The following is a 135,159-nucleotide window of genomic DNA, read 5'->3' on the forward strand; positions in this document are numbered from 1 at the left end:
GCTCCAGTCCTCCAAAATATTCAGTGATGGTAGCTGCACACATCTCACTCCTCTTAACTCTGACAGACGGAAAAGTCCATTCGAGGTTGTGAAAAACGGACAAAAGATCAAAGGAAACATCCGCGGTCCAGTTTAGAGACAAAAAGAAGAAAAACACTCCAAGGAATAAAGGAATGAAGGCAGCATCCAGAATTAAACTTGCTTGCGATTCTGAAATCGTCTTTTTGAGTTGCGCTATTATTTTATGGGAATAAGCGCCAAAGTACGACCAAATTTACTGTTGGAGGAGTAACATTTGGAGCAACATTTGCCACATGGCTAATGAAGGTTTTCACTTAATTAGACTAGTCTTGTTTCAGTCAGACAACTTATGCAGTAAAGAAAATTTATTCCATATGTCTTTTAGTTTGGCAGAAGGCTCCGTTCAGATACATAGAACAAAGATCTCCATAGAAAACCTTGGGTATTTAACTACCACTAACGGAGCTCACAGGTGGAAACCGGGGAGGAGGGTGGGGTGACGAACGCAGAGCTCGCGAAATGGAAGAAGAGGATTGGACCGCACACCTGGAACTAAAGCAGGACGCTGAACAGGTGAGTTGATTAGACGGAAGCCTGAAAATAGGCCCTTAAAAAAGGTCAAAGTAACAAAATTAACGGAAGCTTTAAATTTAACAGGACGACAACTGAACAGAAAAGCAAACGCATTTAAACTGACCAACCTAATTGAAAACAGAAGGGTTTACAGTGGCTGATCAGACCAGAGGTCAGCAACCTCTACCACTCAAAGAGCCATTTAGATCCACAGGAATGAAAACACAGGGAGTCACAACATACTCTGGTATGATGGAGTTTTAGAGCCAGTTTACAATTTGCTGGTAGACAGGTCGTCCATCAGCCAGCAGGGGCATGGCCAGTAACTACTCAGCCTCGCTTCTCTATGGATCCCTGGTTGGAAAAACAGAAAATCATGACACTGAACATTTCCCAAACATCTTTTGAATGCGTAGCAAAAGCTCCACTCCAGCCTCTCCTAATTATTGGCACTCCTTTTGAAAGCCTTAGCATGGATGCAGTGGGAGCGGTTGAGAAAAGCAAAGCTGGAAACCGCTTCATTCAACCAAGACAAAACTGAAGTTTTAATTATTGGTCCTGAAGTCAAGAGAGAGATTATTTTACCAAAACTTTAGAATTTTAAACCTTCTGAATGTGTGAGAAACCTGGGCGTTCTTTTTGACTCTGAGCTGAGTTTTATTCCTCACAACAGAAACGTTGTGAAAACAGGATTTCATCATCTTCCTTCTTCCTCCTCTCTCTTGCCAGCACAGAAGTGCTGATGCATGCTTTTATTTTTAGTCGTTTAGATCATTGGAATGCCCTGCTCCCAAATCTACAACTATTGCAGAACTCAGCTGCACGAGTTCTGACGAGGTCCAGAGGGCGGGAGCACATTACACCGCTATTGAAATCGCTGCATTGGCTTCCTGTGAGTTTCAGGCTTGATTATAACCCTTGTGCTATCTTAGATGACCCCACCCTTACATTAACGTGTTCTCCCTACCATAACAAAGGTGAATAAAGGTGGAAAGATTTCATGTACTCCATGGACACCAGTGAAGAACACAAATCATTGAAGAAAAAGTTTTAACGCACTGTCTAGTGGGTCTAGATGACCCAACTCCCAATGTTAAAGTGCCTAGGATAGCACAAGGGTTAAGATTCCTCTAATGGTTTATACATGTTTTTAATGGTCTTGGGCCTTCTTATTAAACTCATTGCATTATACTATAATGTTGTCTCATACTCCAGTGTTTCCTTTTGGGGATCCATTGTTGTGGGTTTACCTGCAGGGGGTGCTGTTGCTGCGGTGCCCGTTCTCATTGGGTTGGCTGGGGTCCCGCTCTGTGGTCTAGCTGTAGAGTGGGCCCTAGGCTGCTCTGTGTTGGGCAGGTGCTGTGGTAATGACCCCCGTGGTCTGGCTAGGCCTTAGAATAAATGGATCCCCATGATGTTGTTTCCACACAGCAGAACCAAGCCAGACCTTCTTTCAGCTGCAGTTCTTTGTTCAGCGTTCTACGGGTGGAACTGGGTGGGTGGAGGGAGGAATCTGGTGAGGGAGGGGTCCCATCTGTGTTTGATTGTCCTGTGCATCCTGTTTTCAATCATTTTTAATTTTTATGACTATATTGTCTGCTTTTATGTTAAGCACTTTGTGTTTTTAACTGAAATAAAAGGCGCTATAGAAATAAAAATGTGAGTTACATGTCAGTCATCAGCAGCTGCGGTTCCATGTGCAAACTATCTTAGATCGGATCAAAGTTTGGACTAGAATTTAACGGTTTACTTGGGCACAGAAAAACTTCATCCAGTTATAACAAACGTTTACATTTACCACACTTTTGGTCGGAACAAATCCTTTGGACATGCACAGAACTCTCTAAAATACCGGAAAGGGTAGTAGAAGAAGAAAGATTGAGTTCAGTACAAACAAGCTGCAGCAGAGAGCCAGATGATCTTCTACACATGATTTTATTATTGTTATGATTATTAAGTGTTTGTTTGTTTGTTTTTTATCCGTGCTCTTTTTCTTGGCGGAACGGAGCCGGAAGAAGGGTTGGAGTTTGGCTAACACGTATGGTGTCAATTCAGATCCTAATGTGTTGAGCATCAAAACCGTAAAACCTCGAATCAAAACCCCAAATCGCCAAATCAAAATGCATAAACTGAGAACCAAAACTCATAATTTGCAACTAAAAGATATAAACCGAATCATATTCTTAGGTGCCGATTTGTTGTCTCATCATTCTGAACTCTTTTTGAGTTGCGCTTTTATTCTGAAATCGTCTTTTTGAGGTGCGCTATTAATTTATGGGAATAATCGCCCGTGAATCTGTCACTGCTATTAATCATTAATCGATCTTTTTTTTTTCAAGAACTACATTTATGAATATTCTATAAGGTCTCTCAACATTTCAGAGGGAATTGAACAACATGGCAACATATTGCGATTGGACTTTCCCGGGGGAGAAGAAACTCTTTTTGTGTTGCTTTACTTTAGTTTCTTTGATGGTGTTCCTTTGTCACATTCATTTGTGTATGTTAATTTACCACAGGATGAACATTAGTTTGGTTTGTTTGCTGAATTTTGTCTTAGTCTTTTTCAGTGTACCCTTATGTGTCTAGTTAGTCTGATCAGCCACTATATACAGAATGTTCCTTTATGTTTTCAATTAGGTAGGTCAGTAAGTAAGTTTGCTTGTCTGTTCATTTGACCTCTAATAAATTTAAAGCTTCAGTTATTTCTGATACTTTGACCTCTTTTAAGGGCCCATTTTAAATATTTTTGATTCTTTTTTTTTTGCAGACCTTGCCTCGTACTGCTCGGTCCACCACACCACTTGTGAGGGCAGTTGTGACTCAGGCTTAAATAACATCAATAGGTCAGCGCATGAATGTACCAGGAAATGTTAGAGCTGTTTTCATTCTGCTGACCAGGTTCATGCACACACAGAGCGTGATTCCAGAACTCATTTCACAGGTGGCCTTTGCACCTGCCAACACTGCCAAAAGGACCAATTCCTGGTTTAATGGTTAAATGTTTGTACCAAGCAACCTAACCAACCTGAACCCACAGAGTCTTTAGGGTATTCTGAAAATTGAAGGAAAAGCCACCAGACCAACAGCAGAGAAGATCTGGAGACTGCTGCCATTGCACTAATCACCTTCATGACACCCTTTATTTAGGGAGAAGCAGGAATTTAATGACAGGTTTGCTCCAATTTTTTTAATAGTTCAAAGTCTTTATTAATTCCTCCTTTTTTACAAAAACTTTTTAATAAATGCAAGTTTTTTCCAAATTCCATTAGGCAAATTTATTACCAAAAATCCAATTTGTGCAATTTCCTGGTCAATTGGAAACACAGCACACTATGAACACCAAAATAATAATACATTTTATTTAGAATGCACTTTACAGTTTGGAAAAATCTCAAAGCGCTACAATGAAGGCAGGAATGACAATGGTTTAAAATAAGAACAATGTTAGACAAAAATAACAATAAAAAAAGTACTAAAAAGGATTATTAAGAAGGAAGGTTTTTAAGCCTTTTTTAAATGTGCCAAGGCTTTGTGGGGCTCTGAGGGATTGAGGGATTCCAGAAGATCGTTCCAGAGTCGAGGGGCAGCAGCCTGAAAGGCTCTGTCTCCCATTGTGGTTAACCTGGTCCTTGGTTGATGAAGGCAATGTGTAAAATTTGAGCGGAGGAGTCGTGAAGTGGCTTGTGGGAAAACGAGCTCACCGAGGTAGGCAGGGGCAGTTCCATGGACGCATTGGTAGGTGAGGAGACAGAGCTTGTATTGAATTCTGGAATGAATGGGTAACCAGTGAAGTGACTGAAGAACAGGAGTGATGTTGTCAAATTTGCGCCTCCTTGTCAGGACCCTAGCAGCGCTGTTTTTTGATACGCTGGCGCTTTTCCAGGCTCCTGCCAGGAATCCCAACAAGGAGAGCATTGCAATAATCTACTCTGGAGGAGATTAATGCATGGATCAGTTTTTCTGCATCAGAATGGGTGAGTGAGGGGCGGAGCTTTGCAATGTTTTTGAGATGGAAAAAAGACACTTTTGAGAGGTGACGTCTGTGATGATCAAATGTTAGATTAGAATCGATTTTGACACCAAGATTTAACACAGGTAAAGAGAGCGGAGTGTTGTGACCAGAAACCAGAATGCTTTTGATGGAGGATGTTTTGATCTGGTGACGGGTAACGATACATAGGTCTTCAGTCTTGTTGCTGTTGAATTGGAGAGAGTTTTAGCCATCCGCGCCTCTATCTCCTCGAGACATGCCTGGAGGGCAGAAGAAGTTAGGGTGGGAGTGGGATACATTTTTACTAACTGTGTGTCATCGGCGTAACAGTTGACACACATTTGTCCAAGTGGAAATAAGTAGATGGTAAAGAGGGAAGGTCCAAGAACAGAGCTTTGAAGCACTCCGCAGGTGACTGTGTGTGTGTGAGATTTAGCAGTCCCCAGAGCCACATATTCTGTCCTGTTGGTGAGGTATGATTTAAATCAGTTGAATATGTTCCCAGAAAGTTCAACAGTAGTATGAAGATGGTTAAGGAGAATGCCGTGATCCACAGTGTCAAATGCAGCTGACAGGTCAAGAAGGAAGAGTAGAGATGGGGAGCCCTGGTCCACAGCTATGAGTAGGTATTCATGACTCGGACCAGGGCTGTCTCTGTACTGGGAGCAGGCCGGAGACCAGACTGAAATTTTTCATATAAGCTGTGCGTTGAGAATGATGTTGGAGCTGAGCAGCGACAACTTTTTCAAGAACCTTGGACAGAAACGGTAGGTTGGAAATTGGTCTGTAGTTTGCCAAATTATCGGGATCCAGTGCAGGCTTTTTTAAGTGTGGTCTTATGATTGCAGTTTTGAGAGCAAGGGGAGCATGACCAGCTTGTAATGATTGGTTAATTATAGTTGTGATAATTGGACTGATACTTGAAATGTTGTCTTTGATCAGGGCTGTTGGGAGGGGGTCGAGTGAGCAGGTTGAGGATTTCACAATTCTTAAGATGGCTTCGACCTCCTTCTGTGCAGTGGGTGCGAACTCAGAAGGGGTCCTTGGAGCTGTTGGTACAGTCGGGTTTGCAGATGAGGTGGGAATAGTAGTAGTGGGCAGGAAGTTAGATCTTATGGAAGATATTTTTTTTGTGAAAAAATCCATGAATCTATCACAGCTGCTGATACTAGCATCACTATGGGTAAGTGTGGGGGGCTTGAGCAGAGAGTGTATGGTGGAAAACAGCTGTTTTGAATTTCCAGTGTTACTATTGATTTTGTGAGAATAGAACTTTGAACTGACTATTGTAAGGGCTCTGCAATAGACTTTTTGATGCTTGCGATTTGCCTGTTTATGTACTGCCAGGTTGTTTTTTACGAGTCTTTGTTCCATGGCTCGTCCAAGTAAGTACCACGGGGCTGATCTTGTGAAAGAGATGGTTCTTGATTTCAGGGGGGCATGGGATTGCAGAATGTGACGAGGTGTAGAATTGTAGTGATCAACAGATTCATTAACTGAGGTGAGTGGTGAAGGCAGAGAGAGTTTTTGTACATCCTTTTATATGGCTGCATGGTCAATGTTTTTCAGGTTCCTGAAATATATTTCCCGTTTTGTGTTTTGATGTTGGTGAGCTTATGCTACACTGATCAAAAATATAAACGCAACACTTTTGTTATTGCTCCCATTTTTTATGGTATGAACTTTAAGATGTGAAACATTTTCCACATACACAAAATAACCAGTTCTCTGAAATATTGTTCACAAATCTGTCTAAATCTGTGATAGTGAGCACTTCTCCTTTGCCAAGACAATCCATCCCACCTCACAGGTGTGCCATATCAAGATGCTGATTAGACAGCATGATTATTGCACAGGTGTGCCTTAGACTGGCCAAAAGAAAAGGCCACTCTGAAATCTTCAGTTGTATCACACAGCACAATGCCACAGATGTCGCAAGTTTTGAGGGAACGTGCAATTGGCATGCTGACAGCAGGAATGTCCACCAAAGCTGTTGCTAAGGAATTGAATGTCCATTTCTCCACCATAAGCCGTCTCCAAAGGCGTTTCCGAGAATTTGGCAGCACATCCAACCGGCCTCACAACCGCTGACCACATGTAACCACACCAGCCCAAGACCTCCACATCCAGCATGTGTACCTCCAAGATCGTCTGAGACAGGCCACTCGGACAGCTGCTGAAACAATCGGTTTGTATAACCACAGAATTTCTGCACAAACTGTCAGAAACCGTCTCAGGGAAGCTCGTCGTCCTCATCGAGATCTCGACCTCACTCCTGTTCGTCGTCGTAACCGACTTGAGTGGGCAAATGCTCACATGCGATGGCGTCTGGCACGTTGGAGAGGTGTTATCTTCACGGATGAATCCCGGTTTACACTGTTCAGGGCAGATGGCAGACAGTGTGTGAAGCGTGGTGTGGGTGAGCGGTTTTCTTTTTTTTTTTTTTTTTAACTTGTTCTGTCCAACAGCTGGGCAGACAGATGAGAACTGAGGGCCTCTTGTGTCGGACATATTTTACTTTAACAACAGGGGTTATTAATCTTCAGACAAACCGGTGCTGCATGGTGGCGCAGTGGTTAGCGCTCTTGCCTCACAGCAGAAGGCCCCCGGTTCAAGTCCCGGATGGGGGACATGAAAAACACAACATCATTGGGGGACCTTTCTGTGTGGAGTTTGCATGTTCTCCCCGTGCATGCGTGGGTTTTCTCCGGGATCTCCGGCTTCCTCCCACCGTCCAAAAACATGCTACATAGGTTGATTGGCAACTCTAAATTGTCCATAGGTGTGAGTGTGAGAGTGCATGGATGTGTGATTGAGGATATTCCACCCTGCGACAGACTGGCGACCTGTCCAAGGTATCCCTTGCCTACGCCCAAGTGGCCGGGATAGGCTCCGGCAACCCCGTGACCCCGAAAGGGAATAAACGGTTAAGAAGATGAATGAATGAATGAATGAACAAACCAAAGGTATGTCTGAATAAACCCCTTTTGTAGTAGAGGCCAAACTTTATTGATTTTAATCATGTTTGAAAATCTTTGGTGTTGGACCGGACGGAAAAGGAAAGGAGGGAAGAAGAGAGAGGGATGTTAGAGAGGGGGGGGGGGGGTAGGAGGGTGATAGTGGGAGGGGGGGGATAAGACCATGAAGCAGCATAGAGCAGCAAGTTTACTGATTGTTTATCATTACGGCAAGGTTCAAATGTAGTACAAAAAGGGCGGGGCCTGTCCACACTCAAATGTTATCCACACACCTGCTGGCTGCAAAAATGTCCACATGTCAACATGTACACAAAACAGATAGTGTTCACACACGCATACTTATGCCTTTAAACCAACTAGTGTGAAATATTTAATTCATTCAATCATGCAAACTATTAGTGCAAAGGTGAGCTAAAACCTGTGCTCAGGTGAGTGTTTATGTTCTTCTAAAATGGATGGTGTAATATGAAAAGAAGGAGGGGGAGCGCCCAGCCACCCCCACACCAAGACCCCCGCCGCAGCAGCAGCGGCAGCCGGAACCCCCCAACGCCACACAGCAGCAGGCAGGGGACAACCGCCCCCCGGGCGACCAGATCCGCCACCCAGGCCAGGACCAGCAGGACCGCCGCGAGGCCCCCAGAGCCAGAGAGCAGGGAAGCACGGGGGGAAAAGAGAGCGCCGCCTCAGCCCAACCAGGAGAGCAGCCCCCCCGCCACGCCAGAAGAGCCCAACGTAGGGCCCCACCCGAGAAGGGCACCCACAGCCCCAGACGAGCACCCCATCACCACCCAGGAGTTCTGGGCATCCCCCCGCCCCAACCCCAGGTACGAGCCAGTACCCCCCAAGGGAGACCCGCTCCGCACTACAGGCAGCCACCCACCCGGCCCACAGTTGGTCCAGGGAGGACCAAGGCAGGGGCCAGCCGCCCTCGCCCAGGAGGGTAGCACCCCGGGGAAAAAAAGGGGGCCCACAAGGGGTGTTGTAAACATGGCCCGACCAGGCTCGGCCACAGTTGGAAATTTGGTGGGGCCCATTGCTCAGGGGCAAGGACCAGAACCCACCCCCAGGGACACGGACACCCCCGGCTCAGGTGTAATGTGAAACCCCCCCCTCCGAGCAGAGAGAGCACCGCGGTGAGCGGTTTTCTGATGTCAATGTTGTGGATCGAGTAGCCCATGGTGGTGGTGGGGTTATGGTTTGGACAGGCATCTGTTATGGACGACGAACACAGGTGCATTTCATTGATGGCATTTTGAATGCACAGAGATACCGTGACGAGATCCTGGTGCCCATTGTTGTGCTGTACATCCAACAACATCACCTCATGTTGCAGCATGGTAATGCACGGCCCCGTGTTGCAAGGATCTGTACACAATTCTTGGAAGCTGAAAACACCCCAGTTCTTGCATGGCCAGCATACTCACCGGACATGTCACCCATTGAGCATGTTTGGGATGCTCTGGATCGGCGTATACGACAGCATGTTCCAGTTCCTGCCAATATCCAGCAACTTCGCACAGCCATTGAAGAAGAGTGGACCAACATTCCACAGGTCACAATAGACAACCTGATCAACTCTATGCGAAGGAGATGTGTCGCACTTCATGAGGCAAATGGTGGTCACACCAGATACTGACTGGTTGTCTGAGTCCCCTGACCCCCTCAATAAAACAAAACTGAAGATTTCCGAGTGGCCTTTTCTTGTGGCCAGTCTAAGGTACACCTGTGCAATAATCATGCTGTCTAATCAGCATCTTGATATGGCACACCTGTGAGGTGGAATGGATTGTTTTGGCAAAGGAGAAGTGCTCACTATCACAGATTTAGACAGATTTGTGAACAATATTTCAGAGAACTGGTTATTTTGTGTATGTGGAAAATGTTTCACATCTTAAAGTTCATACCATAAAAAATGGGAGCAATAACAAAAGTGTTGCGTTTATATTTTTGGTCAGTGTACTTCTAATGAAATAACCTTGAGGTCAGACACGCCCAAGTCGTGAACTTCCATGCTGATAATAGAGGCTGTGTCAGTGATAACCAAGTCAAGAGTGTGTCCTTTAGAGTGTGTGGGTTCTTTTACATGCCGGGATAGCTGTAAGGTGTCAAGCAATTCCAAAAACTCGACAGCAGAGCAGTTTGTGGGAGTGTCTACGAGTAAATTGAAGTCACCTAGTATGAGTGTACCAGTTGATGTTGATCATTACAGACCATACTAAGCCTATAAAAGGAACAACTTGCAGAATCAATCGCTGACAAATACTTTTTGCCGGGGGCGGGGGGGGTCAATGTGGGGGACCAAGTAAAACGCTCCCTTCCAATTTTTGAGTTGATAGATCATTATTGAGCTTCACTTTCTAATGCCTGACAGACTTGACCGCCACCGATAATCCAGACTAATTAAAAGGAAGACCAAATAGATTTTGCTCATTGATATTCATACAAGTGTTGTTTTTCAAATATGTGTTAAAAATACACAATGGAAAATAATCTTGTTTATACTAAAGATACATGTGTAAATATCTTTTGACAAAATATTGTTTTTCTTGGAAAGAACATTTCGGTATAACTTTTCTTTGGATTGTCAGCAGCACATTTACACATTTATCTATTACTGTTATGACATATTGTAAAGGCTAAAACATGATATTACATTTTGGTATGACATGTTAGGACTACAGACATATGTCTTGTTTCTCAGAAATCTGACTTTACTTGTAATCTCAGAATTCTGATTTAATCTCAGAGTTCTGCCTTTTTTAGAAATCTGACTTTTTTCTCAGAAACCTGACTCTACCCGTAATCTCAGAATTTAATAGAATTCTGATTTTTTTCTTAGAGTTCTGACTTTTTTCCGGGATTCATGACTTTTTTCTCATAATTATAACTTTAATCTCAGTGGCCCCTCCAGAAATTTTTCATGGGGGTGGCCGGCAGAAATCTTGGGGTGGCGCACAAAAACCATAAGCTATATTTTCAAAATTCATTCTACTAACGTAATAAACAGCCTTTAGAAAACTAACAGAAAGTTCAATGCATACTGATATATTTAGATTTATTGTGTTTCTGTTTAATGCTTAGGTTTGTCTGCTTGGGGTGTTCTGCTCCTGACTGGGAGAAATCTATAATGAACAAAAAATCAAATCAGTTGTCCTGATATAATAATAAAAATAACAATAAAGATAATAATAATGATACCCTTTCATAGTAATCATTAATTATGTCTGTATTGTATCAGTAGATAGCAGACAAGAGAGAGATAGTTTTATCTAAACTAAAGAATTACAAAACTTCTCAGTGTGTGAGAAACCTGGGTGTCATTTTTGACTGAGATGAATTTTATCCCACAAATTAAAAATATACCGAAAACAGGATTTTATCATCTAAAAAAAAAGCCAGAGCCCGCCCATTTCTCTCTCTTGCCAGCACAGAGGTGCTAATGCATGCTTTTATCACCTGCAGACTAGATTACTGTAATGCCCTGCTCTCTGGTCTTCCCAGAACAAGGATAGCAAACCTTCAACTGCTGCAAAATTCAGCAGCACGCGTATTGACGAGGACCAGGAGGCGGGAACACATTACACCCATTTTAAAATCGCTGCATTGGCTCCCCCCATAGGGCTGCACGGCGGCGCAGTGGTTAGCTCTTGCCTCACAGCAAGAAGGCCCCCGGTTCAAGTCCCAGCTGGGGGGATGTGAAAAAACAACATCAATGGGGGACCTTTCTGTGTGGAGTTTGCATGTTCTCCCCGTGTATGCGTGGATTTTCTCCGGGATCTCCGGCTTCCTTCCTCCATCCAAAAACATGCTTCATAGGTTGATTGGCAACTTGACTGTGAGAGTGAATGGATGTGTGATTGTGGACATCCTACGCTGTGACACACTGGTGACCTGTCCAGGTTGTCCCCTGCCTTCGCCCACAAGTGACCGGCATAGGCTCCAGCAGCCCCGCAACCCTGAAAGGGAAAAACGGAATAGAAAATGAATGAATTAATGCATTGGCTCCCTGTGCAATTCAGAATTGATTTTATAGATCTTTTATTGTTTTATTAATGTTTTTATGGTTTCGGGCCTTCGTATTTATCTGACATGATTTTAAAGTATGAGCCCTCGCGGACCCTGAGGTCCTCTGATACCGTCCGCCCAGAGAGCCTCAGGGCTGCAGAGACTGTTCATGTTTTTAAAGGAAGGCTTAAGACCTACCTTTTTAATTTAGCTTGTAGTTGAATTTTAGGAATTTATTTCATATTTTAATTATTTATCTTTTCTTTTTACTAGTTTTATATGTGTATGTACATACATTTATTTATTTTTTAGTCACTCTTACCATTTCATATGTCTATTAAGGTTTATGTAATTATTTGTTTCTTGTTCATGTTTTAAATATATTTTAATTTTATTCCTTTTATATTTTATTTGTAACTCCAGTGTTTTCCTCTGAGGGATCCTCCACATCGGTGACTGACCCTTCTCAGTGAACGGGGTCGCTGCAATGGGATCTCCCGGGTCTGACTCTTTTGATCAGATCTGGGGGGTTCTGTGGCAGTGTTATCCGTGAACTTTGGTGGGGGGTCACTGATGTGGACATGTCCCCAAAATATCGCTTCCCTGCTTCATGACAAAGCCAGGTCTCTACATTCTATAATTTTATCACTTTTTTTTTATCATGGTGTGCGTACGTATGTCTGTGTCTGTGTGTGTGTTTGTGTGTGTGGGGGGGGTGTCGTTGCACTGTTTGTCTTGTCATCTTGCTTTTAAATTTTATTGTATTTTATGCACAGCACTTTGAGTGACATATGTTGACATATGTTGGCATATGTTGTTGTAAAAGTTACTATTATTATATATTTTTTTTTGTTCTTATGATTTTTTTAAACATATTCAGCCTCAGGATCTGATGTTTATACACAAGCCAATATATGTTTAGTGGTCTACAATTTTGTAGCTTAAATTATTCTCTCTAATTTGTATTATTTATTATTATTATTATTATTATTATTATTACTAATAATAACTTTTTTAAATACTTTTTTGACGTTTTGGACCTTTTTGAGTGTTTGACCCTCGTAGCAGTTACAATATGGTCCTTGCAGTCTGTGACTGCTGCGGGCCATAATTGGGAACAGCTGTTTCATAAGATTAACAACAATATATGAAAAAAAAAATCCCTCGGTTTGGCTGTCAACGGAGGGGGCGTGGCTAAGACGCCGCTGCTGAGCTGCTGTGAGTAAGCGTTGCTATTTATGTGTATGCAGCAAATTACTGATGACCAAGTGTGCACCCGATGTTTAAACTGTAAAAATGAAGGGTGAGTTGTTGTAAGAAACTATGGTTTCACAGCGAAATGTTTGATTATGACGTGGACGCGCGCACCAACCTGTGGGTGTGTGTGTGTATGTGTGCTCACGGTGCTTTCAAGGAAGTGTGCTACCAGAAGTTTGTAGGAAAAATAGTGTTTAGCCTGCAGCTTGCCTCATGGAGAAGGACAGGTATAGGCTTAGTTCTTAGTTTAGGTTTAAACGGGGTTTTGTCTAAGGGTGGGGAAGGGAACATCATCACTTTTCTGCAGCATGGACTGCTTTTCTGCTTTGATAAAGTAATTAATAAGCTGTGTACCCTGGCTGTCACTGTTGGGTCTTTTTCTCTCTTGTTTTTTATATGGTGAACGGTGCTGATGCAGGAGGATATATAGTTTGAATATAAAAGGTTTGAATGGACCTGTTAAACAAGCTAGGATATTTAATCACCTTAAACATTTAAAATGTGATATTGCCTTTCTTCAGGAAACTCACCTACTGGTTAAAGACCAAGTTAGACTTTAAAAAAGTTGGGTTGGTAATATATTTCATTCTAATCTTAATTCTAAAACCTGCGGAACTGTAATACTAATTCATTAAAAAATCCAGTTTGCAGTAACCACCATTATTCCAGACCCTCAAGGGCGATTTGTGTTAGTGTCTGGGCTCCTGTATTATAAGCCTGTATTTTTGGTAAGCATCTACGCCCCAAATTGGGATGATGAAAAATGTATACCGGTAGGTAAGATAATGTCATTGATTCCTGACCAAAACTCACACCAGTTCATTTTTGGTGGAGACTTGAACTGTGTAATAAATCCAACACTTGATCGTTCCAATCCTAAATCAACAAACCTTCCTGAGGATAGCTTCTGCAAAATGATACCTCAAAGAATAGACAACTTCATAGAAACTAACCAAAAAGATGACATCTCCCCTTCTATCCTCTGGGAAAAATTAAAGGCTGTTATCAGGGGTGAGATGATCTCATATTCAGCTAAAATCAACAAAATGAAAAGGACTACACAAGAAGAGCTTAATAAATCTATATCTTAGTGGATGCTCAGTATTCTGCCTCTCCCTCCCCTGAACTCTATAAAAAGAGACTGGACCTCCAAACAAAATATAATTTGATGTCAACTGTAAAAACAGAAGAGCTCCTGTTAAAAGCACGTGGATACCTCTATGAACACGGTGACAAAGTTGGATATTTCTTAGCGCACCAACTTATCCTTCAAATAACAAAAAAAGATGGCACACTGACTATTGACCCAGCAGAAATCAACAAAGCATTTACTTCCTTTTACTCTGACCTGTATATGTCAGAAATGACAGAAGATTGCTCGGAGATGGAATTTTTTTTAAATAACTTAGAATCCCCTTTAGTAACAGAAATACACAGGACCAATGCTGAGCTTCCACTGATCCATAAAGAAATCACTAATGCAATACACTCAATGCAAAATGGTAAGGCTCCAGGCCCAGACAGGTACCCTGTAGAGTTTTATAAAAAATTCTCAAACAAACTATCCCCAATACTACTCGATATGTTTAATGACTCTCTATCCCGTGGCCTCCCTTACCCTTCTTCTCAAACTAGGTGAAGATGTTAAAGACTGTAGCTCATACCGACCCATCTCCCTCCGATGCAAAGATCTAAGCTAAATCCCTCTCCCTTCGTCTGGATCGTACAGGATGTGATCTCTAATGATCAAACTGGTTTTATGCCCTTATTCAAAAAATGTATGCCGACTTTTTAACATGATTTACCACCCCTGCCTCCGCAGCAGAGGCAGGGGTGGTAATTGCATTTGATGCGGATAAAGCCTTTGATAGGGTGGAGTGGAGATATCTGTTTGCATGTTTAAAAAAATTTGGATATGGTCCCAACTTCATCTCCTGGATCAAACTTTTGTATAAATCACCCAAAGCCTCCGTAGTTAGTAATGGTTAGCGGTCACAACATTTTCAGTTGTCACGGGGTACTCGCCAGGGCTGTCCTCTCAGCCCACTACTATTTGCTTTAGCAATAGAGCCCTTATCGATCACACTTAAAACTTTACCATCAATTAGTGGAATCCACAGGGGCTGTTATGGTTGCCCTCTAGTGGTGTTTCTTTTGTTTGCATTTCTGGCAGGTTAGCTGTGGTCCCTCACTAATTGATCACAGCTGCCTGCAATCATGTTGCTTCCTATTTAAGTTCTGTTCTCTCTGTGTTTTGTGTTGGAGCATCTTCTCTGTTTGGGTCTTTTTTGGGCCAAGTAAAAGCTTAAAACTTTATGGATTTGTTTGAGTCTTCCTGCTTCTGGGTTTATCCTCTCTGACCAGCCGTAACATTATGCTCCAACCATGTTAAACCCAGCGGGAAGTATGGAGAACAGAAACTTACCCCAGCCATCTGCAGATCTGGACTCTGATGCTCTGTACCAAGAACTGCAGGGATATAAAGACGGATTACAGACACTCCGTGACCGTCTCTCGACATTAGAGCACATTTCCCCATCTTCTTCCGACCAGATCCAGCTGGGATCTCCTGAGCCATTTGATGGGACAGCTGAGGATTGTGAAGCAATTTTGTCCTCCTGTCGGCTCCATTTTGTGTTTAGACCAAGTGAGTTCCCCTCTGAGCAGAGCAAAGTGGTTTTTGCTCTGAGTTTCCTGACCGGTCGGGCCAAGCGCTGGGGTTTGGCAGAGTGGGACAGACGTGCCGAGTTTTGCAGCTCTTTTCGAGTTTTTTCCTCTCACCTGCTCTCAGTGTTCAATCCGACCACGCCCCACCGAACAGCCGCCGCGGAGCTTCTCCGTCTCCAGCAAGACTCTCGTAGTGTCATGGATTACGCGGTGGAATTCCGGACTTTGGCCGCCAGCACCCGCTGGTCGGACGAAGCGCTGGTGGACGTTTTTCTTCAGGGTCTCTCCTGCGCACTCAAAGACGAGCTGGCGGCGAGGGAGGTACCAGACGAGCTGGAGAAGCTGATCGACTTGGCGGTTCGCATTGATCGAAGAATGAGGGAGCGAGGACGTGCAGAAGCCCACGCTGCAGGTGCCCACGCTGCAGGTGCCCACGCTGCAGGTGCCCACGCTGCAGGTGCCCCTTCTGCATTCCCCCCGCGTTCAGGACCTCTCTCCCCAGCTGAACGAAGGAGGCGTATGGAGGCGGGGCTTTGTTTGTACTGTGGAAAGTCCGGGCATTTCCTCCGGAACTGTTTGGGACGCCCTGAGTATAGGAGGGATCTGGTGAGTCGGTTCCTTGGTTGTGTAAACATAATCCTCACATTGACTGGGTTTCCGGACGTGTATTGTCCTGGAGTTCCTTTTGCATGTTAAATTGTTTGGTTGCGGCAGCTGTACGATCTTCTGTTGATAGGCAACCGCTTCCTGAACCTCTAGACCTACGTATGGTTCCTTCTGAATATCATGACCTGAGTGTGGTATTCAGTAAGGTTCGCACCAAGTCCCTGCCTCCCCACCGCCCCTATGACTGTGCAATAGACCTCCTACCAGGGACTCAACCACCTAAAGGTCACATCTACCCTGTGTCTCTACCTGAACGGGAGGCCATGGAGGAGTATCTACAGGAGAGTTTTCAGGCTGGAATCATCCGTCCCTCCTCCTCTCCAGCAGGGGCTGGGTTCTTTTTCGTGGGAAAGCAGGATGGAGGACTACGACCTTGCATTGATTACAGGGGGTTGAATAACATTACTGTCCGGAACACTTACCCCCTCCCTCTGTTACAGTCCGCTTTTGATCTGGTTAAGGGGTCCCAGATCTTCACTAAACTAGACCTGCGGAGTGCATACCATCTGGTTCGCATACGGGAGGGGGATGAATGGAAAACTGCATTTAACACTCCCAGTGGACATTTCGAGTACCTTGTTATGCCCTTTGGACTTACAAATGCTCCCGCAGTTTTTCAGTGTCTTATTAATGACATACTCAAGGACATGATTAACAGATTTGTGTTTGTATACCTTGACGATATTTTAGTTTTTTCCCCAGACCTTAACACCCACGTGCAGCACGTCAGAGCCGTTTTACAACGCCTCCTCGAGAATCAGCTGTATTGCAAGGCAGAGAAATGTGAGTTCCACACTACTCGGACTAAGTTTCTCGGGCATGTGATAACCCCAGGGTCTGTTCAGATGGACAATGCCAAGGTTAAGGCTGTTCTTGAGTGGCCAGTTCCTTCTGGACGAAAGCAGTTACAGCGCTTCCTGGGGTTTGCCAATTTTTACAGGCGTTTCATCCGAGGTTTCAGTGGCGTGGCTGCACCTCTTCACAGACTCACCTCGGCTAAGGTACGTTTTGTCTGGGATGAGGGAGCTGATAAAGCGTTTGACGGCCTAAAAAGACGTTTCTCTGCAGCCCCTATCCTGACTCAGCCGGACACCTCTAAACAATTCATTGTGGAGGTAGATGCGTCTGAGTCTGGGGTGGGGGCTGTTTTGTCCCAGAGGGCGTCTGATAACAAAGTCCATCCCTGCGCGTATTTCTCCTGCAAGCTCACTCCTGCAGAGAGAAACTACGACATAGGGAACAGAGAGCTGCTAGCTGTGAAGTTAGCCTTGGAGGAGTGGCGTCACCTGTTGGAGGGGTCTGATCAACCGTTTCTAGTTTGGACAGATCATAAAAACCTGGAGTACATTCGAGCAGCCAAAAGACTTAACCCACGCCAGGCCAGATGGGCCCTGTTTTTTGACAGATTCAATTTCTCCATCTCCTATCGGCCTGGCAGTAAGAACATCAAGGCGGACGCTCTTTCACGCCAATTTCAGCGGGAGGAGGAATCCGAGGGTTCTACGCCAGCTGCCACTATTGTTCCTCCGCATCTAGTGCTGGGAGCGTCTCTATGGGCCTTGGAGCGCAGGGTCAAATCTTCAGTCCCTGATGTGACTACCATTCCTACTGGATGTCCTGCTAACTGCCTGTTTGTTCCTCCCTCTCTTCGCCCAGCAGTTCTCAAGTGGGGGCACTCCTCCCGGTTGGCTTGCCATCCTGGAGTCACAAGGACTGCGTTTCTGGTGGCCCAGCGGTTTTGGTGGCCCACAGTGTCCTCAGACATTCGGGCTTTCGTATCCTCATGTCCTGTGTGTGCCAGCGTCAAGGTACCCAGAAAACCACCCGCCGGTTTCCTACAACCTCTACCTGTGCCCTCCAGACCTTGGTCCCACATCTCTATGGACTTCATTACTGGGTTACCCAATTCTAAGGGTAATGTTGTCATCCTCACCATCATTGATAGGTTCTCCAAACTGGTCCATGCTGTGCCTCTGCGGAAGTTGCCGTCAGCCAAGGAGTTGGCTGTTATTGTCTCCAAGCATGTGTTTCGTTTACATGGCCTTCCGCAGAACATTACTTCTGATCGAGGACCGCAGTTTGTTGCCGCCTTCTGGAAAGAATTCTGCAAACTCCTTGGGATCAAGGTCAGCCTAAGTTCAGGTTTCCACCCCCAAACCAACGGCCAGGTAGAGCGTTACAACCAGGACTTGGAAACAACCTTACGAGCCATGTGTGCCAAGAACCAAAGCACTTGGTCTTCTCAGCTGCCCTGGGCTGAGTATTCACACAACACCCTTCAAGATTCCTCTGGTTTTTCCCCTTTTCAAGCTGCCTATGGCTATCAGCCACCTCTTTTTCCCCACCAGGAACAATCGGCTTCAACCTCGGGTCCCGCTGCTTTTGTGAGGCGTTGTCGACGTACATGGAGCAGATATCGTCACATACTTCTGCAGAATCAGGAACGGTTTACTGCAGTGGCCAACCGACGCAGATCGGCAGCTCCTGAATACAAGGTGGGGGACAGAGTGTGGCTTTCTTCATCCGATGTGCCGTTGAAAGGGGGAGCTCGGAAATTACATCCCCGGTACATTGGTCCTTTCCCCATCACCCGGATCGTCAACCCTGTGGCAGTCAAACTGGACCTTCCGAGCAGCTTGCGGATCCACCCGGTCTTCCACGTGAGCAAGCTGAAACCTGTGAGAGTCAGTTCCCTCCACTCCACTGTTCCGTCTCCTCCAGCCCCCCGTTTTGTGGATGGGGGACCAGTCTATACCATCAGCAGTCTTCTCGCCTCTAGAAGGGTTGGTCGGGGAATCCAATACCTCGTGGATTGGGAGGGGTACGGTCCTGCCGATCGACAGTGGGTTCCGGGACGTCATGTTCTGGACCCGGATCTAATTGATCGCTTTCATCGGGACCATCCTGATCAACCATGTCGTCCGTCTAGAAGCCGGACTTAGTGTGGGGGGTTATGTTATGGTTGCCCTCTAGTGGTGTTTCTTTTGTTTGCATTTCTGGCAGGTTAGCTGTGGTCCCTCACTAATTGATCACAGCTGCCTGCAATCATGTTGCTTCCTATTTAAGTTCTGTTCTCTCTGTGTTTTGTGTTGGAGCATCTTCTCTGTTTGGGTCTTGTTTGGGCCAAGTAAAAGCTTAAAACTTTATGGATTTGTTTGAGTCTTCCTGCTTCTGGGTTTATCCTCTCTGACCAGCCGTAACAGGGGCGGCAAGGAACATGTATCTTTGTATGCAGATGATTTATTGTTATATTTGTCAGAGCCCATTCTAAACATCCCTCACATAATTCATGTTTTGAGGAAATTTGGGGCTTTCTCTGGGTACAAATTAAACTTAAGTAAAAGTGAATGTTATCCATTTAATGATCTGGCTTTCCAAATACAAAATGGTGCCTTACCATTCCAAATGTCCACAAAGGGCTTTAAGTACTTGGGTATCAATATTACAAGAGATATGCAACATCTCCATCAAAAAAACTTCTGTCATTTATTAGAAATGACCAAATTAGTATTAAAATGACTGTACTCCCCAAATTTCTATACCTTTTTCGGGTAAACAATCGGACTCCAATGATGGCGTCGTGTGTGCTGTGTGTAAATGTATGTGTGAGGATAACGAGTCGGCAACCTAGTGTGCACCCAGGGCTACCTGCAGGGGAATATATGTATTGTTAAAGGTTGGGATAATTATTGTTTTTTGAGTGACTATTTAGTTTACTGCCTATTGCTTTTAATATCACTTTGGCTGAACGACACTTTGGATTTTAGGAGATATACCGTAATTTCCGGACTACAAGCCGCTACTTTTTTCCTGCGCTTACAGCCTTGCGGCTTATTCAGTGATGCGGCTAATTTATGGATTTAACTGGCGGCCGCCATGTACGTACTTTCGAACTCAGTGAATAGTTTGAATTCTCTATCTAACACCAAGCACAAGTCATTTATATTCAGCACACCTCTTCGCAGCCAAACAGCATGGACTTGACTTCAGGTCTTAGACACTTCAGTCATGGTTCAACAAAATGAAACACGCATGCCCGGCCGCATCCCAGAATCCTTTGGGGCCATTAGACCCAACGTGCATGTGATCGCCGCTACAATATGATGAAGCTTTCAAGTTAAAAGCAATCGTTAAAAGCAGCGTAAAAAAGTCCACCGTCACCAACGGGTTTGGAAAAGCCAGTTTGCTGCGTGACGGAGAGAACAGCGCATGGAGTGAATTTACACTCCATTTACGGTTTCTAAGGAAACCGTAAAAGCGGAATTTTGCTTTGAAAAACTCACAGCCTCCGTGTGAGCTGGAGACATCTTCTCCTGCTGATTGAGCTGCGGGGCCGATGGCAGTCTGAAGGCTCCCACACGTAACAACGCACCCGCCCCTCATACACAAAACGTACAGTATTAAGTCCGATTGCTTTGCACAGAAACTATTTGCTCCGTTCACCGGCGCAATGGGGACGAAGTGCTCCTCCTTGAAGCCGCCCTGGCCAGAGGTGTCGGAGTAGATAGGAAGGGGAGACAAGGAGCGGGCGGGAGCGGAGCGCAGAGGCGTCCGCGGAGTGCAGAGGCTTCTGAATTCTGACGCACGCGCCGCACTGAGGCGCGCGCTTTTCAGTCGCCGCTGCTGTATTTTACCGGTGTGTTTTTTAACCAGTCCTGTTACTCCCATAACGCTGCTGCGACACTAGCGGAAGGAGAGCTTTACCCGTTCACCCCTCCATGCACTGCTGATACTTGCTCATTCTTAAACACATACAACAGTATGGCGAGCCGGGCGTTGGCCCCGCCTTTAGCCCCTAAGACTCATGGGAAATGTGGAATCGCGGATGTAAATTTCCTCATTATAACTGAGGGATGTAATGTTGATTATATGGTTACTGTTTGTAATTTTATGTACGATACCTAGATTGTCAATAAGTAAAAAAAAAATGAAATAAAAACACCATAACTGAGGAACTTGTGAACAGAATATAGGTCCATGCTGTTTGACAGATGTCGATACACTCAAATACGTGAGCCAGAGGCTAAGTTGGCACCACCCACAATGTGCTAATAAATTGCACTCGGTCTGGAACGCTGGCCTTGATCGGTCAGGATGACAATACCGCCTAACACATGTGCGGCTTGTACTCTGACGCGGCTTGTGTATGTATACAAGCAGTCAAACACGTGAAAATGGGTGGGTGCGGCTTGTAATCTGGTGCGCTTTGTAGTCCGGAATTTACGGTACATTACACATTACATTACAATTAAAAAAAATCTATTTTGACATATAGTTTAGTCTCTGTATTCTTTTAAAATCTTCCAAATACAACGTTTACATCATACAGCTGTGAGGATGAGAGAAAGAATCAGGACAGATGGAGGAGAGAAACAGGTTGGTCTTATGGTGATGCTCAGGGGAAAGCCAGTTCATACCAAGTCAGTCCTTTTCTAAATAGTAATCTTCATGTAATGAAATGTGCAGATGTTTAATATATTGAACACATTAAATAATCTTTGCTTGGCCGTATGATTTAGTGGAGAAGAACACAGGCAAGAGGTGAAGGAGACAGACGTGAGGTTGGTGATGCATCTGATAGAAAAGAGAGCGGAGATGACTTCAGGGAGGAATAATTCAACTCTTGAAGTCCCAAAAACCTAGATGCTCATTCTGGTTTGAAGTTCTGCTGACCACCTGTGGCCTTCGGGGAAAACGAGTGCAGACATACATAAGTCAGTCACAACACAGAAGAACGAGGAGAGAGGCTCAGATGATGATGATGATGATGATAGAGAGAAAGAGAAACGACCAGCTGATGATGAAGAGGGAAAAGAAACAGGGAGATACTGGGCTATTTCCAAGATCAGTTGAGAAGTAATTAGATTTATACTCTTAAACAATTAAAGTTTGTGGGGGTGTTTAGATAGCTTTTGGAGGGATGGATGGGACGTTTTATAATGTAAATTTATGTCTGTGTGTTTGTGTGGTGTGGTGGAGGGGGGGGGGGGGGGGGTTTGATAATGGGATTGCATACCCCTATGAAATTGGGTAGTTGAGCCGCTGCATGATGTCATCGTGGAAAACCCGTGAAGCACGTGACCGGCTATTTTGTGTGTGTGGGGGGACTACTTAAGGACCGAAAACGAAAGTAGACCAGCATTCTGCTGAAGACTATGACCGCGATCTGGAACCGGAGCAGAGGCACCGCCCGCACAGCACACGCAGTATCACGGTAAGCCCGATGCGCCGCGAACCTTCAGGGGCGCGTCAGCGCCCCCTTCCCGCACGCGAACCTTGAGGCGCGCGGACGCAGGCTGCAGATCTGCTCTGCCCTTGATCCCCAGCTGCTCCCGCCAGGAACCACAGCCAGACTTCTCCTCAGAGGAGGCGCCGCAGAGCAGACGGCTGCAGGCTGAGGCTGCTACAGGAGCTCCATGCTGCGCGTGCGCCGCGAAAGTCACTTTTCTAAAGGCTTCAGCGTCAAAAACGTTCCATTGTCATTGCTGTTAGTGGCCATTATTACAAGATAAAGACAGGGAAAACGAAAAACTTAAATCTTTTATCTTTTAAATTTCCTTAGAGATTTTCTTTATATAGTTGATCACATGTTAGCAGTTGATCACGTTTTTGCACTTTCGCAGCTTAATATTAATATGTATTTATTCATTTAATACGAATGTCATTTTTAATAATAATTTTAATAATTGTAATAATATTTTAATAATTAGTTTTCATAATAATTTTTAATAATTTGAAATGAATGTCATTTTTGATGTCCTTTTTGATGTTGTATTACATATATTACTTCTGAATGATATAAAATTTCCCCAACGTGGGATTAATAAAGTCATATAGATAAACAATAAAGTCATAAAGACTTCCGGGTCCGGGTTACAGCACGGACGCGTGTGACTATACAACTATCTTCAAGTGACTTTAAAACAAAATAAATAAATAAATAAATAATGACTTAAAAAATTGATTTTCTCCAGAAAAAAGAGAGCTGACCATGGCCCTTAAGAAAAACCAGGACTACGAAGACCTTATTTACCATGATGATTTCTAAAAGTTATTTATACATAATAATTAAGTAATTCATATTTGTCATGTGTTTAATTGATATTTCAGGATTCAATTCTGTCTGATAAAAGTTATGAACCGGATAATGATAAATCATGTAATAACATGGTTACGGTAGAACAGGGGTGGGATTATATAAGTTTGCTTCCTTCCACTCCCTTTCAAGCAATATTTATTAATATGTCTAATTATCCTAAGTTTGATTCGTCGTTGTATGAATGTATAACTGATGATTGTATTGCTTTTGTGTATTCTTATTTGAGTGTTTGAAATAAACCATTTAAAAAATCTATCTATCTATCTATCTATCTATCTATCTATCTATCTATCTATCTATCTATCTATCTATCTATCTATCTATCTATCTATCTATCTATCTATCTATCTATCTATCTATCTATCTATCTATCTATCTATCTATCTATCTATCTATCTATCTATCTATCTATCTATCTATCTATCTATCTATCTATCTATCTATCTATCTATCTATCTATCTATCTATCTATCTATCTATCTATCTATCTATCTATCTATCTATCTATCTATCTATCTATCTATCTATCTATTCTGTACTTGAAATGCTCATTTTCTTTGTAAATTATCGTGACTAACTAATTATAATAGTACAATATAATATAACATAATATAAAATAATATCCTATCATATATCATACCATATAATAATAATAATAATTATAATAATAATATAAAGCAAAAAGTAGTAAACTTGAAGTGTATTTATACTTGAGTATAAGTACAATATGGCAAGTATGTATGTGTAGTGTATTCTAAATGAATACTTCCTCAGACTAAATCAGAATGTTTTAAGTTTCCAATATATGGCCATTATACATGAGTTAACTTCCTATACTGCCTCACTTTTAGTACCGACCAGAGGTCTTTAAGTGAGCTTCTGGAGCGACACGCTGCTCTCTCATCGCTCCGCTGTGGATGATTTTCTTCACAGAAAATGCTTCTGTATGTATTAGCGTTGAAGATTTGGATCATTTCTTTAAGTTAGTTGTCTTCTTTTAGTTATGTTTTGAGTTTTTTCATTCATGTTTATAGTTTCAACATTCCAGATAACAGGAACAGTGGACCAGCTCTACACTCTCTTTAGGGTGCTTGAAGGTTTGGAGCAGTTTTCTCATCCAGTCCATATGTGTTTTGTGAAATTGTGGATTTGGAACAGGCGTTTGACTTTCGTGGTTTGTGGTGTCCTGTGAAGGGTGCTCTGGCAGTATATGGGTCAGGAGAGCCTTACTAAGGTCCGTCTTGCCTCTGTATATGACTATAGCAGGAGCTTATAGCTGGTGTAGGTACCATAACCATTCAGCCTGCAACTAGTGCTGACGTCACATGATCTGCTCGGCTGTCCGTTGTTCCGATGCAGATCTCCACGCTACATAGTTTGTTCAAGTGGGGCAGTGTGTGACGTTGCAGGCCGAATGGTTATGGTACCTACACCGGTGGTAAGTCCGACCTGTTCCCGCTGCATGTTGGACTCCGGCAGGGCTGCCCTTTATCACCGGTCCTGTTCAGTCTTTATGGACAGAATCTTTTAGGTATGGCCCCCCCAGTACCATTGCTCATTCCCCTCCGGGAATTGAACCCTGGTTACCACAAGCACACAGTCATTCCACCTTACCAACGGAGCTACCCAGCTGCCAGATTTCCTGCCTTCCTTTTGCAGATGATGTTGTCCTGTTGCTGGGGTCCCCAAACTTTTTCCAGTGAGGGCCACATGATGTTTCCATTCTCTGATCGGGGGCCAGGATCAGTTTGAAACAGAAACAGTGTGACGATCGTAGGGGTGCCTAAATGTAAACATTTATTGTTTCCCAGACAGCCACACATAACCAAATATAAATAACCCGGTCTGATATCAAAGAATCCTCTCTGGGTTCTCCACCAAAAAATAAAATAATAAAAATAATCAGCAAATTTATGTAAAAAAACCCATCTTTGGGTTATTTACATTAAAAGTAAGAAAGTGGGCGACCTTGGGAGCATTTCGGGAAGTCAATCTCAAGCAGGTTTTTACTTAGGCCACTCCCCTAGGGCGGGTCAGTAAATGTTCTCACCTGTGCTGCATTCTAATTTTGTAAGCTGTTCGTCCTTCTTTACTGGAGCACTGCGTTCTTCACTGGTTCTCCATGCTCGCTGTTCTTTTTCATGGTGTCCTCCCCCCATTCTTATCGGATTGTTGGATCCCCCTTCTTATGGGGGGGGGCGTTCGTCTCCTCCTTTACACAGCAGCACCGCGTTCTTCGCCGGTTCTCCATGCTTGCTGTTCTCCTTCTGCATCATGATGCTCTTCCCCCGTTCTTTTCTGATTGTTGGATCCCCCTTCTTACGTGGGGGGGGGGGGGGGGGGGGTGCGGTTCTCGCATCTTCCGGCGCATGTCTACGAAGAAGCGTCCTGCAGCATTCGGGTTGTCAGTGGCGATTGATCGGGAGATGTATCAGCCTTGAGTGCCGTGATCCCCGGAATGTTTGGTGAGCGGCGTGCATTATCTTTCGGCTTCTGTGATGTGTTTTCTTCCGGGTTCCATTTCTTGCTCGACGCGGTCATCGGTGACGTCACGCCCCCTAAGGACCCTGGGACTTGCAGTTCTTTATAAAGCCACGTTGCATTTCTTCAAAACCAGGTCCAGTTTCTGCTGTGTGGGCCTTCTTTCAGTGCTGGCTTTGTCGTGGTGGCTCTTTGATTTGCTTCTTTTTCTTTTGAAGCTGTGTACATTTGCTAGTTTAACCTGTATTTGGATTGGTCGGTTTATGGACATGTCTCTTCTGTGAGAGAGAAGGAAATTAGAAGAGCGTTCCCCTGGCCTTCAGCCAAACTAAATTCTGGATTTTGGACTATTTGGACTTAGTGTATTCCTATGGGCTCCCCTTTGTTTTGCATTTTCTTTATGTTTTCTCTGTTCTATTTTCCTTGTAACCAGTCTTTTGCAACTCCGTGGTCGCGACTTGTCTTTGGATCTCGGTTTCCGCTCTATTTAAGGAAGGTGTATGGTTCTCCGCCCGTCTGGATTCATTTCTGCATGAATCTCTGGTTTATGATGCGTGCCTCTCTGCCTCTATGTAAACTCTCGCGTTTGTGCTGCACGTCGTTTATCCCATCTTTAGAAGTAAGATATGAATTGGTCACTGTTGGGCTACCTGTATTTTGCTGTGTGCATCCTTCCCCACTGTCATCCATTCATGTTTTCTTGTTCTGGGTAGTTCCTTCCTGGGCCCCCATGTTCCCGTTGTTCTGGATATTTCTATTTTGCTTTTCTGGTCTCTAATTCTCTATGCTTAGCATGCTTTTGTTATAACGATGTTTGTTTCAGGTCTTCGGTCTCCCTCCACTTGTTTTTTTTTTTTTTTTGTGGCTCCACCCTCCTTTGGTTTGGGGGAGAGGAAAACGTATGAAGACGTATTTATTAAATGTCCGGCAGCTGGAGATTATTGGTCGCTAACCCAAATGTACAGCTCTAATGGTCCATCAACGGCTCATGTGGTTCTGAATTCAGCCCGGAAGATTATTACAAAGCTTATTTCAAGAGTGCGATAATAAATAGTACTGTGGCATCATTTAACATGGTTTGAGTGTTTAAATAACTTGCATTACGAGCTAATTTCCTGGCTGAAGAATTTATCACTGATGCTCTTTAGCTTCAGTTTCAAGAGTTAAAAACTTTGTGTCGCAAACCGATCCTCAGTCTGCCCTGCTTTCAAGCATATGACACTCGATTAAGAATATCCCCTCTTCGAGACTTTTGGCATCCGCCTCTAAATGCATAAGGTTCAGCCATTTGAAATATTATCAGAACCTATGATCTCCCTTCAATCTAAAAAATTTGTCTTCATTGTGTTATCCAGGCACCCCTTTTCCAATTAATTTTAAGTTATACATGCTTTGTTGTCCACCTATTGCAAACCGATGATGTCAAGTACATACCATCAAATCTAGCCGACCTGCCGTCCATGCTACATGGGATGGCGACCTCCCTCATCTACGTAATCTCCTTGGACCTTGGTTATCCTTCTATTCGCCTGCTCCTCGGTGGCCTTCCTGGTGCGTCCCTCTGGAAATGATTATTTTATATATGCACCATTGGTGCATATATAAAATATATTTGGTGATATATTACGTGCAGGTTCCATGTTAACTGTCAATTCTTGTTGGAATCTGTGCTAATGGCTTTCTATGGTGCTATGAATACACAGATAGAACCTTCTCTTAAAACTCACTACTTGATTTCTCTTTCTCAGAGTTGTTCTTAAAAGCACTTTATTCCCTTATTTATTAAGCATTCTAAACTAATCAGTTCTACATTATTTATATATTTATGCCAAGACTAACACTGCTTTGTCTATATATATATGTATCACTTCCTGAGCTTGCGGCCCATACTCCCCGGTCCGCAATTCAGTTTCTGGTGGATGTCAAACCCTCAACAAAGTCGGATGTCTTCCAAGTTCCACAGTTTCTGCTCGTCTTGCAGCTTCCCTGCAGATTGTTGCCCCTTCAACAAGATCTAAACCTGCAACGACGACTGCTCTCCACACATGCTACTCTGCACTGAAAGTGATAGGGTGGTAAACCTCCTCCGGGTTTCAATGAGTTTTCTTACTTGAATCAACCAATATGTTCGTATCAGAATGACATACAAAATCTAGGATTAGATTTTAAAGGAAAACTATATTGCCAGGTGGAAGCCTCAAAATTAGGATGTTCTTAAGCTGTGTTACGATATGCTTGTAGCTCGAAATTTGAGGTTACTTAGCCTCATATCATATCATATGTGCCGGACTATCACCCCCCCCCCTCTCTCTCTAACGTCCCTCTCTCTTCTTCCCTTCTTTCCTTTTCCGTCCGGTCCAACACCAAAAATTTTCAAACATGGTTGAAATTAATAAAGTTTGGCCTCAATTACAAAAGGGGTTTATTCAGACATACCTTTGGTTTGTCTGAAGATGAATAACCCCTCTTGTTAAAGTAAAATATGTCCAACACAAGAGGCCCTCAGCTCTCATCTGCCTGCCTAGCTGTTGGACAGGACAAGTTAAAAAAAAAATAAATAAATAAAAAAAGCTTTTATCATATTTTATGTGTTTTAAGTTGTATTGTCTACTTGCCGCTATACTCGAAATGGAGTGGCCCAACGGTTTATGGTGCTGGGTCACACAAAGCAGATCCACTAGATAGTGTGCTCCCTTCGTGCCGCTGAAATGCCAACTAGGAGGAATGTGAACTAAGTGGAATGTGAAATGCCAACCAAGAGGAATGTGAAATGCCAATTTAGAGGAATGTGAAATGCCAATTTAGAGGAATGTGAAATGCTAATTTAGAGGAATGTGAAATGCTAATTTAGAGGAATGTGAAATGCTAACTTAAAGGAATGTGAAATGCTAACTTAGAGGAATGTGAAATGCTAACTTAGAGGAATGCGAAATGCTAACTTAGAGGAATGCGAAATGCTAACTTAGAGGAATGCGAAATGCTAACTTGGAAGGAATGTTAAATGCTAACTTAGAGGAATGCGAAATGCTAACTTGGAAGGAATGTTAAATGCTAACTTAAAGGAATGTGAATGCTAAGGAAAGTGAATGTCAAAGTATGTGAAAGCAAAACAAAGAATGTGAAAGCAAACTAAAAGATGTGAAATAAGTATTTTACTGCATGAGTTGACTGACTGAAATACACAGTAACACATTTTGCTGAGCTAACATTCCACTTTTTAGCTTTGAGAGTTTGTCTTGCAAGCTATCATAATTCTCTTTGTGACGGGTTTCATAATGTCAGCGTAGATGGCATTGTTTCAATGCCACCGTCTATTGGCAGATGAGACACAGTGGCGCCTCCAGAAATTTTTCATGGGGGTGGCCGGCAGAAGTCTTAAGGCCTGTTCACAACGGGACGAATTTCGCCGGCGATTTTCGCCGACGTTTAACGCCTCGTGACTAAACAAAGGGCACCAATGTGAGTGTGCACACCGAGGCGAAAAAACGCCAAGCGACAAAGCGTCAAAAAAAAAAAACGCCTCGGGTTCGGTTTTTTTTCGATGCGTCGCGTCGAAATCTATTCGACCAATGAGAATGGCGCTTTTGCACACGTGTCTGGAGCTTCTGAAGTTACAGTAAAACACAACTTGGGTGCGCTCAAACACAAAACTGCCTTGCTGAGCACACATACCAGCGAAGAAGATAGACGCCAAGTAGCGTCTACACTGCCGCGAAGAAATAATGACGGACATTCTAAAATATCCCCTTACCAAGTACCAGTTGGAGCTACTGATGCTTGAAATATTCATGTTTTCTTTGTATGATTCTGACAAGCGCGTAAATACTTGCTCTCTTCTTCTGAGTGAAAAGCGACTTTAAGAATCGTAAAGTTGCGCAGCGCCACCTTGTGTACAGGAGTATTTCTGTTTACATTAAGCGCCATCTAATGTCAGGGAAGGAAATTGCATGTTCGCTCGGCTCATCGTCAGCGAAAATCGCCTGGGTGTGAACACAAAAGACGTGGCGAAAAACGCTGGCGAATAACGCCTGGCGAATATTCGTCCCGGTGTGTACGGGCCTTTAGGGTGGCACACAAAAACCATGAGCTATAGTTTCAAAATTAATTCTATTAAACGTGGTGAAACAGCCTTTAGATAACTAACAGAAGAGGAACAACCTGGACAAGAAGCTGCTGGTGACCTTCTACAGAGCCACCATCGAGAGCATCCTCACGTACTGCATAACAGCCTGGTATGCAGGATGCTCGGCCGCAGACAGGAAGGCGCTGCAGAGGGTGATCAACACGGCCCAGAAAATCACCGGCTCCCCCCTGCCCAGCCTAGAGGACATTGCTAGCTCTCGCCATACTAGCAGAGCCAGGCAAATCATCAAGGACTCCCACCATCCCAACCACCACCTGTTCCAACTGCTACTGTCAGGCCGACGGTACAGATCACACAAGGCTCGCACAAATAGACTCAAGAACAGTTTTTTTCCCAGAGCAGTCAACCTCCTAAATAAATGTGAATCCCACAAAAAAAACTGTAACTCGTGCAATATCTGAAACCAATGTGCAATATTAACAATTCCCAGTGCAATATAAACAATTTAGAATAGTTATGTAGCTTTGTACATATGTATATTTTCAGTTAAACACAATTATATTGTTCTTTAGAAGATTATCTATTTTTATTGTTTAAGCAGCTGGAGAGCACCGGAAATTTCGTTGTCACAAGTTTCTTGTGTAACAATGACAATAAAGGCTTTCTGATTCAGAAAGTTCAATGCCAACTAATATATTTGGATTTATTGTGTTTATGTTTCAAGCTTGTCAGTTGTCCTGAAATAATAAAAAAATGACAATAAGGATAATAATAATGATACCCTTTCATACTAATTATTAATTATATCTGTAATGTATCTGTAGATATTTCTATTCAGGCCAATAAACATGAAACAGTTTGATTATTAGGGCAACATAATTCTAACTTCACCTGTTGGTCAAAGAACAGCTCGAGGACCTGCTTTTGCTGAGTTCTGCCTTGTTTCTCTGACCAATGATGCTGACTGTTCCTCGTCTGATGCTGTCTCATGTTTGTCTTCCCCATCATCTTCTGTCATTAACGCTGATGGTGGATCATGCTGCTCTGTCTCATCTTCCTCCTCCTCACTATTCCTCTGTTGCTCCCCTACCATCTCTTCCGCCCTTTCTGCTGCACTTTTCTTCTTAAAATAAACTAAAATAAGAATATATGTAAACTTTCTCTTCATTCTCTAAAATTGACATTCACAAGCATCAACTAATGACTTTAGGTGTAAACGGGTCAAGCCCACATCAACAAGCTGCAGTAACACAACAACCAGTCCTCAAATTTTGCGTGTGTGACGGGGACATCTTTTTTCAGTACAAATAAAAAGTCATTGCACATCAACCACCGCTGGTGATGGGGTGGTGCAATTGTATTTGTGCACAATACAGATCAGGTGATCTAAAGTACAGTAAACAGATTGTTAAAAGACACCACAGAAAATATTTAACAGGTGTGAAAGGAAATGTAATGTTTTGGGATGTGTGTCTGCGTGTGTGTGTGCGCGCTCGTGCGTGCGCGGAGAAACCGGTGCTCGCGCTCCGTCACGCGATGCAGGAAGGGGGGGGGGATAGCACGTTTTGGAGTTGAGGAGTTGGAGTTATTCTCAGTTCCTCTTGAAGAACTGAGACTGGTTCTTTGGTGAACCCGCTCTGAGGGTTCGAACCCGGAAGTGAACCCCGAAGGAAAATCAGCCTCTCCGTCTTATCCGTGTTCTGCATCCAGGAGCTTTAGCTTTAGATGTCTGCGCACGCAGAGGCAGCAGGGAGGGGAGGGGGTTAGGGTGTGGGTCGGTTTAGGTGATCAGGGCGACTTGCCACTTGCCACCTGCTGGCTGTGCATTTGGGATTAAATTGATGCTACCACAGTTTATAGTGGCTAGATGGGTGGCCATGTGGCGCCACTGATGAGACAAAAAAAATACATGTTTGTCCCCCAGCCGGTTGAATAACCTGCATTCTGAATCCCTTATTCTCTTCCCTAACCTTTTGTAATTTTTCTGTTCTGATGGGGGGGTGTCACATTCAAGTTTTATGACTGGGGCAATGTGAGGTAGAAAAATGTTTAGGTTGGCTCACATTTCAATTCAGATAAGCTTTATTGACGTGGGGAAACAATTCCAGGGATTGGGCAGGCCCACTTCACCCCAGCTTTCCTTGCTTCTATTTCGGGATTGTCCTTTTTGTCCAGCCCTATTTCATTAATAAAAATAATTCTATTAATCAACAACTCAAAAGTAATGGCTGATTTTGATTATTTAATTTTCAATACATTTTAATTTATTGTTACTTTTAAACATTTCAAGTCATTTCAGTGAGCATTGTGGACTTTCTTTCATTAACTGAGGGGGGACCAACAATTTTGTCCACCACTGTAGCTCTGCGATTTAAGTTCAAGTAAAATAAAAAAGCTCAAACCAAGAGATGTGAATTGTTTTGTTGGATTTAATTTAATTTTGGATTTAATGTTTCAACGCTTCACGTCCTCTCTAAATCTTTGCTCCTTTTTTTTGATTAATCTGTTGCTCTGTAAGAGTTAATAAACATGTATTTAGTGAACCGTCCTTCAAAAATCACTGGAAAAAGAAAAAAACATCACTGGGAATGATACGTTGTTCTGTGATGCAGAACTGGGCAGCACTCTGTTGGTAATATTCATCATTTATTAACTTCAACAGTGAGAGAGAGAATGTAAAAAGAATCCTTCAACTAGTGTCTGTCAAATATTTAGGATTTAGCAAACAACAAAAACAAATTATGTCATTTTCTAACAGATTTTAATTTAAAGTACAGTAAAGTCGGACTTACTGTGAAATTTGTTCTCCGCATTTGACCCATCCACTGGGGGAACGGTGAGCTGCAGACACAGCCGCGCTCGGGAACCATTTGGTGGTTTAACCCCCCAATCCAACCCCTTAATGCTGAGTGTCAAGCAGGCAGGCATTGGGTCCCATTTTTAGAGTCTTTGGTATGACTCAGCCTGGATTTGAACACCCAACCTTCCAGTCACAGGACGGACACTCTGACCTAGGCACTTTAACATTGGGAGTTGGGTCATCTAGACCCACTAGACAGTGCTCTGAACCTTTTTTCTTCAATGATTTGTGATCTTCACTGGTGTCCATGGATTACATGAAATCTTTCCACCTTTATCCACCTTTGACATCGTAGGGAGAACACGTCAATGGAAGGGGGGAGGGGGGGGGGGAGGATAGCACAAGGGTCAAAGGCAGCATCCGTGTCAAAAAAAAGAAAAATCATCATCATCTAAGATAGCACAAGGGTTAAAGTGTTCCCAGTGGTTTTTTGATGATTATGCCGTTTTTAGCCACACAGAAGAAAACTGTTATTTTCTAGGAGAGCGCTTCTGCAAAGCATAGTTATGAGTTATAATAATAATGATAATAATACATTTTATTTAAAAAGAAATGCGCTTTACATTTAAAAAAAAAAATCTCAAAGCGATATCTTAGAAAGCAGCAATAAAAACAGTTTACAAATAAATAAAAAGGGGAAAAAGAGTACTAAAAAGCATCTTTAGAAAGGAATGTCTTGGAGCAACCCCGCCCCTCTTCTCCTTCCCATTACTGCGAGCTAAGAGCAGGGTACATGTGGCACGAAATAATGTTTCCACTTTCAGTATAGCTCATATATTTGACCTTTACCATTTAATCCTAACTGACTCATTTGTCTGGTTGCTGAGATTCTTTTGCTGTGATCCTTGCAGAATAAGCCTGAAGGAAACGGAGGCAGCATGAAGTCTGTTGCACACTCATTATACCTGATTCTGATGGTAAATATCCTTTCTTTCCTGTTTTTGAGACGTTCAAGTTTTGTTTTTTTGAAGTTCCGATGTTACGCTGCAGGAAACAAAGATGAATCCAGTTTCTGATGATCTCTGTCCAATGTATTAATTCCTGTTAAACTTTTGTTTTTTTAGGCTTTTCTAAGTATAATTGACCCGTCAACAGCAGGATGCTATGATGAACTGGAGAAAGAAAGATGGGTATTTTTTTAAGTTCTTGTTTTCTTTCAACAGAGAACAAACAGCAAAAGTTGTTAAATGACATAACAATACTGTAAGAGTCTGAAGAACATTTTAAAAAAAAGCATAATCACAAGGAGAATCTTGAGCCGAATCTAGAAAACTGATTTTACTCTTTCTTTTCTTTTCTTTTCTTTTCTAGGTTATGTTTAAAAATGAAAGCCTTTCGCTTGTAATGGCTGGAGATTTAATGGTAATCTCTGAAACACTTGGTTCTATTCATCCACACATGGCCTTGCTTGGCTTTGAAAGAGTCTGTATGTCTTCTTTCTCTGCAGGACAGCATGAACTGTACAATGAAATACTACCAAAATTACACAACGTGGCCAGAGCATCTTGAAAATAACACCAACTGGAAGGGCTTAATGAACGCCCTTAAGACATGCGAGATCAATGACGTGAGTAGTTGTCACATTTGTTTTTACGTTTTTTTTTTTTGGTAGACGAACATGTTTGTGATCTAACCCTTCTTTTTTTAGACAATTAAGTGCCAGGGAAGGCCAAAAGAAGAGGTCCCTGTTTTTAACTTCATGTGTTTCTTGGCTAAAGCAGTGGATCTTGATTTACAAGGTATGACAGGCCGGTAACCTACACGTTTTCCAACTAACCTGCCAGTCAAGCTCCCTATTGGCTAAATATACCTTCTTAAAATGCCCAGCGTTTCCTTTTCCTGTCTGCACTACCATGCACGGGTTTGTTTTTTTGTTCTGCATGGACAGCCAAGCGTGGGAACCTCAGAACCATCAGTCCAGCGGATTTGTTGGACTGATGTGTCAAAGTGGACGAGGAGGTCGCTTACCGCACAAAGGGGAGCGTTGATTCAACTCCCACAGAGTTCATTTCAACAGTTTTTTTAGCTCCACACTTTACAGAGTTAAATGAACACTTTCAAAACAGTTACATCAATAAAGACTGAGTCAGAGTCATTTGTTTAACTCACTAAACTGAGCTTAATTAACAGTAAACTAATTTACCTAAATTAGTGGTTTTTTTTTAGAGTTATCTAAAATTTATATCCAATACTGTACATACAATAGATGAAATTATATAACCGAAAATGAATTAATTCCTAGAAAGACATTTTCAAAAAAATCTAGAATTTTTCTCCCATACAGTCAATTAAAACTTAATGATACATGACGGAATGACAAAAAACTCTCACCTGTGGCTCCATATGAGCTTTGAACATCAAAAAATTGGTATCATTTTCAGTTCTGTTGTTGTACTTAATATTTTAAAGGCATGGTAGTGTTTTAACAAAGTACTCTGTAAAAAACATTTGAGTCATTACCGTCTGTGGAAAACTTTTTCCTGCACAAATGAAACCAGCCGCAGCACATGGAAACTTCTCAACACCTTGTACTTTCTTGGCGGGTTTACGAGGCGGACGCCCAGGCGGGCCATAAACGGGAGTTAATTAGCTTGGTTTGGCTAACTCTGACAAATGACTCCAGCACTGAACACCATTTGAATCGCAGTGTGTTAAAATAACACTTCAAGAGTGGAAACTAACTCTGGTTTGTTAAAAGCCCTGAAGTTTCAACTCTCCAGTTTTTGTTGTGTAGTTTTTCCCCCGCCACTGGCTTTTTCCCACAGACCAAAAAATTGCTCTGTAGGTCAGCTTATCACTCTAAATTGTCCCTTGGTGGGAATGATTGCATTGCCCTGTGATGGATTGGCCACCCGTCCAGGGTGTATCCTGCGTTTACGCTGCAAAAAACAGAATCTTAAGACAGTAAAAAGACCCTTGTTTCGAGAAAAAATGTGTTATTTGTTATATATAAGCTGCTGTTGTGTCCTCATTTTGGTTTTCTGTTTCTCTTGTGTTGCAGGCTGTGGCGACTACGGTAAGTTCAAAGCCGGGCTGTGTCGGTGGTGTTTGGTGTTGCTGGTCAGTTGCCGCTGTGTGAACGCTCTTGTCACTTCATCTAGCTTGTACATCTTTTAGTAACAGAAAAAAAAATGTTAGTAGATGATGGGCGGTAGGGTTGTGCCGATGGACGATACCATCGTCCATCGTGATGGGTGACTGACATCCCGATGGAGAGACACCATCGTGATGCCGCGCCCCCGCCACGTTGCGAGTTGACCCCAAAAGCCGCGGTTACATGTACAAAATATCTTGATGGGATCAATGGTCGGATTAGAATCCAACCGTGTACATGGGCCCAGAAAAATGTTTTCAGAATATAACAAACGTTCACTAAGGTCACACTTTCGGTCGGAATAAATCCTTCGCACATGCGCAGTAGGGTTTGACAAACCGGAAAGGTAAACATAAATTCCGCCGAGCGGCTTTTTCTTTTTCAAACTTTATTGAATGTAACTATTCAATACAAAACAATCTTAAATAGCGCAGAGCGGCTATATACATTGACATGTCGGCTCGGTAATATACGAGACAATCTTCTAAACGTGCTTTTAATAATGTTACGGTTATTATGAAACACCTGTTCGCTCATCATTTGAATTTTAATCCGCGTGGTCAGTGCTTTTTCTGAACGAAGCCAGGATTAGCAGTATGCTAACAGCATTAGCTTTGGGTGGCGCTGCATCCTGGCTGCACATAAACATGTGGGAATAACATCAGCCTTTATTTTGTTGGGACGCGACTGGAAACACAAATCCACGTGATTGTTTGAATGTTTTCTAAGGACTGAGCGACATTTCGGCTTTGAAGCTCAAACCGCTGTGTGTGTGCTGACGATCCGAGCTATGCTCAGAGACACACACTTTAGACCCGGTTCTGAGTTCGGTAGCTCTGAGTTCGGTAGCTTGTACCCCTAGAGCTGCGGAACGGATCGCAGTCCGTTCCGCAGCTCCCACACATACCGCACATGTAACAAAGCTGTAAGTCCACGCTCCGCCGGCCCACTTGACTAGTTAAGTGCGGGAGCGGACCACTTCTTTTCTATTTTATTTGTTACTTTTTTTGTTAAAGTCACTTCCCTCAGTTTATACTGGATCATCACGGATTAGTCATTAGTTGGGAAATAAAAAAAAAAGTAAAATAACGAATAGCAGTTATATAAGAACGAAAAACGTAAAAATAGCCCCCACCCCCCCACCCCCGACGATATCATCGTCCATCCCGATGGTTGACAGCAAACATCGTCAACGGCCAATTTAGGGGACATCGCCCAACCCTAATGGGCGGTCACCTTTTATAGAGCATCATTAAAATGCACAGCTAAAAACTGTCTGCAGAGGGCCAAGAACAGAACACGAGTGTTAAATCAGTGTAAAATAAATGTTCATTTCTGTTTATCTGATTTGAGACTCAAGCATAAAATGAACCACTTTTTACAATATTTAGGCGTTCATGGTCTTACTTTGGATCTTTTTGAATGAAGACAAACAACAAGTTAACTTTAAGAGCAGAAATGTGGACTGCATATGAGAACTGTACTGAGTGGCCCCTCTCCCGTGGCGTTCCAAACAGGAAGAACCCGCTAGAAGTAACCCATAGATTTCTCTAGAGAAATAAACATCTGTTACTCAGTCAGAAAATTGGTCAGAAAACCCATTCTTGCTCTGATACCTTTTTCTAACTTAAGTATTATCTTCTATATAATCCTCTTTTTTTAATTAATTATCTTTCTTCCCACCGGATATTTATTTCGTAGAGCAAGTTATTCCAGTTATAAACTCACCAGGGGCCTCATTTATAAAACTTTGCGTAGGATTTGCGTCAGAAGTGGCGTACGGATGAAACATAGGATGTGCGTACGCACAGAAATATTCGGATTTATAAAACCGTGCGCACGCACATCCTACGCATCTTTCCCTTTATAAATCACAACCAATTCTAAATGCAGCGCAGCTTTTGCGGCTTCATGACACGCCCATAGTTGCCCATAAATAGTCCGTGAAACGCCCACAAATTAATATTCATGTCTTGCGATATCATGGCAAACACCGAGAGGAAATGAAAAAAACGTAACTTCACTCAATGTGAAGTAGAAGTTATCGTTGGCGAGGTGGAAAAGAGGAGAAAAGTGTTGTTTGGAGGGCACAGTGTGGGCATTACTAATGCCAAAAAGGCACGTGAGTGGCAAACGGTGGCAGACGCCGTAAATGCTGTAGCCTCACAACCTCGGACCGTGGCCGAAATAAAAAAGAAATGGTCGGACATCGAAGTCGAGGCAAAAAAACGTCTAGCGCTGCATCGCCAGAGTGTCTCTGCCACCGGAAGGGGGGGGGGCACCGGAGCGCCAGATGCACTGGGTGACACGCGTGGTTCCTCCGAGTGCTCCTCTGTAACGCCGGGCCCAAAAGCCCACAGAGGTCCAAGAGGACGGCTCGAGGAAGTCAGAACCGGCTTATAAGCCACTCGTACTCGTTTGCCAGCACGTCTTCTTGCTGTCTAAAGATGCGTTCACTCCGAATTCTTCCATTTGCCACATCTTCTATTAAGAGCGCAAGATCAGCCATTGTGCGTCATTACGCATTGTGATGGGGCATTCTATTTCCATCCATTTAATTACATCTGACAAGCTACAGATGTCGGTAATAATCCACGTGGAAATGGGAAATTGATCAGCGCAAATACAATTTCTTGTTTCTTTCTGAATGGTTGAGACATACGCCATACATTGTTTTATGAAAAATAAAACAAACTAAAGGCAAATGCATGAATACCATAATTCTGTAGCTTATGAAGAAATATTGTACTATGAAAACAACTTTCCCCAGTGGACAATTAATGCATCTCTCTCTATCTATCCATCTGTCTGTCTGCACCTATATCTGCTCCGCCAGACGGACACATTGACGGGAATGACGGGAATTACTTCTTATCTGATCTTGGAAATGGCCCATATGAACATTTCTGTGGGCCATTTTCAACTGAGTATTGTATCAGTGAGCCCGTGCCCGGGTTAACGAAGCATGCCCGGCCTCGCTGCAGGACTTTGTGTTCTGATTGGATCGCTTTGCTCCCGCCTTTCTCCACCAACAGGTGTGATGATTGGATGTTGTCATCAAAGGGCATTTTTGTTTTTTATTTTAATTTGCTGACGAAAATAAGTTTTCCTGTCTGAGCAGGAAATTTTGTTTAGTTATTGTTTCGTTTTCGTTGGAGGAAAAAAGGTCATTAACGAAAACTATTACCAAAAAAATAAACGTTTTGTCAAACAAAATGAACTCTCTCAGCCATTTAGAGAATCTTTTCTTCATTCCCAACACATCCCTGTCCTTCTCCCTCTTGCGTTTTCTGTTTTGAGCCCCCAATTTTTTTTCTTTTGCCTTTCCATCATTAGCGCGCTGTCATCAGATGGCAATCAACGGCGTGCTCCAGCGCGTTCTCACAGAGACGCGCTGGAGCACGCTGTCTGTGCAACAAAGCCCAAGTGAAGGAGGAGCTGCGAGGGCGCCCAATCCGTTATGATGTACGTCTGTTACTGATCATATCATTTATATGTGCACCACTACTGAGTCTTTCATTTTATACTTTTGCATAGTTGTCATAATCTGGTTCTGATCAGATCAAGTGTATTGACATGTTCTCCTGAGCCCACTTTCAAATGCTAGGGGCGTGTCCCTTTAAGCTTACTCCTGATTGGCAAGATTGGTTGAAATAGAGACGATGATTCAGACCGATTTGGACCAATCACTGCATACTGATGTTATCTGGTTCCAACATGGCAGCGACTGTATCACGAAAAAATAGCGAGTGAATTGACTTCAGTTGGTTGGAAGTGGACGTTCATACAGGTGACATCACACTCACTCAGTCCAGTTCTCATATACTGTCAATGAGCAGCAAACATGTAACCAAAAATGGTGATATCACAGGATGAGTTTCACAGATTAATGTGGTTTTGTAAGCTGCTCTTTTTCTAACGTCTTACAGATATGTTTAACCTTAAAACACTGACTTAAAGGCGTTATATCAGGCAAAATCAGCTTTTTGAGCTTTTAAATTTTTTATAATGTTCATTCATCACTAAAAACAACCTTAAAGTGGTATTTTGATTCATTCACGCATCCCTGAGTATTCCCATCAAAACTTGCCCCCTGCCCCTCCCAATCCACGAAAACGAGTGGCTTCTCACATTGTGACATCACAAAGTCAGGAGCAGCCCCTTCCAGGAAGAGTCTGCGCTGCCAGCTCCTCACCCAGGCTAACAGACACACCCCCTTTCACAGTGGAGCTAGCGGTGATCGGCTAAAAGCTTTCATTTTATATGAACAATATGCAAATCCATCTTTGCAAAAGTGTGGATGTTTTTTGTTTTCGTGGGTGAAACGCAGACACGCTGCTGAGGCCGACTATAGGATGAAATCATGAAATGGGCGGCACACACAAGGAGTCAAAGGCGGATCCTCGAGTCGTCTTACTTCCGTATTGGAAAATGAGCTGAAAAAATAAAACATATTCCATTTTTAAAAATCGTTCTTTAGGGTGCTAAAGGTAATATATTATCACATACCTGGACAGAGTTTCCTTTAAAAAGCCAAAACATGAAATGGGCCCTTTAAATGTTGGTTGTGTGCGCCTCTGTGGACTTTTATGGCTCATCTTTCTGACTGGGTTGCTTGGGTTTGATGAACTGATGATCTGTCCTCTGTTGTAAGAAGATATTTGCATAGTGTTTATGTTTTAGTAAGTCTTTTCTGTCTTTCTTTTTTTGTGCTTTTTAGAAAATTTACGCAGTATATATTCGAGGATGCCGCTGCAAAATTCAAGTAAGATCAACTTCTGTCACACATGTCGATGTTCAAACTCAAGCTTACCTGCTGGAGCTTGACTTAAACTTCTCCCACCATTCTCACCTCTGTCTTTTCCAAAGCTTTTTCCTCTTTAACATGCAATTCCTGTTTGGGCATTTTCCCTCGAACCCACCAACTGGTTCTTATGGAGACATAAATCTTTTTTTGTTAAGTAAAATATGTCACACACCGTTAATGCATGAATCGTTATATACATGAGTACACCCCAGTCTTATTCTTAGGAGAAAAGCCAAGCTTAAGACTACAAAATTCTAATGAACAGGTATTCAACCACAGGTGAGTCTCATGATTCATTTAAGAGGTGTCCAGCACCCAGGTGACTAGAAAAGGGCATTTCTTAACAAAGAACAGCTCATTTGATGCTACCAGCAACGGCATGGAAAAGAAATGTCAGAAAATCTAAGAAAGCAAATCATTTCTTTACACTAAAAAGTTGAGGGCTACAAGAAAATCAGCAAAGCTTTACATATCAGTCAAAATACGATAGTAAAGGTGATCAAATAACTCAAAAAAGATGGAAGTGCAGCCATCTTACAGAGACGTCCAGGCCGTCTATGGAAGCTAACATCTCGACAGGAGCGTCTTCTGATGAGAAGGGTTGAAGAAAATCACCATGCGAGTTGACTGCAGTTAGATAAAGCAGTAGAAAGCCAAACTGGAGGGACTGTGACGCCATACAGCGCACAGTGCAGAGGAATGGCATGCATGGTTATCGTCCACGAAGGAAGCCTCTCCTAAAGATTATGCACCAAAAAGCACGCCTTAAATTTGCTAGGGCCCATGCTGAAAACGCTGAAGACTTCTGGGATCCGGAGTGATGAGACAAAGATCCCCGTTTGTGGAACTAATGGTTTGAACACTGCATGGCATGGCAAATGTGAGGATTGCAAAGACTAATGCATGGTGCCTACAGTGAAACATGGTGGCGGGAGTGTCCTTATAGGGGCTGCATGAGTGCTGCTGGTGTGGGGGAGCTGCCTTTCATTGATGGGATCATGAACTCAACAATGAACAGCTCTACACTGAAAGAGAAGATGCTACTTGGATCATTTTCCAACACGACAATGATCCAAAACCCCCTTCTAAAGCTCCTACTGCTTTTCTGAAGACAAACAGGGTGAAGGTGATTGAACGGCCAAGTATGTCTCCTGATCTGAACCCAATCCAACACCTGTGGGGAATTCTGAAGAACAAGTTTAGCATCACTCTCCATCCAGCATCCAGGCTCTCAAAGAGGTTCCTCTTGAATAATGGGAAAAGATAGATGTTGCAAAATGTCGGCAACTTGTTCATTCCACGGCTAGAAGACTTGGTGCTGTCTTTAAAAATGGATACAACACACTAGATGTGGTAGTTTTTGCTTCAACCAGCTTAATTAAAACTGAAGATTATGTGATCTAAATTACATCACTAACCTTCACTTCATGTTATGGAGTGTTCAAGAAAACTCAACCTTGTGGAAAGTTTGGAAATGTTTCTTTTGTTCATTGAGCTACTGATTAAATTAGTACTATATAAAGGGGATGTACTCATTTATGCTGAGTACTGTAGCTGATAAAAATGATGCCGGATATATTTTATGATAAACAAGGGAACAGGGATTATACCAGAAACTTTACAGGGCCGTCTATTACTCACAAATCTTGATCCCACAGGACTTTAACGATAACGTTAACTGTATGTGTTTGAAAGTTTATAAAAATCCTAATTAATATAAAAATTATTGCTTGCTTTGTTTGTTAAATTTTTTGTGAAGCTCATCGAGAAATTTAGTAATTATTTGTTGTTTTTGGAATTTACCAAACAAAATTTAGAAATAAATTCTGTTTGGTAAAATGAATTTGTTTTCCACCTGTTTTCAAAGTAAAGTGTGTTTATGCTTTCAGTACAAATCTGGCAAAAAAAGCATCACACAACAATCCTGGCTTTTCTACAGTTCCCAGAGCTGCTGTTAACTTTTATTCAAACTTCTTTTTGCATGTAGTTTAGTGTTTGTTACCTGATGGTCCAGGTAATGTGTTGTTCTGGGCCGCAGCAGTAAGTGGATGCAAGGACCACAAGGTTTTCGCATACGGAACCTTTTCTGCGCCTTTGAGCGAAAATTTGACCCCCGCCACATGCGCGAAAAGTCACACACTTAGTACCTGGTAAAAATGAATTTGATTTAAAAATGACTTCTTTTATTGGGCGTCATTGGGGAAAAATGTTGCAAATAGAAGTTGTAGATTTTGAAGGCCGTGCACGTGGCGAGCTCGCCAAAGTGGCGTTGTCCTGTGTGACTTGAACATTTTTTAACGGAATTTTGTGAAAATTCAATATATTATCCCAGGCTGGAGCTAAACAAAAGAATATAACAGGATAGGAACATATTACGAATGTGGGCGTGGTTAGCAAATAACCTTTCTTTGCTAAGGAAATCCAAAAGTTTACTTTTGCAGATTCTACTAAAACTAATTTTCAGTTTCCCCAGGTGGCCAAAACATAATATGGTTGCAATGAAAATAAACCAACAGAAAAGCCGCCAGTTTTAAAAAATTGCTTTTTACTGTAGATCAATTTGTCCCATACAGCTCAGACCAGCCTTACAGAAAGTAAAGGGGGGAGTCAGAGGAGTGCAGGCGATTTATGGGTTGTGTTATATTGTTGTCTTTCCCACCATTAGGTCAGTCCTTTCCTTTTTTTCCACATTTTTGTGAAAGCTCCAGGATAAACATACAACTGTTTGTCCCTGATATAGTAGCCCTGTTGAACTCAGACAACAGGAAGCCAGGGGAGGTCTGGTTTGAATCAGTCTGCGTGCTTGTTTAAGTGTTTAAGTGGTTTCACTTGGTGTATTGTTAGTTTTATGATGGTCATGAACTGTGATATAATCTATACCTATATAGTCTTACATTGCTGCTGTTATGTAACAGATTCCTTAAACTTTATGTTCCTCATGCCTTTTTGTCAGGCTTTGAATTTTTACTTCAGCTTTATAGCTTAACACAGACAGATGCTAAGTCATATCAGTGACATTGATCTTACAAACTTTTAACAGTGCTATAAACCAACTACTTTAAAACAAGCGGGACTTCCGTTTTGGAAGCTGAGGTAATAAAAGTATGCAGATGACACTTAGTCTTCCGTATGTTTGTCTCTAAACCACAATGGTCCTCCAGACTCTGCCTCTGCTCAGAGTTCTGGAGTCTGGGTGGCGACGGGTCTGAGGAGAATCCAAATGCATTTGTCAGGACTTACCGGCTAAACAGAAGTCAATTGTGCTATCTAAGATGACCCCACCCTTACATTGACGTGTTCTCCCTACCATGACAAAGGTGGATAAAGGTGGAAAGATTCATGTAATCCATGGACACCAGTGAAGATCACAAATCATTGAAGAAAAAAGGTTCAGAGCACTGTCTAGTGGGTCTAGATGACCCAACTCCCAATGTTAAAGTGCCTAGGATAGCACAAGTGATAACCAAGTGGTTAAAACAAGATGAAAAGACAAAGCAAACTAATCCCTGACACCTGACATTTGACATGGGGTTAAAGAAAAGGGAGAATCTGGCAATGATTAAAAACATGTAAAACTTGAATCTTGACGTTTTTCACGAAAAACAGCTGTGATAAGTAGTATCGTTAATCATTGGCTGAATGGACAATCTGAAAACAGAAGATCGTTGAACTCAAAGCGTCTCTGACGCTCAGAACACAGGAGCAGCTTTAAGCCCCAGTCCAACGAAAATCATGTTTTTGGTGGAGGACATCAATACAACAGAATTAAGCTTAAAAACTGTTGTGAATCAGGAGCAGATGAAAAAAAATCAGTTGGAAAAACCTTTAGCAGGGTATGTACTGTAGGTGCAACAGAGTTCGGGCCAAATATCCCTGCACCAATTCTGATGCAGGCACTTGCAGACAAATCGATCAATGTACATCTGACTCTGTACAGCTGGATAGCGTCAACATTGCTCACCATGTTTGTTGCACCGGTAATTTTTAGGTTGAGGCGCTACAGAGGCAACAGAATTCAGACCAAAAAAAGACTCAAAAACAGCTTATTTCCCAAGGCAATAACCATCCTAAACTCCAAAATGCACAGATAAAAAATCTGCCACAGCAAATGCCAAGGCATGTTTTTATATATACATGTGTACATGTATAAATGCATATCTACATATCTGCTTATTTATGTATTTTCTCTATTGTAAAAATTGTCAACAATCCCCTGCCTCCATGCTGTTTTTGCACATCTTACATGTTAATATCACATATCACTCTGCACATAATTACAGACATTTTTATATCTGTATATATCAATTTTGAATTATTGCACACTTCCATTGTAAACTTTGTACTTATTGTACATATTGATATTTTTATATTATACTTCGTTTGATTTTGTATTGCACTGTAAATGGTGATGTCTTCAATTTGATTGTCCAAGTGGACAATGACAATTAGGACATATCTCTCTATCTAAGCTGGTGGGAGAGAGTGTAAAAAAAGAAATAATGGAAAGTGTGGGCAGGCTTACTTTATGCCAGCAGTAAATCTGTACTAATCTGGCAAATTTCTAATGAACTCCTGCCGCTCTGCAGAAACTATGTCCTTAAAATGACAGGTTTTTAATTTGGGCTAAAAATGAAAAGATAATTAGAGTCTGTCTTTAACTCATGGAAACAGCGCATTCTAAAGCAGATCGGGCCACATTGCCTTTTTAGTCAAGTTCAGCTGTTGGTTTACGTATCACTTTACTGCAAATATTCACACAATCCTTTCATAGTTTATGGACACAGCGGTTTCAAAGTTTGTAGCCCAGATGTTCTCACGCTGCGTTCATATTTAAGCCCAGAACACTGCTCTTTCACAGAGGTATGGGAACATACTTAGCCCATAGTTCAAACTTGTGGCAGCAGAACAGAGAACTGCCTCCGTACTTTATCTCACTCAAGTGGCTTCAATCTGAAAGGGGTTGAATTTACTGAATTAACACTCAGATGACAAAAAACCACTTCACCTGCAAAGTTGTTTGTCAGTTTGAATGTCTTTGATCTTCAGCCTACGTTAATTAAACATGTAATTATCTTTTGGCAGCACACCTGATCTTACACTTCCCAGGTGTATTGCAAAAGCTAAATTACAAGCTGTGTGACACTACCTGTTTGTGTGGAAAGATACATGTGGCTTCTAGGTTTTGAGATGTCAAACATACTTTCTAATTCTCTGTTTACCCTTTCATATTTTTGTTTACTCATGGCACCATTGCCATCCACAACACCATCACTGTCCACGGCACCAATGTCGTCCACAGAACCATCACTGCCCACAACAACCCCACCATCCACAAAACCATCCCCATCCGTAGCACCATCGCCGTCCACAGCACCATCGCCATCCACAAAACCATCACTGTCCACGGCACCATTGTCGTCCACAGAACCATCGCTGTCCAGAACACCATCGCCATCCGTAGCACCATCGCCGTCCACAAAACCACAGCTGTCCAGAACACCATCGCCATCCGTAGCACCATCACGGTCCACAAAACCACCGCTGTCCACAACACCATCGCCATCCACAGCACCATCACTGTCCACAGAACCATCGCCATCCACAGCACCAGCGCTGTCCATAACACCATCGCCATCCACAGGACCATTGCCGTCAGTAACACCATCGCTGTCCGTGGCATTCCAGCCAAAACCAACTGGCACAGCTACAGCCAGCACCAGTGCAGATCACACTGGATACAATGACCCAAAAAATGGTAAGACAGTTAAGTAGTGACTGTACCATAACATTTAGTCTGTTACTTTGTTAAAGAACTTCAAAGGAAATGCCAAGAACTAACAGCGGGATTAGAAACATACAAAATACAATACAGGTTTTAAAAAATGGGATGAAAATCCATTTATATTATGAAAACACAGTACGGATTCATAAAAATCCATGAATGTATTTTCTTTTGAACAATTTAATGCATTTTTTGCAAAAATAGTTCTGATGCTATGTACACTCTGGACATGTGATGCATGTTCACGAATGTGCTAAACGGGCATTCATGCACATGCTTTTAACTTATGGTAACCAAAGCGAAAAGTCACACACCTAGTACCCGGTGAAAATGAATTTAATTAAAAAATGATTTATCATGATTGGGTGTCATTGGGAAGCAATTGGTGAAAAATGTTGCAATTAGAAGTTGGTGGCAGATTTCAAAGCTGTGCAAATCTTGTGAATCTTGCTCCAGGCTTTTTTTAAAACAGCTCTTTTTCGATTTGCAAAAGACAACATAGTTGAATTATAGCTGGAGAAGAGAGGAATTTATTGTTGCTCAATCCAGCTGTTCTAAACAATGGAGCCAGTTTTTTGTTTGTTTGTTTTTTAGCAAGCATGGAGTCAAAGCTTTGTGTGTAGTGAAACACTTGACTCTGGTCATTTATGGTATATGTAGATCAATGAGTAGATCCTCTAACATGTGTATTTACGGTGGGTGTGGAAGTCACTTTGTGTGTTCAAAGCTTGAAGAATGCAGTTGAGTTTGTCCTTGCAATGCTGCAAATGTAAAAGTGCCTGAAAACAGTAACCTGCTGAGGATTCTGGGTGTAGGTTCTTGAAAACAAAATATAACTAGAAGTTGTTGGATAGAATAGAATTTTTTATTACAGACTCGAGCTCCAATTGTCAATACTATAAAAATTTGACAAACAGAAAAGTTTAAATTCAAGTACAATATACATTTTAAACTTAAGGTCTTTGAAATCGAGGACTGAGTGCTGTCCCTGGTGGTGGGGAGGATTAAAAGGATTTTATTCTCTGGAGCATTAAGATGTTGTATAAAACCATAAATAAAATTTCTTAAAAGATCTTGGAGAGTGATTACTCCTTAACCAGTAAACATGTCACTCAAGCTGCACCACAACACTGTCTTTTTAATAAAACCCTGTGGGCGTCATTATATGCCATGAGCAGCCTCTACATGCCCTGTAATCAGTAGCTGCATTTCCAATACACATGTGCTCAAAACATTATTGAAATTCTTGCAATGTCAATAAAAATAAATTCACAACTACACTATTTGCATTAAATCGTAAATGCAAATGAACCCAACACGCAGTAGATGTGAAAAATACTTCACCACGGCTCTAGCGCTCATCGTCATCTATCAAAGGAGACGTCGGCATCGTCTTCAGACCGTGGAGTGGCGAGCTCCTTACATGTGGGAGGGGCCACGGATGAAGCCATTTTGGCTGGATGTTGCAACTGATGTTACAGAGTTGCCGTGGATCCAACAATTCATCATGAGGCGCCCAACTTTTAAAGAGCTGTGATGCTGTGGGACCTCTGGTGGCGCCCGCTGTGCAGCATTCAAGGCTGCCAGTTTCTACCTAGAAGCGCATCGCCATCCGGTCGTCGGTCACGTGACTCATTTAATTCGATGAAAGTGTTTCCACTGCAGTTTTGCGAAATATGTCAATGTTAATATGAAAAAATATAAAAAACACCTCCCACAAGCGCAAAAACTTTTTTTGATGAGTGCAAGTTTTTTTCTAAATTGTTGAGATTCCTTCTTCCACTTTCGGCTTCTCCCATCAGGGGTCGCCACAGCGAACAAGTCGCATGGTAAATTTGGCAATGTTTTACGCCGGATGCCCTTCCTGACACAACCTTCTCAAACCGGGCTTGGGACCGGCTCAGAGGTAGAGAAGGGAACAGGGAGCAGCCTGGAGTCGAACCCTGGTTTCATGGACGGAAGGCGCCGCAAACCAGCTCCTAAATTGTTGAGATTCCATTAGGCACAATTATTATTGCAAGTCCAATTTGCACAGTTTCATAGTCAATGGAAACAACCTTATTCCTCTCACCTGAGGATGGTTGACATAGAAGCATTGACTCAGAATGAGAAAAAGAAAACAATCAAGATTTCTGTCTCTCACGGAGCTGTAAATTCTTCTGTAGAGGATCCTCTGTCCTCCACTTGTTCCCTGTGTTAATGGCACCTGTTCAAACTGGTTATCTATAAAAAAGACTCCTGTCCACAACCTCAAACAGTCACACTCCAAACACCACTATGATCAAGACCAAAGAGCTGTCTGAGGACACCAGAAACCAAATTGTTGACCTGCACCAGGATGGGAGACTGAATCTGCAACAGATAAACTGCTCGGTGTGAAGAAATCAACAGAAAATATCTTGGGAAATCTGAAAGAAAACTATCATTTTAAAAGCTTTATATGCCTAAAACAAATAAAATCATATTTATTTGTATATTCTTCCTAATAAAAAAGTTGAAATCTTAACAATTAAGGTAATAGACTTTTAAATTAGTTCTTTGTGTTTCTGGGTGTTTGAAAATTTTTCACTGCAAAAACGGAATATCAAGAAGTAATACACCCTTATTTCCTGTCCTGCAAGAAAACTGTATCTTATTAAAATAGTTTTTAAATAGTAAAATAATCTCAGTTTAAGAAAACATGTCTTGGTGGCTAGATTTTTTCTTGACATAAGGATTCTTGGTAAGACTAATTTCCTTAAATCATTGCAGACTTGTTTGCTTTTGAAAATACAATCTGCTGCCAATGCTGTAAAAACGTTTGAGTTTTTTAAGGGGGCTGTTTTTGCAGCGTAGCAAATCTCACTTCTTTAGTCACTCTGACCTGGATTCCAGTTCTGATCTATTCTCACTCTAAAGATGTTTTTGGTCTAAACTGGCTGCGTTGTTTCTTTCACATAACTGAGCATCATGTGTCTCTTAAATTCTCAGCAACGATACAGAAACAAAGACATCTTTTCTCTCTTTCAGCAGGAAGAAACTGCCAAGACGACCCCTTTAACCGTGAGTTTCACTTTTATCAGAAGTACATCTTTGTGAAAAAATACATGTTATCATGAAGATCAGTTCATCAATATATTACTTTTTTTTTCTATGTGTATTTTTGTGTAGTAAAAATGTTTTGCATTATTTAAAATTGATTAAAAAAAACCAAGATGTTTTGGGTCTGATCTGACTGCGTTTGCATCGTGTGTGTCTAAAATCCACGATACTGAAGCAAGAAAAAAAAACGTTGTTTTCTCTCTTTCAGCAGAAAAGAGAGCCACAGACCAAAATGGTAAGTTTCAGTTTTAGTAGAAATCAATGCAAGAAAAATTCAGGTTGGACAGTTGTTAACATTGTTTTAAATATTTCTTTTATAATAATTTATGTCAACAATGGGGATGAATTGATCAATATATTAACTTGTATTATTATTTTCTATAATGTATTAAAAAGAAAATCTTTTGCTTTTTTTCAATTGTTATAATTCTTTATGTTAATCCTCCTTTCCCCCAAAAACACCAGACCAAGCCCCTCACAGATTAAACTATTCCATCTAAAGAAAGTCATGTCCAGTCAGAAGATCAAAAATGTCATAATACTTCATTTTGTGACTTCATAGCAATCAGTCACCCTTCCCACAAAGGGAACGAGGAAACATTCATGTACAATTTGTCATTATTAAGCATAATTAGTTCATTTTTGAGCTGAAAGCATGTGTCTGTTTTTTTCTGATTTCTTCAGATAAACGTGTTATTGTGTTGAAAACCCTTGTGGTGATTTTTGGGATCTCGACCATCTTTGGGCCAGTGTTGGTGTGGCTGTACATGCGCCAGAAGGTCAAAATGTACACGGAGCAGGAGGTGAGCCAGAACGCCGCCGGCAAAGCTTTATTTCAGTGGCTCATTTTCTACCGGTTTTACCTGCGAGCGACAAACTGACGCCTCTTGCTAAGTCACGCTCACATGTGTGACTGTTCTCACACCTGCAGGTCAGGGTCAAACATCAGACATGTGAAAAAAAGTGACTCCCTGCAGGCAATCGGGGATTTAAACTGCAAAAGAGTAACAGCAGAAGCTGCTTCAACGGCCATTCAGTAACAAAAATCACAGACAACAAAATTCCTCAGACAGAAGGACTAAAAGCGAATGCTGGGAAAAAAACCAGATAGACTGTCACTAGCTTCAGATTCTCAGCCCAACTCTTCTAAATAAAGCCAAATTCTCAAAGCGGCATTTCATAGTTTTGAGAATTTTAAGTATAAAAGAGTAAAACAAGTTGTAGCCCACACAGCTCCTCCATTGATAGATCCAGACAGAAAGTAAGGCAGGTCAAGCTTATTTTTATGGCACATTACTGTAGTACATTATAGTACAGTATAGTACATTACTTATTTTACTGTACATTGTCTTTGTACGACTGTGAAAAGACAATGGACAGTCGTAAAAGTTTTACCCTCAGATAACCTTTACTCTCTAAGAGAGGGCTGTCAAACTCAAATTCACAGAAGTAAGCAGTGAAGTAAAGTCACAGGCCAAACTCAATATTGATTAAAAAATTAACTGCAACTGATATGTAATGTTTCACCTTTTCATATAGTGTCTTATTATGTTATATTCTTTTGTTACTGCCACGTTAGCTCCGCACACAAGACAAACAGGTCTTTCTTTGTCTCCGTGAACAGATCATCAGCCTCCCACATGTCTTGAAAACTCCTGTTGTCCCTCTTTCATTTGGTCTTTTTTTTAAATTTTTATCCCACAATGGGGAAATTGTTCTCCGCATCTTGACCCATCGAGCGGTCAGCTGCAGACGAGCCGCGCTCGGGGGCGACAGCTGGCTGGGGAGAGCGGGGATCCATCCGCCAACCCTTCAGTTGTTGGACGACCTGCTCTACCACCTGAGCTCAACTGCCGCCCATTTTTGTGGAGGGTGAAATAAATTTGTTCGGCGTGACTGGAGCACGGCTGTTAACAGAAAAAAGGAGCGCTTGCTGGTTTTGACTGCGAGCCAACTAGTAAAGCATTGTGGAATTTGTAGTTTCAGCGGTACAGTATGTACCAGCTCTAATGCACATTTGATATGATATCAGTTATAATTACGCTTATTCATTGAAAATAAAATGGTACATTTCATCTACTAATCACAATGTGAAGCACTGTGACTGTATCTCATGTACATGGTGCTTTTCTTCTGGTAAATGAAGATATATTTGTTCTTAATCGTGAAATATCGCCAAATTGATTTTTCCTTCCCCCCTATTTAAGTAGTAATTCTTGGTTTCTTTGGTTTGTTCCCTCTCGTAGGTCCAGGATGATAACCTGCTGTGACACATCCAGGAGACCTTCGCTTTGCCAGCTGGTTACAGGTAACCGAGGCTTTGAAGTTGATGTTGAACCGCTTATCTTTTAACTGTCGGTTAGGAGCAGGATGGCATCCTGCTGCCCATCAAGGCCACTCTACGTGGCTCAAATGGAGCCCAGTGTTTCAGTGGAAATGGACACACGGAGGCACATTTACTGGCAGAAAACATGTGCAGGTGTTTAACTGGACCACGTGTTTTAATTTGACTGAAGTAGATCAAAGAACTCTCAACACACTGGACCCTTTTCCCCACGGTTTGACTGCAAGAATACTTTTTTTAAAACCAGAGTGTAAAAATGGCTTGATGCCAAAAGGGAGCAAAAAACCACACACACACACACACACACACACACACACACATACCTGGACACAGTCTGCAATCAGAACACTTGTTTATTGGTCCAGGTACCGATTAAACAGGCAGTGACATGGCATGATCACAGGGAAAAAAGCACCTAAGAAGAGTTCTCAGTAATTGGCTGCACATTTATTGGACAATAAATCTGTTAACACAGAGAGACTGTTTTTTTTCTAACTTGTCCTGGCAACAGCTTAGAAAATACATAGAGCTAAATGACTGGTGTTTATAGCCAACTTTGACTCTAATAAAAAGAAAATATGTGGTAGGATTTTTGTCAAATAGAACTGTTTGCATGAAGACAAAAACTGTTAAATACTTTCCAAGAAAATCTGAATACGACATGTGGTTGTGTGTTAAACATGACTGTTTCGAAAACAACTTTCCCGTGGTCTTGAATACAAAGTTTCTCCTGTTTACTGTCAAAAGTACAGAAACATTTTTTATTTTTATTTTATTTTATTTATTTTTATTTATTTTATTTTTTATAATATATATATTTAAAAAAAAAAAAAAAAGTACAGAAACATTGATTCATCTGAATGAGTGAGTTTGCCTATTTAGGCTCATATATGAAACAGAAATAGAAAAGAACCTTTTAGAATGTTATTGATCCTGTGGCGGGGAAATTATTTTGTTAGTGCAGCTCTGTATAATTTAAATAACAGATATTAATTACAGCGATCTCCAGCTGCATTGTGTTGTTGCCAGTCAATCGTGTAAACAATGCACCAACAGATCATCTCAGACCCAGAAGTGGTGGGAAACAGTCCAAAAAAGAGCTGATGCCACTTATCAGGTGTAAAAAAAAAAAACCCATGTTCATTCAAAAAAGAGGATTATTAAAGAATGTTTAAAAAAATAAGAAAAATGGGCGAGCAGGCAGCCGAGGGGCCCAACCCCACCTTTGCCTAATAGTATCTGGGACAGCCCCGGGGCCTCGAAAGGGACCTAGCGGGTTAAGAAAAACGATGGAAAACAACAAGAAAGCCAACTCAGAGCCAAAGTAAAGTGGCTGGAAGCCGACAGCAGTGGGGGATAGGAAAAAGAATAACATTACGATCAGAATAGCAAACTTTTTTTTTTTTAGCTGCCATATGGCAGGAGTTGTTCTATTGTAGCTTTATCCACACACCCCTAAATGTGGTTAAATTGTTTAATTGTATTGAATTGTTGTCTGAAAACCATACTGGCTCTTGCTTATGATGTCACTGCTGCGACTTGAAGGTTGGTGGCGATTGATGTTTGTTTATATATCAATGATATACATTCATAGAAAACATTTATACAATAAAAACACGTTTTGGTGACTCGATATAACTGCCTGTGAACCCATGACGTGTTTTTAACCGTCATCTAACAGGAGTCACTCATACTCAAACAAAGACAAGTCGTAAACAGACGTGTCAAACGTAAAACCAAATGAAATATTCATACTGTTTTGCAAATTTGTATTTGCATAGTATAAATCTGTGCTTAACTATGTATTTTATCATATATTTTTTTTTCGACAGTGACCTAAGCCCACATGTTTTTGGCATGCAAACTACTTTTGAAGCTCCAATTGATCATAAATAGATAGATCGACAGACAGGCAAGCAGGCAGGGGGGCAGGTGTGGGTACCGGATGTTCTCGGGTTGCCGAATGTTCTCGGGGTCCTTCGGGGTCCTTCGACCAATGATGACGTCACACTATTTGATTGGCTGTAAGTTGCCACGACCAATGAGTTAACGTCGCTAAGTTTTTTTAAAAAACTTTATTGACAATTGTGGTATCATACATTAACAATGACATTAACGTTAACAACGAACAATAACGATGTAATCAATATTGCCTCGAAGATCAGTCACCATTGCCAAATATAACATATTGACATAGAAAATAAAGAATAGAGGGGAAAAAAAGAAACAATGAACATAACACACAAATAAATAAAAACATAAGTAAAATAAAATAAAGGAACATAGAAAAAATCTAAGTAGTTAGGGGTACTCGTGAAGTTTGTATTTCTGAACAAAACTAAGCAATTTCAAGCCATTCTTCTTTTTCATATAATGAAGTGATTGAAAGCAAAAACAGAGCTCTTTATTATATGTTATAAAAGTGGTTTGGGCTTCAAAACTTGACCTCACCAAGATGGCGGTGCTCTCCTCCCATGAGGAACCACGTGATGTCTCCTCTAGTGATATAACTCATTTGAAGGACCCTGAAGGACCCCGAGAACATCCGGCAACCCGAGAACATCCGGTACCTATACAGGCAAGCAGGCAGGCATGCAGGCAGGCAAGCAGGCAGGCAGGCAAGCAGGGGGGCAGGCAAGAAGGCAGGCAGGCAGGCAGGCAGGCAGGCATGCAGGCAGGCAGGCGGGCAGGCATACAGGCCGCGCAGGGGGGCAGGCAATCAGGCAGGCATGCAGGCAGGCAAGCAGGCGGGCAGGCAGGCAGGCAGGCAGGCCGGGCAGGGGGGCAGGCAGGCATGCAGGCAGGCAAGCAGGCGGGCAGGCAGGCGCGCAGGGGGGCAGGCAAGCAGGCAGGCATGCAGATAGGCAAGCAGGCAGGCAGGCAGGCAGGCAGGCAAGCAGAAGGAGAAAACGCATGCAGAGCAGCAGAAGGTGTGCCAGAACGCCGCCAGGAAAGCTTTATTTAAGCCCCCCATGTTGCAATCGCTTTTACCTGCGAGTGACACCTCTTGTTCAGTCACGCACACATTTAGTCTGATTGTTCTCACACCTGTTTTGTCACGTCAGACATTAGACACATGGGAAAACATGTTTCCCTGCAGCCATGAACTATTAAAGCAGAAGTTGCTTTTTCTGATGTTCAGTAACAAAATACATGACAAGAAATTCCTCAGACAGAAGAACTAAAAGCAAATGCTGGGAAAAAATACAGATAGATTGTCACTAGTTTTAGTTTCTCAGCCCAACTCTTGTAAATAAAGCCAAACAAATTCTCCCACACTCTTTCATGTGTTTTATGCGTCTCACGTTTCATGCTCTGCTGGAAAGGAAGAGTTAGAACCACTGCAGGTGGTTGGAGCCAGCAGCAAGGGCTGCAATAGCTGTTACTGCTCTTAGAGAGCAAAGGTCATCTGAGGGTAAAACTTTTACGACTGTACATTGTTTTTGCACAAGAAATGTACGTTAAAAATATGATTTTGATTTTGAAAATGTTCTGTCAAAGTGCATAAAGCGGGTAGTGAGGAACATCTGTAGTTATCTATCACTTAATAGTAATCCTGGGCTGCATGGTTAGCGCCTTTGCCTTACAGGCCCTGGTTCAAATCCCAGCTGGGGGACCTGAAACAGAACATCAATGGGGGACCTTTCTGTGTGGAGTTTGCATGTTCTCCCCGTGCATGCGTGGGTTTTTTCCGGGGTAACCCGGCTTCCTCCCACCGTCCAAAAACATGCTTCATAGGTGAATTGGTTACTCTAAATTGTCCCTAGGTGTGAATGTGAGTGTGCATGGGTATGTGATCGTTGCCCTGCGACAGAATGGAGACCTGTCCAGGATGTCCCAAACCATCGCCCGCAAGTGGCCGGGATAGGCCCCAGCAGCCCCGTGAACCTGAAAGGGAACAAATGGGTTAGAAGATGAATGAATAGTAATCCTGTTCACAATGTAAACCCATCTGAAGAGTGAAGGGAGGATAGAAAAGCTTTTGGAGGAATCAAACATTTCCTCTGTAAGAATTGGTGTTGCATATGATACTGTGGTTTCTAGGATGCTACCAGACGATATAACCTGCGGTACACGAACAAACAGCAAAACAACCAAAAACATCATTTCCATGTCCCTCCTCAACATAGGAGGGGAACATCTAACATAAAGGGCTCCAGACGATTGGTCAAATGCATAAATGGATTCAATTCATTCTTTAAATACTTTTATATTAGCTCATTTAAGGTTTACATTTATTGGTCTTTTGCGATATGCGTATTTCACAGCTTGATCTCGCGATTACGATACATTTGCGATTTATTGTGCAGGCCTACTTTGAAGGATATTCAAATATAATGCAGAAACTTCATCTACATATATTCTGTCCGTCAGACCTGTCAGACACTCCTCTTTCCTTCCTGCACATCAATTGTCCGTTCACATCGAACTCAATCGAACTCAACAATCAAACTTGGTTTTCAAAGTCGCTGCTCAACGCTCGTGTAAAAGTGTGTTAATAAACCCGACGCTCCCGCCGTGTCTGGGAGAAGCTACCTTCCAAAGTTTCTCTCGTCGTCCAGTTGAAAGACACTGAAGAAGGCCTCGGCAAACTACTTAGTGTGAAACCTGGGCTTTTTTTGATTAGCGTAGAGCTGGCATTCTGGTGATGGCAAATGTTCTTAGATCAGTGAGAAATAATCATTTCCCGAGGCACAAACGACCATCTCTCACAACACACTGGTTGGAAAACACTGTCTTGGAAAACAACACAGATTTTTTTTTTATTATGGCTAAAAATGGCATCAACATCATCATTGCAAAGACCCCTTTAATAGTTTCAGTCTGCTCCACAGCTGTTATCATTTATCTCTTCAAGTATGTTTGAAAAGACTTTTATTTCTCAATGCTCTTGGACAATGTTTTAAACATTTTTATTTTCTATTTTGTGATAAAGAAAAGCGTTTTACATCGCAGGTCTTAATTGTACAGTTCTTGAAACTTGTTTTGTAGGTTTCTTTATTGGGTGCAGCCGCAGGGCTGAAATCTGAGACTTCTAAATTGAATGCACACTATTTTAACAAAACTCAAACCCACTACCATTACATTTGTACGATAATTTCAAATTCAAATCCTAAGTTTTAAGCAAACATTTCATCTGCTCCACATAAAGTTGAAAAAATTAGTTTTTTAGTTTGAAAAGATTCGACTCACTTATAGTTTGAAACGGGTTAGGTCAAAGGTGATTGTAGCTGTTAGAAAGAGTCGTACTTATTATTCAGAGGCTCCAACGTTGGTTGGATGTGTTGTTAGTGCTCTTTAAGTGCATGTTACTTGAAAGTTGCATGACTGTTAGAAATGAGGGAATTGGCTAATCAGAGTTTGTGTGGACATCAAACAAGGACCCACATGTGGCAAATGTTGTTTCAAATTTTACTGCTCCAACAGTAGATTTGGTCGCATTTGGCACCTAGCACGGGTTCATTTTGGACCCTGCATGCATTCCATTATGGAGTGTTTTTCTTCCTCTTCTTTCTAAGCTGGACGCTGATGTTTCCTTTGATCTTTTGTCCATTTTCCACAACCTTAAATAGACTTTTTTTGTCTGTCAAACACCCAGAGCCAAGATGAAAGAGATGATGGAGACAAATTCCCTTTGATGCAGACTCCTGTTTTTTTCTTTAACTTTTCATAAAATCCAGTAAACCCAATGAAGTGTATTAATTTAATAGATGAAAACTATTTTTTATTAGGAAGCAGCTGTTAGTCTGTTCCGGTGTCTGGAATCAAAAGAGGTGAGTCTAAGCCCCTCCCCCACCTCCTTTACCTGCTTTTCGCCTCTACCTGTTCACCCCCTCTGCAGCTGCGAGTTGTTGTCCCCGGCCCCCAAACGGTTGGTTGTAGTCTGGAAAACTTTTTTTTTGCCGCTCCTGTGCCTCCGTGTTCAGACACGCCCCCCTCCGCGCGTTCAGGCTGCCCTTGGGCTGCCCTTGTCCTCCTGCCCGCTCGCACATCCCGACGGTGTTAGAGGCACCATGGCAATCTTAGAACATGACAGGTATTTTACAAAACCACAGAGAGCCGCAAGTGGCCGACCCCTAGACTAGGGTGTGGTGGTAGAACACAGTCACCCTGTCTGCCATAAGTGCGTGTTATTTACATTATCCTTACAAATACTTTGTGATACACTTAACACGTTTCCATCACACATATGCTCCAACCTTTGTTGAAATTCTCGAAATGTGCAATTACACCGTTTCCTGTTGGGAGAAGGTAGTGGAAAAAATGAATCCAAGTGCAGGACACAAACTGGCAGAATCAAAGTGATTTAGTATGACGTGGCTGAAGAGAAGAGACACGGCTGGCAGAGGGACTTGCAGGCAGGCAGGCAGGTAGACTGGATGGAAGGCAGGCAGTCTGTGACGGCCAGTAGGTGTATAGGTGCTGATTGTGGCAATGAGCAGCAGGTGTTATGCCCCAGGAGGAGGCATGTTCCCATCAAATCTTTATGGTGCGAGTCATTCAGAAATGTGCAAGGTCGGATCTTTGATTGATAGCAGATACATTCACATTTCTGCCACTCTAGCGCTCATTATCATCTATCAAAAGAGACGTCAGTGTCCTTACACGTGGGAGGGGCTACGGATGAAGGGATTTGGGGAGATGGTGGTTAGTGATTTTACAGAGGAGCTTAGGACCCAACTCATCCCTTTAAGATGCAACTCCTCCGCTGTACCATCCTCTGCAGGCCCAAAAACCCAAAAACCCGTAGCAGCTGGATGGACCCCCCCCCATATTTGAAAACATTTTCTATCATTAGGTCTGTAAAAGTAAAACCTGTCACACGAAGAAGATCTTAAACTGGTTAAAATACATGAATCTTTAAAGTTAAATGTTTTCTCCCTTGTGCTACCTTGTGGGGTCCAGATGACCCCACCCTTACCCTGACGTGTTCTCCCTACCATGACAAAGGTGGATAAAGGTGGAAAGATTTCATGTAATCCATGGACACCAGTGAAGATCACAAATCATTGAAGAAAAAAGATTCAGTGCACTGTCTAGTGGGTCTAGATGACCCCATAAGGCTTAAACTCAATAAGCTAAGTCAGTGAGGCCGTGGGCACAGCTGCTCCAGGTTTCTGAGTCGAAGCAACAGCAGACAAACTCCATGCTGTTTTCTCCCTCTGAGCTCTGGTCAAACTTCATTAACTCTGCAGCAGAGGACGAATGCAGGGAAGAGACCATGTTCCCATGTCTGTAACGGCTTTTGAAATCTTGAATCCTTCATTTAAATTCGCCTTTGGAAAAGGGATATTCTGCTGTGAAGAGAAACAAAACATCCTTACATAAACCCAGCACTTCACTCAGGAGACAGGTCAGAGCTAGAGATTTAATAATTGTAGATTTCAGTAACATACTTTCACATGTACTAAAAATACGATTTCATGTTACTGCAGGCAGCTTTAATTTTCCCCCTGACTGCATCATATTTTTCAGTAGCACTCTCTTGACATGTGCAGTGGGGTGCGATGTCTTTACATGAAGAGTACTTAATTGCAGGTTCCTCCTTTGTTCTTGAGTCAAACACTAGTTTCTCTGCTCCTTTTACTTTGTTGCCATTTACCAAAGTCTGGCCCGGGGCCAACATTCCTGAAAAGTCCTGACACAGACACGCATTCAGCCGCTCCTGCAGTGCACACTCACACAAGCTTACAAGCTTAGTTAATGTTTCATCCAAACATGCATATACATGCCGGTGTGTGTGTGTGTGTGTACACAGATGACCCTCAAACACACCCAATCTACAGCAGCAGTCATGAAACTGACTCTGGCTCACATGAATGTCCTCTCAGGCATTTGCCTGTGCAGAACAAAGTCACATGCACGCTGCAGAAATCAGGTAAAAAAACTTTAGAATAAAAAAATATTCTTTCAATAAGCCATAAAAAATCTACCAATGGGGTAGGAAAAATGTCTCACCAAGCATTCCTATTTTAAGAACAAAATCTAGTCACAAAAAAATGTTTACTGATGAAAATATGCTGCATGCTTCCTGCTCTGCCCCCTTCTGATGCCTCCACTTGCAGACAAATAGTACGTCTTTGAATCTGGATCTAAACTGGACGGCTGGATAGCTCTGATATTGTTCGCCATTTTTGTTGCACCGGTACCATTAGGTTGGGGTGTGAGGGGCTTAAAGCCAGCAGGAGAGCATGGAAACAGTTGGATGATGGGGAGTGTGGGCAGGCTTGCTCCGCACCAACAGTCCCGCCCACAACTCAGAGGGGAATTTCTATAGAACTCCTGCCGCTTCTGCAGAAACTATGCCCTAGAAAACGACGCAGGTTTTTGGATTTTGGCTAGTAACAGCATCAGCATAACTAAAAGAGCACTGGGAACGCTTTCAAAAGAGATCAAAAGATGATCGGAGTGGGATTTAAACTCATTATTTTCTTTATCTTACTAAGATTATTGTGAAAAACAGTGGAGAAAGAAAAGGGAGAAGAGTTGTAGGTACAAGAAAGTGTTAAAGCATCCATATGCAATGTCTAGAAGATATTAATATAAAATTCAATCAGAATATGAAAAGTTGAACTCACTATGTGCTGACTCAAATAATGAACACTTTTTAGAAGGAAAACATGCTTTGGCGTTGCTCCCGGCGTTTCAATCAATGTGACTCACAAGTTGAACTCATCTTTAAAAACAAACAAACGGGGTCACATGCTTCTCAACATCTGCATCTCTTTTCCCTTCCGGCATCCACTCTGACACTGGATTGCTTACAATCGCTGCAGGTTCCAATAATTTAACATCCTGTTTCTCCCACAGTTTGCAGCTTTAGGTTTTTCATTTCAAATGTTTCCAACATAAAAAAGTTTTTTAGAATCACATTTTAAACAAAACAGAAAAAATGTTTTGTCTCTGCAACCCGATAACCAGCTGTCCGCCGGACAGAATCCTCTTTGGCCAAGCACCCAGAACTCCTCAGAATCCGGTAGTGTTTACCCCCAAAGCCTTTAGGGCTGGGGACTCCCATGCAGACTTTGTCAGCATGGGAGCTACTTAAATGACCAAGTCAAAGGGATCTAGCCATAATGTTTATTGAGGATTCTTACAACTTATGTTCATGTATGTTGCATAATCACAAATGTTGCAAAACACATCATAATTATGTAAATTTTTTGCCATTTCCAGAGTTCACTCTGATGACTTGCACTGAATTGAATCAGTCAGGGATGCATAGTCCCGACAGTAGCTGCTGTCAGCCAGCCTCAGGCATGTTTCCAAGCACTCATCAGTCATAGTGGGGCGGACTTAATTATCTTCATGTGGCAAAGGCTGCCTCTCATAAATAAGTGGAGCTGAAAAATAGCACATTTCCTCATGTTGGGGTTCTCTCCCTCTGCTAGCAATTTCCAGAATTGCCCATTCGCTCTGGACTTCAGCTCAATGTCGGCTTGTAGTGTGAATATCTCATCTTCCCCTCCAGAAGAGTTCAGGTGAAATAGTGTTGCAATTTGTGATGAGAGTGAATCAACCTCCACATCTTCCCGAAAAGGAAAATACATGACTGAAGTAAGATGCTCGAGCAAAGAAAAGCCTTGAAAGCGTTAGTCAAACTCTGACAGATGGTGCTCAGGCTGCTCCGTGTAGCGTGACCGTCAAGCTGCACACAGGCCTTCCCTGGCATCTCCAGCTCTGAGGCCAGGTTCTGGAAGTTTACCAAAAAAAAGCGCTGCAGCTTTGAGGACGAATGTTGCAGTTTGCATTTGAAAGCATTAACTGAGCTGATCATATTGATCCCTGTTTTGCCTTCTCCTTGCAGCTCTGGATTGAGGTTGTTCAACATGTTTGTCAGATCTGTTAAAAATGCCAACTGCTTGTATTCTGCATGCCCAATTGCACGGAAAAACTCCTTAATCTCTGGGCAGAGCTCTCAAAATTTTGCAGGAATCTCCCTCGGCTAAGCCACCTCATGTCAGTGTGTAGCAAAAAGCCAGAGTGGTCGCAATCGTCCTCGTCTCCTAAACCGTCTTCGAAGAGATCGGGCACGAATAGCACAGGCAACATGCATGATCTCTTTCATGTTGAGCATTGGTAATGGTAATAGCAATGGTAATACAGAAAGTCTGGGAGAGTATCGTCCTGCCTACACTTGGCCTTGAATCTATTCACGTGGCCAATCGATGCACGTGCACCATCTGTGGTGAGAGACACCAATGGAGCTGGGTTTTCTCAATGAAGGTTTTGAACGACTGAAATATGTCCTCTCCTCGCGTCTTCTCTTTCATGGGCAGTACTGTTAACAGTTCCTCTTTTGCAGTCATATCACTGAACACCATATGAATGAAAACGCACATCTGGGCTGTGTCACTCACGTCCGTCCGTACATTCATCCAACTGCAGTGAGAAACACTCGTAAACTCTGATGTCTCTCCACATTTTCCGGTTTAAGTCCTCAGCCTTGGCTTCACAACGCCGTAACTACACCTGACAGCTGGAGAGCTTCGATCGAAGACAATATTTGTGCTTCATTTTTAAAGTACCAGAATAATGAGTCAGCTGCTTCAACGAAGGCCTCTTTTACCATCTCTCCATCTTGGGAGGGCTTCTGGTCATTAACGATGATGGAACTGACTCGGAATGATGGCAGCTTTTGCTTTCATAGTAGCTTGTGTGAAAAATGGCTGCTGTCCCAACAACTGGGATTTTAGCTCCGTCACTTTTGTCTTTCTCAGCTGGCAGTTTAAGAGGAAAAAAACAAAAGCGGAAAAGGAAAATTGGGAGGTAACTAACGACTAACTTGTTAGCTTTCCAGCTCTTAGGGGTGTTGTTTGAGTGACCTAATTGTACGTTAAAAAAAAAATCAGAGGTCATCCGACTGGTTGTCCTGCATATCAATCAAGTGATGGGATGGATGGCACCTGAGGGCGCTTAACAGACAAGCCAAATTTATAACAGCCTGGCTAAGGAAACAAACAGACTGGATGAAATCTAATTGTCATGCGATCTACCAAAAGTACCTTGGAGATCGACTGGTTTAGGGTTTCTGCCCCTCATGCTGACAGGACACTGTTCACATGAACTGCCGGAGAGGCTTCTCCAGAGAGGAACCGTGACAGATTTTTATCCTACATACAGTATTTGTGCATGAAACGGCTAAGACACATGAACTTGGGTTTGTGCTCTGAAGCTGGGCTGCACTTCATTAACATTCTTTCTTTTCCTGCAGATTCAATCGGAAATCCAAATTTGGGCTGCATCCAACAGAAGAGGAGATTTTTAACGTCCTTTGGAACTCTGCTTTGATACAGCAAGCAAGCTTTTGGGCGCAGACTGCAAACGGGGGGAAAAAAAGGTGCTGTTTCTGACGTGAAGAGGAGGAAATGGGACTAATAAACACGCTGAGTCACTGCCAGACTCTGACCGAAGCACTGAAGAAGGAAAAAAGCCTAAAAAACCTCTCCCTTGAACAGACTTATTTCACTCTGGGAGCAAACATTTCCTTGGGAAGTAAACCGAGGAGCAAATGAGAGACTAATTTTTGAGCTGTGGAGGGACACAGAAAGACAGCTTTTTTATTAGTTTGTCTCATTTCTTAAGATCTCTGCCAAAAAAAATCCCAAATTTTATTTTTATATTTAGCTTGAATGCTTTTCATTTATGTTCTGAAGCCTATAAATGAAATTGCATTTGCTGTGAAAGTCATATTTGTGAAGTGTTCTTCTTTTATAAGCTGCGCAACCCAAACATAGGATGTCAGGCAGGAGATGTTACAAAGAGGAAACAAATGAATCTTTAAAGTTAAATGTTTTAAACTCAGTGAGCTAAGCTCTCCAGGCGTTTGCAGTGATCATATCGGCTGTTATTTTCCCCCCCATGTTCCCTCTCATCATCCGTGGGCACTGCTCCAGCTTTTGGAGCAACAGCAGACAGACTCCATGACTTTTTCTCCCTCTGAGCTATGGTTACCCTCCATCCACTCTGCAGCGGAGGACAAATGCAGGAAAGAGACCATGTTCCCATTGCTTTAATGGTTTTTGAAAAATCTCAAATCCTTCATTTGAAACCGCCTTTGGAAAAATCGTTACAAAACATCCTTTTAATATACCCAGTACTTTACTCAGGAGACTGGTCAGAGCTAAATATTTTAAAAGCGTCCATTTCACAAACATGCTTTCACTTGTACTAAAACTCCCCAAAATATAGGCAGCAACCCACGGAACTGGAAGCGTTTTGTGTTCTTTGGAACTCTGCTTTGATACAACAGGCAAGCTTTTGAGCTCAGACTGGGATAATAGAGGCGGATTCTGACACAAAGAGGAGGAAATGGGTCTAATATAGTTACACTGACTCTCTGGCCGAAGCACAAGTTTTATTTTTTATATTTGGCCGTTTATGTATATCTAGTCATTTATGTCTTTGAGCCTGTAAATGAAAATGCATTTACTGTGAAAGTCTTTTCTGTGTTTCCCTTTTATAAGCTGCAAAACTCAAACATAGGATGTCAATCATCAAATGTTACAGAGAGGAAACATTTGAAATGTTTCATTACTGTTTTTATTGTTTTTCTTTTTTACTTAAAAGAGCACTTTTTTTTAGCACTGTGTCATGGCTGAGAGTGTTAGGTTGCCATGGCAAGCCCCCATTTGTAAAATTCACCAACTAGTCACATTAGCCAACAGTTACCAAAAGTGTATAGATTCATGTGTCAAACTGTTGCTTGTTTTGACCCTTTTTATTTTATTTTATTTCCTTTTTTTTATTTTCTAGAGTTAATGTTTTCATGTGAGATTTATAAATGTAAATAAAAATTGTTGGTGGTTCAGTACGTCTCCTCCCACAAGACTTTAGGTGAAGCTCAAGAGCTTGTTGTCGTATCTGCTATTGAACTTAAACATTAAAGCTGTTTTTCATGAAAGATGCATTTTCTCTCTGAGTGTGTTTAAATGAAGAACAGAACGTTATTTGAAATGGGAATCAGTTTATTTTTCATTGTGCCTTTCATTGAATTATTTCTCTTGTTTCTAAATTCCCTCTTTGCTGGGCATTTTCTGTCCTCACATTTCTATTGTTGTCCAGTGGTTCACGTGACCCACCATCTGCCACTCGGCCGGCATGTTGCATAAAAAATGATTTACTAGAAGACCAAGCTAGAGTGTTGTGCACTGAAATTTCCCAATGTCAAATCTGTTATTACAACACCAACTGTAAAGCCCCACCCCCTTTTTCTGAATATTGGTGTTAATCTTTAAAGTTAAAATGCACACAGTAAAAATGACTTTTTAGTGTCAAAGTCGTACAGATGGTGTCAATTATTAACACTCAAGAGAGTTATTTTAACTCTGAAAATTCAACACTTAATTAACACTTAATGCAACACTCTGAAGTCAGCCTTTAACTTAGGTGATACACAGAGGCCAGAAAAGTGGGCTAACCCAATGACCAAATTAGGTGAACAGTCAATGCCAGGTCACCTGGTGCAAAGATAAGAACACCAGGGGGCCCTGGCTTCGTCCCTGGCCTTTGTCTCGGTGTCCGGCGCCCGGTGGCCCCCATGGCTGCCGCCTGGTACGGCTAAGCGCTCCTGTCTCGTGGCCTGGGGGCCGGACACTGGGTTCGCTTGTGCCTCTGGGCATTGGGGGGGACCCTGTAGGGGGGCCCTCTCTGTGCCTGGCTGGTGGGGTGGGCGGTCCCCTCCTCCTCCCCTCCCGGGCTGCCTGGGTCCGGGAGCTGGGGGGGCTTCTGGCCTGGGGGGCTCTCCTCCCCTCTCCTGGTCTGGCTGGTCTGGCTGGGTAGGATCTGGTTCCCCTTATGAACACACGGTTCACGTCGGCAGCATGCATGTATCTCCACCCCCACGTGCACGTGCACACTGCCACACTGCTCCCTGTCTGCTTCATCCCTCCTCCTTACCCACAGTGTATTGATGGACAGATTTTTTTTTTCTCGCTCATCTTAGTGTCAGATTTTCACCTTTGATGTAACATTCGTCTTTCCAGCAGATCTGGTATAATTGTAACAGCTTCAAATAATAACTTATTCAAATCAGTGCTTGTATCCCCCACCTTTTCACCTTTCTTCCTTTTACTCTCTTCCACCCTCCCCTCACATTCTTCCCCTCTCCCTCCCCACACACACTAAATGTAACAAATAAATAAAAAATAATACGACAAAAAGGGGTTTATACAAATCTACACTCTAGTTTCTAGAAGCTATATAACCTCTTTTTGTGATAGTAAAACCTGTCCAACACAAAAAGCCTTCAGCTCTAATCTGTTTGCTCAGTTGTTGGACAGAACAAGTTAAAAAAAAAAAAAAAAAAAAAAAAAAAAAAAGATAAGAACATTTACAGACCAACGTAGGGGTTGGTATGCAGTAATGTTGTTAACAGAAAGCCTTGACAGGAAATAAAAAGAAGGCTGCAATAGACAGAGCAATAAATCACCCCATTATGGTGGAAGATTGGAGCTGGATGGCTGATAAGAAGGGAAAGATATACCGCAGTTGAGAAGTCAGTGTAATGAGAGGAAGATAAAACAGGATGGGCAACCTCATGGTAACCAGTAATTTCTTTTTTCTTTTTTATTCATAAGTATTTTAGTAGTAAAGAGAGAGAGAGGGCTGATCCAGAAAGCAAAGCTCTCAATCCAGCAGTGGAGCCTCTGCACAGCCAGAGGAACCAGTTGAGGTGGTCCGGATCCCTCCTGGGCGCCTTCGTGGGTGGGGAGGTCTTCCGGGCATGTCCCACTGAGGCCCTGGGGAAGACCCAGGACTACATCTCTCGGCTGGCCTGGGAACGCCTCGGGGTCCCCCCTGAGGAGCTGGAGGAAGTGGCCGGTGAGAAGAAAGTCAGGGCAACTTTGATTAGACTGCTGCCCCGGAGACCCGGTCCAAGATGAGTGGAAGAAGATGGATGGAAAGATAATGCAATTCAGTAAAAATACCCTTTGTAATTCATTATAAAAAGTCACAAATAATTCTTAACCTTGTTACATTTCAAAATAAACCCAATATTGGTTATTTTTTACTTTGGTATTTTGACTTTATTCATGAACAATTTGCTATTTAGTATTAAAAACGACAATCCAAAACTCTTTCAAATTGCATCACATTTGACCATGAGGTTTCCATGTAGCTGTTGTGGCATAAAGGCTCAACCAGACAGAAGAGCTTCTCCTCCTCCAACCCATAAGATGATAAAATGTACCAGACTTTGCGACTTCTCCGTTTTGCACCTTTTTTCTTCAATGATTTGTGATCTTCACTGGTGTCCATGGATTACATGAAGTCTTTCCACCTTTATCCACCTTTGTCATGGTAGGGAGAACAGGTCAATGTAAGGGTGGGGTCATAGGATGGCACAAGGGTTTATCACAGGAGTCTAGCAGAAGTGTGGCAGACATGCGCAATAAAACCATTTTCACACAAAATGGATATTTAGATATTTGTGTTACCCAACCGTTCAGCAGATTAGGGGTTTGATCTGGTGGAACAAAGGGTGTCTGGAAGACATCCAAGTTTCAGAGATGTATTCAGGCAACATGTAAGATGTTTTTGTTCTCCAAGACTGAATCAATACACTCTTCAGAGACAAAATTGGTAAAAGTATTTTGAGTACTGACAGCTCCAACAAATGAGCAAGTTGTCTCTTAAGCTTTGATGAATAGCAGGGAGAGTTTTGACAGTTAGACAACACTGACTCAGTTCCAAAGAAGGCCACTTTCCATTATGTATATGCCATGATGATGTATGGAGAGGTCTGCAAAACCAGATCCAGGAAACGAGTCTCCCACATCCCGAAAGATCCCACCAACCACGAGCAGCCCCCTCTTCTCACACAGACAACTTAAAAAGCAGTGCTGTGTAATTTATTCACTTCTGTGCTGAATCTTTGTGCAATAATCATAGGAACAGTGCAATTCTCCGTGGGAATCGTAATATATGATATTAATATGTCTCTTACATCCTGTCATATTGGCACTGCAAACGGCTGGCCGGGCACCAGAGACACGACTTTTGTTTTATCCATTTGGTGAAATGGCCACAAAGAATCCCTTATCCCAAATCATCTGGCTCTGTGCCCCCTCCCCTCTTTGTTTAATTGCACATTAGATATGCAGGGCCCGCAGGGAGGCAAATTGGACATCACTGACTACAAACAGGAAGTGTTTGTTGCTAAACTTACTGATTTTGCAGGTTAGGGTTAGGGGTACGGCCCACTTGAAAAGAAATTGACAGTCTTCCTACTGGTGGGTTCATTTGAACAGTGAGAGGCAGAAAATCTCAAAGAAAATACAGAAATCCACTTTAAAGAATTGATACACATTCATTTGCATTTATTACCCTTGCATTGTAACATACTGTTACATCCAGCCTCAGTGGGTGCAACATAAAAGACACAACCAATGGCTTACAGAACAAAGCAACCAGGTTTACTCCCACTAATGTAGAAACACTAAACACTTGGAGACTTTAATATAGACAGGTTTAAAAAAAAACGTTTTTTTGTTTAAGAACACAATTACAATGGCTAATACATGTGATCTTTAACAGGTCATGACACAACCAATGGGCATTGCTGTGGAAAATTCATCTAAATCAACCCATATAGATTACATTTACACTAACGTTCCTGATTTATGCTCCCAGGCAGTTTTGCGGGAAATTGATGTAAAAGCTTCTCTGAGCATTTTTATGGCAAATTTAGGAAAGGTTTTTGAGAAACATGCTCCACTTCCCAAAAGAACAGTAAAAAGTAATAGTGCTCCATGGTTGGACAAGGAATTCTTATCACTCATGAAGCAGAGAAACGATGCAAAAAAGGTGGCTTCTAAGTCTAAATGTGTAAAGGATCAAACGAACTATTGCATGTTGAGGAATAAAGTTATGTAACTTTTAAAAAAAGATATTTGTACTATATTTAATATTTTGGACCAAAAAATATGTGGTTTAATGAATGACAGTAAACAAATGTGGAAAGTAAAGAGCAGATGTGCAAAAAAACAAGGACTTTGAATCTGGAAGCTGATGGTATTTTTGTTTGTAAACCATTTGATATTGCCAATAATTTGAATGACTCTTTCATTACCAAGCTGAAAAGCTTACATCCTGTATAAATATTCTCCTTGACAAAATATTGAATTTATTATGGAAAATAAAACTTTTTCTTTGGTTTTCGACCCTGTTAGTGAGGATAATCTTCAAAAGTTGCTTCTCGCACATTACATTGATGGTAGAATCTGTAAAAGAGTTGCAAATGTTTTAATAGAGCACTGATCAATGGAGTGTTTCCTGAACAATGGAAACAATCTAAGATTACACCTCCATCCAATAAAGGATGAAAAGTCAGTTTACTGCTTCAAATTTCAGACCAGTTCTTGTTCTCTTCATTTAGAGTAAAATATTTGAAAGGTTAATATTTAATCAAATGCTACATTATTTTAGTGGTTGGGTAGCTCTGTTGGTAAGGTGAGGGCTACCATGCAGAAATTCAGGGATCGATTCCCAGAGGGGATTAAACTGGGGCAATTACCATATCAATGGCAAACAATTAACGTCACCCAGTGAGGGCCCTTAGGCAAGACTTGTGACGCTTGAGCACGGCTTGACTGCAGCTCACCACTCCCGCAGGGGATGGGTCAAATGTGGAGAAGAATTTCCCCATTGTGGGAAAAATAGTATCAATTATTGTTATTATTTACCTCAAATGATCTGTTTACTAGTGCACAGCATGCTTACAGACCAGGCCATTCAACCAATGCTGCATTAGTACATATGGTAGACCAGTGATTAACTCATAACTCACTTGTGCTGTACTCTTGGATTTCACCGCTGCATTTGATGTAATCGACCATGATATTCTGTTGGCAAAGCTCAAATGTTATGGACTATCACTGTTCTCTCTTTCATTGATAATAAATTATTGCAATGGCAGAACACTGAGAGTCCTTTTCAATGGTAGCTTTTCGGAAACAAAGTTTATGTCATGTGCTAATCCACAAGGTACTTGTTTGGATCGACTTTTATTTTATACTTTTATTTTTGAAAGAAAACTTAAAACTCAGTCTTCTATGCTTAATGCATAATGCCATCTTTAGAAAATGCCCACCATTTTTGGTAAATAAAGTATTATAAAGTGGGTGTTGTCATCAATATCAAACTTGTCAGGTCAGTTCTGGTGATTTGATTGTTCCTTTTTCAAGATCCAAATGTATGAGAAGAACGGTGCTGTTTAGATCTTGTGTTGCATGGGATCAACTTTCTGGGAGGACAAGGCTTATTAATAAGGAACATCATTTCTAAAATATGTTATTACTAAAGTTACGTATAGTTCCAGTGTTAAGTCCTCAGTTTTGACGCTCTTGCAGCTCTCCTCATAAATCCAACAACCCAAGAAAAATCCAGATACCAAAAGTAAAAGAGAAAAATCTTGAATTCCTTTGCTTCAGACTGACAAATGAACAATATTCCACAGTGAATTTAAGGAAATAACTGAATTATGAAGAAAATATGCAAAGTAACGAGAAGAACTTAGCAGTTCAAAAAACTGTTGGACTCCATTTAAACTCGAGCCTGACACGAGTCTGCTGCATGACAAACAGTGAACAGAGGGAAACTGTGGCTCCCCCTACTGTCATTAGACAAAATAACAAACTGAATGCAAAGTGGTCATCCCTGGCACTGAGGCAGAGTACTTACAATAACTCTAATGATTTATGATGTGTTGTTATGACATGTATGTATTCAAGAAAGTTCTCAGTGTCGTAGTTACTAACTGCCTTCTTGGTTCTTTTGTTTTCAGACATGGGTTATAATAATAATAATAATAATAATGGATTGGATTTATCTGTGCTTTTCAAGACACTCAAAGCGCTTACATTGTGTCCATTATTCATTCATACTTGGTGATGGTAAGCTACGGTTGTAGCCACAGCTGCCCTGGGGCAGACTGACAGAGGCGTGGCTGCCATTTCGCGCCTACGGCCCCTCTGACCATCACCGGGAGCATTCATGCACATTCACACATGCCAGTGGAGCCACACTGGAGGCAAGGAGGGTGAAGTGTCTTGCCCAAGAACACAACGACATTTTTGGCTGGTGGGAGTGGGGATCGAACCGCCAACCCTTCGGTCATTGGACGACCACCTGAGCCACTGTCGCCCTAATGTTATGTTTTAACATGCCTGACAGGTTTCGACTGACGCGTTCCGTCTTTATCAGTCATCAGCTGGTGGTTGTGCATAAAAACAGTTTATTGCCACTAAAGCGGAGTCACCTGTCGGACTTTGACGGATGACCCTGCCCCAACAGATAGCGACATAAAGAAAAAAGTGTACAGGCAACCAACACACACAGACCAGTATTTATCATGGACGTCAGAACACCCTACCACACACAAAAGTCTTTTCTCATTTTTCCTTACCATATAAAGGTGGAGGATGTTGAGCATTAGGAAAACACGCATAGATGGCAACGCCACATACAGAAAGTAGTTTTTTTTGTTTTGTTTTGCAAAACAGCAGTTCTGCCACTTGGCTGTTAACTTTGCTGGTAGTTTGAGACGCCAGAGGAAGCTGACTCAGTAAATTCCTGAATCCAGATGTGCAGTTTTGCCAGTTGCCAGATTCCATGCAGCTCATGCAAGCAAACACAGGCGTACATAAATCTAGTCATCCACAAGTAGATGCATCCAAAATGCTGCAGAGCAGGGATCTTGTTGCTTACTGTTGTTGGTCATATGCATTGTTTGTATGAAAGTACCAAATAGAGTGAGTGTGACATCACCCATCGAAATTCTTTCCTTCCTGCTCCATTGAAATGAAGCCAATTCAGTTGTCTTTTTTTTTTCTGTTCACCTCCACAGTATTTTGATGGTAAGTTTTCATATTTTAAATGTTAAAACTTTCTTTAATCCCCTGGTGCTAACACAAAGCTACAAGCCTGGCCTCACTGCTCCTACATGTCTGTGTCTCTCAGCAGCCGACCACACAGAGATAGAACTGACATTATCGCCTCGCCTCCCCCCCTGGAAATGCAACTGGAATTGAATTATGTGACTTTATTTGAATGGTGGTGGGGAAAGCGAAAATGCAATCGCCTCTTTGCATTTTCGCTTTAATTATGACACAGAATAAGCGATGTTGAAGAAGACAATGCAGAATCATTTTTGGGGATTGATTCTTCATTTTTTGAGTCATTTGATGCAGTTACATTGTGAAAATGTAACTAAAATTGCATTTCTGTCATTCATTTTAAGTATCTTCATCCGTGCAGATATCGGTCATTGGAAGTGGCTGACTAGATTTGGTTTCCTCCAACATCCCCCAACAAACCATCAACACTTCTTCTGTTCCAAGACCTGCTGACCCCCCCAGTCTATCCCATTAAGACTATTATTACAGTCAGGTCTTCTGTGAAGGGACATGCTGGGAGAAAAACAAACATTCACTGCCTCCCAGAGGCGCAGGCCAGAGGCGCTGACCAAAGTTGCTACAGTCTACCGTCCACCCAAATACAACAAGGATTTTCTTTTTGACTTTTCGCTTCTCCTGTGCCATTTCACTTCACAGTCTCAGAACATTGCTACTCTTGGTGATTTTAATTTCCACATGGATAACTGTAATAATCCTCTTGCCAAAGACTTCTTATCCTGTTTAGATAGCCTGGGATTCATTTTCCCACTCACTGCAAAGGAGACACTCTGGACTAAGTGTGCTGCTCTGATTGCAAACCTCACACACTCCCGTTCACTGACCATAAGCTCATCACCTTTAATCTCCTGCTCACATTATCCAAACTCAACCGTCCACGCATCATATCATTCTGTAAGATTAAAGACATAAATACTGCTAGTTTTTCAGTCGATATCAACAACCTTCCCAGAGTAAATCCTGATGCCACACCTGACGACCTGGTTTTACAGTATAACAATGACTTGCAGTCACTTCTAAACACTCATGCACCCCTCAAAACAAGATTAGTTTCCTTCACCCGCTCTGCACCCTGGTTCACGCCTGCACTTCGTCAGCTCAAAGCTAAAGGCAGGCCACTGGAAAGACTTCAAAATAAAACTGGACTCACAATTCATAAGGACATGTACAACAACCACATTATCCTCTATAAAGATTCTATAGCTTCTGCTAAAACTTCTTATTACTCTGGCCTGATTCACTCAAACCGACATAGCTCTAGGACCCTTTACTCACCTCTTTCCAATATGACAAAAACCCCTTCTTCTCTTCCTAATCATCTCTCCTCACCTGACTTTTGTAATGCTTTAATGTCCTTCTTTGTTTCTAAGATCTCTACAATCCATCAACAGCTCACAAGCCAAGCTGCAGTCTCTGGAGTGGACACCTTCACTCCTCCCTCAGTTCTAACGACCTTTTCAAGATTTTCCTGTCCTTCTGTCCAAACCATTTCTAACCTCATTACAAACTCTAAACCTTCCACCTGCCAACTGGATCCCATTCCTACATCTCTTGTTAAATCCTGTCTCCTTTCTCTTCTCCCATCAATAACCAACATTATTCACTCCTCTATCATGGCTGGTACTGTTCCACGTTCTCTAAAAATCGCCTCTATTACTCCAGTTTTGAAAAAAACCTGGGGCCTCATTTATAAACGTTGCGTACGCACAAAAGAAGGCGTACGCCACTCTCTACGCAATAGTTGAGATTTATAAAAAGCAAACTTGACGGGAAAATGTGCGGTCCTCCACGCAAGCTCTGACCCAGGCGTACGCACAAAAACGGGTGAAATGAGAAACGGCGACACCGTCGGCAGATGGAAGAAACACGTGAAAGTGACAGTGTGTGCCAAATCGTGCTGGCATGTGCTGTGCTACACAATGTGGCACAGCTTAAAAACGTGCCTCTACCCCCTGGCGCTGATTGCTGTGTTGGCCCCGACCCTGAACCCCATCCCCACGCATTTGAGCCATTTGCTGCTGCTGTGCGCCAGCGTTTGGAAGTGATGCGTCGCTTGTAAAGAAAAAGAGGTGTGGAAAATATTATTTATTTAAGAATTCCCTCATCGTGCAGTTTATTTCAGTCAGGGCGATCTTGATTTCGCCCAACTCCTTGGCCACCTCTCTGATTGAACTACTGACTTCCCTCTGCATTTCAAGGAATGCATCGGTGAGGAAACGTCCACTGCTGGAGGGTTGAGAGCCGCGTGCCGTGGAGACGCTGGGGCCAGACGGCTGCTCAGCTGCAGCATCGTAACCACTGGCCCCGCTGGAACACCCAGCAACTAAAATAAAATTGTTCTATATTAATAATCTGTAATTGTGTAGCCTGCATACATGTGACTTGACTGCATTCATTTTAATTATTTCTCTTACCTGTGTCACCCTGACCCTGGCGCGTCGGCGTCCCCTCCGTCTCAGTCAGGTGACTGAGGCGGAGGAGGACGCCGATAAGGGGGACTTAATAGGGATTCCCCAATAATAGCGGTCAGTTTCTCATCAAGAGGGGTCAGCTCCGGTCCCCCCCCCCCCCCCCCCCCCCCCACGTGGAGGACACACTCTGCCGATGCAGCGCTAGACGTTTTTTTGCCTCGACTTTGATGTCCGATCATTTCTTTCATTTCTTTTTTATTTCGGCCACGGTCCCAGGTTGTGAGGCTGCAGCATTTACGGCGTCTGCCACCGTTTGCCGCTCACGTGCCTTTTTGGCATTAGTAATGCCCACACTGTGCCCCAAACAACACTTTTCTCCTCTTTTCCACCTAGCCAACGATAACTTCTACTTCACATTGACTGAAGTTACGTTTTTTTGATTTCCCCTCGGTGTGTGCCATGATTTAGCAAGCCATGAATATTAATTTGTGGGCGTTTCACGGACTATTTATGGGCAACTATGGGCGTGTCATGTAGCCGCAAAAGCTGCGCTGCATTTAGAATCGGTTGTGATTTATAAAGGGAAAGATGCGTAGGATGTGCGTGCGCACGGTTTTATAAATCCGAATATTTCTGTGCGTACGCACGTCCTATGTTTCATCCGTACGCCACTTCTGACGCAAATCCTACGCAAAGTTTTATAAATGAGGCCCCTGGTCTTGACCCAAACAACTTTAATGATCTTTGTCCAATCTCTAATTTATCTTTTATTTCCAAAACCCTTGAAAAGATGTTGCTCTTCAGCTCCGTGCTCATATTTCCAGTAACAACATCTACGAACACTTTCAATCTGGTTTCTGCCCACTCCATAGTACAGAAACAGCTCTTTTAAAAATCACAAACGACTTCCTCTTAGCTTCAGACTCCGGTTCACTGTCCATTCTCATTCTTCTTGATTTCACTGCTGCTTTTGACACCATTTCCCACAATATTCTTATTCACAGACTTCAAACTATTGGCATTTCTCACACCCCTCTGGTTTTCCTCATACTTATCAGACCGCAGTCAATTTATCGACATTAAACCTCATATATCCCCCATTGATGTAGTTTTTCATGTCCCCCAGCCGGGACTTGAACTGGGGGCCTTCTTGCTGTGAGGCAAGAGCGCTAAACACTGCGCCACCGTGCAAACTTTTGCATGGAGTTTGCATGTTCTCCCCGTGCATGCGTGGGTTTTCTCCGGGATCTCCGGCTTCCTCCCACCGTCTAAAAACATGCTACATAGGTTGATTGGCAACTCTAAATTGTCCCTAGGTGTGAGTGTGAGAGTGAATGGATGTGTGATTGAGGATATTCCACCCTGCGACAGACTGGCGACCAGTCCAGGGTATCCCTTGCCTACGCCCAGGTGGCTATGATAGGCTCCGGCAACCCCGTGACCCCGAAAGGGAAAAAACGGTAAAGGAGAAGATGAATAAACCTCATATGTCAAACACCTTCACTCTCTCTGCTGGTATTCCCCAGGGCTCTGTCCTAGGTCCCCTTCTCTTCATCATTTACATCCTCCCTCTTGGTTCTTTCTACCATAAACACAACATTAATTTCCATTGCTGATGTAGCCCATGTAATATTTTTTTGTGTTAATTTCACCCAAATCGCTTTTGTTGTCTTTATTTTGTTGTTTTTATGGGAATGTTTTAAGCAGAGACTTTTATTTTGGTGGTTCGCTGCTATTTCCTGTCTTTTCGCGGCATTCCCCTCAGTCTCTGTGAGGACTGCCGAGAGGAGGTAAGCAGCAGATTTTGCTCTAACCAGTTTGGGTAAAAGGGGAGTTTAGTTAAAGTTAAAAAATCAAAAAAATGTTGTTAACAAGATAAAACTTTTACTAACATCATTTCTATTTTTGTTTATCTTGTGAAATATATTGTTATGGGCAAATGCAGCACTCAGAGGTATGCTAGCCTTGACGGGACTTGAGCTAGCATGCATGGTCTCACATGTGACTGTGGGGTTTTTCTCTCCGCCTTCCTCAGGAGCGTGTGGAAGTGAGACCTGAAGCGACGTTTATGTGCTGTATTTTTGTTTTCACACAGTAAATCCCCTTAAATGGATGGCAATCCCTGTGTGAGACTCTTTATTCATTGAAGACACAACGCCGAAGATTTTAGCCGATGCGGCACGCACCCAGCAGCAAGAGCGCGCCCGGCTACACTATGCTGACGGCGCCCAGTTCTACATTTCTACTAAACCCTCCTCATCACTTCCTCCTTCCTCCCTTCTTCCACTTTTCTCCAAGTCAACAGTTCCAAAACTGAAGTCCTCCTTGTAGACACTCCATCCACTATTTCCAAATCCAATAGCTTCTCCATCTCTATCAACGACTTCTCTGTCCTTCCCTCCCCTCAGGTCAAAAGTCTGGGTGTCATCCTCGACAGCTCACTTTCTTTCCAATCTCATATTAATAACATCACCCGTTCTGCTTTCTTTCATCTCCGCAATATATCTCGTCTCCGCCCTTCTCTCACTCCTCACACAACTGCTTTACTTGTTCATAGTCTTGTCACTTCTCGAATTGATTACTGTAATTCCCTCCTGTTTGGTTGGCCCAATAAATCTCGCAAGAAACTGCAGCTTCTCCAAAATTCTGCAGCCCGCATCATCACCAGGACCCTGTTATCCCACCACATCACACCAATTCTTCAAAACTTACACTGGCTTCCCATAAAACAAAGGATTAGTTTGTAAGATTATCCTCATAACCTTCAAAGCACTCCATAACCTGGCTCCACCCTGTCAACACAACTTCATTTGTCTGTTTTTCTATCTTGTTTTTATGTCTTTTTGATGTTTATCTTTATGTTTATTCATTTTTTACTCTGCTAATTTCTTATTGATGTTTTATTCTGTTTTTCTTATTTTTAACCTTGTACAACAACCTTGGGTGACCTGTAAGGCGCTTGAAATAAAATGTATTATTATTATTATTATTATCAAATAGATATTTCTAATTGGATTTTGCTACACATTTACCAGACAACTTTTTGAAAATTAAATGTCAAATACCATTTTCTTTCATTTTAATTTAGTGACAAAATGAGCGGTGTTGAAGAAGAAAAAGTAAAAGTGGTTTAGTGAATTGCTTTTTATTTTTAATTTGAAGTCTGGCTGTGAACCTAACCTGGTCGGGAGCAGGTTTTATTCTCTAAACTCAAGGTTACCGCCGGTCCCCTCCCCTTTTTAAAGACGAAGCGGTAATTTTCGCTTTAACCTTCATTGCCCACATTTCCGTCACACAGAGACTATGGAAGTGATTATGTAGCATAAATAAAAAGAAAAGTCAAAACCAGAAATGCTTTTTCATTTTCAAAATTAAAAAGCATTTTTAGACTCAAAAATATAATGAAAAAGCAAACCACCAAAATGCTTTTTCATTTCCTTCCTCAACACAGCTTATTCTGTCACTTAATTAAAATTAAAATGAAAATGGTATTTGACATTTCATTTTCAAGACGTTCTCTGGTAAATGTGTAGCATAATTCATTCAGAAATGTCTAATTTGACATTCAAAATGAATTAATTAAAATGCTTTTTAATTTTCAAAATGAAGCTGCATTTTTTGACTCAAAATTAAAAAGAAAAAGCAATATTTCAAAATGCTTTTTCATTTTATACCTAAAACCGCTTATTCTGTGTCATAATTAAAACGAAAATGCAAAGAGGGGATTGCATTTGCATTTTAACATCCACCCCGCGCACCTTGTCACAATATTCATTTCGAAAAAGCATTAGCAGAGGGGAGGCGGGGCGATGACGTCACTGCTTTCTCCGTGTGTCCGGCTGCTGACTGACGCACACACACACACCAGGATCAGACTGTGTTAGCGGCAGAGACGAGGGTTTTGTGATGGTTGTGAACTTCTGATGAGTTTCAACAGCTTCTCAGGACTACATAGCAGCATGTCCGCCTTCTGCGGTCCTCCTCCTGACGCACCGCGGACAAGCTTTTGTTCTTCGGACCGCCAGCTGCCTTCGCACAGCGGAGCGCGAAGCTCCGATGATCGCTGAAGGCGGAAATGCTGCTGCGATCTGAGAAACCATCATATGTATTTGTGTTTCCAGTGGTGTCCAGAACAAAATAAAGACTGATACCCACATATTTACACATTTATCTGCAGTTTCGCGGTGAATTTGCTGTTTGATGACAGCTGGAGCTCCATCAACAGACAGCAGATTTCTCGATGCTAAACGTTGCTGGTTGGACCAAAAACACTCACTCAGTGCGAAGCTGCAGGAGACTATCTTGATAATGTGCTTTTATTAGTTATGCTAATATTTTACGGCCTGCTCTGCTCGATCATATGTTTTTAAATCTGTGCGGTCAGACGACGCTAAAGTTTGCTTACGATTCACAGCTTCTGATTCGGGAGGGCACTAAAGGAACATTCTGCTGCATTTTTCACATTAAGATCACCTAAAATCGGGTCCTGTTCAAAAACCGCTGGACCTGGCCTGCTCAAACCTGGATTCCTGGATCTTAATAAATCAAACAGTAAATTCACCGCGAAGCTGCAGATAAATGTGTAAATATGTGGGAATCAGTCTTTATTTTGTTCTGGACACCACTGGAAACACAAATTCATATGATGGTTTCTCAGATCGCAGCAGCATTTCCGCCTTCAGCGATCATCGGAGCTTCGCGCTCCGCTGTGCGAAGGCAGCTGGCGGTCCGAAGAACAAAAGCTTGTCCGCGGTGCGTCCGGAGGAGGACCGCAGAAGGCGGACATGCAGCTACTTAGTCCTGAGAAGCTGTGGAAACTCATCAGAAGTTCACAACCATCACAAAACCCTCCCCTCTGCCGCTAACACAGTCTGATCCTGGTGTGTGTGTGCGTCAGTCAGCAGCCGGACACACGGAGAAAGCAGTGACGTCATCGCCCCGCCTCCCCTCTGCTAATGCTTTTTCGAATTGAATATTGTGACAAGGTGCGCGGGGTGGATGTTAAAATGCAAATGCAATCCCCTCTTTGCATTTTCGTTTTAATTATGACACAGAATAAGCGGTTTTAAGTATAAAATGAAAAAGCATTTTGAAATATTGCTTTTTCTTTTTAATTTTGAGTCAAAAAATGCAGCTTCATTTTGAAAATGAAAAAGCATTTCTGGTTTTGACTTTTCTTTTTATTTATGCTACATAATCGCTTCCATAAGAGACAAGTGACAAGAAAAGCATTTCTGTTAATCCATTTTAATTGTCAAATGAGACATTTCTAAATGAATTATGCTACACATTTACCAGAGAACGTCTTGAAAATGAAATGTCAAATACCATTTTCATTTTAATTTTAATTAAGTGACAGAATAAGCTGTGTTGAGGAAGGAAATGAAAAAGCATTTTGGTGGTTTGCTTTTTCATTATATTTTTGAGTCAAAAATGCAGCTTCATTTTGAAAATGAAAAAGCATTTCTGGTTTTGACTTTTCTTTTTATTTATGCTACATAATCGCTTCCATAAGAGACAAGTGACAAGAATGGCTTGTCCTTTTTTGGAGGACCCAATAGACGAGGAGGCTGCAATAATTCATAGAGAATTACATTTACGTCGTGCGAGGATTTTGAGACCTAGACTCGATTTTTTGTCATTTCTCCATACGTTTTTGTTTGAGCGTTACCGTTTTTCGTTGCAGTCAATTACATATATACAATGAAAACAACATTAGATATGTATTGCTATGTAGATGTTTCACATGTCAAATATTGTCAACAAAGCGTACATCCATGACATGCTCAAATTTGACCTGATTGAATTATGTTTTTATACTTGATTTTTAGCTGCTGCCTTGATCTTTTAATTCCTGCAGGATTGCATCTACATGAAAAGGAAATCAGGGACATTGAATTAGATTAATGTAACAATTACTTTTTGGAAACACAATTTGCTAGCGCTGCTTACTTTCTTAATCCCATATAAACCTATACCACTTGATCAATACAAGGGTAGACAAAAGTTCACTTTTAAAAACACAATTGAATGTATTAATATTAAACTGACCAACGTTTGCAAGAGGGGAAGGTTAACAAAAAAGTCCTCTAAACATTACCGACCTTTAATGCAATTACACCAGCAATAACACTTCAAAAGTACACCTAAATATCGCCATTTTTTATTTCACACCTTACGCTATTTAAAAAGTTATTACAGCCAATATTTTATAACAATGATTTAAATGCAAACTTAGGCATTAACTTGAGCAGGTATGATTTCCCACGCTAACTGTCTCTGTTTTGCAGATGCAGCGGTGTTGCTTTTCTTCTGGAATATGTGCTCATATTCACTGTGACTCTGCAGCAGCACGTCAAGTTCAGCTGGCTAAAAATACGCAGACCTCTTTTTTTCACGGTTGCCATGGTGACTCGTGATATCTGCGCTCGATTGATAATGGCTTCTTATAGTCGCAGTGCTCACGCTTAACTCCGAATCAGTCCACTCAGAGTTGATTGATCTAACTCCGATCAGCTTCTCTGAAACAGAAAACTCAGAGTTGTTAATCTCTCGATTGACCAACTCAGAGTTCAAGTTTAACCTCAGAGTTGGTTGAACCTCCTTTCTGAAACAGGCCCCTGCACTTTTTGTGATTTTAATTAAACAATAGATCGTTTGATTATAAATGTATTGAGGTTTTTTGGAGGATTTCTACTGTTGGTGTTGCACAAAATTAGAAAAATGCTAAATATTTTTGGAGTAATCCCACTGATGAGTTATATGATTTAGTTTTGAAAGTTTTATAAGACCTAAAAATAATATTCCCAATAAGAGGTTTTTAAATAAATCAAATCCCTCTGATCCGTTTCACAAAGACACACACAGGACGTCACACACCAAGCAGAAATGAACTTATTGCCATAAATAATGACAGGAGTCCAGCTCTAAAAAAATGACAAAAGAGCAAAGATAACAAAATGATATGTTATTTTTTTTTATTAATATTTCCAGGCTTGTTTTGTTTTGCTCTGCAACATGTTCATGTTTGTATTATTTTTATGGAGTGCAAAATACTAATCGTTATGTAAAGTTTAGCTTGATGTATTCTGGATTAATATTCCTCTTTTATTCATATTTGTGTTAAAAAAAAGTTACGTTTTAAAGGTTTAAAGGTTAAGGTTTAGCGTGTCGATTAAATGTTTATCTTGTTCTGCCCCTAACCTAAAGTATGTTTTGGATTTAGACCCCCTGTGTGTTTTTAAAGATAAATAAAATAAGGGTTCAAATTTCAAAGCAATCCATTAAAGATAGGGATCTCATCTGTGAGGTGCATGTGCAAAGCTTTTTATTTGTCTTGATTCTGTGAGCGAAAAAGTCTGTTTTAGTCTGAAATCATCAAAACATTCTTTAAACATTTTATTTTGAAAGGTTGAAGTCGGAACTTAGTTGCCGGACTTCCGACATCAACCTTTCAAAATAAACAACGTGTCTGGGAGTTAGCGTTCGGCGTCAACTGTAAGCCCCCCCTATTTTAAAATAGGTAACTGTATTTCGATATCAGTGGACGCATTTAAAGGAGAAAACATAAAGAGTAGAGCGCAAATGGCTTGCATATATAAAGGATGTTGTGTACGTACGTGGAGGCTAAGCTAACCTGCAGTGAGCAGATTAGCTTAGCATAGTGAATTATTAGCATATGTTTAAATGACATCCCACAATTTTACCCGATGAATATTTAGATATATTATTTTAAATTCATTTTTTGTATGAACTGGGATACTATTATGATTTAATTCGTGTTTAATTTGGTTTACTGTGTTATTAAAACATCTCCACTAAGTAACAGGTTTTATTGTGGAGGGCTTCTGTTCATGATGAATATGTCTGTCTCCATTCCATATATTTTGCAGTCGAACTGGACCGAACATGACAGATTCGTCGCTTCTTAACACTGAGCTGGAGTTGGAGCAGCAGGAGGAACTCTATCAGCAGCTGCTGTTGCAGGTATCGTTTGTTTACCTGTATGTTTGTGCACCAGTTGTTGTTTACATTCCAGCAGAGAGAAGCTGGGGGGTATTCCAGAAAGCAGGTTATGCTCGCTCCCACGATAAGTTTGAGGCTAAGAAAGTTGATAACCTCAGCTTTCGGTTCCAGAAATGGAGGTATGTTTCAGGGTAGGTCAAGTTACCATGGCAACTCATGCTCTGAACATAACCTGGTCTGGAGCAGGTTTAGTTGAAGCTTAGTTTGTTTACAGAGAGGTGAAGCAGCATGGCGTGTCCATTTGAAGATGATTTAGTGGATGAAAAAGCTCAGATAATACTTTTTCCACCATGAGAGGGTGATAAGACCACATATGCTTGTTGGAATGATAAACTTTTTTACTTTGATCTAACGTAATTATTTGCTTCAGTTAAGATAAATCATTTTTTTTGTTAGAAATTTTTTTGTTAAAAATTACACATAGTTTTCAGACAGTTATTTTCCTTTCGTTCAAATTAATTCAATTAAGTAGGTGTAACTTTGATGCTGCTGTTAGATCGGCACCGCAAGGGATTGTAGGATACCATTCCCTTTGACTGTCTGGACGGATTCGGGTTTAAGTGTGGGTTTTTTACAAAATGTGTTTAGTTGTATAGCTGTTTTACTGTGTTTCACCGTGTTTGGCCGAGCTATTTTGTCCTACTATGCTTACATCTCTGCACCATGAGTGAGAGTAAAGGATAGGATGATGAGTTTATATAGCACCCCTACCGCTTAGTGCTGTTATGACAGTGACGGAAAATTCTTTAGTGAGTTTTTGCACTCGGTGCATTTTTTTTTCCGTTCTTTTTATTGTTGTAAAAATGAGCATATCTGCCGGCTCAAACTTAGACATATGAAAGTTCAAGAAATATAAGTAATTAAGATGGAGAAAGGATTAATGGAGTAATGTGTCATTTAGTTAGATAAATACGTAAATTTGAGTTGTATAAACAATTATTGAGTTTGAATAAATTTAACTAAATTATTTAAATTATTTTTCAGCCGTGTTACTTTTTTGATGGTCTTATAATTTTTAACCGCCGTCATTAAAATCTCAGACTCCGTCTCACTTCCGTCTCAAGTGTCGCGCTTTCTTTTTTTTCTCCACGCGTTTCCATGGTGACTCCAGAAATCGGCGATCTATTGAGAATGTCTTTATGTACCGTGCGTTAACCCAGGGTTACCAAGTCAAGCGTAATTACACCAACTCATATCCGGTCTTTTGGAACCGACATACCCAGAGTAAGCAAGTTCAGGCGGATTATAGCCAGAGTTCAGGCTCAAAGTCAGGCTAGTTTAAACATGCTTCCTGGAATACCCCCCTGATCTTAGGGTTAGGTACACATTAAGTACACTTCTGATGTTTAAATGTTACGTTTTCAATTGTTGATCACATTATGATCCCCTGTTGTCACACCAGAGGTTTGGGGTCATCTCAGGAAATCTGTTATCTTCCCCAAAATACCAAAACATTGGAATCAAATCTACAAAATTCATAGTTTAATCTACAACAATGACCTGATTTTGTCCACTTTTTGGATTTAGCAGTTTCAGATGTTTTGTTAGACTTGATTAGTTACTAGCTATTTTACAGCTTATTTAAAAGTTAATATAAAGATCTGTTGTTTGACTTTTTTAGTTTGATTTTGTTTTGATAGTTTGAATTAAATCAATTTCAAATCCAAATATTTTCCTCTGTTTAATGTTTTAGGTGGTAAACTGCAGCAAAAGCCTTTTTTGTTCATTTAGATGTGAAACTGTTTTCACAGCAGCACAACACATCAACCACTTTAAGGTTATGTCACCAGCAGATGTGCATTTTATTATGATTTTGTTTATTATCATTAAAAATGAATGTGAACAGATTCATCCTATAATAATTCCAAGCGGAGATCATATTTCTTTTTATGCTTGCTGCTTTGAAAACGGACAAAGTAAACGCACGAGTTTCTATCTCATTTCTATTTTCATTGTGATGCATATATATAACTTATTCAACTTAAATGAATTAATTCTATTGGTAACAAGTAATTGAGTTAAATTTATTCAACCTAATTTATGTATCTTTCCAACTCAATAGTTGTTTGTAACTCAAATTAACATATTTATCTAACTAAATATCATATTACTCCAATTCAATTAAATGTTTTTCCATCTTAATTTATTGTACTTCTTGAACTCTCAAATGTATAATTTTGAGCCTACAGATATTCTCATTTTTATGACAATAACATGGAAGATACAATGTAGATTTGCAGCATGAAATAATATACCATTTCTCCTACTTTAACAATACAGTACACCACTAAGCAGTGGAGCTGCTAGCTAAACTCATCCTCTCCCTCCCTCTCACTCATGGTGCAGAAAGAATTAATCGTAACAGGACAAATAACTCGGCAAAACACAGTAAAACAGCTTTTTGGTCAAAAACCCACAGTTAAATCCAAATCTGTCCAGACAGGCAAAGGGAATGGTATCCCACAATTCCTTGCGGTGTCAATATAACAGCAGCACCAAAGTTACACCCACTTAATAGAATGGTAAATGGTAAATGGCGTATACTTGTATAGCGCCTTTCTTCCTACAAGGACAAAGCGCTTTACAGTCACAGACCCATTCACTCACACATTCACACACTGATGGCGGCTCCGCTGCCAAACACAGGCGCCTGCCTACCACCAGAGGCAAGGTGGGGTTCAGTGTCTTGCCCAAGGACACTTCGACTCATGGGCTTGCAAGGCGGGAATCGAACCTGCAATCTTATGATCATGGGCCGACCGCCCTACCGCTGCACCACGGCCGTTAATTTGAATGAAAGCAAAATAACTGTCTGATAACTACGTGTTATTTTTAAGCTGACTTAACTAAAAGAAAATATTTATCTTAACTGAAGCAAATAATTAAGTTAGATCAAAGTATAAAGTTTATCTTTCCAACATCCATATGTGGTTTTATCACCCTCTCACGGTGGAAAAAGTATTATCTGAGCTTCTTCATCCACTAAATCATCTTCAAATGGACACGCCATGCTGCTTCACCTCTCTGAAAACAAACTAAGCTTCAACTAAACCTGCTCCAGACCAGGTTATGTTCAGAGCATGAGTTGCTATGGGAACTAAGCATACCCTGAAACATGCCTCCATTTCTGGAACTGAAAGCTGAGGTTATCAACTTCCTTAGCCTCAAACTTACCCTGGGAGCTAGCATAACCTGCTTTCTGGAATACCCCGCTGTTCTGCCACTGCAGCTTCAGATGCAGCTTCACATTGAGACAAACTCCGGCTGGAACTTGTTTCTGTATCATAAACACAAAAATAACAGTTCATACTGGTCTTCATATCAATGCTCAGCTCTGTAATGTTTGTAGATAAAGTCGTTAGGAAGAACAAAACAGACTGATGATATCATGACGAACACGTAAACTAAACGGATCATGTTTACTTTAGTAGTTCCTGCACAAAAAACACAGATTGGTCGAACCCAACACCGTCAGTTCCTACCAAAAAACGCATCCCAATCTGGTTGTTGGTCACATGACGCATTCAATTGGAAAAAATTGTTTTTGGAAATATGTCAATATTAAAAACCACCTCCTCCAAGCGCAAAAACGTTTTTTTCGATAAGCGTGAGAAACGTGAATTTCGAAGTTGTCGTGTTTCCGTGAGGCAAATTTATCATCGCAAATCCAATTTTCCCATTTTGATAGTCAATGGAAACGCAGCTAATGAATGGCAGTCTTACTTTATTGAACTTTAAAATGACATCCTTAAAGCTGAACCGTAACTTATAGTGCAATGTTAGTTGGTTTTCGTTATAAATGAAGTGTTTCTATTGAGTTTGGAGCAAAAGGCTTTTGAGAAACACATCTGTATTTCTAGACAGTAGCTGTGAATGAGAAAAAAAAATCTCAACCGTCCTGAGTTTGAGAAACGCTTAGAAAGATAAAGAAGCAAAGAGAAGTTAAAACATCTTCAAACCTGGTCTAAAAATGTCTAAAAACTAAATAAAACGTCTAAAAACAAGCCTGTAGGTCTTTGCAAGGATGACATTTTGAGGTCTTTGAAAGTCTTCATGGAAGCAGACCAGAGGATCTGGATGGAACCTTCTATCGAGTCAACAGGAGGAAATATTTACACACTTGTGTCTTATAAGTTTTGTGTTTGTTACTCAGTTAAAGCTTCACATTTGTTGTAGTTTAAGTTGCTTTACTTGTCTGCTATCCAGCAGCAACATGTTGTATTGATCACATTTTCTCTGAAGTTTTTCAAATCTTGGATCTAATTTTTCTTTTTTGAAAAAAAAAAACTTTGCAGACAATGGGGAAGCTGCAGACGGAAAGCTCAGACTCCAAATCCATCCGTCCTCAGCCTGGTGAGCTTTTGGCCATAATTCAATCAAATTCTATTTATGAAAAAAGTGCTTCCATGCTTTGAACTCCGAGCACTTAATCAAAAACAAAAGGTTGGGACAAAATGTTAAAGTTGCTCTCCCACTCCCTCATAAAAACGGAACAGTACACCAATCCCCAGTCACCTCATTATAAGCATATTTTTAAAATATTTCTTTTACTTTGTGTCCTCCAATCCTGCCAGGTATGTGTGTGAAGACATTTACGGAGCCAGGAAAGGAGAAAGTCTTCATCAACATCTGTCAGTCCAGCTCGGTTCCGCCCCCTCCAGAGCTGTCCAGAGAGGAGCTGGTGGATCTGTTGCAGTCCGAGGATCCGAGTGGCTACAGAGTTCCCATGAGCCTCGGAGAGCCGCACACAGAGGTGGATAACAGTACGTAGCTCAGATATTCTCAAATATCTCAAATACTCAAACATTTCCCATTTCAGCTTCACACAGCTGGCATTTTTTAATGCTGTTCTAACTCAGTATGATCTCAGGAGATCTGAGGCAACCAAAGTGTTAGAAAACAAAGGTTCTTCTGTGTAGCACCACAGTCCAGCAGTAGCAGCCTGTGGTGCTACACAGGCTGCTACTGCTGGACTGTGTGCTTGGATGCTTTCAGGCCTGTGATGTCTGAGGAAATGGCCTGAGTCCCCACACAGGAACAATGCGTGGGTGGGGTGGTGTCTGTCTTTGATGACTTCAGTCACTCTCCTCCTGCTGCGCTGTTTATAGATGGTCTCGATTCCAGGCAGCAAATTAGGACCGTTTACTGTAAGTTCACTGCTGAAATAACGTGTGTGCATTTGAAGAGTTCAATGTATACAAATCTTATGTCTGCAGCGCCAGAGGCCAAAGTTTTACTCACTTACAGTTTTTTTTCATGGTCTCAGTTTTTAAATCTGTTTCTTCAGTCATTTCTGTTTTAATCCAACATTTTGGTTTCAGGCTCTCAGAGTTGCACAGCCTATGATGTTGTCATCAACCAGGATTTCTTCCAGAAGTGCCAGGTGTGTGTGCACACGCGTGTGCATGGATGAGTGGCTGTGGGATTGTGTGATTGTGTGTTTGTGGTGCAGATATGTGTTGTTTAAAGCGGATGGATTTGAATGTCATCTATAACCTTTTTTTTCTGCCCCGTTTTGCACAAATTCCGATTCAGATGAAAGTGATGGTGGTTTTTCTTCATCGTGAAGTTGGTTCTTCTGTGTTTCAGGAAGACGCTTTATTCCAGCAGTTTGTCATCTTGGTGTCTGCAGAGGGTTTGGAGAATAAATATAAGCTGGAGCTGAGCAGAGGTAAATCGGTGTGGGTTTCGGTGTTCATGCTGAAGCTCATCCTTTACACGGCATTTGTTCTTCTGCAGACTGGAAAGTGCTGAAGAACAGAAAGTTCCTGGGTTCTGTGAGCGAGCAGAACATTCGCACAAAGAGCAGGCCGACAATTCAGGTTCTGCAGCCTCAGTACGTGTTCACAACAGGAAGGAACCAAACAAATGTTGACGTGGAGACTTGTTTTCTAAATCCTGTCATTTTTCTGTAGGGAGAGCTCTACTGCCCGCTGTAAAAGGTGAGAACGTACCGGTTGAAACCTCTACAATGCAACAGGATGTACCACGTCTGTTTTTCAAAATAGTTTGATGACATCTGGCATCAAAGTTCCAGATTGAGGAAGTTTCCTGAGAGATTTTCAAGCAGAGTGGGTGGTCGTCTGACATGATCTGTGGGTCATTAACTGTTGCCTTTGAAGCAAACAGTAATCTGTCTGATACTGTGCTGTCTGAAAGCTTTGTCCCCAACATACAGAGATTCCTTCAGTTCCTCTGTAGTCTTCTGATGTGTCCACAATGGGATTTAGACGCTCTTTTACAGATTTGAGATCCTAAAAGACTCTTTTATTCATTTTTACGTGTCACAGAAGAAAGCTTTTATAAACAGCATTTTTTCATCTCCTCCTGGTTTGAATCAAGAAAACTCAGAAACTCAGTAAATTATTTTAAATGTCCTCCTTCACGAGAAAAATGCTACAAGAACATGATCAAATGTTTTTGGTGCTTCATATGTTTGAAGTCTCTGTGTTTTATTGTTCACCAAAGATAAACTCGTGTGATTTCAGACCAAAGTTCAGGCTACTGGTGGAGCCCCCTACTGGACACCCTGAGAACCTCGTAGCAGAGATACATCTCCCTGGAGTGGTAAGACCTCTCAGTCCACAATCTGTCCTTAGCATGGATTCTGAATCCTCCCTCATTTTCACAGACTGCTGTGATCCGTTTTATTTGTGAAGGAATTTGTTTTGTACATGTCATTTACAGTCTTTGAGAGACACGGACACTTGCTGACATCAGTTTGGTACAACATGAAGTCAGACAACAACTAATACAATTTGCATTTGGAGAAAATGTTTCCAAACTTTGAAGTTAATCTAACAGCTAAAATAAAATGTTTCATTTAGAATTTTTGTTCAGTGTAGAAGGAAATGCTTCTCAGTTTGTTCTGTCAGCGAAGGTTATTTATAGTTTGTTTTAAACACAAAAATCCTGTTTTACATTAAAGAGAAATACATAAAAAATTAGATAGAGATAGGAGGAGAAGCTCGTTCACCCGCGGAGAGCTCGGAGTAGAACCGCTTCTCCTCCACATCCAGAGGAGCCAGCTGAGGTGGCTGGGGCATCTGGTCCAGATGCCTCCTGGACGCCTCCCTGGGGAGGTGTTCCGGGTATGTCCCACTGGGCGGGGGCCCCTGAAGAGACTACATATCTCGAGTTGCCTGGGAAAACCTCTGGGCCTCCCCGGAGGAGCTGGAGGAAGTGACCGGGGTGAGGGAAGTCATCTTTCCTTTGACCGGGACCTGGAGGAAGATGGATGGACAACAAATATGACTCATGAATTGTTTAAACGGACACAAAAAAGTATTTGATCATTGATCCAGAACAGTTCTAGGGAAGCTTGCTTCACCCAAAGGTGGTGCTGTTGTTTGGGAAGTTGTCCCCTGGCAGCATGTGGTCAGATGAGGTGGTCACCAGGTCTGAGCCGCTCTCCCCTCTGCAGCCGTCGTCTCGCTCGCTGCTTCTGGATGTTGGCGAGGATCGACTGGTGCTCACCGCTCGGCCCTCCCTCTTCCACCTCGACGTCTTCCACCCCTTTCTTGTTGATCAGGACAACACAGCGGCACAGTTCAACAACCAGACCCAGGTAAACGAAGCCAACAGTCTGCCGATGTCAAAGCAACTAAATCAATGACTCGCATAATAATCCCGTTTCCGGTCCTTCTGCACTTTGTTTTTCCTTTTCTCTGCCCAGATCCTCACAGTGACAATGCCTGTGGTGTCTTCATGAAGTATCAACTATTTTTATATTTAAGAAACTGTTGTTTAAATACACGTTTAGAAAAATTATGTGTCTGCATTTTCAGAAGTTGTTCCTTTATCCCAGTTTACTTCAATACTTTCCTTAGAACAACAAAGAAATGAACTTTTTTTTTTTCTGAAACCAGGGAGTTTAATTTAAACTGACTGCAGTACTTCAAATATTTAACAAAATCATAAACATAGAGAATAAAAATCTGGGAGATTTTTGAAGTGAACAAACTCTAACATCCTTTTGTTCTTTCTGTTGCTCTGGTTTGTTCAGTTGTTTTCACAAAATCTCAAGAGATGAAGACGTTTGTCTGAATTAAAGTCCTGTCAGACTGCAGAGACGAGTTGAAGGCAGGAAAACCACAACTGCCACCCAAAATATAGATAAACAATATTATTGCAACATAAATAACAAGAATTATTAAAGAAAAGGTATATTTTGTTGAAATAATAACAATAGTCAATATAATAAAAACATTTAAATGTTTAAAAACTCAGTAAAGTAAGTCAAAGAAAAGGAAAAATAAGCATTAATGAAATGGCACATTTAAAAACAGGGGACTTTAGCTTCTTTTGAAAAATGTCCAAAGTTTTGAGATTGATATAACTATTGGAAATAGGAAAAGTTTCTGCTTAGTTTTTTAGAATAGCAATTAGCATAAACTCAAGATTGTTATGAAGAGTGATCAGATGAAATGCATTGTCCTTCTGTGCCATTAAAATGAACTTAATCCCAAAAAAAACTATACACTGAATTTCATTGCTCTCATTAAAGGAGCTGCTGAGATCATTTCAGTCATCGTCTTGTTAACTCAGGTGAGAGTGTAGACGAGGACAAGCTGCAGATCGAAATGTCAGGCTGATGGGGTTAGAATGGCAGAAATGACATGTTAAAAGGAGGATGATGCTTGAAATCATTGTTTTTCCATTGGTAACCATGGTGACCTGCAAAGAAACACATCATTGCGTTGCATAAGAATGGCTTCACAGGCGAGTTCAAGGAAAGAGATTCAGTTCTTGCTAAGGTACTTCAGGGACGTCCAAGAAAGTCCAGCAAGCGCCTGGATGGTCTACTAAAGAGGATTCAGCTGCGAGATCAGAGGTCCAGAGATCCACCAGTGCAGAGCTGCTCAGGAACGGCAGCAGGCAGGTGTGAGCGCATCTGCATCACAGTGAGACTTTTGGAAGACGGCCCGGTGTCTGGAAGGGCAGCAAAGAAGCCACTTCTCTCCAAAAAAACATCAGAGACAGATTGATCTTCTGCCAAAAATCTGGCGAATGGACTGCTGAGGTCTGGGGCAAAGTCAGATTCTCCCATGAAGCCTCTGTCCGATTGTTGGGGGCATCTGGAAAAAGGCTTGTCCGCAGAAGAAAAGGTGAACACTACCATCCATCCTGTGTCACACCAACAGTAAATCATCCTGAGACCCTTCATGGGTCGGGTTGCTTCCCATCCAAGGGAGTGGGCTCACTCAAAATTTAGCCCCAAAACACAGCCATGATGGTACCAGAACACCCTCCAACAGCAACTTTAATGCATTTTCCAGCATCATGGAGCACCGAGCCATAAGGCTTAAGTGAGAACTAAGTGGCTTGGAGAGCAAAATGTTGAAATTTTGGGCGCATGGCCTAGAAACTCCCCAGATTTTAATCCCATTGAGAACTTGTGGTCAACCCTCAAGAGGTGGGTGGAGCTACAAAAACCCACTAAATCTCCAAGAAGTGATTGAGAAACAATGGGTTGCTATCAGTCAGGATTTGGTTGGTAAAGAGCATGCCCAGTCGGATAGCAGAGGTCCTGAAAAAGAAGGGCCAAAACTGCAAATTGATTTTATTGATCTATTTCAAGCATTGTAGTCAAAGCAATAAAGAATTTACACATATTTATCAAACTCATTACAGAAATGATGAAATGCATAGATTAAAAAGACAGAAAACAAAACAAAAATGTCACTTAAATCATATATGCTTAATTAAATACAGTGATAATTAACTGAGGTATAGGTAGAGTTTGAATGCTGAACCTTTGCATAAATGTCATGGAATTGTGGATAAAAGCCTTTGAAACATTTGATGTCCTTTTAACATAGAAACTTTAGCTCCAGTCTATTGCAACTTTATGCGCCATCATTAAAACCTCAGACTCTGTCTCACTGAAATAGAAAGATTTTAGACTGCAGGTAACTGTTTAAGAGGAAACGCTACTTTTATGCTACTGAGCAGCACATTTAGGAGTGTGATTATAGGAGGAAAAGAACAATTCTTTGTCATTGTTAATATACTGATAAACGTTGATTACATGAACACTTCACAACTGTGCTACACATCAGTGCAAGGCTGCTTCAGAATCTGCTGGAATTGTATGGTTGAAAAATTACAGTAGATGAAAGAATGTGAACCCTGGAGCTAAAGCTCTGATGTTGAAGGGTTTAAAGTCTGAGACCATAGAAGAGAGCAGCTCTGCTTCATTACAAATGTACTAGTTAGCCTGTTTTAGCCTCTTACTTTATCAACTTCTACACAAATGTAGTACATTAAAAGTTAGGACTACAAACAGAGAAAATGAGAAATTTTAAGCTCTTGAAGGTTTTGTGGATGGCTCCTAAAAGAGCCTTTGTGGATCTTTGGAGGACAGAAAACATAATTCTGAAGCTGCTATGGATCTGATGCCTCTGCAGGAAAGTGGATCATGAAAGAGTTTCTCAGCCGGAGAGCCTTTCTGGAAGAATGTGATGATGATCATCATGTGATGATGTCATGATTACATCATCACATGATGATGTTGATCAAAGAACATGACATCTATGTGACATCAGTTTTATTGCCTGCAGAACCTTCATATAACCTGACTGAACATCTAAAATCCATTTTTCAGTGACTTCAAGCTACGTCTAGCAGAGTACTGAAACGCTCGTTCCCAACGTTAAAGCATTTTTTCAAGATCAAACCTGCAAATATTTACGCTCTTTCTCAAAGAACACTGAATATTTCGTACATCTCTGATAAAATGGCTTATAACAACAGAAACAAAAAGAACTTTCATGGCCAGAAGCCTAGGAAGAACCACCATGGTGTTGGATATCCCCGCCATTACGATCACGGATATGACAATCCCTATCCAGTCGGGTTTAATCCCCATGTAAAGCAGAATTTCTCTGATCCGGACTCCCTCATCTCTGAGCTCAGAAAACAGATCAGACTGGAAGAGGAAGAGAAACATCGGCAGATCCAACAGAAAGCATTGGAAGCTGAAACAATGCAGAAGAAAAATGAAGCCTGCAGATTAGAAAACCAGCTGCTGCAGGAAAAGAACAACAACCTGCAGAAACAGAACCAAGAACTTCGTAGTCAAAACGAAGATTTAAACCAAAAACACAGAGCATTTTCTTGCAATGAGACATCTTTCAACGCAATGAAAGAAAAACTGCAAAAGATGCGAGAAGAAGTTCGGATTCTCAGAGACCAAAACCAAAATGTGGATTTGGAAGAAATGCAGAAAGTGGTGACTGAAAGCCAGGGAGTGACAGAAATGGTTAGAGATGAGAACTCTACGCTGGTTCTGAAAGTGGGAAACCTCCAAAAGGAAAACAATCAGCTGAAAACACAACTGCAAGCAGCTCCCCAGCATGAGGTGGCTCCTTTAACCAACACGCTGCCTGCAGAGGTGGAGGAGCTCAGAAAAACTCTTGAAGCTTCTCAGTTTGTGACGCAAAGCTTTAGAGAGGGGAACATTAAGATGATTCTGGAAGTCCAGGAGCTTAGAAAAGCAAAGGAGCAGCTGAAGGAGAACCTCCAGAAAGCTTCACTACAACAAAATGACTTTCCTGAAATGATCCATCAGATCAATCAGACTGATAAAGAGAGGATAGAATTAAGAGACCAGCTGTTTGAAGAAATCAAAACCACAGAGCTGCTCAAAGAAAGCCTCTTTTACCTGGAGGATCACGTGGATGAACTGAAGGACAAAGTCACAAGTTTAGAAGGAAACACCACAGAGAGAAACCAATGTTTGAACCTGGAGGACTATGATGTGATAATAGAAGAGGAATGGATAGAGGAAGAGGAAGAGATGGAGGAAAATAAAGAGATGGAGGAAAATAAAGAGATGGAGGAAAATGATAGGGTGGAGGTAAATGAACAAAAAGAAGAAAATGTAGAAAAAAATGAGCTGGTTTTAGAAAAAACTGAGGAAATGTTGGATGAAAGAGAAGCTCAATTCATGACCAAAATGAAAGAATTGGAAAATTGTCTGCAAACACTCCAGCAGGATGTTCCAAAGAAACCTAAGAAAGGGAAAAATCAGGAAAAGAGAAAGAAAAAGGTAAAGAAAAACAGAGAAAGTAATGAACTGGTGATTGAAGAAACGGAGGAAACAATGAAGGACACAGAAGCTCAAATTGTGACAAAGATTGAAGAATTGGACAAAGATCTGCAAAAGATCCAGCAGAAAAATACCAAGAAGATGAAGAAAAAAGAGAAAAATAAGAAAAAAGCAGAAAAAGACAAAGAGCAGAAAGAAAAACCTGTGAAGAGGTCCTCCTTCTTAATGTTTTTCCGTAGACTGTTTGGCTTGAAGACTTAAACCAGACCACTGCCCTGTTTTGGTCTTTTCTTCCTGTTCTAATGTAATATAATGTAATCTAATGTAACGGGTTAGGGTCACTCACTCCACTCAGTCGAGGGTTTTAACCTCAAGTTAAGATGTTTTTGTTTACAAGACTTTTCAGCTGACTTTTTAATTTTAATTTTATTTTTTTCATTGATTTATTAAATTTATTATTTATTTATTTTTTTATTTGGGTTTTAGCTGCTTTAAGCAGCTTGTATTAACTGCCTCCACCCAAAACAGTCCTCACCTCCAAACTATCAGTTCTAAAAGTAAAGCTGCAGACAAGATGGCGTCTGAAAATCATTATCCACTAGTGGAAATTCACCAGGATGTCAGAGTAGTAGCTCCTTTTTAAAAATGTAAAACGATTACCGATTTTTCCATCTAGCATACTAAACCGTTTATTCTCTTAAAAGTTTCTAGGTGCTACTATTTCTGCTTCAATGATGTCTGGGTTAGGGTTAAAAAAAATGTGCCATCTTGTCTGCAGCCAGGTCCCCCTTAATAATGTAGTTCCCCAATCCCCCCCCCCAATGAAGAGCAGACTTTCTGAGTCTAAAATCCTCTGAAGCTCTTCTACCAATTCGGCCGTCCACTGCCAGGTCTGTACCTCCAAACCCAAAAATTCATCCATGGTCTCCAGCTCTGTTCCTCCTGAGCTGCTGCCCTGCTTGTTTTGTAGCTAACCCTGCTTCAGTGATTACTGGTCACCTGGATCAGGTGTGTTCAGTCCATCAGAAACTGGGCTCACTCGATCCGGCTAATCAGGACTTCCTGAAGCAGGTTAGCTGCATAACAAGCAGGGCAGCAGCTCACGAGGAACAGGGTTGCAGACGCCTGATCTACACTCTGGGTGGAAATCTGTCACCAACATTGGCTTGAAAAAACAGGGGCAGCACGTTGGTCTGTTGGCAACATGGTTAGCTGACGGATCCGTGTCTGCGTGGGTTTTCTCCGAGTGCTTCGGTTCCCCCCCACTTATCCAAATGTATTATTGATCGATTGGTGACCTTCAAACAGGTGTCGACCAAAACTTCCACATTGAACGTCCAGCTTTTTAAAATTGCTGTGGAGGTTCTCTAATCAAAGAGGTACAGCTCAAATTTCCCACATCCACCCCCCAACCCCCCACTAAAATAAAATAAACTAATGAGAATTGTTATAATTATCTTAATTGGAAAAAAATCAGTCACCAAAATGAATAGATTACCAAATTAAAGCCTGGCAGTCTTGTGGGTTTCCTCCGAGTTCTTCGGTTTCCCCACAGTAATTGTTAGTGATTGGCTAGTGACTGATAACCCCCTCCCTGAATCGCCACCTTATCGTGGTGGAGGGGTTTGCGTGCCCGAATGATCCCAGGAGCTGTTAGCCGGTTGATGTTCCACCTCAAACACTTCATGGGAGACGGGCCAGACTAAGAGCGATTCAAGCAAAAATCTTTTTATTTCTACCCCCCAACAAAGCTTTATCTGACCCACCCTGGAGCCAGATGAGTTATTTCTCATCTGTCCGCTCTTCCCCTATCTACTCTGGAGCAGCAAGCATGCTGTCCCGAAGGCCTCGCCTACTCAAGATCCCAGCTCCACAACTACAAGGGAACTTTTCCTAAAGGTCTTCTTGTGGTTGTGGATGTCACCAGTCCATTCCAGGTGACTGATGCTGGGGCAGGACGAGTGACAGTGGGACCCTGGCCATCTGTGGTTGGGTCCCTCACAGTGGATCAGTCAATCTGTCTGCACAGTGGCATCAGTATCAATGCCTGATTGAAGTCCACAGAAATGCAGAGCAGACTGTGAAGGTAAAGCAGCTTCATCAGGCCCTCAAGCACCAAGGGAACCTGCAGTGACTGAGGCTGTGCTAACTAAAGAGGAGCTTCTGCACGGCCTGAAACAGTTTGCTGCCATCATCTCTTCCAGAAAGGCTCTCCGGCTGAGAAACTCCTTCATGATCCACTTTCCTGCAGAGGCATCAGATCCATAGCAGCTTCAGAATGATGTTTTCTGTCCTCCAAAGATCCACAAAGGCTCTTTTAGGAGCCATCCACAAAACCTTCAAGAGCTTAAAATTTCTCATTTTCTCTGTTTGTAGTCCTAACTTTTAATGTACTACACTTGTGTAGAAGTTGATAAAGTAAGAGACTAAAACAGGCTAACTAGTACATTTGTAATGAAGCAGAGCTGCTCTCTTCTATGGCCTCAGACTTTAAACCCTTTAACATCAGAGCTTTAGCTCCAGGGTTCACATTCTTTCATCTACTGTAATTTATCAACCATTAATACAATTAACCTAATTCCAGCAGATTCTGAAGCAGCCTTGCACTGATGTGTAGCACAGTTGTGAAGTGTTCATGTAATCAACATTTATCAGTATATTAACAATGACAAAGAATTGTTCTTTTCCTCCTATAATCACACTCCTAAATGTGCTGCTCAGTAGCATAAAAGCAGTGTTTCTTCTTAAACAGTTACCTGCAGTCTAAAATCTGGCTTGTGGGAGTGTTAACATGCCTCTATGCTACACATAACACCTAAAATAGTCCAAGTAGATTATAAACTGTATGGTTTAATGGTGAATGTGCATAATTTACAGTGGCTGTGCTGGGAAAAATGTGGACTTAAGCATCTTTCTCCAAGGACACTTGGACAAATGTGCGAGTAAAGCAGGACCTGAACCATGAGATCAAAGGTCAGCTGTTCTTCTGTTCTATGTGTCACTGACTGGATAAGAGAATTGTACTCAACGACCCCTCCCCCCGGCGTTTCAAACAGGGAGTATCCACTAGTTAAAGGTTAAATGTAGCTTTTTAATAAGGTGTTTTCAAATTATTAGAACTAAAATTTGTGATGGATTTGATGTATGTGTTTGTGGTTACCAGGTTAGTAACTTTGTGTTCAAATTTCTGTTTAAACTCAAAGACTGAAAGAAATGGACAAGGCCATGTCAAACCTTCACCCAGTCTGAGAGCGCTGGAATTGTTGCAGCTCTTTGAAGATCACTTTGGACACTGTTACATTATTTATTTATTTTTTTACTATTGTTTAACCAGGAAAATGTTCCTTCAGATTAACTGATCTCTTTTCCAAGGAAGTCCTGGCCAAGACGAAAGCAAGTTCACTGACATGAAGGACAAACAGGCTTCACAGCTGGAAAAGTCTTAGCTGCAGTCATGATGCTTGTAAAAAAAGAAAGAAAAATAGAGACAGAACCCAGGAAACAATAATGTGGCCTGACAAAATGCAAGGCTGTTGGAAACAAAAGGGGGAAATGAGACAAAAGAAGGAAGCAAAACAGTTTTTCATGTGTCGCCCTCTTCTGGTCCTAACATCTTTTATCTTTCAACCATCATGCGGTCTCATGCTCGGTATGGTCACTGGGTTACTGCGGCCCATCCCAGCTTTTAGGCTGAAGGCAAACCTGAGCAGGTCAATTAGAGGTCACATGTTCACACTCATTCATTTCTGAGAAACAATAGAAATTAGGGTTGTGTATCTTTCCCTCTCACATGACTGTAAACACATCTCGATATATGGTCCACAAACCAATACAAAAAAGATTCAGCTAAAATCTTTTACCAAAATGAATACAATTTAGATGTTTACTATTCATTTGGCATTTAAAGCTATGAATGAAAATTCCTGTCAACAGATAAACTATTTTTTTTCTTTTTACTGGCTTTACTGGTTACGGGGCGGCCGTGGTGCAGCGGTAGGGCGGTCGACCCATGATCGTAAGATTGCAGGTTCGATTCCCGCCTTGCACGCCCATGAGTCGAAGTGTCCTTGGGCAATACACTGAACCCCACCTTGCCTCTGGTGGTAGGCAGGCACCTGTGTTTGGCAGCGGAGCCGCCACCAGTGTGTGAATGTGTGTGTGACTGTGTGAATGGGTCCGTGACTGTAAAAGCGCTTTGTCCTTGTAGGAAGAAAGGCGCTATATAAGTATATGCCATTTTTATGGAAGCATATTGCATTAATTTTTCTTTTTCTTTTTTTTGGTGTATTAAAAACAACTTTGCCCAAATCTTTTCTGTGAATATTTTTAAGAACTACAAAAGCAAAAAACTACAAACTACCCTCATCTGCTCATGACAACTATAAGATGAGCTGAAATTAAAAGTAGAAAAGTCACAATGTGTTCGAGTCACAGACATGATCCGTTTAGTTTATGTGTTTGCCACGATATCACCAATCTGTTTGATTCTTCCTACTGACTTTATCTACAAACATTACAGAGAAAAACGTTGATATATTTATATATATATATATATAGGACTACAACTTTTGCAATCCTGAAAATAATTATAGCGAATTGTAATTTTTTTTAGCTAAGTTGACAAAGTTGGCCACACCCACAACATCATCGACCAGCAGATCACTCATGTACTTTGCTGCTTTGTGGCCAATATTGTCGTCAGGATTGACTCAAACCAAAAAAATTAACAGTACATGGTCAATAAAACTATATCCAATGTTTGGCTCAGTAATGGTGGGAATAAGGAAGAACAAAACAGACGGGCAATATCATGACGAATACATAAAAGTAAACAGATCATGTCTGTAACACGGACATATTGTGGCTTTTCAACTTTTTTAGTGCAGCTCATCGTATAATTTTCATGAGGTTAGAGCCCAGCCTGTTTGGAGTTCTTTGCTTTGTAGTTCTTAAAAAAATTAGAACAAAAATCACAGAAAGAATTTAACTCGTTTTTTTAACTGAATCAATACGCTTCCATACATTGTGAATGAAACAGGGACAGATGAAAAACTGTGTTTGAAAAAGCTCTTAGGTCTGATTTACAAACTGAAATTGACGGGCCAAAGTCTCCCTGCTCAGCTCCATTCTAATGCATCCTCTTGTGCTTGTTCGTCTTTGGTTTTCTCAACCAAACTGGCATCTTACTCAAAACTGTACGGCTGGATAGCTCCAAGGTTGCCTGTCGCTTTGCTGCACTGGTAATGATAAGTTGGTGTTGTAAGGGGCTGTAAGCTAGCGGGGCAGCGTGTGAAATATGGCCCAGGAAAAAACCTGCACGTGTGAACTCCAACAACAAATCAGGAGCCATTTTACTGTGAGCAAACATTACTAACAAATCTTTTTCAAAATGAGATAAACCTATAATTGATGTTTTATGGATTGAGACATGGTAGATTTCTATTACTGTTGGGTAAAAATGAATAAGTGTATCAAGGTGGATAACGAGTCACACTGGGTGAATTTTTGGCCAAAGATCTCCTGTAACAATTTTAAGTGAGTGAATCAGATCCAATCAAATCGTTAAAAATGAACTAATATCAAGTTAGTCGCATCGGCAATGACAAATTATGATATAAATGTAATTGTTGCTAAAATGAATCGTTACACCCCTGTTAACACCCATCAACTGTCTATGAGAACTGGACTGAGCGAGTGTGACGTCATCTGTAGTAAACTGTCGCCATGTTAGAACCAGACAACGTCAGTAAGCAGTGATTGGTCCGAGTCGGTCCAATACATTTTTTACATGGCTCCCACTTTCACCAATCAGGGGTGAGCTTGCTGGAAGTCCACACCCCTACCACTTGAAAGAGAGCCTCAGCAGTGTGTCTGCTCGGGAGAATCTGAGAGCTCGGGAGAATCTGTCCATCATAGGTTTCAAACCTCAGACGTTAAACCTACTTTTATTGAGGCATCTGATTGGTCAGTTGAATAACTTTCATTAAGGAAAAACTATCATGAAAAAAAGAGGACTTTAAAAAAAGTATCAGATCCAGAACGGTTATTTTGACCAATAGAATGACTCAGTAACAGCTGTAGAAGTCTTTGGGATTTTGGCTTCTTGAAGCCACTTCCTGTATGGAACACCAGGGGGGAGGAGTCACTCAGTCCAGTTCTCTTATACAGTCAATGCTAACATCTTCCTTTACTGATAAACATGAGCCAGTTTGGTTGCGTTTCAACACCCAAAAGAGAGGAACGTCATGTCGGATCCGTCTCCCCTCGTTGCATTGCTGCTGGATTCTCTCCCTTCATCTGCCACACCCTCTCTCTCTATTTTCTGACACCCCCACCAGCACCTGCTTTACAGCACCCCTCCATTTGTCCAGTGAGGTCATCCCTCTGTTCTCCTTAATCCTGAGAGGTGCTCGTCTTTCTGCCTCCGCTTAATCCGCCTGTGGCCCCCAGCCCTGACCACACACACACACACACACCCACACACACACACACACACACACACACACACACACACACATACACCTGCATGGATTTACACAGAATTGCAGTTATTCTTGTATTGTATGCTCACGCTCAGTTATTCCACCGCATGCAGACACACGCAGTCATTCAACCACACACCACAGCCTCCACGTCCGGCTATAAAACTCCTCTGACGGTCTTCCTTTGTCATTCTCTGGGTCTGTCTGTCTCTTCTGATTTCACTTCTCTGCTCAGGTATGTCTGTCTTCCCTTAAACCTTTCTCCTCACAGCTTGGCCTCAGAAATAAATAGAGCAATTCTATTCATCATAACAGCTTTAGGTGCTGATTTATGGAGTTTGTTGTTGGATTCATGTGCTTCATCTTGACTGCTTCTACTAGAATAACAAGAAACATAATTCAAACAGACAATTATCAGCGTGTTTTAAGCAAAGTTTCATAGAACAGATGGGAGCTGGGAAAGGCTGTCAAAATACAGAAATGATAATGGTTTATTGATCTGAATTGACCCTTCAAAATACAATTAGTTTGACTGTGTTAAACCTTTGTCATAGACAAAGTCATCTAAAGTAAACAAAGGTAGAATTTCTATAAAATAAAATGATTAATTTGATTTGAAATGAACAGTAAAGCAGTCACTCCCCTGAAGTTGGAAGAAATAGAAAAAGATTTGTGGATATCATAGTTCAACACTGCATATTTTAAGTTAGATAGATTTTGATCAGTCCATTTTTTTTAATCCTACCCTCATCATGATGAGGGTAGGACTCATCTAGGTCAGGGGTGGCTGCACTTTTTGCAAAGAGGGCCAGATTTGGTGAGGGGACAATCTTTTATGGGCCAACCATTCAGCCTGCATTCTGAGGGTTAAATGCGCTGCCAGCTCCGCCCCCAAGCTAAGACAACCCCCCACTTTCTCCATGGAGCTAGCGGTGATCGACTAAACGCTTTACTCTTATAAACACGAAATGCACATCCGTCTTTGCAAAAGTATGGATGTTGTTTGTTTTGGTGGGCAAAACGCAGACAAGCTGCTGAGGCTGACTCTAGGTTGAAGTCATGAAATGGGCAGCACCCACAAGGAGAACAAGGCGGAGCCTCAGAGATCGAGTCGTCTTACTCCTGGGTAGGGAAATGAGCAATAAAAATAACTCATATTTTATTAAAAAGTTGTTCGTTGGTGTACCAAAAGTAATATACTATCATATACATGGATATAGTTTACTCTAAAAAGGCTCAAGAAAAGCAGGATATGGGCTCTTTAATCCTCTGAAGGTCAAGAAGTCATAGGTTGTCATCACAGGTTAATCACTTGTGCTATCGTGTGGGGTCCAGATGAACCCACAAAATAGCACAAGGGTTATAAGGACTTATGACATAATTTAGCAATTACAATCAAGAAATCGCAGTTCTCAGGAAGTGCTGATTATTGATATTATGACAGGTGCCTATAGGCTGCCGGTGAACGAGGGCTGCATTTGGCGCACGGGCCGGACTTTGGACAAGCATGATCTATCTATAATTCTAGTATTTTTTTATGTTAACAAAAAGTGATTTTTTTTCACCTTACATCCAGGTAGCTGAAAATTATTTTGGCTTTAACTGATATTTTTCTAGACCAACTTTCAATGGTTTCTTTGATTTGTTCCTCCAAATACATCAAACTGAATGAAATACGCATAAGTAAAGAAAAAGTGAGGAGGAGCAGTCAGCCAGATTCATAAATTATCATTCACTTTTCACAACCTTGGACGTCCAAAAAGGAGGATTTTATTCCTCCTGCCACACTGAACAACTCATTGTTTGCAACTTTACTCCGTCGTGACAGTTGTCGTTCTGTGGCCTCACAAAAGGAGGGTGTAAATTTAGCATCACGGCTGCTCCTCTACATTCCTCAAATATACCATGGGAGCACAATAAAGATCCATCAGTCGTCCCTTTCATCAGGCCGGTGGGATTAGCCACAGAAACACCGGTGTTCACTTCAGCGCCCACCTCACTCTCATTTCCGTGAAAAGCATTTGGCTGCACAGCAAGCGGCCACAATCCTCCCGAAGGGTTGGTTGGGTCTCATTTTTTTTCAATAATTCTTCACGATTTGTAATTTGATATTTTATTTTTGCTACCGGGTTTAGTCCAATCCTCCCTCACCCTAATTTGTAATTGAGACCACTGTAACATCCCTATTGTTCTGTGTGAAGATCTTTTGTTTATCCACACAAACTCTAGTGTTAACATCTTTTTATTGATTATCGCAACTAAATGTTTTTTTCTTGTAAATGGCTCTCACCTACCCTTTCCTCTCTCCTCTTAAACCCAATAAAAGCAAACAGAAGCCTCCTGCCATTGCTTCTGATGATGAAGGCTTACGCTTGCGTACACACTTCTACCCTCCCAGCCCACAGACTCATTGTCCTTGACCACTAAAGCCTGTCACCCTCTGGAATACGACTCTCACATTAAATCCTCTGATTTTTTTCTCCCCCTTTCATTCCTGTCTGAGGCAATGAAATGTGCACCTCTGACTGTTTCTCCACATGATCCCCAATCCCCAAGGATGATCCCCAATTCTCATCCTTTATCCCTTTATCCCTTATCCCTTTATTCATAGACCTCAGGGAAAAATGAGTGAGGGTTCCCCCTTTCTGTCCTATCTTCCAAGTGAACCTTGGTGTGTCTCATCTACTGTTTCAACGTGGAACTGAAAAAGACTGAGGGACAAAACACATATTGCAAGTAGTAAAAAATTAAACAAAGCAGAAAAAAACCCTGAAATAACTAGAAAGATCTGCATTTCCAGAAGAAAATGCGGGGTTAAATGCTATATTGCTGAATGAAAATAAATACTACAATAATAATAATAATAATAATAATAATAATAATAATAATAATAAATGTGAGTGCGGGGGATCGAACTAGCGAGCTTCTGCACCCCAGAAAGAAGCAAAGGTTTTCAAGGATTCCCCATGTATTTCAATGGAGGCAAAAATCCTGGAATTTCTTGAAAAGTTCAAGGATTTGAAGGTCCAAAATTCATAGCTGGAAAAGGAGCTGAACATTTTAATAGTTGAATGAAAATAGCTGAAAAAATGTAGAAGGGGTTAAGTGCCAAACATGGTGAATGATACTAGAATAAAGAGAAACAGAAAAACAATGGGTTAAATGCTTTATAGCCTTTAACGCATTGAAGACTATAGATGTACAGAAGTCAGGAAGTGCAACAATAGAGAACATTTAACAGCTTTTAACTTTATGGCTGTGGTAACTAATATGATGCACTCTATGAAAGTGTTAGATAAAAGCAAACTATTTTAAGTAGGACTATATTTTCTGAAATATAGACGGTTTTTCTGTCGTTCTAGGTCATTTAGGTCAAATCCCTAAACCCTAATTTATGCTTCTTTATGGTTAAATAGGAGCTGAAGCTGGTCTCCCTTAGCAGAATCCAGAACAAAGCCTAAATTCACTCAAGAGGAACAGCCCCTTTCAAAACGTCAATCATGTTCAATTCAGTAACCATTCCTGTGCTTCTTTGAAGTTGGAAGTTTTTGCAGACGCTGAGATACTTCCAGCATGAGAGCAATACTAACTGCCAATAGGAATGTGGGCATCCTTTACCACTGCATAACTGTATAGGTGTACAGCAGAAACACCAGCTAAAGAAAGGGGGGAAAAAACTCACACTTGCATCAGAGTATTTACTGGATTACTAACAAAAGAAACCAGGACAACAAATGAAAATTTGTTGGATCCAAAGGAGCAGCTGTCCAAGAAATTAAAACAAAAAAAAAAACACTATGCTGCCTTTTTTAAATGACTGCTGAGCTATTTGTGAGTTATTTAAAGACTAGAACAAAAACAATAGTCTAATAAATCCATTCAAGACCTACACGTCAATACAGACTTCTGGACATGAGGTGGACATGCCAGTATTGAATACAGAAACAGTTCACTGTTTCCAAGAGGATCAGTTCCTTTGAAACCCACGTCATCTAAATCAGAGGAAAGCCTGGGGTCGCTGTGAGCCAAGTCAAAGGTGTAGGAGGGGGAACTAGAAAGTGAGAGAAACCCAATCTTCTCTGATGCTGCCCCCTCCCAGGTCACATTCACACCTGTTGGCACCCCGTCCATCTCCTGCCCGCTCCCAGCCAGGAGGATGTCAGCAGAACACGCTCTCGACAAATGTGTGTTTGTGTCAGAACAATGGCAGCTCAGGACGACGGTGCAGAGCTGAGAGAATCTAAGTGTGAAATCCCAGGACAAAAGCCACAAATGCCTCCTGGGATTCAGGGAGGACGACTCACTCCTGCCTGATACACAGGACAGCTCCTCACATAGTTTGAACTCTCAGTTTGGCCTTTTTGAGTTCTGAGATCATTTATACTTCAAGCAGGCACCCAACAAAACCAACAACCACATATCACTGAAGACGAGAAAAGTCCAGAACTTTAAAAGTTCCCCAAATCAGGTGAAATCTCTAGAATCTGCAAAAAACACTTTTGCTTTTGTTTTGTCTCTACAGCTAAAACGGCTTTGGTTTATTCTTCCACAATGTTTGGGGTCTTTGAAACTGTTGACCCCAGAAATTTGACTCCAAAACAATCCAAAAGATTTATTTTGGCGCCGACCTTCTAAAAAGTGAGGGTGGTTTAACCCTTGTGCTATCCTAGACACTTTACCATTGTGAGTTGGGTCATCTAGACCCACTAGACAGTGCGCTGAACCTTTGTTCTTCAATGATTTGTGATCTTCACTGGTGTCCATGGATTACATGAAATCTTTCCACCTTTATCCACCTTTGTCATGGTAGGGAGAACACGTCAATGGAAGGGTGGGGTCATCTAAGATAGCACAAGGGCTAAGAAGGGAGGGAAGGCTGTGGTCACATGATGCCAGGGAGGAAAAGGGAATCACACACCAACTTTATTTCATAGACTCTTCATCAAAAATGAAGAAACCATTATTTCAAAATTAAAATGCTAAGGGGAAAAAATGACAACTTCAGTAAAGTTATCCAAATCTCTGCATTGCACTTTGCACCAATCCTGCTGGTTACAAGTTTTTATACTTATTTACATAAAATATTTGTTTAAAAGACAGTATTTTAGATAGTATTTCTTGATTTTACATGTCCTCCTCTTTGTCAGAGACTCTTCATCTTTCTCCTTTAATTGCAGCCATGTCGGAGGCAGAAGAGGAATACGAGTAAGCAAAGCGAGATTTGCGACAGCATCTTCTTCAGGCTGAAATCCATGTTATGTGTTATAACTTTCTTCCTTCTTCTTTTCTCTCTTAAGGGATCAGACTGAAGGTAGGTTTGTGGGTTTTCCACAGAATGGAAGACTGTCCGTCTCACGTCTCTGTGGATTTCCTTCCAGAAGTCGAGGAGGAGGAGGCGGAGCCTGAGCCAGAGGAGGAGACTGAGGTTGTGGTAGAGGAAGAAGGTAGCATCTGATCTGAAATTTTTCAACTAAGACCATAGAAGCTTTTCCTTTTTCTTTCTTGAAGTTGTAAACCCCCCCTGCTCCCCCTTTCTCCTTCTCCTCTCTTGACTCAAACCTGGACCCTCAGAGCAGACAGAGTACCAAGGTGAGATGAAACCACATCATGGATCTCCACCCTAAAGTCAGATCATTATATTTGGGTTTAGATGAAGACACATCTGAATCGGATTTAGTTTCTGAAATCAGATTCTGAAAATCAGGCATCGTTTTTTGTTTTTTTCTAGAGAATAATTTCTACCTGTAGCGTTAGAGATGGTCCTCACAGCCGTTCTGGTCCTTCATTCTCATCATGCAGACATTTTATTAATGGTGCAAACTCTCAGAACAGCAAGAGTTCAAGAATCTTCAGGTTTTCTGAAATGTTTCCAACACATTACATGTTTTATCCTCCTGACTATGCCAGCGATGCGAATGTGTCCCTTGTAGAGGACATTTCCAAACCTGAATATCTCTACTGAATGACCTTTTTGATATACAGAGGACACTGGGGGCTTATCAGTGATACCAACACTGAGGGGGTGGGGAGTGTGGGAATTAGAGTTTTGGGTGAATTCAAAGAATTTTGACGTGCCAAAATGTTTTTCTCAGTCAGTGATTTATGATACAGAACACCTTGACTTTCCACAGTGATTTGCAGAAAAGGCAGCCGTTCCTCACATTTCAGCGGACGACAGCGTCCGTTTTGGAAGTCGAGGAACTTCCGTGTTTCTGTTCATTCCAGAAACATCTGATTGTCTGTTCCTGGGATTTAAACTGAGCACGTCTTAACCATTAAATAAACCTCCAAAATGTTCACAGTTTTGTCTTCAAAAGTATAAAATCAAACTGCATCCATAGGAGAACGACCAATGTCAAAAATATGTTGTATTTTTTGATTGAATATTTGATTTGACAATTGTATATCAATTTATTGAACTATAAACATCAGGAGCTCCAAAGACGAGGACACAGACTGCTATGTTGAATATTTAGGCAACAAATACCAGATGTTTCATAAAATAATAGTCTGAACATTGTAGCACGAGCGTTGAGAATATCTAGCAAAGCAGTCAGCTGGTGATCCACAGAGAGGTTTAGGTGATCCACAGTGAGGTTTAGGTGATCCACAGAGAGGATTAGGTGAGCCACAGATAGGATTAGGTGATCCACAGAGAGGATTAGGTGATCCACAAAGAGGTTTAGGTGATCCACAGAGAGGTTTAGGTGATCCACAGAGAGGATTAGGTGATCCACAGAGAGGTTTAGGTGATCCACAGAGAGGATTAGGTGATCCACAGAGAGGACTAGGTGATCCACAGAGAGGATTAGGTGATCCACAGAGAGGTTTAGGTGATCCACAGAGAGGATTAGGTGATCCACAGAGAGGACTAGGTGATCCACAGAGAGGATTAGGTGATCCACAGAGAGGATTAGGTGATCCACAAAGAGGTTTAGGTGATCCACAGAGAGGTTTAGGTGATCCACAGAGAGGATTAGGTGATCCACAGAGAGGTTTAGGTGATCCACAGAGAGGATTAGGTGATCCACAGAGAGGACTAGGTGATCCACAGAGAGGATTAGGTGATCCACAGAGAGGTTTAGGTGATCCACAGAGAGGATTAGGTGATCCACAGAGAGGACTAGGTGATCCACAGAGAGGATTAGGTGATCCACAGAGAGAAGTAGTGAACCACAGAGAGGTTTAGGTGATCCACAGACAGGATTAGGTGATCCATCATCCATTCTTGTTTTTTGGAAAGTAAAAAATAAACAGCAAAGTTGTTTTGCAATGGGAGAGATTTATAATATAAGAAAATCCTCAGTTTTAGTTTTTATGCAGAAAAATAATACAGTATTACATTTCTGATTTCTCTAATCTAAAATATTAATTTTGTATTTGAATTAAGGAATGCAAAACAGAAGACTTGAAGGTATTGTCCAATATTATAAAAATGCAGTTTTTTCTAATAACTTGATGCTATTTGTGGTAATTCTACATCTTTTTAATCATTTCTCGCTTTCCTCGTGTTTTTTCTGTTTAGCCAAAATTCTCAATTTTTCACATTTTTCTTCAAATTTTCACTCCCTAATTCTTTTTAAATAGGATGTTGAAATTGCTCATCTTCATGTTGCTTTCTCCTTTTGATATCATTTTCTTTTCTTTCATATTAAACAATTAATATCTTTTTCCTTTCATGTGACGTTTAATCAACATTTGTGCGTCTTTCCCGTCTCTGTGTTCCTGCCCTGCAGATCAAGATGCTCCGGAAGAAGGTGAGACATGGGAACAAACATTTTCATTGAGTTCACATCCATCCATCCATCCATCCGTCCATTCATCCATCCATCCATCCATTCATCCATTCATCCATCCATCCATCCATTCATCCATTCATCCATCCGTCCGTCCATCCATCCATCCATCCATCCATCCATCCATCCATCCATCCATTTATCCATCCATCCATCCGTCCAGCCATCCATCCATTCATCCATCCATCCATCCATCCATCCATTCATCCATCCATCCATCTGTCCATCCATCCGTCCATCCGTCCGTTCATCCATCCATCCGTCCGTCCATCCATCCATCCGTTCATCCGTCCATCCATCCATCCATTCATCCATCCATCCATTCATCCATCCATCCGTCCGTCCATCCATCCATCCATTCATCCATCCATCCATCCATCCATCCATCCATCCATCCATTCATCCATCCATCCATCTGTCCATCCATCCGTCCATCCGTCCGTTCATCCATCCATCCGTCCGTCCATCCATCCATCCGTTCATCCGTCCATCCATCCATCCATTCATCCATCCATCCATCCATCCATCCATCCGTCCGTTCATCCGTCCATCCATCCATCCATTCATCCATCCATCCGTCCGTCCATCCATCCATCCATTCATCCATCCATCCGTCCGTCCATCCATCCATCCATTCATCCATCCATCCGTCCATCCATCCATCCGTTCATCCGTCCATCCATCCATCCATCCATCCATCCATCCGTCCGTTCATCCATCCATCCGTCCGTCCATCCATCCATCCATCCATCCGTTCATCCATCCATCCATCCATCCATCCATCCATCCATCCATCCGTTCATCCATCCATCCATCCATTTATCCATCCATCTGTCCATCCATCCATCCATCCATCCATCCATCCATCCCCTTAAATGAATCCAACATTCTGTATTTGTATTCTTCTACATGAGTCTAATGCTAAAATCTGCTGCTTTTCTCTCCAGAGGAGGAACGTCCGAAACCCAAGTACGTTCCTCCACATTTGGTACTAAAGAGTCTTTTCAAATTCTTTGGCTTTTTTCCTCTAAAGTTTTTGTTTTTCACAGACCCATGGTGCCCCAACTCGCACCTCCAAAGATTCCTGAGGGAGACAGGGTGGATTTTGACGTAAGTCCACATCTAATCCAATCAAACGGGAAGTAATTTTACCATTTCCTCTGACTTCTCTGGTGCAACAAAAAAAAACCTTGTTGCAACTTCAACTGCTGACGGCTAATAATAAAAGTCTGAGTTTGGAATTGGACTGTTGTTGAATGTCAGTCATCCGGTTTTTAGTGTGGAGAAAGATAAAAACATTTGACCAAAATTGGGCTAAGCATGGAAATATCAGCTTGTTGGTGGGACTTTCCTGGGATGTTGTGTGGAAAACCTTTCATTAGCTGTTGGATCAGGAGAAACTGAGAAACTAAGAAATCTGTATGAGAACTACTCGTAGAGCTGGGATTGAATCCTTTTGCAGCACAACTTTTGTTCTGCGTGTATGAGTTCATTTCTGACTTCACGTCAACTTGCTGTTTTGAGACGTACATGGAGAGAATCCGTCTTCATCCGGTTTCACTGACAAACTTTGGTGACACAGGACATCCACCGGAAGCGCATGGAGAAGGACATGCTGGAGCTCCACACTCTGATTGATGCGCATTTTGAGCAGAGAAAGAAGGAAGAGGAGGAGCTTATTTACCTCAAGGAGCGAATTGTGAGCTTTTTTATTTTTTAAAGATGCATCAACTTCCTGTGACGGTTCAGTGCTGAAATATAAATACCAGATGTTTCCTGCAGGAGCGCCGGCGGTCTGAGAGAGCCGAGATCCAGAGGGTTAGAGCTGAGAAGGAGAAGGACCGACAGCACAGGATTGCGGTAACAGAAACCGTCACTTCCCACGTTCCTCATTTGAGGAATTAACAGCCTCATCCTGAACATACAGCGTTCAAAGCTTTAGTCACATGCATCTATGCAGGGGTCGACCTCCGTGCCCTGTGCGCCTTTGCCCATTTCTTTTTTTTTTTTTTTTTTTTTTTTTTTTTTTTTTTAACTTGTCCTGTCCAACAGCTAGGCAAACAGATGAGAGCTGAGGGCCTCTTGTGTTGGACATATTTTATTTTAACAAGAGGGGTTATTCATCTTCAGACAAACCAAAGGTATGTCTGAATAAACCCCTTTTGTAATTGAGGCCAAAATTTATTAATTTCAATCATGTTTGAAAATCTTTGGTGTTGGACCGGACGGAAAAGGAAAGAGGGGAAGAAGAGAGAGGGACGTTAGAGAGAGGGGGGGGGGAATGAGGGTGATAATAGGAGGGGAAGGGGGGTAAGACCATGAAGCAGCATAGAGCAGACAGGCTTACTGGTTGTTTATCGTTAAGGTACGGTTCAAATGTAGTACAAAAAGGGCGGGGCCTGTTCACACACACTCAAATATTATCAACACACCTGCTAGCCGCAAAAATGTCCACATGTCAACATGCACACAAAACAGATAGTGTTCACGAACGCATACCTATGCCTTTAAACCAACTAGTGTGAAATCTTTCATTCATTCAATCATGCAAACTATTAGTGCAAAGGTGAGCCAACACCTGTGCTCAGGTGAGTATTTATGTTCTTCTAAAATGGATGGTGGAATGTGAAAAGAAGGAGGAGGAGCGCCCAGCCACCCCCACACCCATACCCCCGCCGCAGCAGCAGCGGCAGCCGGAATTCCCCCAACGACACACGGGAACAGGCCTTTGCCCATTTCTTACCTATAGCTCGCCTTAAAAAACCTACACCAGCTTTAGTATCAAACAATACAAAAAAAAAGCATTAAAAAAGCATATAGGTTTTCTATCACCAAAGAGAAGCTCATCGACTTTATTTGGAAACACGTTACTTCCTGTTTAAGACCAATTTCAAAATAAAGTTGAATTGCTGATCAGAACGTTTTCATGAATCTCTGGAAGCTGAATGCTGCAGAGTTTAAAGACCCACTCCAATGAAAACTGTGTTTTTGGTGTTTTTAACATCTTCTTGTAACATTTGGTCCTGATTTACGATTTATTTTTTAATAAAGAAATACTTAGAAATGCCATTTTAAGCTTAAGTTCTATGTCCTTCATCGTGACAAAAATGCCCCAAGAATATGTTAAAAACTCAATTTCTGTCAGAGTGGGTCTTTAAAGTAAAACAGGACATCCACCGCTCTATTGTCATCAATGTCTGCTTCCCACATGACAGGAGGAGCGTCTGAGGAAAGAGGAGGAGGAGGCCAAGAAGAAGGCAGACGACGATGCCAAGAAGAAGAAAGTGCTGTCCAACATGGGGGCAAACTTCGGAGGCTTCCTTGCTAAGGTGACAGTCAGGTGGGATGATGATGAGATGAAGACAGACTTGGGGTGACGGCAGACTGTGCTCCATTCCAGGTTGAGTCGAGGAAAGGCAAACGCATGACAGCCAGAGAAATCAAGAAGAAAACTCTGATTGAAAGACGGCAACCTCTAGGTATTGAAAACCTAAGGGAGGATGCTCTGAAGTAAGTCACGTGTACTAAAGATTTTTAGCTCTTTTATTGTTATGTGAGAAGACTATTTATATTTCAAATGTGTTTTGGGTGTTTTTTTAAATGTTCCTGCAGCATTGTTTTCATGTGGGAGGACATATGCAAAGAAAATGAAGGATAAAACTGAATGTCTTAGTATGTCTTTATTCTAATCATTGTGAATCAGGAGCAGACAAAAATATGCCAATTGAAAAAGCTCTCAGTTGTGATTCAGCAACAGAAATGGGCGGGCCAAGGTCTCCCTGCTCCGCCCTATTCCGATACATCCGCTTGCAGACGAATACGTCTTCGTTTTCCTCGTCTGAGCTGGAATCTGACCCAAAACTGTTCGGCTGGATAGCTCCCATTTCGCTTTTTGTTGCACCAAAGATTTTAGGTCGGGGTTGTGAGGGACTGTAAGCCAGCAGGGGAGAGTGTAAACAAAGGAATGATGGGATCTGAGGCTGACTTCTGCATCAAAAGTCCTGCCCGTTAATAAGAGACGGGTTTCTGATGAACCACTGTCGCTCTGCACAAGCTATGTCCTAGATAGAAAACAACACAGATTGTTTGATTTAGGCTAAAAATGGCATCATCATGCTTTTAATTCATATTGTTTATTTAAAACACATTAAAGCCTAAAATATTTATTGTTAATTGGAAACAGGAAAGGTCTATTTAATCACATGTTAAGTAACAGCAAATGAAAAACAACTGCATTAGTAAACAGAAATGTATGAACTAATAGGAGGAAGAATCCACAGAATATAAAATAATCGGTTGACTACTAACTTTGTGTTTCTAAGGAAACGGGCTCAGGACATGTGGAACTGGATTTACCAGCTGGAATCAGAAAAGTTTGACTACATGGAGCACATGAAACACCAGAAATATGAGGTATACAGAAATGTCAAGATGACAGATGTGTCTGTTTAAAATCAGAGTCGAGACGTTAACGAACAAATCAAGACTGTTTTTTAAGGCGCTGGCTCTTTGTTTCTATTTTGTGAGTTCACAACAGAGAAAACGTGTTTCAAAAAATAAAACTTGGTTTTTATTAAAAAGGCTTTTTATTAACTTCAATTTTAGCTTCATTTTTTCTGATCTAATTTATTAAGGAAAAAAGAAAGATAAATATTTGTAAAAATATCAATAAGGGTAATTCAGAATGGACCTAAACACAATAAGGGGCCAAAAAAAGATCTGACCATTTCTATAAGTTGTCTGGTTCAAATTCAACACAGATTCACTTCAACTGAAAAAGACAGAATGTAAAAAGGTTCCAGGAAATCATATTGTTTGACTTTTAAGGATAATAATATTCATACATTTCCTAGCATTTTTTACAAGATTTTCACACTCTGCAGCAGCCATGTTGGTCCATTATCCCACACAGATCTTCTCAAGAGTGGGGATGTTTTGATGAGGAGGAATGTCAGGGATCTTCCATTTCCTCCAGATCCTAATAATTGCTCCAGAAGTCAATCAATTCTCTCCAAGCTGCTATTTTATCGTAGTTTGGTTCATCCCAGTCTTGTTCAGGTCTACAATCTTGTCCCTGGTGTCCTTCGACAGCTCTTTGGTCTTGCTTGTTGGGAAAGTTGCCGTTTGACTGTTTAAGGGTGTGGACAGGTGTCTTTAATACAGGCATACAGGTAATACAAGAAGTAACGTGTGTGAGGAACAGAATTCTGGCTTGTTTTCATGATTTAAATGCTCATTTTCTACACCAATATACAAACAAATTCTTTAATGATATCCTAGATTTTTTTTACATTCTGTCTCTCACAGTTAATGTGTGTCTAGACTGAACATTACAGACCAAACTCATCTTTTTAAATTGTACATCTTGCAGAATCAGTGGCTGACAAATACTTTTTACCCTTCTGTCTGCATTTAAGTTTGTCTGTTTGTTTGTTTGTTTGAATGAAACAAACAAGAAAAAATGAATAAAACCTCTCATCCGGATCAGTTGTATCCATATTTATGCAGAATTTAATGAACAAAACAAGAATGAATTTCTCCATGCCTCCTACAGATCACTGTGTTGCTGAACAGAATCCAGCATGCTCAGAAATTGTGAGTAGTTGTTCTTGCAGCGTTTATAGACTCATTGTCTACACTGTCAAGAAACATGACTTACTTTTCACTTTCTTTCCCCTTCAGTAAAAAAGGCCATGGCAAAGCAAAAGTGGGCGGTCGCTGGAAATAAACGCTGAGGATGTCAGAAAGAGAAGAAACATTTCTGCCCCATGATCTTAGCTTCCTCTTTGCAGGCAATTTTAGTGGGTGAAGAAGACTACTTCAAAATAAATATTGATAATAAAATGTTCAGCCACTAATATCTGGATGTTTTATGTTGTTTACTGCAGTGGTTGGATTGGATTCACGCACATTTTATGACGTTTTTGATATTATTGCAATCATTTCAAGGTCAGCCTGTGTTCACTGACTCTTAAGCTACGTTCACATCATCCTCTGCAACAAGCATTAGTGGCCAATTACAATGAAAAGTCTATGGGTTTCAAGCTTCTGCGTTCACAACTCTTGTCTTCACACGGAGCTACGCAAACTTCTATGTGTTTATAATCATGACACGCCATTGAACGCACGTTGGATTTGTCAAAAGCAGCAGACAAATCCAGTAAAATACGGACAACACAGTTCCTTTGACAGTTGCCTGAAAGATATGAATAAAAATCCTCAACTGAGCAGATTCTGTGCTTTAAAGAGTTTTAAAAGGCCTATACCATGCAAAATCAACTTTTTAAGCTTTTAATTGTATTATAATGTTCATTCCTCACAAAAAACAACCCCAAATCAGTATTTTGATCCAGCTTTTGTAATATATTATCATATATATGGATAAACAGTAGTTTACTCTGAAAGGTTTAACCGTTGTGCTATCCTAGGCACTTTAACATTGGGAGTGGGGTCACGTAGACCCACTAGACAGTGCACTGAACCTTTTTTCTTCAGTGATTTGTGATCTTCACTGGTGTCCATGGATTACATGAACATTTCCACCTTTATCCACCTTTGTCATGGTAGGACAAACACGTCAATGGTCATCTTGACGCTATAGGATAGCACAAGGTTAAGAAAAGCATGATATAGGCTCTTTAAAGCCAGACAGACACATCTCCAGGACATTGTTCCTCTCCTGGGAGGATTTTCTATTGTAGGTAGACCACTCCTCATTCTCATCATATTAAACAACAGAACACTCTGAGACCTTTAAGGGTTCATAAAGCCTGCAGTCCTTGTTACCAGAGGAGATTCCTTGATCTTTATTGTAATACATCTTTCACTAACGGATGTAGCAGGCCAATGTTTTCATACAAACAGCTCGAGGTGCAATTCTCAAGAGAAACGTCAATCATCAAATATTCCAGGGAGGGTGCACCTTATCTGTAACACCAAGATATTTTCCAGCTTCTTCTTTTCTGTTATCTTTTCATGGATATGGGCTCATAATACTGTTACAGCTGGGGGGGGAAAAAAGAATATCTCCTATCTCACTTGTGATTTTGGGTTTCTCAGTGATAAATCAAAATTCATAACCAAAACTCTACATGAACTTTAGAAAGCAGTTATATTTCTGTCCTTTTCATTTATATTTTGAGGGATATCTTAAAGTGCTTTGTAAAAAAAAGTGTGAAAAAAAGTCAAATTAGATTAAAAAAAATCAAGAATTAAATCAAATCAAATCAAATCAAATCAAGCCAAACTTTATTTGCAGACCACTTTTACAATGGGAGCCACTTCTTTCTTTTTCTCAGTAATTATTAGTTTACATTAAAAATAAATTAATTAGAATAATTACAAACTAGTCTTCTGGGAGCCTGGGGGAGGAGGGATGGAGTTCAGGATGTCAGCAGGACAGCTTTGGAGATGCAGATTAACAGTATTTTGCAGTTCAATTTGATGTAAACACTCATAATTTTATAAAATGTGAGATTAAATGAATTATATTTACAAAACTTAGCTTCACATCTTTTATAATTTACAACAGATTTTTATTTATCCTTTTTAATATCTCCTTTTTCAGAATATTCTCCATTTGCCATAATTCCACATCTACCCTCCCTCACAGAATATTTCCTGTTGAGCTTTAGAGACAAGGATTCATTGGCAATTCATTGTCTGCTCATGTAAATGCATCCATGCTGTTATGTTTATATCAAAAGTATTTCATTCCCTCTGCTAAGAACAAAATGTCAACTTTCTATGCACAAAAAAATAAATCCATGCTTCCACCAAACCATCTGTCACATGTTTATTTACTGCTCTAGTTTGGATAATCAGTCAAACAAAAAAACAATTTCCATTTTTAGGAAGAATATAAATGATAATACACACCCAGACACTGTGTTCCCACATGCAAACACTGATAACAAATCCACGATTGGTGGAAATAAACCAACACATCAAATCACAAGAAAAGTGATGACCAAACTAATCCAGTCGAAATTATCTGACATAAGTAAACACAAACATTATATGTCGTAAAAAGTAGCAAAAATCTTGTTTTAGGCCTTCTTTTTTTTCTAAAAGTCATTTTAAAACATGTCATTTCCTTTTATAGGTTGAAGAGTTTGTTAAAGAACAAAAATAAAAACATTTTACTCAACAAGAAAAGTAAGACTATGCTAGAATAAGTTACAACTGATCATATTTAGATGTATTTTCCTTGTCTGCTTTATTAACATGTTTCAATAAGAAATAACAAGTGTTCAAAAAAATCAAGACAAAGTGGGATTTTTGAAATATACAGTCAATTCCGTGAATTGAATTTGTATTTCTTTAAATATGTAAGAAACATCTGAATAATTTAAGGTGGAGAAAATTATTCGCTTGGTGCAATCTCTGGTGCTAAAGTGAGTTTTTTAAATGAACAAGTCAACAGAAATCTGTGGCGGCACATTTAAGCTAGTGTTATTTCATTTTATTTATTCAGACAGACACAGCTGGATGACAAAGGAAAGTTCTGACAGTTTCTTAAAGTTTCTATCCAAGTTCTGTCTTCTGTTAGAAGACCTGCGCTTGTGTGTTTTGACGGCAGCCTGGCTGTTGTGCTCAGCGGATGGGGGCCTTCAGAGCAGCATCCACCTCCTCTTCGGGCAGGAGCGTGTGCCACTGGGCCACCGGACGCCTGGGGTTGGCCAACATGTCAGACCAATGGCGCAGCCCGACACCGGAGGCGCCATAACCGATCCAGCACTTGCCAATGGGATCGTTGCTGCCCAGCTTGTCGTAGTCGTAGACTGTGATGAGAACCTGCACTTTCTACAGAGAAGACGAAGGAAAATTGCCAACAGAGTTGGGAGATGCAGATGTTGAGTCTGTGTGGCGGATCTTTAAAGGTTTTGAAATATTTGATCTTAGAACTCGGAACCCTGTTCACCGATGTTTAAAAACCTTTGTTCTTTCAGTTACCATAATTTTGAATTACGTGTCATACTTTGTTTTTTTTTTGCTAAACTATGTGACCTTTGTTTTTTCATCCCATTCTAACGTTTGGGTGGCAGTATCATGGTTAGGGAAGAAGCAGGCCATCCCCTCATCATATCTCATGGCTACTTTTGCTTAAGGACTGTTGTAATCTGGGTTGAGAGAATGCCAGGTGATTTTAACCCTATTAAAATAAAGATGAAATATCAAAGTAAAGAGAAAATAAGAGAAAAAGTAAAAAGTGCATTAACTAAAATTCCATTTTTTGAACTAAGAAATATTTTATGGCAACAAATATTTAAAAAATGTCACGTTCTAATGATGGGATAAAACAGAAGCTGAGATTTACCTGGAACAGATTTTTAACTGATACTTTTATTGAGATGCCTGATTAGTCAGTTTCTAACTTGAATAACTTGCGCTACAGAAAAATTATTGTGAAAAATAAATTAGGATTACAGAGAACATGCTAATAAAAAGTAGTGGAGGAAGAATGGTTATTCTGATGAACATAGTGACTGAGTAATCGCTGTTTATTTCTCAACAGAAGTCTACGGGATTTTGACTTTTTGGGAGCAGAGGGTACTTCTTATTTGGAACGGGGGGGGGGGGGGGGAGTGGTTGTTTAGTCCAGTTGTTATTTTACTGTCAATGCTTTGAGCCCATGAGATGATTGGTTTGGATCCTTGGAAGAGTCATTTTGCAGACATTGATAATAGGATGCAATGCCAGTATAAGGGCTTGGAGTAGGGGCTTACCCCTTTAACACTATAGAGATTTTTCCATTGACATGAACTAACACACGCTCCTCAAATTACTGTAATTCTTTGATTATTTGACCATTTACGCCGTTATTGTAATTCCAATTGATTTTGAAGTGCAGAAAAGAAGCTTTGTACTGATATGTAACACCTTATTACTCTACAATAGAAAAGCAAAGAGCTACTTTTCTCCGCATAAGAATCGGTTTATGTTGATTGCGGAAACACTTTACTACTGGAAAGTGTTGCATACCAGTGCAAAGCTGCTTCAGAACTCGTTGGAATTACGTGAATTGCGTGAACGATTGAAGAGTTATTGTAATTCAAAGAACATCAACACTGGAGCTTAAGTTCCGGTGTTAAAGGGTTAATTCCCAAAGTGGTTCCTGAGCACAGCCATGACCATAGCACTCTACTCCCCCCGTGGATGGCTCAGTTGTGGAGAACAATTTTCACACAGCTGGGTTGGGGCACTAGAATTTATCTCTGTGGAGAACCAACCTGGATCTGGGAGAAGGGAATTTCAAAGCTGAAGCTCTCGTTGAAATAAGGATTCAGGGTGTTTTGTTTGACGGATGTCTTCTTTTTCTTGAGTCTCTTGCCGTTGTGCTGCAGCACCACCTTCACAAAAGGATCTGGAACCGACAAACACACATGAATCCTTGGTCCTTTGTTAACAGTCCTTGTGCATTTAATGTTTTCAGATCCTTGTAGCTGGGTATAGTCAAAGTAAAAGCTGGACTGTAACCCAACGGTGTTTGGGTGAAAACAAATGTGAGTCACAATCTCAGCCAGACAACAACATAAGAGAACATTAAATCCACCCATCCATCTTCAGAATCCGGTGAATCCCTTCCATGGTAATTGGGTTGCTGGAGTCAATGCAGTTACTGGGTGGGGCTGCCGAGGTGCAGTGGTTGACCTCTGATTGGAAGATTGCAGATTTGATTCCCGCCTTGCCCGCCCATGTCTCAAAGTGTCCTTGGGCAAAACACTGAACCCCACCTTGCTTCTGGTGGAAGGTTGACCAAGGTGTTTGACAGCAGAGCCGCTGTAGGTACCTTAACCATTCGGCCTGGAACTTCCGTTCGGGGTCCTGGGACTAATGCTGACGTCACATTATGTGATTGGTCAGACGACGCATCAGATAGTGATTGGTCTGGACAAATGACGATACTACAATAAAAGAAGATATTATGAAGTCCGTTGTAAACAAACAGAGCTCCGACTTAGAGCGAGATTATCTTTTAAACGTGCCTTTATTATTGCTATGATTATTATTGAATGCATGTTCGCTTATAGTTTTTTTAATCCATGAGCACAGTGCTTTATAATTGGCCGAACAGTCCCGGAAGAACAACATATAGCCGTGCTAACAACATTTTCAGCCAAGGCTGTATTTATACTGGAATAACAAGCAGATTGCGGCTAAATCTCTTTAAAAAATTACAAAGAAGATCATCAGACACAATTTATGAGGGAAAATAACTTTAACTTAAGCCAGAGCAGATCGACGCTACGTAGTTTGTCCAAGTGGGGTTACCGTAGTGTGACGGTACCTTCAGTCGAAAGGACCTTGAACGGATTTTCCAGGCCGAACGGTTATGGTACCTACACCGCCACCAGTGTGTGAATGTGTGTGTGAATGGGACTGTGACTGTAAAGTGCTTTGGGCCTTGGAAGAAGGTAGAAAAGCGCCACATAAGTATGCGTCATTTGCCATTTACTGTTGTGCAATGGCAGGGTACAACCTGATCTGCTGCAGGCCCACACACTCACTCAGTCACACCTAAGAACAATATAAAGATACCCACTGTACTATGAAGCATGTTTTTAGACTGTGAGAGGAAGTCGGAGTGCCAGGAGAAAACCCACACATGCACAGGGAAAACACGCAAACTCCACACCGAAAGAACCCAGCTGGGATTTGAACCAAGACCCTCCCTCTCACTGAGAGGGAAGAGCTGGAATCACTACTCCATCATGTAGTCCCAACTTCCAATCCCAAGAGCCAAATTATGGCTACCAGTTAAACCATCAAACCCCTGGATTAATGCAAATGTCTGTCATCCATGACATTTATGCTATGATGTGAGCCAACCTTCTCCCCTCTAGATATTCACCTGACAGTCCTCCTACGTCCATCTTTTTCAGATTCTTGGCTTCCATTATGTTGACCGTTAGCTTGCCAGCCGTGGGGACATAACGCAGGGAAATGCAGATATCACCCAATTTCTCTTGCTGTCAGGAAAAATATAAATTGTTACGTTTTAGATATTAATCATTAATGTTTAATTCACTGTGGATATGATGCATATAAATCAACAACCTCTTCTTTTTCTCCTCCAACCAGATCCTTCCATTCATGTATTGGTTGTCCGAGGTCAATACTGTTCATTGGGATCTTGATTTCACCAATGACGTCATGTTTGCCAAAACGATCAAAGTCAAAAACCTGCAGCACCAGAGTCTGACCCCCCAACTCACTGTAGGGTATCTGGAAGAGGAAGGGTGAAGTTCTACATGAATGAGCTGAAAACAATAACAGAAAAACAAGTCGTCAGGTTAGACATCATGAAAATGTCCAAACGGATGAACCTTGAAGGTAAACGTCTCATTGAAAACGGGGCACAGGTTCTTGCGTTGAACTTTTGTCTCAAACTTTTTTTTCTTGTCTGGCAACATGTACACCTTGACGTAGGGGTCTGAAGTGCCCCCCATGTCCATGGCTGGAAGGTCTTGAGCCTGAAGGATGCCCACTATGAGCTGAGAGGAAGAAAGAGATTAGGTTTAGTTTAGCTGTGGAAAACAACACATTTCCAGATGTTTACCTGCACGGTTTGAGGAACGCTTGCGACATTAGTGATCAATATTGCAATGACTATATGACTTGTGATACAAGACATGGCAAAACAAGGAACTACTGACACATAATTTCCAATTCACTACCACAGTTTTGTTTAAATAAAAGAAAATATAACTTAAATTATACTCCAGAAGTTCTAGGAGACGGTCGTTTAACATTAAAGGGCTCCATCTTATTGGTCAAATGCATGCAGGGCTTTATTTGATTTGTTCAACACTTCCAGCTGCCATGAGGTTGTTTTGTTGTGTCTAAACATTTCTGGTAACCATTTATCGCAGTTTACATCGTCTGATACATGGGCTGATATTGCATTGATGATACGTTTTCGCTTCAATGTGCAGGTCTACAGCCCAGTGTACCTGGTTATCAGTGAAGTTATAATCCAGAGAGTACTCCAGTTTTCCTAAAGACTCCTTCTCCTCCTCCTCTTTCCCTTCCTCTCCTTCCTAGAAGACAAACAAAAATCAATACATTAACCTTTTTCACTTTTAACCTCTTGTGCAGAAGTGAGATGAGGTTTGGGTTCTTTTCTGAGCTAAGGTGGAGTTTGGGTCCTTTTTCCAGTACATTCAGTTCTATCCTGCTACGGCTTTCATCCCTAGTCCTGACCTGGATGGATGCCAAACAGCTGTGGACAGTTAAACAGAGATTACAGTCAAATGGAAAATGCAGTGAGACTCTGGAAACAGTCATCTTCATCTGTATTCCTTAATCCAGGGGTCGGCAACCCAAAATGTTGAAAGAGCCAAATTGGACGAAAAAAACAAATATGTCTGGAGCCGCAAAATATTAAAAGCCCTATTTAAGCCTTATAATGAAGGTGACACATGCAATGTGTATTTATGTTAGCTTTATTAGCCTGCTATCAAAATGACTAAGTTGCTACAAATACATAATGAGCATTATTAACGATTAAATGTTTATTTGCCCTGCAGTGCATTCTGCGGAGAACGACGCGTCACGTGACTGCTCTGTTGTGCAAGTTTAACTTCATTACAATATCAATGAATTATGTTTCATTGCTTTGATAAAATAAAGAAATGTAATAAAGAAATCCAATTTTTGATGTCATTTTTATTTTGAGGATTCGAACAAAAAACAACTAAATGGAACGTGCCGACGTGCCCCTCTCTGGGAACTAAACAGAGTGCAATAAAATGCAGCCTACGTTTATAAAAATAAAACAACAGCCTTTTGAAAAGGTAAAGTATATCAAATCGAATTGATACAGTTAAGTTTGATTTCTGTGCAAATGCCAAGCAAGTCAGTGCAAGCGTAAAACGCAGCGGCATCCTCTTCTCTTCTTCGCTGTACATCTCTACAAAGACAGTCAGCTTGTGCTCGAATGACAGAACAGCTTCAAGCATTTGCGGCGCCTGCAGACTTTCATTCAGCTCGTTTAGGTGACTTGTCACAGTCATATCCACTAAAAAGTGCAGCTTTTCAAGCCACTCAGTATCTTCCAGTTGCGGGTAGTTCAGGTCTTTGCTTTTCAGGAATGTTTTCATGTGTTCTGAACAGACGACAAGTGACGCAAAACGTCACCCTTGGACAGCCATCGGACTTTGTTGTGTAGGAGGAGATCAGAATATTCGCTTTCAACTTCATCAAGCAATGCACGGAACTGACGGTGGTTCGATTTCCATCAGCCACCTGCCTAGTGGTCCGCTGCCCTGCTGGTAGAAACGTGTGTCGCAGACTATGACGCAAATCTTCGGTGACAGAAATGTTGAAAATTAATATTTATTCTACACATTGTTACAGCATTGGAAAACGTTAAGAATATTTGTGTCTTGTTTTTCCTCCTGCAGAAACCATATCTAAACAAAAAATATATTTGTCTCTCCCATCTTTTTACATTTTCAAACATTTTTGAAAATGCTCCAGGGAGCCACTAGGGCAGCGCTAAAGAGACGCATGCGGCTCCGGAGCCGCGGGTTGCCGACCCCCGCCTTAACCACACAGATAAATGTTTAAAGAAATATCTTATTTCATTTGCACAGAAATTGAGTCATTTAGCCAGCCTCACCTTGAGCATGTAATCTAACAAGCAGCTCTCAACATGACACAAGCATTTTAAAAAGAGAAATCGTCCTAAAAGCTTTTTATTTTATCCTCTTGTGCTTATTTTTATCAAAGAAAATTAAATTCAACACAAGTGAGTTCAGGTCCTAGTTGTTTCAGAGGGTTGAAAGCTTCATTGAACCAAAACATCCCCGGCTGCTTAAACCTAGCTCACACATCCCAAAATACCAACACGCAGCAACCTGAATGCAAGTTTTCCAGCAATATCAGCAGATGTCCGCGCAGCGACATTGGTAATTTTTATACACCGCACGGCAGCCACCAAGGTTTTAAAAAGAAGTTAAAATTAAAAGACAAAAAACCATTTTGTGACATCGGTCAGTGGTCATTTGGTGGTCATGCAGTGGCAGTCCAGCTGCAATCGGTTCGCAGGACGACAGCAGGGCGATAATTAACTGATAAGAGGATGTCCAAGGTCCCCCAAATCATCAATGATCAGCTAATTTCAGACTTCCACTTCAGATACTTCCACCTTTGTTCAGCTTAAATACTAATTCAGGCCAAAACTGTTTTGTTTTTTTTTCACACCAAAACAAAAGCAGGATGGTACTTTAAAACAAATCAATATCTAATAAATTTCTACTTTTTTTTGTGAATATTCAAATAGAATCGTTAACTTATTATTTAGAATTGAACCGATTGAGAATATTTGTCAGTGGTAAAAAAACAAAAAACACTGAAGCATAAGTTTCCTAAATAACAAGTCTACATGTAAATAAAGGATATTAGTCATCAGAGTTTTCAGAAAAACAACACAAAACTCACTCAGAGCCATATCTAGTGTCACATTGAAGTTCCTGAGAATGTTGTTTGAAATGAAACAGGAATATGTGGTTCTGGCTTCTCTGAATTTCTTCTTAATAAATTCTACATAACAGAGGGTTTCCCACCTTTTTCTCCTCTCCTTCTTCTCCCTCCTTGTCCTTCTTCCTGCGTCCTCGGCCTCCTTTCCTCTCTCTGGTCTTCTTGGGCTTTTTGCCTTTGTTGACGCACTTCTTGTAGATGCAGAATCCCAGACAGCCGACAAGTGCGAGGACCACGACCACGATGGCACCCACAGCCCACATGGGCACTGGAAGAACGGAGAGTTGTTTTTTTTATCAATTAAACTCAAAGAACTTATTTGATGGGTCTGAGTTTTACACTGCAAAAACTGAATTTTAAGAAGTTAAGAAGAGCCTTATTTCAAGAAAAAAATAGTCCGTTGGAAAGCTGTTGTCATAAAAGTCTTTTTATGAGATATCAATAGTATCAATTATGATTTGTTAGGTAATTTGGTAAGTTTTTACATATGACCATCTCAATTTAAAGTATAACAATATTGACACGAGTGTTTAGAAAAAAAAAAGCCCCTTATTTACGCACTGACTCAAATTTGATCCATATTAGTTATGCAGATAAAGAAAATTCTGAAAATTTGATTAACGCAGCTAGGAGAGAATAAAAAATTATTATTCCTCTAATGATGAGTCAATGGAGTAAAAAGATCTGCAGAGATGTTAGTTTGTGGGTAAATTTGATCTTGATTATGACTCAGTGTATAATTGACATTTAAAGCCCCGTTAATGTATGTTTTCAAGTGCTAAAAGGATTTTTCTCTCTAACTTTTCTAGTTACCAATCCATTTTACTGGGAAATATTCCAACAAACGTCTTTTTTGGTGAATTAACTGAAAATATATATATATTTTTTAAATATCCCGTCTGTGCAGGGACATCTCTGTCTTTACTTAACGTTCTCTTATAATAGTTTTCATTCATTTCTTCTTCCGAAAACAGCAGGATGGGAGTGAAACAGACTTACTCTTGAGCTTATGATCTTGAGGAAGATGGATGATGGATCACATGAGGAGAAGATGAAAAGAGGCAGAAAATAATCAAACAAATGGATGAGAACAAATGAAGAGACAGTGATGAGATGATGTGGCAAATGCTTTGTAACGTGTAATGTTAAAGATTTCAAAAAATACTGTTTTTCCATGTTAAAAGATTATTAATCAAGATAAAAAAATATATTTTTGCTACGACTTAAAGTCTGATCATTACTGAAATCTATTTTTTTAACTTCTTGAGGGCCACATATTTGGGTGTTTCTGCTTAAAGACCCACTCCAATGAAAATCATGTTTTTGGTGTTTTTTTAACATGTTCTTGTGGTATTTTTCTCATGATGGAGGACTTTTATAAAAGAATTTAACTTTAAAACAGCATTTCTGAGTATTTCTTTATTCAACATTGTAATCAAAAGCCCACTGGGAACGCTTTGAAAACAGATCCAAAGATGGTCGGAGTGGGACGTTAACCCTTGTGCTATCTTAGATGACCCCCCCTCACATTGACGTGTTCTCCCTACCATGACAACGGTGGATAAAGGTGGAAAGATTTCATGTAATCCAAGGACACCAGTGAAGATCACAAATCATTGAAGAAAAAAGGTTCAGAGCACTGTCTAGTGGGTCTAGATGACCCAACTCCCAACGTTAATGTGCCTAGGATAGCACAGGGGTTAAAGTATGGGCCTCACAGAGAGCTCACTTGGCAGATGTGTGAGCTCATTGAAGAACTTGTTCTTCATGCTGGTGAACTGGTGGTTGGAGTGGTGGGAGGGAGGTGGAGGCGGACGCTCCTTCTCCTCCTCTGCCGCCCTTGGGAGTCGCATCCTTCACCAGTTGTTCTAAAAGAAAACAAAAAAAACAAGAACATGAGCTCCATCATCGGAGTCAGATCAGTGAGGAAGATGTTCGGTCCCGGAATCAGGAGCTGTTGAAAGACAGAGTGGAACTTTTTCCTTTAGAATCATAAAGAACAAATGATCATTTCTCTTTAATACACTTTTCAAAATCATGGACTTGTTGTTGTTTTATGAATCTGTAAAGTTGAAGAGGCTGTCTCAAAGAAGAGGTTCCTGCGTTCCTGACTAATCCTGGACATCGCTGTGTCCTTCTCAGCAGCACTCAGCGCCATGGAAGATTCAGAGAAACCAGAGAATTCCTCGCCAACATGTGGCTGGAAAACCTGTGTATCATTCATTCATTCGTTTAGCAAATTAAATAAAGAAAATTTAAATCCAGATCAGACTTTAACATGTTGTCCACACATGTCAAATGAAGCTATGGCAGATGTTTCAAAAATAATTCATACTCCAGATCTCCGACCCTGTGTTTATTTCCAGGATTAAATGAATAAACTCCAGGCTGGCTTCTGAAAAATGACTAAATATAAAAAGAGCCAGTCTTTTTAAATGGCTCTTTGAAATGAACATTCCACCCTAACCTTAATGTCTGAAGAGTGTCAGTTCATGACACTTCTTTACAGAAAACAAACGAAGAGGCAGAGAGGGGGGGGGGGGGGGGGGTTGGAGCACGACTGAGCAGACCGATGACTCCGTGTGTTTCTATTTTTTTCATTAATCAGGTCAAAAGTGGCATAATTTTTCTATTAAATGCAGAACCACTCAGCAAAATGGAACCTAAACAAATGCAAACTCAAACTTTTTCTCATAATTCCATCATCTGAGTGTTTAAAACGTTCCAGGACGTGTTGAAAACAAGCGTTTAATTTCACTAAAATTACACAATTTCACTTTCACCATCTCAGTAACAAAAAAAAAACTGCACAGTTTTAATTTTTCTTGAAGATATCTCTAAACTTAAAGTTAAAACTTCTACAAACAAAATATTTTTCATAAGCCTTTTTTGTCATTGCAACAGTGGTTTCACAAGTACAACCAATATTGCACTTTTTCACGATGGAAAGGGGGGGGGGGGGGGGGGGGCAAAGTACAATAGGGGCAGAATATAGGTGTAAAAAAAAATTACCCCACCAAAAACTAAATATATATGTAAACTGAACATTGTAAAAAGAGCATCATTTCAGCTTCAGCATCCTCCACAAAGCAAACTTAAGTTTATAAGGTAAAACGTTTTAAACCAAAGAATGACGTTTTTCCTTTTGCCTCTTCTGTTTATTCCATTGCTCATGTTGCTTTCTGCGCTCATGTCTTCTTCTTCTCTGATTCACATCTTACACGCTGAGACAACAGGCTGTGTGCTCTTGGACTTACAGGTACAAGATCCAGCAATTAGGACCACTTTAATACCTTTCTCTTCCTGACAGTACATTCAAATCTCCTTTTACTTTATGGTTCATTTTTAGCACATTTCAGGATTGAATGTATAAAAGCAGATAAGCATTTACCTTCTCCCTTCTCTGTCACAGCGAGGAGAGAAAACAGTGAAAAGTAATAAAAAGTCAGATTTCCTTAATCATGCCTTCAGCTTTAGGACTTATGAGCCCAGTATAGAGCTGCAGCTGTCAGTATTTTCACTAACACACACACATGCACAGGCCCCGCCCACACCAGACCCTGTGTTGCTGCACAGCAATGTAACAAGATTAATTGCCAAAGGTAATCCTAAAATCCTCGGCTTAAACAAATTGAGGCCTCTCTGGTTTTCCTCCCCGTTCTCCATCCATCATGCTGCGACCTTCTTCACTGCTTCCTCCCAGCCACTCTCTACACCTCCTGCTAGCTCCTCCTGCCCCATAAATATGCACACAAAACATATTTACAGAATAAAATCTGATTTAGGATCAGATCTGTGACATTGACCTTTGGCATTACTTGCAGAAGATTAGGGAGAGACTCTGCTGCTTGTGTGACATTAAAGTGACATATAGACACGTACAGTCAGGACCATAAATATTTGGACAGAGACTTTTTTTTATTTAGTTTCTCTACATTACCACAATGAATTTTATAGAAAACAACTCAGATGCCATTGAAGTGCAGACTTTCAGCTTTCATTCCATGGGTTAAACCAAAAGATTTCATAAAAATGTGAAAAACTAAAGCATTTTTTAAACACAATCCAGTAAGTAATTGGACAAATGAAATAACTGAAAACAAAATGGTCATTATTAATGATGCTGGGTTTTCTCCTTCTGAATGCTCTGCCAGGCCTTTACTGCAGCAGCTTTCAGTTGCTGTTTGTTTGTGGGCCTTTCTGTCTCAAGTTTAGTCTCCAACAAGTGAAATGCTGCTCAATCGGGTTAAGAACAGGTGACTGACTTGGCCATTCAATAATATTCCACTTCTTTGCTTTAATAAATTCCTGAGTTGCTTTGGCTGTATGTTTTGGGTCGTTGTCCATCTGGATTATGAAACGCCGCCCAGTCAGTTTGGCTGCATTCACCTGCATCTGCGCAGACAGTTTGTCTCTGAACACCTCAGAATTCATTGGACTGCTTCTGTCCTGTGTCACGTCATCAATAAACACTAGTGTCCCAGTGCCACTAGCAGCCATGCACGCCCAGACCATCACACTGCCTCCACCGTGTTTTACTGATGATGTGGTGTGCTTTGGATTATGAACTTCTCCACGCCTTCTCCATACTTTTCTCTTGCCATCATTCTGGTAGAGGTTGATTTTGGTTTCATCTGTTCAAAGAATGTTTTTTTAGAACCCTGTTGGCTTTTTTAGATGCTTTTTAGCAAAGTCCAATCTAGCCTTCCTATTCTTGAGGCTTATGAGTGGCTTGCATCTTGCAGTGTTCTTATTCTTAATATTCTTCGGTCTTCAGAGATGCCAGACAAGTAAAATCTTAATGAAAGATTCTAATTCTCTTCCAACACTTACTTGTGGATTTAAAACATAGGATATGGATATCGTATGTTTTCTATCTAGGAGTGAAAGTCAACTAAGGCTGACAAATATGAGACACTTTTGATTGCTAAAACTCATGAAATCCATACTCAGATCAGGGTCTAATCACTGCTGGATTATAAAAGCCATGCTTCTGTCCCTGCTAAAGTATTTTTTTTCATTATATTTCATCATATTATTAGTTATTTCCATAACAAGATTCCTTGAGGGATTTCTGCTGATAATTTCTAACGAAGTGCAACTGTCAGGAGGGGTTATTTGTGACCATGTCAAAGAGCACATTCAACTTTACTAATCCTAAAAAGTGGATGAGCCTCAGTTCAAAAGCTTTCAATATGATCAAAAACGATGTGGGGGTTCAGATGTGGTTGTTTGGACTTAATATCAGTTTTTAAGTGATCAGTGGAGATTCTTAGTCATCCAGATCTTCTTTTTTCCTTTCAGCTTTTTCCTTCAGGGGTCGCCACAGCCAATCAGCTTCCTCCATCTAACCCTGTCTTCTGCATCCTCTCCTCTAACACCAGCTACCTTCAGGTCTTCCTTCACTGCATCCAGAAACCTTCTCTTTGGTCTTCTTCCAGTCTTCCTGCCTGGCAGCTCTAGACTTAGCATCCTTCACCGTCTCCTCTGGACGTGTCCCAATCATCTCAGTCTGGCCTCTCCAGATTTTTCTCGAAAACCTCTAACATGCCCTGTCCCTCTAATGCTCTCATTCCTGATCCTGTCCATCCTGATCACATAGTCATCCAGCTCAATGTATTTACTGATGTTTCTTCATCTTGGAGTGAAATGTCCTCTCCATAAACTTTGAATATGACCTCATTTGACGCGGTAAAGACAAAGTGTGAAACGCTGGAATGACTGGTTGTTCTCTGTTTACCCAGTGTTCCACAGTTTTCTTGTTCAGTACAACTTTAGAGTTTGTCACTTTTTATTGCCACTGATGCAACAACTGGAAACATAAAACCGAGCAGAGTGTGCAGCTCTGGACTGAGCAGCAGGGCCCATAGCTGACCAACGTAAAGAGCAATTCATACTATGGGACTATAATCTGACCCAGAAAATCTCTGTCTCTCTGGTTTGAAGGTAAACAATCCTCCAAACCACTTAATGTTTCCGGGATTTTGTCGAAGCCAAAAATGTTAAAGCCTCAGTGACTCATTTTAAACGATCTGACCATGTGGACATCACAAACACAGGAATTCAGATTTGTTTCAGACGGCATTACTGATGGCGTGTTTGCTACAGGAAATGTGTTGCTGAGGCGTGGAAGATGAAGAGCACTGGCCACAGTCCAAAAGGAAGCAAGATGGTCAAAAACAGATACACATAAAACGCACTTCACAAATGACAAAAACGCTTTACAGAAATGACAACTAGTCCTGAGCAGATGAAGAACATGTGAAGATCTGGGGCTTACTCACACTTATGAAGTCACAGAAAAAATCTAAAGGCCGTGTCATACAGCGACTACGTACAATTAAGATAAGATTTGTCATATTTGAATATACGTGAAACACGTGAGAAAAGTTTTCGTCTTCCATGTAACATTTTTAGAAATTGACGTAGAACATGAATTGTGTTTGATTACTGCGCTGTTTGTATGCAATTCATTAATGATATATATATATATATATATATATATATATTTATTTATTTTTAGATATATATTCTTTTTAATGTCATGTATGAAAAGAATGTGAAAAAGGGCACTTTTAGGAGTTTCTCATATAAAGGATTTATAAGTCTTATAAGATGCTCAATATATGTGAAACACACTGCATGGTGATCTAAGTTTTCTTATGATTTTTCTCTAGTTCTTTTCCGTATGGGACGTGCACCGTATACGTGATATAAAAGTTCTACAAAGGTGGTACACATGTTAGAAGTCCGTTAGACATACATGGAACAGTCGTAGAAAGTTTGTGTGCATCTCACAAAAATCACCTGCAATTGTGTAAGATTTATTTAATAAATATGTATTAACTGCGCAAAATACGGATGAACTGCATAATTTTGAACCAACCAAAATTTCTGAACAGCTCAAAACCAAATTCATGCAAAAACCCGCCGGCCAAAACCCTCGACAGACATCTGCCCACTTCGACGAATGAAAAACACGCATGTGCTCAAAACGTACATAGTGGACGTCTGACACGCCCTTTTGTCACATTCACCCATACGAGTGGTGTGAGTCTTTGGGTTGTCCGGAGGGTCGTACGGAGGAGCGACCACATCTTAAAGAGGAGCACATGCATGGAACCTACCATTGTCATGCGTGTGGTAAGGTGAGCGTACTGGCTCCTTACTGACTGCACAGAAATGCCGCACACCCTCGGTCTGTAGGTGATACATAGGATGTCCTCACAAACTACGCTCTGATTGTCTAATTTGCTCGTTTCTAACATTCAGACTGGACACCCTTATCACTTGAACCGCTCAAAATGCGCCTAAAGTTTTGTTAGAAGACTTTAAGAACCTCCACCAAAGCCAGGTTCTTTGTTAGGAAGAGATCCAGACAGGCAGACACATCTACTAGCTCTGTATAAGTAGAGACGACTAAAATATGTATCACACAATATGACGGCTGGAAGCGTTCTGGTTAAATAAGAAAAAACAGCTTATACCAACGTTGTTGAATTAAAAACTGGGAAATCCAGTACTTTCTTTGGATCAAAAACTATAAGAAGTTTCCAAAATAATCAATGACCCATCAAAAACAACACAAAAAAGAATTGTCATGGACCAACAGCACCTAAAACTGGAGATGATTTGTATTAACTAGTTTGATGAACCCTTTTGCACAGGCTTGAACTTCCACAGATCCATACATAGGACTTTCATAATCTCACAGGTCGTGCAGTAAACGTATTAAACTTCAGAGACTAATATCAATAGAAGACATGCAGGTATATTCCTTCAAAATCTGGACTCTGAACAGGGTCAGCATTCTGACACACAGATCTCTCTGGTCAGATTAACTTCAAAACCCTTATAGCCTCAGCTGTCAGCCAATCACTTTGTTTGTTTAAAATGAAGCAGAAATGACGCCCAGCGCCCATTACTATCGTTTTCATTTAGTATTTAATGTGAAGGTTTTAAAAAAAGTATTTAAAAAAAGCTTTAAAACAAATATTACAAGATAGTATACCCTTTGGTCATTTAGGGGAGGATTGCTTTTTTAATGCAATTGTTTTAACCTCGTCTTTTCTTTGGATTTATACATTTTTAAGTAGTCTGTACATGTTTGATATGTTTTGTATAAACATTTTAACTGTTTCATTTCAAAATTTGCTTTAAAGAAAATGACCAAATTGAGTTTTTTAGTACAGTTTTAGGTGTATTTTGGAAAAATTATTATATTGAAAATATGTTGTACTTTGGTTCCAACAGGATCAAAGTCTTTGCAAACAGCAAGGCGTCTTTATATTTCCAGAAAGTGACTTCACGTGAGCGCAGAGGCTCTCCAAGCAGAACTGCTTTAGCCTCCAATAATCCACTTCTGCTAATCTGTGCTACTTTGGGAACAAGCCCCACTTCATGACAAGTGAAAACACTCTTCTTTTGCTCAAATCTGTTTAGTTAAACCCAATAATGAAGACCTAAAAAAGGCCGTAGATGCAGTAAAAAGGTCTGATTCGTGGGATGTTAATTCAGAAGAAAACAAATTCATTTTGAGCAGAAAATGCTGCAGATGAACCTCCTGATGCACAGCAGAGGTTTAAATCAAAAGCAGGATCAATGACAGTTACCCTGAAAAGCTTTTAGGAACTAAAACTCTTCCTCAGCAAATGAACCCATAAAAATATTGACAACTGAGAGAAAATCATCCAAACTCACATAATTCTGCTTCCTTTCTTCTTTCTTCGTCCTTTGTTTTACTGTTACGACAAACAGTTCACTGAGTGGTGAGATGTAGTTATGTGCAGCCTCTCCTCCTCCTCCTCCTCCTCTTCCTCCGGCGTTAATCTTCACCGGATCCGTCTTTACTGGTTACATGCTCAAAGCTGCAGAGACAGGACTGCAGATTTTGCTGTTTGAAACTAAAAAAAATAAAATAAAATAAAAGATCTTCTTTGTGATTTCTATCATTTTTTTGTTTTTGTTTGCAGGAAAGCAGGAGGTGGTGTTTTAGGAATTTGCTCAGGATTAGTTCAAATAAGAGCAGAGCGCACACAGACAGACGTGCTCCTCTTCCCTCAGCAACGTTGGTTTGATCTTAATTAAAGGTTTGACCCCCAATAAATTGAGTTAATTCCAACAAGTATCCGTGCTGCTATTTTTAAGGCACTTGCTCCATTTCTGCAGTCTTTGTTCTTGTGCTCACATCTGCACACTGAACTTCAACGGAGTTTGTGTTACTAACAGGTGAAGAAATCACAGCTGATCAAGCCCTTTCTGATGAAAAAAATAAAGAAATCACTCCTTTGACCTCCATGTTTCTGCAGATGCAGTACGTTTCTCCACACACACACATACAAAACTTACCGGTACTCTTTTTCCTGTTGTGCTGAAAACTAAATCTGCTATAAAAAAGCACATATTTAGTGGAACTGAGGAACACAACAAATAGAAGAGATACATAGGAGTATCAAAAACCATCATTTTTCATTGATAATTTCTAGATCTGATCCGGATGTAGCATATTTAGCTGAGACAAATAGACAAAAACAGTGTTTGTGAGAATCAAATTGTTTTCAGATTTCTCTTGAAAGCATAGTTTGTGATGAATTGCAGTATTTGATTTGAGACATTGACATTCATACAATATTTATGGAGGAAAATTGTAAATTTTCATTTGTTATTTTTGTGCCTCATGAACCTTTTTCTAAACTGAAGGCTGTCCATTTATTTTCATATCTGTTTGTTTAACTTTAACATGTCTCTTTATTTTTTCCCTTTTGAATGAATGCAGCTGTTTTCTGAGGAGTCAGATAATCTGCTCCAGAGTTTCATCTGGAACACCGTCAACACTGAGGCTAATCCCAGTTAATCTGAAAGGATTAAGGGCATTTTTATTTTTTAATCAAATTATAATGTTGGAGATGACTGTAACTTTATGAGAATATAAACTCTAAGAATATCAAGTGATCCAAATGAAGGACAGTGTTTTACAACATGTACTTTTGGATAAATATGTAACTTTTTATGTTAAATATACGTCCTGGATATTCGACAAAATACAGTCTGATAGGAAAGATCTCATCCTTTCTTTGACCTTTACCACATTCCCCTTGTGCTTCATTTCGTTGTGCTGTTGTCTTCTGTCCTGTCAGTGTCCCACTTTGTGTCCCACTCTCTGACAGGTGTTGCAAACGTGGCCAGGCTGGCCGCAGTAGCGGCATTGCTTCTCGTAGAAACTCCTCGCTCTCTTCCCTGGAGGGAGCTGGGTGGAGCCAAATTGCATGGCTCCACCCAGCAGCCCCTGGGAGAAAAGGTGAGACGGGCATGACATTGGCTGAGGTTGGGTTGCGTGGCCGCCGGGTTCTCAACAGGTTATCCAGTTTGATGGTGAGGGATGGTGAGGTAAGCTGTCACCTGCGAGCTGCTTGTCCAATCTGTGCGCCCCGACACAGTCCGGATTCGTGGCAAGTAGGCGGCTGCGGTCTGTCGCCCCTGTTTGATCCCAAATAACTGTTCACCTGGATCTTTGCTGTCCGCTGGGTGGTTAAACACCTCCAGAAGTTGCTGTGTGAATGTAGGAGTGGAAAGGTATCAATCCTCCAGTCCAGAGTGCAGCTATCCACTCTCACGCTTCTCCGGTCAGGAGGGATCACACCAGTGACACTTTGGCATCTTCTGGGGGATAAAGGCTAGATTGCTGGCACAGAAACAGATCACACTGTATAAAAAACCCCACGCCTTGCTTGGGGTCTCCGTTGAATTTGTCCGGAAGTGCCCTTCTCGGTCGCGGTACATAAGAGAGCGTCCCTCTAGGGGCGCCAACTCTGGCGTCCGCTAAGGACTGAGCGACCGAAGGATTCGTGGCAGATGTGTCATTGACAGGGGGGTTGATTTGTAGCCATGACATGATGGCTTCGGTGGCAGAGGTTAAACAATGGATTGGCGACTGTACTCCAGCAACAAAGCAGCAAACCCCATCGGGTTCGTCGGGCCAGGAACTCCTGCTGATGTTTCCATGTTTGGCAAAGAGTTCTGTAAAGAACAGGCAGACGGCTGGATCAAAATGCAGCAGGTTTATTAGCTCAGCTAAAAGTCCATAAAGCTAAATCAGGGTCAGGCTGGCAGGGGTCAGTAACAGGCATTAGATCATCAGAGGAGAGACAGGGTAGTCAGGATCCAGGTGAGAGTTGGGGCAGGCAAACAGAGAGACAGAA

The 135,159-nt window shown here is 41.3% G+C and overlaps 4 protein-coding genes across 21 annotated transcripts; 3 read left to right on the forward strand and 1 right to left on the reverse strand.

Annotated features, from left to right (window-relative positions):
* The first annotated feature begins 12,770 nt into the window (after positions 1-12,770).
* LOC101166556 (uncharacterized) lies at positions 12,771-64,701 on the forward strand. 10 transcript variants are annotated; one of them, XM_078951118.1, is made up of 14 exons: positions 12,771-12,789; positions 33,537-33,602; positions 33,750-33,815; positions 33,997-34,047; positions 34,133-34,252; positions 34,334-34,424; positions 35,687-35,701; positions 40,500-40,544; positions 45,886-46,341; positions 49,378-49,410; positions 49,658-49,684; positions 50,134-50,252; positions 51,696-51,757; positions 63,009-64,701. In XM_078951118.1, exons 2-13 carry the CDS (start codon positions 33,564-33,566, stop codon positions 51,717-51,719), a joined length of 1,086 nt encoding a protein of 361 aa, XP_078807244.1. In that variant the 5' UTR covers positions 12,771-12,789; positions 33,537-33,563; the 3' UTR covers positions 51,720-51,757; positions 63,009-64,701. The 10 variants fall into 10 exon arrangements, with proteins under 10 accessions (XP_078807244.1, XP_023813558.1, XP_023813559.1 ...); XM_023957790.2 differs by lacking the exon at positions 12,771-12,789 and adding an exon at positions 22,236-22,375; XM_023957791.2 differs by lacking the exon at positions 12,771-12,789 and adding an exon at positions 22,236-22,375 and having other exon boundaries at positions 49,661-49,684.
* Positions 64,702-75,881: 11,180 nt separating this feature from the next.
* Positions 75,882-89,913, forward strand: pih1d1 (PIH1 domain containing 1). Of its 3 annotated transcripts, none has more exons than XM_023957788.2 (11): positions 75,882-75,910; positions 82,013-82,106; positions 86,441-86,498; positions 86,720-86,908; positions 87,467-87,528; positions 87,735-87,816; positions 87,885-87,981; positions 88,061-88,087; positions 88,634-88,712; positions 89,569-89,712; positions 89,821-89,913. In XM_023957788.2, the coding sequence occupies exons 2-11, from the start codon at positions 82,029-82,031 to the stop codon at positions 89,854-89,856; spliced, it is 852 nt and encodes a 283-aa protein (XP_023813556.1). In that variant the 5' UTR covers positions 75,882-75,910; positions 82,013-82,028; the 3' UTR covers positions 89,857-89,913. The 3 variants fall into 3 exon arrangements, with proteins under 3 accessions (XP_023813556.1, XP_011476938.1, XP_004071912.1); XM_011478636.4 differs by lacking the exon at positions 75,882-75,910 and adding an exon at positions 81,537-81,642; XM_004071864.5 differs by lacking the exon at positions 75,882-75,910 and adding an exon at positions 81,537-81,617.
* Positions 89,914-100,772: 10,859 nt separating this feature from the next.
* Positions 100,773-114,333, forward strand: tnnt1 (troponin T type 1 (skeletal, slow)). Of its 4 annotated transcripts, XM_023957787.2 has the most exons (15): positions 100,773-100,914; positions 105,857-105,884; positions 105,977-105,990; positions 106,058-106,123; positions 106,251-106,268; positions 108,416-108,436; positions 109,423-109,444; positions 109,525-109,585; positions 110,058-110,174; positions 110,258-110,335; positions 111,691-111,804; positions 111,876-111,985; positions 112,798-112,888; positions 114,030-114,070; positions 114,158-114,333. In XM_023957787.2, exons 2-15 carry the CDS (start codon positions 105,859-105,861, stop codon positions 114,201-114,203), a joined length of 825 nt encoding a protein of 274 aa, XP_023813555.1. In that variant the 5' UTR covers positions 100,773-100,914; positions 105,857-105,858; the 3' UTR covers positions 114,204-114,333. The 4 variants fall into 4 exon arrangements, with proteins under 4 accessions (XP_023813555.1, XP_078806944.1, XP_078806943.1 ...); XM_078950818.1 differs by lacking the exon at positions 106,251-106,268; XM_078950817.1 differs by lacking the exons at positions 100,773-100,914; positions 105,977-105,990; positions 106,251-106,268 and having other exon boundaries at positions 105,862-105,933; positions 106,014-106,123.
* A 1,915-nt stretch (positions 114,334-116,248) lies between these two features.
* Positions 116,249-132,786, reverse strand: syt5a (synaptotagmin Va). 4 transcript variants are annotated; one of them, XM_023957783.2, is made up of 10 exons: positions 132,662-132,786; positions 125,691-125,829; positions 124,961-124,975; positions 124,048-124,229; positions 121,432-121,518; positions 120,805-120,972; positions 120,536-120,703; positions 120,330-120,447; positions 118,708-118,841; positions 116,249-117,280 (listed from the first exon to the last, which is right to left on the reverse strand). In XM_023957783.2, the coding sequence occupies exons 2-10, from the start codon at positions 125,812-125,814 to the stop codon at positions 117,071-117,073; spliced, it is 1,206 nt and encodes a 401-aa protein (XP_023813551.1). In that variant the 5' UTR covers positions 125,815-125,829; positions 132,662-132,786; the 3' UTR covers positions 116,249-117,070. The 4 variants fall into 4 exon arrangements, with proteins under 4 accessions (XP_023813551.1, XP_004072047.1, XP_023813552.1 ...); XM_004071999.5 differs by lacking the exon at positions 132,662-132,786 and adding an exon at positions 127,353-127,490; XM_023957784.2 differs by lacking the exon at positions 124,961-124,975.
* Between the last annotated feature and the right edge of the window lie 2,373 nt (positions 132,787-135,159).

The sequence above is a fragment of the Oryzias latipes genome, chromosome 8 (genome assembly GCF_053564925.1).
Source record: "Oryzias latipes strain Hd-rR chromosome 8, Olatipes_Hd-rR_3.1".
In the NCBI taxonomy this organism is placed as follows: Eukaryota; Metazoa; Chordata; class Actinopteri; order Beloniformes; family Adrianichthyidae; genus Oryzias; species Oryzias latipes.

What these genes read in the sequence shown, in the direction of transcription:
- LOC101166556 (XM_078951118.1), top strand. Translation starts at nt 33,564, where the DNA reads ATGAAGTCTGTTGCACACTCATTATACCTGATTCTGATG. An exon ending in AACTGGAGAAAGAAAGATGG is followed by an intron (nt 33,816 to 33,996) that starts GTATTTTTTTAA and finishes TTTCTTTTCTAG; the next exon opens with GTTATGTTTAAAAATGAAAG. An exon ending in AGACATGCGAGATCAATGAC is followed by an intron (nt 34,253 to 34,333) that starts GTGAGTAGTTGT and finishes TTCTTTTTTTAG; the next exon opens with ACAATTAAGTGCCAGGGAAG.
- pih1d1 (XM_023957788.2), top strand. Translation starts at nt 82,029, where the DNA reads ATGACAGATTCGTCGCTTCTTAACACTGAGCTGGAGTTGGAGCAGCAG. An exon ending in AGATACATCTCCCTGGAGTG is followed by an intron (nt 88,713 to 89,568) that starts GTAAGACCTCTC and finishes TCCCCTCTGCAG; the next exon opens with CCGTCGTCTCGCTCGCTGCT. An exon ending in AGTTCAACAACCAGACCCAG is followed by an intron (nt 89,713 to 89,820) that starts GTAAACGAAGCC and finishes TTCTCTGCCCAG; the next exon opens with ATCCTCACAGTGACAATGCC.
- tnnt1 (XM_078950816.1), top strand. Translation starts at nt 106,015, where the DNA reads ATGGAAGACTGTCCGTCTCACGTCTCTGTGGATTTCCTTCCAGAAGTC. An exon ending in GAGGAACGTCCGAAACCCAA is followed by an intron (nt 109,445 to 109,524) that starts GTACGTTCCTCC and finishes TGTTTTTCACAG; the next exon opens with ACCCATGGTGCCCCAACTCG. An exon ending in TGAAACACCAGAAATATGAG is followed by an intron (nt 112,889 to 114,029) that starts GTATACAGAAAT and finishes TGCCTCCTACAG; the next exon opens with ATCACTGTGTTGCTGAACAG.
- syt5a (XM_023957783.2), bottom strand. Translation starts at nt 125,814, where the DNA reads ATGCGACTCCCAAGGGCGGCAGAGGAGGAGAAGGAGCGTCCGCCTCCA. An exon ending in AAGAAGGAGAGGAGAAAAAG is followed by an intron (nt 121,519 to 124,047) that starts GTGGGAAACCCT and finishes TTTGTCTTCTAG; the next exon opens with GAAGGAGAGGAAGGGAAAGA. An exon ending in ATAACTTCACTGATAACCAG is followed by an intron (nt 120,973 to 121,431) that starts GTACACTGGGCT and finishes TCTTCCTCTCAG; the next exon opens with CTCATAGTGGGCATCCTTCA.